General features: G+C 41.9%; 1 protein-coding gene and 1 pseudogene across 1 annotated transcript; one reads left to right on the forward strand and one right to left on the reverse strand.

Moving 5' to 3' along the window:
- Positions 1 to 37527: 37527 nt before the first annotated feature.
- On the reverse strand, positions 37528 to 91023 carry HSPA4 (heat shock protein family A (Hsp70) member 4). The gene is made up of 19 exons (XM_006065072.4): positions 90614 to 91023; positions 80595 to 80652; positions 78631 to 78771; positions 72998 to 73120; positions 64211 to 64310; positions 63432 to 63565; positions 60488 to 60732; positions 55961 to 56037; positions 54605 to 54756; positions 50197 to 50303; positions 49456 to 49589; positions 48003 to 48184; positions 46893 to 46982; positions 43374 to 43526; positions 42373 to 42498; positions 41491 to 41598; positions 39900 to 40019; positions 37952 to 38113; positions 37528 to 37772 (listed from the first exon to the last, which is right to left on the reverse strand). The coding sequence occupies exons 1-19, from the start codon at positions 90718 to 90720 to the stop codon at positions 37569 to 37571; spliced, it is 2523 nt and encodes an 840-aa protein (XP_006065134.1). The 5' UTR covers positions 90721 to 91023; the 3' UTR covers positions 37528 to 37568.
- Positions 91024 to 105370: 14347 nt separating this feature from the next.
- On the forward strand, positions 105371 to 106333 carry LOC112587119 (annotated as a pseudogene).
- Positions 106334 to 116618: the final 10285 nt, after the last annotated feature.

Consider the following 116618-nt stretch of genomic DNA (forward strand, 5'->3'; position numbering starts at 1 on the left):
TACTCCATCTATTTATGCCTCCACCCACCCACTCATCCAGAGAAGGCAATGACACCCCACTCCAGTACTCTTGCCTGGAAAACCCCATGGACAGAGGAGCCTGGTAGGCTGCAGTCCATGGGGTCACAAAGAGTCAGACATGACTGAGCAACTTCACTTTCAATTTTCACTTTCCACTTCCATGCATTGGAGAAGGAAATGGCAACCCAGTCCAGTGTTCTTGCCTGGAGAATCCCAGGGATGGCAGAGCCTGGTGGGCTGCCGTCTATGGGGTCGCACAGTCAGACACGACTGAAGCAACTTAGCAGCAGCAGCAGCAGCACCCACTCATCATCCTTTCAGCAATCCAGCCACAGAATGACCACCCTCTTTTTAATCCACTCTTTTATTCATCCATCTTTCTGCCCAACCACCCATCTGTCCATCTCTGTGAGTTGCATCCAGTTAACCATTCATCCAGTTGCAATGTTTTCAATCTCTAGATTCATTTATGCCATCAAAAACCGGGCTGCCACACATCCACTCACCTATCTATCCAACCAGCCTACTGCATGCAGGATCTATGCCACGGTCTGTGGCTACAGAAATGAGTATGAGCTGCTTCCATCCCAACCCCAATAAAGACATCTCAATCCAATGAAGAGGGGCCTTTATGAAATAAAGCCCCCACCTTTTTTTTAAAATAAAGCCCATATGGTGAGCTCCTCTGGAGATCTGAGTGTGTTCTCTGTCTGGATCCCCAAGCAGCACATTCTGGTTGCCCTACCCCACCAGCTCCATCATAGCCTGGCCCAGGGACATTTTCCTAGCAGACCTAAAGCCAAAAGAGAGGAGCAACATTCCATGTGGAACTGCTGGAGACTTGAGTCCCCAGACACCCACAGTGCCCAAGTACCTGACCAGCTAGGGGTGGGAGGAAGTCTCTCTTCAAGGTACAAAAGGTCCCTCATCTATACCACTTCCTCCCTTCAGCCTGTAGATCCGTGCTGTCCAGTGAAAATATAATGTGAGTTACATATTGAAAATTAAATTTTCAAGGGACCACATTTTCAAAAGTCTTTAGAAAGGTGAAATAAATTTAATATATTTTACTTAACACAATATGTTTAAAATATTTCCACATGTATTCAGTATAAATATTACTGAGGTAGTTCACAATTTTTGGTATACCAAGTTTTCAAAATCCGTTGTGTGTTTTATACTTAGAGTACATCTCGGTTCAGACAAGCCAAGTTTAAAGTGCTCAATACCACACACAGCTAGCAGCTACCATATTTTAAGGCCGGACCCAGACATTGAGGCCACCCTGATAATTTGGGGCCTTTTCAAATTGATATTTGCCAAGTGTTTGCTAAGCACTTAATCAGAGGACTAGCTGAGAAATGTGACAGGAAGGACAGGAAAACAAAAAGCACCGCAGCCCCCTCACAACCCCTCCTCCACTGCCCTGAGCAACTAAGGTCCAGCCTCTGACCAGCACACCATCTCTGCAAAACCTAGGCCCTGCAGTCACCAGACTGACCTCCGACACACATAGTCTAACTACCTTGAGACACTTAACTGTGCCCCCTAGAAGGCTGTCTCCATTCTTAGAAGTCCCCAAGGGAATTCTTCCCAACCACAGAGAATGAGGTCTGTCATCATGGCTCTGTCCATGTTCAGGGAGCTCCTGGTTCCTCTGAGAGATGGGGTTCCAGGATGCTATCCAGCCAGCCTGCCTCTCAACCAGCTGTACCCCTGCTCAGATTCTCTCTTATCCAGGACTAGCCAGTGAGGCTGGAGAAATAGAGAGGTATTGGTCCCCAGGACAGAGACTGCCCAATGCTTACATACTGGGAGGTTTCATGGCTTCTCTGAGACCCTCGAGAAGTCTATGGGGTAGGGAAACCCTGTCTCATTCAAGAGATAAAGAAACTGAGGCTAAGAGAGGCTGAGGGCCTTACCCAGGCACATAGGGTATCAACAAGAGTGGGGCAGCAGATTGGACCCCAGAGTGCCCACTGTCTATGCTGTTGCCCTCTTCCCTCTCACCCTTCCCCACTGGCAGCCCCTCTGGACAGAGGGACCATGCAGAGGAGAGGGCTCTTAAAGGCTCTTCCAAAGTCCCAGAGCCATTCTACCACCAAGGCAGGCCTAGGAAGAGGCACTCTCACCAACTGGTCCCACCTTCCTCCCATCCTGTCTCCCAGAAACAGCATGTCCCAGAGAGCACAGCCTGCAGGTGCCTACAACAAGCTCAGAGCCTTCACACCTCGGTGCCTCTGCCCATGCTTCTCTTTCTGTCTGTTATGTTCTCCCTTCCCCTTCCTGCTCAGAAAACTCCACTACAGCCTTCAAGCCTCCCTCAGATCTCAGCTCAGTGAAGCCTTCCCTGACAAGCCCAGGCAGAACAACTGCTCCTCCTGCATTTTCCCCTGTGAACAATACATCTGTTGGTTTGGGTGCCCCTCCATACTCTGGCCCCCACAACGAGCAGATATGGATCCTGTAACCAAACCAGTGCCCAGCAAGCAGGAGACTGCACACAGTAAGGACTCAGAAAATGCTTATCAATAACCAGAAGGAAGCTTACAGTGCAATAATAACCTGTATCACCAATGGGCTGTCTGGGTCCCCACTATTCTTTTCTTTTTAAATTTTTTTGGAGTAAAGTTGATTTACAATGTTGTGTTAGTTTCAGGTGTACAGCAAAGTGATTCAGTTTTACATATACATATATTCATTCTTTTTTAGATCTTTTCTCGTGTAGGTTATCACAGAATATTGAGTAGAGTTCCCTGTGCCATACAATTTGTTGTTCAGTTGCTTAGTCATATCTGACTCTCTGCAATCCCGTGGATTGCAGCATGCCAGGCTTCCCTGGCCTTCACTATCTCCTGGAGCTGGCTCAAACTCATTTCCATTGAGTTGGTGATACCATCCAACCATCTCATCCTCTGTCACCCCCTTCTCCTCCTGCCCTCAATCTTTCCTAGCATCAGGGTCTTTTCTAATGAGTCAGCTCTTCCCAATCATGTGGCCAAAGTACTGGAGCTTCAGCTTTAGCATCAGTCCTTCCAATGAATATTCAGGGTTGATTTCCCTTAGGATTGACTGGTTTGATCTCCTTGCAGTCCAGGGGACTCTCAAGAGTCTTCACCAGAACCACAGTTCAAAAGCATCAATTCTTCAGTGCTCAGCCTTCTTTATGGTGCTACACAATAGCTCCTTGTTGGTTATCTAGCTTAGATATAGTAGTGGGTGTATGTTAATCCCAAGATCCTGATTTATTCTGGGTTCCCACTCTCAATCACAGCCTCTTCCCATTTCTCTGGAAGCCCATGCACCTGTGGATCACCCCACCTTAATGCAGCAGGGCCATTGGGAACCCCTGCACACATGTTCACTTGCAGAGTCCCTCCTGAAGAGCCTGTCCTAAGCTCCCAGCTTCCATCCTAACTCTCTGTCCCCTTGGCAGCAGGCTACCCAAGAAACTGTAGCATCTGCCCCTCTCCAGCTACCCACTGAAAGTGACATCCTCTTGGGGGATGTCAAAAGTCACAGGTAATGTAGTTTGCTCGAGAGCATTTTGGAAGATTATTTATCTGTGTTCTCCAGAAAATGAAGGCTGTAGTAGATCTTGCTGATTGTATTACCCCACTGAGAGGCAGAAATAATCCTGAAGGTGGCAAGTTAAATCACTACTTTGTAATTTACTAAAACAAAACTAATACCCAAAGAAATGTTTTCTCCACCATTTTATAGCAATTTCACCATTAAACTGTCTTTGATTGCAATTCATAACAATGAATAAAGAAAAGGAAAAAACATCTTCAACCCAGCCAAGAAATTTATTTTTCTGAACACTAACAGTTTTCCCCATGAGCAAAGTGGCATCATCTCCAGAGTAGCCATAGCCACCTAAAATGATGAGTGGGAATGACCAGGGTCACTCTGCATGACAAACAGCTTAATCCTCCCTCCTCCCCAGAGAAAGCTGCCAAGTCCTCTCACTGAAACTGAACCCTGGATGGTCCTCACGGGAGCAGCCAGGATGAGCCAGCATGGCAGTGTGTAGACTCCCAGAGAGCCCTGGACTCTAGGAGTCAGCATCTTTGTCCTTCAAAGTCCAGGAGTATTTACGGGCAAAGGCTCCTGCAGGTGGGGAGAGTCAGCTCCCAGGTAGAGATGGACTCTGGGAGTGTCTAGACATCAAGCCACACGGAAGCTGGCAACAGTCACTGAGAAAGGGAAGCCAGACTATTGGCCTTCTTCAGCCACAGCCTCCTCATTGAAGGAACCTACCCCCCCCCCAGTACCTGTAAACCCCCAGAGGCCAATACCTGCCCCTCTGGGTTCCAGACCCCCAAGGTGAGCAGCTGCACACAGCCCAGGATGGACAGGAAGGAAGGAAGCAGGGCACTGGGCACCCTGCTCAGCTAGGTGAGCCCTCCTCACTTAGACATTCTCCTTAGGCCATCTCCCTTGCCCTTGTGGGTTCTATGACCACGTGACTCTCAGATATGCCTGTCTCTGGCCAACTCATTACCCTGAGTGCCAGACTAAAATAGCCAACTGCCACCTTGACATTTACTCTCAGACACTTCAGCATCATTACACAGTGAAGCTCCAATACTTTGACCACATAATGGGAACAGTCCCTGATGCTGGGAAAGATTGAAAGCAAAAGGAAAAGAGGGCCGCAGAGGTTGGGATGGTTAGATGCCATCTCCAACTCAATGGACATGAATTTGAGCAAACACTGGGAAATAGTAAGGGAAAGGAAGCCTGGCGTGCTGCAGTCCACAGGGTTGCAGAGTCAGACATGACTTAGTGACTGAATAACAACAGTGAACATTTAAAACTCAATGATTCAAATCTGGGCTAGCGATTTTCTCCACCAAACCTGACTTTTCCTATTTAAGGGAGTGGCACCTTCATCCAACCAGTCATCACATGGGGCAAGCCAGACACCTGGAAGCAGACACCTCAGCACCTCCCTTCTGCTTACACTGCATGCCCAACACCCCCACACATACACAGTCCTGGTGATTCCACATTTTTTTTCTTTTTCTTTTTCTATTTTTTGGCATGTGGCATGCAGAATCTTACTTCCCCAACCAGGGATCAAACTCATGCCCCCTGCCATGGAAGCCTGGTGTCTTAACCTAAACTGGACCACCAGGGAAGTCCTTGATTCCATTTCTTTAATTCCTCTCAAATGAATGCATCTCTCTACATCTACACCTCCACTACTGGGCCAAGCCACCACTGTTTCTCACCTGGACACCTGCTCTCATCCCCCAACTGGTTTCCCTACTTGCATTCTACCCCTGGACAATCCATTCTCAATCAGGAGCCAGGGTCACTCACCTTCTACTTAAAACCTTCAGTACTATCCACTGCTCTTAGGTAAAGACCACATTTCCTTTCCAGCCTTCATGGCTCTACATGGTCTGGCTCCAGCCTCTCTCTCTCCCATTCCACCTCCCACTATGGCTCCTTGCTCTCAGCACTCCAGCCACCAGCTCCCATTTGGTCCCTTGAACTCACCTTGACCATCCCATCACAGGGCAATCCCATCTTTCTTGCTTACTTATCTAAAGGTTATCCTTCAGGTCTCAGTTTAAATATGCCTTCCTATGGTAGGAAGTTTTCCTTACCATACACACATTTTCATTCCAGCACTCATTACTGTTTATGGCAATGCTTCCATATGTATGGATATTAAACTCCTGGCCCCATCAGGATCTAAGCTTCATGAGGGCAGGGACCACAGATTTTGCTCATCATCATGCCTCTAGGGAATGTTATAAAGCTGAACAATGAATAAAGACAAAATCAGGGTTAAAGTGCCATGGCTCAAGCACCTTTTCTCAAGGGAAGAATATACTTACCACATGACTCAGCCTAAATGTCAGTCCCCAATGGCCCTAGGCTGTCACTTGCCCCCAATAGCAAACTGACTCTAGACACCAGTCCCTCATTTATTCCTCCCATGAGTGAGAGTGTGTGGATGGCTCAGAGTCACTTGTCCACATACTTGAAGACATATACCCCAGTGTCACCCAGGCACACCCATGGGGAAAGCAGTGACACCATGGGAAAAGAAGCACCATTAACCCATGGGCAAAGAAGCCATAAGCAGAGCATGATCAAGATGGTGGAGGAGTAGCACATAAAGCTCACCTTCTCCCACCGATATATTAAAAAGTAATTGCAGTTTTTGCATTGTTGAACTTTACCATTTGATATTAGAATACATTCTTAAATAAATGTGGCTATGTAATGCATCTTTTTTTTTTTTTTTTTTTTTTTTTAGTCTTCATTTCCAAGTCATTTTAATAGAGTTAGTTGTTGTTTTTTTTTTAATGCTTTAAGGAGATATAAATGATATACAAGAAACTGAACATATTTAAAGTCTGTGAATCCCTCAGCACAATGAAGACAGTGAACATAACCACCATCCCCAAAAGTTTTCTTGGGCCCCTTTGTAATTTTAATGCGCATTTCTTGCTTTGTGTCTTTTGCTGATGAACTGAAACTTACCATTTATCTTATGTGTATTTTAGACTACGGAAATGATGTTAGACAAAAGGCAAATTTGAGCAGTTTTCTTATTTGAGTTCAAAATGAGTCATAAAGCAGCAGAGACAACTCACAACATCAACAATGCTTTTGGCCCAGGAACTGCTAAAGAACATACAGAGCTGTGGTGGTGCAAGAAGTTTTGCAAAGGAGATGAGAAACTTGAAGATGAGGATTGTAGTGGCTGGCCATCAAAAGTTGACAATGACCAATTGAGAACCATCATCAGAACGGATTCTCTTACAACTAAATGAGAAGTTGCCTAAGAACTCAATGTCAACCATTCTAGGGTCGTTTGGCATTTGAAGCAAATTGGAAAGGTGAAAAAGCTCGGTACCCGAATGTCTCATGAGCTGATAAAGAAAATAAATAAAGAAATAAATCACCACAAATAAAGAAAATCATCGTTTTGAAGTGTCATCTTCTTTTATTCTGTGCAACAATGAACCATTTCTCAATTGGATTGTGATGTGCAACAAAAAGTGGATTTTATATAACAACCTGCAAAAACCAGCTCAGTGATTGGACTGAGAAGAAGCTCCAAAGTACTTCCCAAAGCCAAACTTGCACCAAAAAAGGTCATGGCCACTGTTTTGTGGTCTGCAGCCAGTCTTATCCACTACAGCTTCCTAAATTCCAGCGAAACCATTACATCTGAGAAGTATGCTCACCAAATGAGCATACTTCTCATTGATGAGATGCACCAAAACTGCAATGCCTGCAGCTTTGTGCAACAGGAAGGGCCCAATTCTTCTCCATGACAATACCCGACCACACATTGTACCACCAATGCTTCAAAAGTTGAATGAATTGGGCTACAATGTCTTATCTCATCTGCCATATTCACCTGACCTCTTGCCAACTATCACTTCTTCAAGCATCTCAACAACTTTTTGCAGGGAAAATGTTTCCACAACCAGCAGGAGGCAGAAAATGCTTTCCAAGAGTTTGTCGAATTCCAAAGCGTGGATTTTTATGCTACAGGAATAAACAAACTTATTTCTTGTTGGCAAAAAATGTGTTGATTATAATGGTTCCTACTTTGATTAGTAAAGATATGTTTGAGCCTAGTTATAATGATTTGAAATTCAGGGTCTGAAACTGTAATCACTTTTGCACCAACCTAATACATCTACCTGTGGCATGATTCTCACAAAATAGGTATTGAACTCTGCCAGAAGACTCAGACTGCTGAAACTACAAGAAAATTTCCATGTAATTAGTAGGAAAAAGAAAAGAAAGCAAGAGAGGACCCAGTTTGGGACCTGCACCTTTTGGAGGGAACTGAGAAAGGAAATGTTCCAGCACCCTGGGAAGCCCCCTCACTGGTGGGGAGATCAGTTGGGACAGGGAGCTTCAGAGCCTCAGAGGAGAGTACAGCAGCTGGGTTGGGGCAGCCAAAACAGGTGTGTAAACCCCATCGCGGGTGAGGGCTGGGTGCTAGAACTCAGGCTTCAAAGATTAAACCAGGGAAAGGACTGGGGTTGGCTATATGGAAATAACCTGAGGAGGCTGGAATCAGTATGACCGCAACTGAGTATACTAGGAGGAATCCTGGGCTGCCTTAGAGATCAGTCACCATTGTTTGGGGGGATGCATAGGGAAGAGGAGGAACAGAGGTTGTAGCCTTTTTCCCTATGTGCATGGTCACAAAAAGCAGGACACTGCCTGCATGGAGTCCATGGGCAGTCCGAAGCCTCTACCGCCTCCTGCCCAGAGGTTAGGAGTGGTCCAGTGTCTTCACTGCCTCCTCCATGGACACCAGGAGTGCTTACAAGCTCCGACTGCCTCCCTTCCAGGCTTCAGGAATGGTCACCAACTGCTGCCACCACCACCCTGGCAGACTCCAGGAGGAGTCAGAAGCTACCTCCACTCCCACTGCATACTCTGGGGCCACACCTGAGCTGCCACCACTGCCAAGAAGCTCAGAACTGGGAACCAGCCACCACATCTTCCCAGGTGGCTGAAATGGTAAAGAATCTTCCTGCAATGCAGGAAACGTGGGTTCGATCCCTGGGTTGGGAAGATCCTTTGGAAAAGGGAATGGCTACCCACTCCAGTATTCTTGCCTGGAGAATTTAACGGACAGAGGAGCCTGGTGGGCTACAGTCCATGGGGTTGCAAAGAGTCAGACATCAACACAGTCCCTATCAAGGGGACTCTTGTTGTTGTTCAGTCGCTATGTCATGTCCTACTCTTTGCAACTCCAGGAACTGAAACACACCAGACTTTCCTGTCCTTCACCATCTCCTGGAGTTTGCTCAAACTCATGTCCATTGAATCAGTGATGCCATCCAACCATCTCATCCTTTCTCAGGGGGATAATGACCAGCACATGCTGAGGAAAGAGGTGACAGACATCCATACTAGAAAGAGTCCTCACTCTAAATATATTAAACCCACACAAGCTACACAGAGACACCCCCACATATAAATAGTCCTCCAAGAGCAGAGTAAATAATTGTTTCCCCTAAACTCACAGAGTAAGAGAAAATATAAGTAAAATGAAGAAGCAGAAGAACCACTCACAGATAAAAGACCAAGAGAATTCCCCCTGAAAGAACAAACAATGAAAAAGACCTCTTCAGTCTAAATAGAAATCAATTTCAAAAAGAAGATAATGAAAATACTGAAGGAATTTAAAAAGGCTATCAGCAGAAATGCAAAATACTGTAAAAAAAAAGGAATTAGAAACTATAAAGAAGAATCAGAAAAAATTAGAAAACTATTTGCTGAAATGAAAGCAGAGCTAAAGGAAATGAATAGCAGAATGAATAATCCAGAAAAACAAGTAAGTGACCTGGAAGATAGAATAAGAGAAATCACCCAGTCAAGACAGCAGGCAGACAGCCAAACCAAAAAAAAAAAAAAAATGAAAGCAATGTAAGAGACCTATGGGACAATAAAAAGCATGCCAATCTATGCATAAAAGGTATCACAAAAGGGGAGGAAAGAGAACCGGGGATGGGATCAAAAATGTATTTGAGGAAACAGATATGCAGGTACAGGAAGCACAGAGGATCCCAAAGAAGATAAATCCTAACAGACCTACACCAAGACATATTATAATAAAAATGGCAAGGTTTCCCTGGTGCTCAGTTGGTAAAGAATCTGCCTGCAGTGCAGAAGACCCCAGTTTGATTCCTGGGTTGGGAAGATCTGCTGGAGAAGGGATAGGCTACCCACTCCAGAATCCTTGGGCTTCCCTTGTGGGTCAGCTGGTAAAGAATCTGCCTGCAATGCAGGAGACCTGGGTTGAGAAGATCCCCTGAGAAGGGAAAGGCTACCCACCCACTCCAGTATTCCAGCTTAGAGAATTCCATGGACTGTATAGTCCATGGGGTCGCAAAGAGTTGGATACAACTGAGCAACTTTCACTTTCCCTGGTGGTCCAGTGGTTGAGATCCTCCAATCCACACCTCCAGTGCAGGGGGCGCAGGTTGAATCCCTGGTCAGAGAACTAAGATCCCGCATGCCACACAGTGCAGCCAAAAATGAAAAAAAAAAAAAAAAATTAATGACAAAAGTTAGAAACAGAGAACTTTTAAATGCAGCAAGAGAAAAACAAGGAGTTAATTACAAGGGAACCCCCATAAGGTTACCAGCTATTTTCTCTACAAAAACATTGCAGGCCAGAACGGAGTAACAAGAAACATTCAAAGTCCTGAAAGAGCAAAGTCTGCAACCTAGGCTACTCTACCCAGCAAGGTTATCATTTTGAATCAGTTCAGTTCAGTCACTCATTCATGTCCGACTCTTTGTGACCTCGTGGACTGCAGCATGCCAGGCTTCCCTGTCCATCACCAATGCCTGGAGCTTGCTCAAACTCATGTCCATCAAGTCAGTGATGTTATCCAACCATCTCATCCTCTGTCATCCCCTTCTCCTCCTGCCTTCATTTAGAATAGAAGGAGAAATAATGAATTGCTCAGACACACAAAAACTAAAAGAATACAACAACAGTAAACCAACCCTAAAGAAAATATTGAAAGATCTTCTCTAAGTAGAAAAGAAGAATCTGTAGGAAAGACAAAATCACAGTTGGAAAGTAAACCATTAAAGAAGCCAGTACATACATTTTTAAAAAGCCAAAATATTTCAGTGAAAATGATGATAAACACAATGAAAGCTGAAGGATGAACACAAGGATGTAAAAGAGGACATCAAAATCATAAAATGTGGGGAAGGAGACTAAGAAAATGTAGAGGCTCTTTTCAGAGAATGTGTATGAGCCTATATGACAACTGGTCTAATGCAATCAGAGATTGGAAGGGGTTAGCATACTTGAAAAACAGGATAATCACAATTCAAAACATACAATAGATTCACTAAAAACAAAAAGAAGAGAAAATCAGTATAATACAGCACAAAATCAAACAACAAAAGGAAAAAGACAAAGAAGAAATGTAAAATCAATGGGAAAACAAGAATGACAATACATATCAATAATTACCTTAAATGCCAATGGACTAAATGCTCCATTCAAAAGACACAGATTGGATTTTTTTTTTTTTTTTAAAGAGCCTACAATGTTGTGCCTCCAAGAGACCCACTCTAGGGCAAAGGACACTCATAGATTGAAAATGAGAGGATAGAAAAAGATATTTCATTCTAATGGAAATAACAAGAAAGCTGGGGGCACAATACTCATTGTTAAAGGGATTCTTAAAGGGAAGTTTATGGCAATATAGGCTTTCCTCAAAAACAAACAAAAAACTCAAAAAAACAACCTAGTCTACCACTTAGAAGAATTAGAAAAAGAACAAATAAACCCTAAAGTCAGGAGAAGAAAGGAAATAATAAAAATCAGAGATGAAACAAATGAGATTTTTTTTAAAGAGGAAAAAAAAAATCAATAAAATCAAGAGCTGGTTCTTTGAAAGGATAAACCAGTGGACAAACTTCTAGCCAGGCTTGCCAGGAAAAGAGGGAACCCAAATAAACAAAATAAGAAATGAAAAAGGACCCTGAGAAAACAATGATTGAAAAAAATATATGTATCCCAATGTTCTCTGCACACTATTTACAATAGCTGGGACATGGAAGCAACCTAGATATCCATTGACAGATGAAATGGATAAAGAAGCTATGGGATACATATATATACAGTGGAATATTGCTGCTGCTAAGTCGCTTCAGTCATGTCCGACTCTGTGCAACCCCATAGACGGCAGCCCACCAGGCTCCCCCGTCCCTGGGATTTTCCAGGCAAGAACACTGGAGTGGGTTGCCATTTCCTTCTCCAATGCATGAAAGTGAAAAGTGAAAGTGAAGTCGCTCAGTCGTGTCCGACTCTTCGCGACCCCATGGACTGCAGCCTACCAGGCTCCTCCGTCCACAGGATTTTCCAGGCAAGAGTACTGGAGTGGGGTGCCAGTGCCTTACTCAGCCATAAAAAGGAACATATTTGAGTCAGTTCTAATGAGGTAGTTGAACCTAGAGCCTATTATACAGAATGAAGTAAGTCAGAAAGAGAAAAACTGATATCACATACTAATGCATATATATGGAATCTAGAAAGATGGTACTGATGAACCTATTTGCAGGGCAACAGTGGAGATACAGACACAGAAAACAGACTTGCAGACACAGTGGGGGAAAAAAAGAGTGAGAGGAATGGAGAGAGTAGCATGGTAACATATACATTACCATAGATAAAATAAATAGCCTGTAAGAATTTGCTGTGTGACTCAGCTCAGAGAGCCCAAACTGGTGCTCTGTGACAACCTAGATGGGTAGGATGGGGTGGGAGGTGGGAGGAAAGTTCAAGAGGGAGGAGACATATATACCTATGGCTGATTCGTGTTGATGTATGGCAGAAACCAACACAATACTGTAAAGCAATTATCCCTCAACTAAAAATAAGTAAACTCTTTTAAAAAGAAATGAGAAAGGAGACATAACAACTGATACCGCAGAAATACAAAAAACCATAAGGGTATATTATGAACAATTATATGCCAAAAAAAAATTCAACAACCTAGAAGAATGGACAAGTTTCTAGAAACATACAGTCCACCAAAATTGAATAAAAATAGATAATTTGATCACTAAAAGTGAAATAGAATCTGTATTTCCCTACCAAAAAAAGCCCACAACCAGGTGGCTTCACAGGCAAATTCTACTTATACCAATCCTTCTCAAACTCTTCCAAAGAATTGAAAAGGAGGGAAGTTTAAAGACATACTATGAAGCCATCATCACCCTGATACCAAAATCAAAGACACCACCAAAAAAGAAAATTATAGGCCAATACCTTTGATGAATATACAAAAATTCTCAACAAAATATTAGCAAATGAATCCAACAACATATATAAAAGATCATACACCATGACCAAAAGGGATTCATCCCAAGTTCACAAGGATGGTTCAACATGCACAAATCAATGTGATATACTACATAAGCAAAAGAAAAGATAAAAATCACATAATCATCTCAAAAGATGCATTAAAAGCATTTGACAAAATTCAACATTCATTCATGATTAAAAAAAAAGACTCTTACTAAAGACAGTATAGAGGGGACATATCTCAACATAATAAAAGCTATTTATGAGAAACCCACAGCCAGTACAATACTCATGGTGAAAAATTGAAAGCCTTCCTGCTAAAACCTGGAGCAAGACAAATCCACTCATTCTCACCTCTTCTATTCAACATAGCATTTGAAGTCCTAGTTACAGCAATCGACAAGAAAAAGAAGTAAAAGGCATCCAAAGGGAAGAGGCAAAATTGCCACTAAATGCAGATGATGTAATATTGTATATAGAAAACCCAAAAGACTCTACATAAAAATCACTAGAACTGATAAACAAATTCAGCAAGGTAGCAGGATACAAAAATAACATACAAAAATCAGTTGCCTTTCTTTACATCAACAATGAAATATCACAAAGAGAATGTAAAAAAAAAAAAAAAAAACTTTTAAAATTGCACTTAAAAAAAACAAACATAGGAATAAACCTGACCAAGACGGTGAGAAACTTATTCACTGAGAACTATAAAATATTAAAAAAGAAACTGAAGATGATTCAAAGAAATGGAAAGATATCCACTGGAAAAATTACTACTGTTAAAATGGTCTTACTAACCAAAATAATCCAGAGATTTAATGATATGCATATCAAATTATCCATGACATTTTTCACAGAACTAGAACAAATAATCCTAAAATTCATTTGGAGCCATAAAAGAAGAGGAATTACCAAAGCAATCCTGAAGAAAAAGAACAAAACAGGAGGCATACCCTCCCAAATTTCAGATAATACTACAAAGCTATAGTAATCAAAACAGTGTGATATTGTCACAAAAACAGACATGTGTTTCAATGGAATAGAATAGAGAGCCCAGAAATAAACCCACACACCTATGGTCAGTTAACCTTCAATAAAGGAGGCAAGAATAATCAATGGTAAAAACAGTCTTCAGCAAGTGATGTTGGCAAAGTTGGAAGGAGTATGTAAATCAATGAAGCTAGAGCACACCCTCATACCATGCACAAAAATAAACTCGAAATGGCTTAAAGACTTAAACATAAGACATGACACCATGAAACTGCTAGAAGAGAACATAGGCAAATCATTCTCTGGCATAAATTGTACCAGTGTGTTCTTAGATCAGTTTCCCAAGGCAAGAGAAATAAAAGCAAAAATAAACAAATGGGACCTAATCAAACTTACAAGCTTTTGCATGGCAAACCATAAAATAAATGAAAAGACAACCTAACAAATGAGAGAAATATTTGCAAATAACTGACAAAGGCTTAATTTCCAAAATATTAATCTCATACAACTCAACAACAACAACAACAATTTTTAAATGGGCCCAAAAAAAACCAGGCAGAAGACCTAAATAGACATTTCTCCAAAGAAGACATACATATGGCCAATAGGCACATGAAAAAGATGCTCAAACTTGCTAATCATTAGAGAAATGCTGGGGCTTCCCTTGTGGCCCAGTGGTTAAGAACCCACCTTGCAATGCAGGGGACTTCAATCCCTGGTCCAGGAAGATCCCACATGTAGCAGAGCACCTAAGCCCATGCACCACAACTATAGAGCCTGCTCTCTGGAGCCTTCAAGCCACAACTACTGAAGGCGTGTGCCTAGATCCTGTGCTCCACAACAAGAAAACCCACTGCAACAAGAAACCCACACTCCACAACTAGAGCATAGCCCCCACTCGGTACAACTCAAGAAATTCCCTACTGCTACGGCTGCTAAGTCGCTTCAGTCGTGTCCAACTCTGTGCGACCCCATAAACAGCAGCCCATCAGGCTCCCCCGTCCCTGGGATTCTCCAGGCAAGAACACTGGAGTGGGTTGCCATTTCCTTCTCCAATGCATGAAGTGAAAAGTGAAAGTGAAGTCGCTCAGTCGTGTCCAACTCTTAGCAACCCCATGGACTGCAGCCCACCAGGCTCCTCCGTCCATGGGATTTTCCAGGCAAGAGTATTGGAGTGGGGTGCCATTGCCTTCTCTGAGAAATTCCCTACATGGCATCAAAAAATCCAACACAGCCAGGAAAAAGAGAGAGAGAGAAGTGCAAATCAAAACTACAATGAGGTACCCTCTCACATTAGTCAGCATGGCTAGATGTATGGCAAAACCAATACAATATTGTAAAGTAAAAAAAAAAAAATTAAAAAATAAAAATGATAGATGAAAAAAAAAGTCTACAAATAACAAATGCTAGAGAGGATATTGAGAAAAAAGAACCCTCCTGGGCTGTTGTTGGGAATGTAAGTTGGTGCAGCCACTGTGGAAAACAGTATGGAGGTTTCTTAAAAATGTAAACTAGAATTACCCTGTGATCCAAAAATCCCACTCCTGGACATCTATCCAGAGAAAATTATAATTCAAAAAGATACATGCACCCATATGTTCATAGCAGCAATATTCTATGTTCACATTCTAAGTTCACAATAGCCAAGATATGGAAACAAACTAAATGTTCATCAACAGATGGATAAAGAAGATGTGATACATTTATACAATGGAATACTACTCAGCCATAAAAAAGAACAAACTAGTGGCATCTGCAGCAACATGGGTTCAACTAGAAATTATCATACTAAGTAAAGTCTTTCAGAAAGAGAAAGACAAATGCCATATGACATCACTTACATGTGTAACTTAAAATATGACATAAATGAACCTATCCATGAAACAAACAGAATCATAGATATAGAGAATATACCAGTGGCTGCCAAGGGAGAGGGATTTGGCGGTGGGATGGAGTGGGAGGCTGGTGTTAGCAGATATAAGCTTTTATATCTACAATGAATAAACAACTAGGTCCTACTAAATTCAATGTCCTATAATAAACCATAATGGAAAAGAGTATTAAAAGAAATATATATATATATTATATTTACTATATAATATATATAATTTGATATATTAAATCTATAATTTATATAATATATATAAACATTAAATGTATTGTATATATTATTAATATATAATTATATATATATATATAACTGAATCCATTTTACCATACAGCAGTTATTAACACAGAACTGTAAATCAACTATATTTCAATTTAAAAAAGTAAAAAAATAAATAAAAATAAGGCATCGGCCCTTCCAAAAATTAATTAACATTTAAATTTTTAAAAAAGAAGCAATAGGCTTCTCTCTCAGAAATTTGGGGACCACTAAGCAGAACCGCCTGTTCACCCATGGGCAGCTCCACCTACCCTTGTCTGTGCCCACTCCACATGCAGCCCTCATCATTCAGGCCTGTCAACATCCTTCAGAGGAAAAACATCCTCCCTGAACAATCCCCAGCAAAAACCATGGGTAGGGGGAGATACTTCAAGCTAAGCCTAGCTGGGCTCATAACCAGCAAGCTTGACAACAGAGTACAGTGAGCTCCCTGGGTGTCCAGCTGCTGAGACACTGAAGTATCTCCCAGGAGAGGACTTGTCCTGGGAGAAAAACAATCAGGCATGACGAACTTAACCCAGAGACCAAGGCTGATGATGTGATCAACTCTGTCCCCGATGATTCAACCAGGGTGTAAGAGAGAAGAGGGCTATAAAGCAAAACCAGGACCTCCTCTCCCACAAACCCTGCAGTGCAGCAGGACGTCAGGGCCACAGGCATGAACCTGAAATACCCAAGAAAGAGACTCCAGGGAGAGAAGACAATGCCTTCAGAACCAGGAGGATCTAACCAGGGTCAGCAGGGCCCAAGGGACCGACCAGAGCCCAGCAGTTGGAGCAAATGAGAACACAACCCAGACACCATCACGATCCCAGACTCAATCTGTTCACGGACATAAAGGTCAATCACAAAATACATGGGGAGATCATGCTGGGAAGCGATTCCCAATGGGATAAGGGTCAAAAAAAAAAAAAGTGTGAAAATGGGCCAGTCTGGAGAGTTTAAATCCCCCAGTTACTTTACAAAATTTGTAAAAATCAAACTGGTCCTCAGAGACTCAGACCTTCTAAATCTAAGTTCATGGAGACAGATTTATGGATCATTATTAAACTGCTGAGAAAAGGTATAAACCAGGAGGCCATTAGACATAAATCAGACAAGTGAGTCTGCTGCCCCATCGGCAACAAGGAGATGTGGACATGGGCCAGCAGCACCTAAGTCTCAGGGACACTGGCTCAGAGCAGGTGAGGGATAGGGAAGGCTCAAGCCTGAGTTTCACTCCCCTCACTCCAACCAGACCCAGCTCGAATTCTCTGCCCTTGGACTTCAGGCCCTGATGAAGGAGCCCAGCCAGGCCCATAGAGAGGAAGGATCAAGCCCTAGAAACAGTTGTTCCCTGAGTAGGCAGGTGATCTGGGAAAGAGAAGAACTTGATGTCAATGGAATTTTCCTGGGTTGGAGTTTGGACTGAGCCCCAAAGCTCAGGACATGGTGAAGACAGGCCTACACATTTCAAACAGAACAGCTCTGCTCACTAAATAAGACATGGCCAAAGGGCTTCCTTGGTGGCTCAGTGGTAAAGAATCTGCCTGCCAATGCAAGAGACTCAGGTTTGATCTGTGGGTCAGGGAGATCCCCAGGAGAAAGAAATGGCCACTCACTCCAGTATTCTTGCCTGGGAAATCCCATGGACATGGGAGCCTGGTGGACTACAGTTCACGGGGCCAAAAAGAGTCAGACACCACTGAGTGACTAAACAAACAAAGAGACATGACCAAGCAGGCCCTTCTTATCCACCCTATCACCCTCCTGCCCAGAAACACTCCCAGAGGAGGATCAGAGAGGGTGTTCAGCCCCCTAGCCATGTGGAAACTTCAGGGTTGCTGCCAGGAGGGAGACCCCAGTTTATCTCCCAGATGGTCCCTGAACTGTGGTATCACAGGCCCTGGTGTCTCTAGAGCTCTAGAAGTATGGTGTGGGGAAGGGAAGAAGGCAGAACTCCTGTATCCACTTTACGCACTGAGACTCACAGAGGTTACATGAACTATCCAAGACGAGGCAGCCAGGCACCATTGCCTGTCTCTCCTCCTGCCTAGGTGGGCAGATGCCAACATCCCCTAATGCCCCCCCTACATGGACTGGACCAGTCACACCCTGAGGCCACCTGGCCATGGGCCCACACTCCAAAGTCCCCTCCTTCCTTGCCCAAGTGTCCCATCCCCATTGCACTTCCAAGATTCAAGCACCAGGCTGGGCTAGAATGGACCCCTGGAAAAAGGCCAGCCCTTTTTCAGACCCGCATGGGAATACTAGCACCAGAGGACCAGGACAAGGCGGATGGCACCAGCATCACTGAGGGTCTTTTGTTGGCACAGATAAGCTTTATGATGAACAAAGGGAAAGGAAAGGACAAGCCTGCCGCTGTTCCCATCCCACCCCCAACACCAGTGACCAAGCCACTCTCCTGCTACAGCAGAGCTGATGCCAAGCTTGATTCAGCAAGGAAGGACACCCTTTTATTTTCCTCTATAAATTACTTTCCTGAGGAAAGGCATAAAATTGAACAGGAACTGTTGAGTTTAAATAGTTTAGGATGTTTTTACCTAGGAATGTCAGTGGGGAGTGAACAAAGTCCAGGCTCTGAAATGGGCCTCTGTCACTTGAGGCCTGACCTCTGCCGTCCACTGAGATGAGCTTGGTCCTGCTGCTTTATTCACTCAGCTCCTGTGGACCACCATGTCATCCTGGGTGTGTCATAAGCACTGGAGTACAGCAGAGATTAGGTGGGACTGTGGTTCCTGCCTTCCGGGAGCTTACAGTCTAGTGGCTATGATACTAGCAAATAAGATGAGTACAGACTGATAATAATCATGATAGCTTACACTTCCTGAGCACTGACGCTAATGGCAGGCACTGTTCTCAGTATTTTACGTGTATTAACTCATCTGATCCTACGAGGAAAGTTCTATTATCTCCATTTTACACAGGAGGCACTGAGGGATTAAATAACTCATCCAAGGTCACTCAGTCCATGGAGGGTCAGGAACAACACACACAGATGTGTCTGGTTCTAAGCCCTCTCTCTCTCAGCCCCCTCACTCTGCGTCTCTTGTGATAAAACCATGAAGGAGACAAACAGGGTGATGGCAAAGAGCAACTGTGGGGATTCATTTTCACTTAGAGGAACCCAGGATGGCCAGAAACCCGAGGAAGCGAGCCAGGAACCATACGGGCCCCTGCGGAGCAGGCTGCTGGCCACAGAAACTGCATCACAAACCCCAGATGCAAAACCAAGTGTAGGGGGATTTCTCTGGTGGTCCAGTGGCGGAGACTCTGTGCTCCCAATGCAGGGCACCCGGGTTCAATCCCCGGTCAGGGAACTAGATCCCACATTATGGGAGTTGAGAGGGTTGCTGTTACAGTGAACACCAAGTCCCAGTAAGACTGAGCAAACCAGTAAAGTCAGAGTGAACAAAAGAACCTCTGATGGGAGAGTTGGGGTGCAACTAAGACTTGGTGCAGCAAACAAATAATTTTTTTTCTTTAAATATTTTTAAAATATTTTAATATATTTTAACATTTTTTTTAAAAGCCAGTCAATGGATGACAAGCACATGCTGAGCCAGGGAGAGTGACAGCTCCCCTGGGTGATTCCCAGTCATCCCCACTCAGGGGAGGGGGCAGGGCAAGGCCCAGAGACTGAGTCCCATTTCCTCATCTGCCAGGGTGACCCTGGCACCTTCTGGGGCCTTTGGGGAGATCACATAAAACAAACCCGTATTACTGATGGAAAGCAGAGATCTTACACACTCCCCTGGGGAGCCAGACTTCCAGAGAGCAGCACGGAGCCGCCCCAGAGTGAGGCCTGGGAAGGGTAGGCTCAGAGCCTCAGCTGCCTGTGAGGGTGCTCTGGAATCCAGCTGGCAGACTCTGTGCCCTGAGTTCCATGCCAAGCTGGCCTCTCCTGCCACTCACTTCCCACTTAGGGCAAAAACCATCTTTTTTCCCCCTCTCAGATCTGTAAATACCTAAAAACTAGTTATAACCACACTCCTATGCCACAAGATCTAAGGTCTTCTGTGGTAGTTTAGAGTTAGGGTGATAAAATACAGATGTATGCTAATCATGGAGAAAGGGAGGGCCTTTCTCCATGATTATTTTGGCCTCAGTCCATCCCCCTGTTTGTGCCACGTGCCGACAAGGTTCATCTCCTCGGTCATGTATATTCATCTCCTCTCCATGGACCAGGGAGATGTGAAGGGGAGGAGCAGGGTTCAGAAAAAAACTGTTCCCTTGATGTGAATAAACAAGTTCCTAACAATGAAACTGACATTCACTGAGCCAGACACTTACTGAGTCTATTTCATCTACTCCTCACAACTAGCCTATGAGATAGACAATGTTCTTGTGCCCATTTTGTGGATGAGTAAGTGGAGCCTCAGAGAGGTTAGTCACGGTCCCAAGGTCACACAGGTGACAGGGACAGGATTTGAACTGGGCCCTGCCCCACACCAGAGTCTGTATGCTTATGCCTCACCAAGAGAATTTTTTCACAATTGAGACCCAGGTGGATTTGATCTCACACTGAATGCCAATCTGCCTCATGTAACCTGAGGAGTAAGATGAGTTAACATTTATTTAGGACTACAGGGATGATACGAAGGTATAGCCTGGGATTCCCATGAATTTAAGGTCATACATGTTAACAAATTACAGATAACCCCAACCAATCTACCCTCGGTATGATTCCAATGGGACAAAGATCTGTATTTTACTGGTATGACCATTTAGCAGCTTGTGTATGTGTGTGCCTTCAATGGGGTTGGAGGATGAAATTGATCATATCTAAGCCTTGACGTAACTAAGATTGCCAGGAGAAATATCAATAACCTCAGATATGCAGATGGCACCACCCTTATGGCAGAAAGTGAAGAGGAACTAAAAAGCCTCTTGATGAAAGTGAAAGAGGAGAGTGAAAAAGTGGGCTTAAAGCTCAACATTCAGAAAACGAAGATCATGGCATCTGGTTCCATCACTTCATGGGAAATAGATGGGGAAACAGTGGAAAAAGTGGCTGACTTTATTTTTGGGGGCTCCAAAATCACTGCAGATGGTGATTGCAGCCATGAAATTAAAAGATGCTTACTTCTTGGAGGGAAAGTTATGACCAACCTGCTGCTGCTGCTAAGTCACTTCAGTCATATCTGACTCTGTGCAACCCCATAGACGGCAGCCCACCAGGCTCCCCCGTCCCTGGGATTCTCCAGGCAAGAACACTGGAGTGGGTTGCCATTTCCTCCTCCAATGCATGAAAGTGAAGTCACTCATTTGTGTCTGACCCTCAGTGACCCCATGGACTGCAGCCCTCCAGGTTCCTTCGTCCATGGGATTTTCCAGGCAAGAGTACTGGAGTGGGGTGCCATTGCCTTCTCCGATGACCAACCTAGATAGCATATTAAAAAGCAGAGACATCACTTTGCCAACAAAGGTCCATCTAGTCAAGGCTATGGTTTTTCCAGTGGTCATGTATGGATATGAGAGTTGGACTGTGAAGAAAGCTGAACACTGAAGAACTGATGCTTTTGAACTGTGGTGTTGGAGGAGACTCTTGAGAGTTTCTTGGACTGCGAGGAGGTCCAACCAGTCCATCCTAAAGGAGTTCAGTCCTGGGTGTTCACTGGAAGGCCTAATGCTAAAGCGGAAACTCCAATACTTTGGCCACCCCATGCAAAGAGTTGACTCATTGGAAAAGACCCTGATGCTGGGAAAGATTGAGGGCAGGAGGAGAAGGGGATGACAGAGGATGAGATGGCTAGGTGGCATCACCGACTCGATGGACATGAGTTTGAGTAAACTCCAGGAGTTGGTGATGGACAGGGAGGCCTGGTGTGCTGCGATTCATGGGGTCACAAAGAGTCAGACATGACTGAGCGACTTAACTGAACTGAAGCCTTGACAACTTTCATAAGATTTAAATGATAGTAACCAGGCTATTCGCCTATTGAATTCTGAGATCTCTATGATGAGAAAAGCAGTGCTACCCAACTGCAAGACCCTTGACACCTTACAGCATCTCAGGGAGATATCTGTGCTATAATTCAAACTGAATGCTGTATTTTTGTTCCTGATAAATCCTTTAATGTAACACATTTGAACCACATGAAAAATCAGATTTCTGCTCTAAGTGACCCATTCCTTAGTCTTGACAATCTTTAAAAAAAACTGGTGTGGGAGGCTCATGGCTAAAATATTTACTTTTAATTCCACTAATGTTATTAACTATACCATTTGTATTTTGCTTGTTTCACAGAATTATTTTTGTATTACTAAGTATATGATTGAGCCTTCAACAGAAATGATGACTAGACTTGAAGCAGTTGATCAAATGCATGGTTCGATATATGATCAATGATTGTAATAGTGTAACTCTAGAAGGCAGTGGCACCCCACTCCAGTACTCTTGCCTGGAAAATCCCATGGACAGAGGAGCCTGGTAGGCTGCAGTCCATGGGGTCGCTAAGAGTAGGACACGACTGAGCGTCTTCTTCACTTTCATGCATTGGAGAAGGAAATGGCAACCCACTCCAGTGTTCTTGCCTGGAGAATCCCAGGGACGGGGGAGCCTGGTGGGCTGCCATCTATGGGGTCGCACAGAGTCGGACACGACTGAAGTGACTTAACAGCAGCAGCAGCAGGGGCCAGGTGTGGCAGTAAACACTGACACACACTATCTTGTTTAGTCTCCACAGGTAGATTCTGTGCTTATCCCATTTCACAAATCAGGAAGCTAATTGCAGTTTCCAGGGCTGAGTCACAGGGGCACCAGCCTTAGTGCTCAGTGTTGTCTGACCAGTCACAAGGGTGCTCTGGAGCAAACTGGCATCAGGGATTTCTGATCACTCCCTGCCAACCCATGAAGGAGGCCAGATTGAAGCTTGCCATGATGATGAGGGAATGCTGAGCTGTCTTGGGCCATGCACTCCCCAGAGGAACCTCCCCAGCCCCAGTTATTCCAGGCAGGTCCACCAGATGAGTTGTGCCAAGGTCAGTGGGCCAAAAGAGAGGCCCCACACTGGCCAATCCCTCTGCCCCACAGCACCTCAAACCCTGGAGTGCAGAACTGTTGGATCCCCATCATTCCTTCATCCTGGGAATGCCCCACCACATGGACACAAAGAGGAGGCACAGCCAGAACCCACCCCCAGATAAAGGACATTGAGTACCACCCATCTCAGGGCCCCCACCCCCAACCACAACTCCTACTGGGCCTTCCCCGGCACCTCTGGCCCTGCAGGAGTTGAGTCAGGGTGAGTGGACCAGTCAGTGGATGAAGGGTCTGTCCAAATGACCAGGAGAGCAATGTGACTGCTAGCATGGAGGCCCAGATGAGCCAGGAAGGACCCTGCAATACAGGGGGGACACTGCCCACTCTCCCAGCCAGACGGCCGTGCATGGCCAGCACCTAGTCCATCTCCTGTGCAAGCCCGCACCTGCCATAAGGAGGCAGCCATAAGGAACCCACCAAACCCAGCGCCCTCAACTGCTCCTGTGGACAACCATCCGCCCAACTCCCAGCTCTTTGGTTCAGCCCCCTCCCTTCACTTCCCAGTACTAATATTCTACTTTGCAGGGTCTCTCTGTGTTGCCAGAATGGTGAGCCTAACACACAGTCTTGTTACTCCTCATCACCTCTATTTTGCAGAGCCTTGCCAAGGTCACCCAGCTGGTTCATGGTAGAGTCAGGACTGAGGCAGGTCTGTCTAGTTCCAAGACCATCCACCTTTTCCCTCATCCTCCAGGCCCTATCAAATATTTCTGCACCCAAATCCCAAGTGCATGAGGCATTGGGAACCCCCACCACCCTCGCCTCCCCTTCCACTGCCTCCTTCCCAGGCAGATGTAACTTCTCTTCCCACCGCCTGCCGCAGGCGCCCCACGTTGGCAGCTCCTGGACTAGCGCCCCGACAGGCAGATGCTTCAGACTCCCTGGCTGCAGTGTGGCAGTATCGGGCTCCCCAAATGTTGTTTACTAACAAGTCCCTGAGAATTTATGATAAAGTTGATGAGGCCTAACTGATGGGTCCAGGACCAAAGACAGCCAATTACCCAACACTCGCTGCTATGATCTTAAAACAGATGTTTGAGTGTGTAAAATTATGGCTTGTGGTTGAGAACTGCAGATACATTCCAACCTTCCCTTTTATTGCCACTCATTAATGTTAAATGCAGCAAGATCTACATCTGAAATTCAGTTGTTGCCTTTAGGTCTCAGGTTTCTGAAGCCAAGGCTACATTTGGGGCTGGGGTCCTGGTGATCACTCTGAAGCCCCAGGAACAACATGTGAAAACAAACGGACACAAGTGCAGCAGAGGACAGGCCAGGGCCCACCTCTGACGACCCCAGGACACAGGTCACAGGGGCCAACAGCCCCTGCCCTCTAGTGCTGATACTTCAGATGACCCAAACCTGGACCAGTAGACCGCCCTTCCAGAACCCAAATCGGCCTGATTCTTCGCACATATATACGGGCCAACTAGGAAGGTGGATTCTTGCACATTTGGGTGTGACTTATACTTAGAGTTATTCCTGCTTCTCAGGAAGTTTCCTGGGCCACCCACAGCAGGGTCTCTAGGAAGCCAGCCCTGCTCACATGTGCCTCCTCATACAACTGCCCACAGAGCAAGTCAGGGGTGTGGGGGTAGGATGGACACAGAAAAGAGAGTCTGGGAAAGTGGTGCCCCCAGGCCAGAATTCTCAATAGCAAAGTTTGACATTCTGCTCAAACCCGGAGACCCTTGCTGAGGGACCAGCCCCTGGACCTGCTCATGGGGAAATCCCAGAAACCCAGTCAACCCACCTTCATCTCTGAGCAGATGTACCTTGAAGTCTCTGAGAAATTCACACATAAAGGGGCCATTTGTGGGTTGATTGTGTCCTTCACAAAAGGATAGTGTGAAGTCCTAAACCCAATACCTCAGAATGGTACCTTATTTGGAAATCTGTTGTTGTTCAGTTACCGAATTATGTCCAACTCTTTGTGACCCCATGGACTGTAGCACACCAGGCTCCTCTGTCCTCCACTATTCCAGAGTTTGCTCAAATTCATGTCCATTGAGTCGGTGGTGCTATCTAACCACCTCATCCTCTGCTGCCCCCTTCTCCTTTTGCCGTCAATCTTTCCCAGCATTAGGATCTAATAGAGCCCTTACAACGGAGAAGGCAATGGCACCCCACTCCAGTACTCTTGTCTGGAAAATCCCATGAACGGAGGAGCCTGGTAGGCTGCAGTCCATGGGGTCACTAAGAGTCAGACTCAACTGGGCGACTTCACTTTCACTTTTCAGTTTCATGCATTGGAGAAGGAAATGGCAACCCACTCCAGTGTTCTTGCCTGGAGAATCCCAGGGACAGGGGAGCCTGGTGTGCTGCCATCTATAGGGTCACACAGAGTCGGACACGACTGATGCTGAAGCAGCAGCAGCAGCAGCAGAGCCCTTACAAAGTGAAATGAGTTCATTAGAGTAAACCCTAATCCTTATAAAAAGGGGAAATGTGGACACAGAGGCAGACCCACATGGAGGGAGAACAGTGTAGACACAGGAAGAACACCATCCACAGGTAAGGAACACCTGAGGCCATCAGAAGCCAGGAGAGCATCACAGGTAGATTCTCCACCACAGCCTCAGAAGGAACCAGCCCTGTCCATGCCTTGATTTCAGACTTCTGGCCCCCAGAACTGTGAGAGAATCGTTTCTCAGTCATATAAGTTCCCAGCATGAGGGACTTTGTGTCAGCAGCCCCAGGAAATCAATACCCCCATTGTCACTGGGACTACAGCCAGTTAGACGCAGGGCCACCCCCCAATATGAGCCTCCTCCAGTCCTGGTAAAAGATCCTACTAAGTTGTTCCCATGGTCCCCTGTTTTTGATGACGTTGTTAACTGAGCCATTCTAACACAAATACGACCGAAAACAAAGGAAATTTAATCACCACCAGGAGGACCTATGAAATAAGAAGAGAGAGACTCAAGGGGCTTCCCTAGTGGTCACGTGGTTAAGAATCTGCCTGCCAAAGCAGGGAACACGGTTCAATCCCTGGTCCGGGAAGATCCCACATGCTGTGGAGCAACTAAGCCCACGTGCCACAACTACTTAGCCTATGCTCTAGAGTCCAGGGGCCGCAATGCTCAGCCCACGTGCCCTGGAGCCCTATGATCTGCAACAAGAGAAGCCACTGCAATGAGAAGCCTGCACCCCACAACAAAGAATAGCCTTCTCTCACCGCAGCTAGAGAAAAGCCCCCACAGCAACGAAGACCCAGAACAGCCAAAAATAATTTTTTTTTAAAGAAAAGAAAGGCTCAAAACTGGCATGAAAATAGAAATTACTGTCCCCAAAGACGACTTACCCGTATTTTCCAACCAGGAACAGCAACTGGGATGCCTGACACTCTTGCACTGGACTGGTCTCTCCAAGACCCAGGGCAGGTGTTCCTCTTCCCTGCTCCCTGCAGAGAAAAGATGAGGTCACCCAGCTGTCAGTGCTCAACTGCATAATTGCAATTATGCATGGGGGAGAAACTTCAGCCAAACCCATTTTATACTGAACTTTGGAAATTGGGGAGTTGAACTAGGAGAGCAAATAGCCAGCATGTCCTTGGCACTTCCAGAGACCCCAGGGCCTGAACCCCCTTCCATGGCCATCTTCGGCAAGCCACCAGCATCCTTATCGAGGTGTCTCCTCCCACAGAATCCCCCAGGCCTCATCTTTTATCCTCAACTCCCTCTGCCAAAGGGCCAGGACTTGGAGGAGGTGGTCTGAAAAGAAGACACATCCCAAACAGACTGTGCCACTTGTGGCTCACAGGATCCCACCCTGAACACGTACTGTGTTTTCTTAACATGTGACACTGTGTGTTTCCTAAAAGGCAGATTGATTCCTTCTGACTCTACTCATAGCACATGTGAGCCCCCACCTAACCACAGAAACCTGGCCAGATCTCTGGCCACCCACCTTCACAGTAAAGCACCCAGCCCCAGGATTGCTATTTCCCAGAGATAATGGCCCTCTTCCCTGACCCCGCAGCCCACCCACTGGGCCTCACCCCAGACCCTCACCAGCCCCTCTGCTGCCAGTCCGTCCCCTCCTCCTCTCTCCCCACAAACTGCCAGACCTCTCTACAGTGCAAATCAGACAAACTGTGTCTTTGCTTAGAAACTTACCAGGGCTTCTCAACACCCTCAGGAGAGAATCAAGGCCATTTTTGTCTCTTAAGAAAGATACAAAGCCCCAAGCCCCAGGAAGTCCCTCCCCAAGTGCTTGGGACCTCCCCCAGGAAGCTGCGTGCATGGATGACTTACCCACCACATCCTATAACGGGTGCCAGGCATCAGCACAGGCCCCACATAGATGACACCCACTGAGCCACCCACCCCTTTGTCCTGCCTGTTCAAGAGAGCCACGCTCAGGCAAAGGTGCCTGGGGCCGGCTGTCACCACGCACACACCGAGGTACCCTTGAGCTGCAGGGGGGCAGGGTGAGGGCGTGCCGCTCCCCGCTCCTCCATCACCAGGCCAGATTCCAGCTCGCTTTATAGACCCTCTCATGGAGCTCTGTGGCCTTTCCTAGAATCTGACCTTGCTCCCAGCACCCTTGTCTGATGGTGTTTACCATCCTCAATTTTGAAAGACCTTGAATTCCCATATAAAATAATGGCTGCAAAAAGGCATCCTGGGAGGGGCATTTTATGTGACTCCACCCACTGACCCCCTTATCTCTGGGCATTTCCTGCCCTCGCTTCCCATCCACAGCTGTGTGCCCATCCCTGCCCACCTTTGGTCACGCTCTTCCCTCTGCAGCTCCTGCACCAACCCTTCTCTCTTTACTTGCCTATGCAGCCACCGCCCACTCACCCATTACATCTCAGCTCCAATCCCACCCTGCAGGTTGACTCTCAATTACCTGTTGATTTCTAGGCTCCAGCGAAGCCCTATGGGGAGATAGCTCTGGGTCCAGGTGATATTTGCATCCTTGGGACAGGGCAGAGCCCCATGAAAAACTCAAGAAAATGTTTGCAGAAAGGACCAAGGAGCCAACAAATGAAGCCCAGGCTCCCCATCAGTTACATCCTCCAGGTTTTCTGGGGCAGTTGCCATGACTGCCAGGGGCCATCCTCCCAGGCCACTGCCAGCAGCCCACTCTGGGAGGTGGGCGCCATGAACAGCAATGCCAGATTATCGAAAACTATTTATTTTGTAAACTCAAATTAACAGGAAGCAATTTCATTAACAGATAGTACTGCTCGATGAGTTCGTTCCGATTCAGGGCTTATTTTTAAACTGTCCTTAAACACAATGTGTAGCAGGCTGAAGAGCGGAGTCTGATTTAATGGAAAGTGCATGACATTATGCCTCACCTGGGAACATCGAAACCCTGAAGCTTTTCTCTTGAACTGTGAGGGCCCTTCCAAGCCACAGAAATCTCCTCCAGTTTGAGGAAGGGAGTAGACAGGGGTATGCCTACATGAAACAGGGCTCTGGAGCCAATTCGAGAAGGGAACCCAGCCCAGCAAGTGCTTCTCCACTCTGGAGAAGCTCTCAGCACAGTCAGGAAAAAGGAAATCACAGACTTACCTACCCTGGGGGAAGCGAGCTGCACCGTGGAGAAAAGCTGAAGGCCAGTGGGTCCCAGAGAAGAGAAGCCCCACAAGCTAGAGACCGCAAGTCAGGGCAAATTGCTGAGGCCTCAGTCACGCTGGGACCCGTGTAAACTAGATACTGTGTCAGAGACATGTCACCCTCAAAGAAGTTCCAAACTTGATTTGGCATTTCCAAAAATAATGCTGCGTCTTCCTCTCCCTCTGCTCCCCACAACTCTACTTTCTCTTTCCACCTCCAGCCCACAACCACCTTCACCTTCCTGATTTGGTATGAAAGAAATCTGGAAAACAAGCGGCCAAGACAGAACTCCCAGAGGGTGGGCCATGGCAGGAGATAATCCTCTTAAATGGATGGGAGTGGAGGGGAAGAACAGGGACCCTCCTACACAAGGAAAGCTGTGTCTCTCATACCACTCAGAACGGGGTATCTACCACAAGGGAAGGAGAGAACACGAAACTAGGTGTCTGGAGGCTCCCATTTCCCCCAGTCCTTCTGAAGCTGGTCATAATCCTCTGCAGCAAAGCCCAGGATTCAGAGAGGCACAATGCTGATTTCTGGGAGTCTCTATGCCCAGCTAGAGACCCTACCCTCTACAGAGGTCAGGAGCAACACCCCCCCCTCTTCTGGGGCTACCAATGGGGTCACACCAAGTCAACAGGAGAGGCTTAGGTCAAAAGGCGTGTTGGGGCCTCTGGCGCTCGGTAAGATGTACAGCCCAAGGGCAGGAAGCAACACTCCTTCCCCAGCCTGGCGGTGGAGGGGCGGTGGGCAGGAAGAGGGGCACTAGTGACCATACCCACTAGGAGGTCAGTGCCTGTAGGCTCCCTAGCCTGCCCATCAACAACGTTCCTCAGAAATCTGGGCTACTGGAAGGATTGTTGTTGTTCAGTTGCTCAGTCATGTTCGACTCTTTCTGACCCCATGGACTGCAGCACACCAGGCTTCCCTATCCTTCACCATCTCCCGGAATTTGCTCAGACTCATGTCCATTGAGTCGGTGATGCCAGCCAACTGGCGGGATAAGGGCAAGAAAGAAATTTCTTCCACAGCCCTGAAGCTGCTTATACCTGGGTCAGCTGCTCCTTGTGCTGCTGCTGCTGCTGCTAAGTCGCTTCAGTCGTGTCCGACTCTGTGCGACCCCATAGCCGGAAGCCCACCAGGCTCCCCCGTCCCTGGGATTCTCCAGGCAAGAACACTGGAATGGGTTGCCATTTCCTTCTCCAATGCGTGAAAGTGAAAAGTGAAAGGGAAGTCGCTCAGGCGTGTCCGACTCCTAGTGACCCCACGGACTGCAGCCTACCAGGCTCCTCTGTCCATGGGATTCTCCAGGTAAGGGTACTGGAGTGGGGTGCCATTGCCCTCATAGGGCTTAAAAAGGAAAATTACATGCCTAGAGCTTGCAGTATCTTTATCTTTTTTTCTTGTCTAGAATGTCTTCCACATCCATCATTTCCTGTGATGAGCAGAACTGGTGTGACCACAACTTCACCAATGGAGAAACTAAGGCTTCTAGAGGTTAAGTTTTTCAAAGTCAAAATATGGTCCATTGTGAGCATCACCTGGGAGCTTGTTAGAACTGTAATCTCCCAAGACTCCTACCAGATAAGTATCTGCCTTTTAGCAAGAGCACCAGCCTAGTGTGAGAAGCACTGGGCTGGGTGCTTAAGATCTGGGGTTTGTCCAATATTCTTTTATAACAAGCAATGCCACACTTTGAATGATAAGGACGTCTTACAAGCAAAACTTCATAAAAGTTCCCTGCCTTCTAGCCTGAGGCCTCTGTTAAACCACGTTTGTTTTGCTCTCAGCTATCCCAAAGGAGAGGAATTGTCTGCATTCTCCTCAACTCCAGGACTCCTAAGGCGCAAAGCTGCTAGTCTGACACCAGGCAAAGGAAGAGCGATGTCGCCCTCAAGTGGCCACTTCAACCCTGCCGCTCACATCACACCAAATCAGAACTGACTGGAGGAGGGGGATCGGATTGTCAGGAAGCCAGTGCTACTCCAGATAACGCAGTATGCAGCGTTATTGTTTTGGGGGAGGTAAAAGCCTCATATTCCAGGCACACACTTTTCCAGAAGATTGTTTGTTATTGTTCAGTCACTCAGTCATGTTCAACTCCCCTTGTGACACCATGGACAGCAGCACTACAGGCTTCCCTCAGTTCAGTCGCTTAGTCGTGTCTGCCTCTTTGCGACCCCATGGACTACAGCACACCAGGCTTCCCTGTACATCACCAACTAGTGGAGCCTACTCATACTCATGTACATCCCATCAGTGATGCCATCCAACCATCTCATCCTCTGTTCTCCCCTTCTCCTCCTGCCCTCAATCATTCCCAGCATCAGGGTCTTTTCCAATGAGTCGGTTCTTCGCATCAGGTGGCCAAAGTATTGGAGTTTCAACTTCAGCATCAGTCCTTCCAATGAATATTCAGGACTGATTTCCTTTAGGATGGACTGGACAGATCTCCTTGCAGTCCAAGGGACTCTAAGAGTCTTCTCCAACACCACAGTTCAAAAGCATTAATTCTTTGGCACTCAGCTTTCTTTATAGTCCAACTCTCACATCCATTCATGACTACTGGAAAAACTATAGCTCTGACTAGATGGACCTGTGTTGGCAAAGTAATGTCTCTTCTTTTTAATATGCTGTCTAGGTTGGTTATAGTTTTCTTCCAAGGAGCAAGCGTCTTTTAAGTTCATGGCTGCAGTCACCATCTGCAGTGATTTTGGAGCCCAAAAACTAAAGTCTGACACTGTTTCCACTGTTTCCCCATCTATTTGCCATGAAGTGATGGGACCGGATGCCATGATCTTAGTTTTCTGAATGCTGAGTTTTAAGCCAACTTTTCCACTCTCCTCTTTCACTTTCAAGGGGCTCTTTAATTCTTCGCTTTCTGCCATAAGGGTGGTGTCATCTGCATATCTGAGGTTATTGATATTTCTCTTGGCAATCTTGATTCCAACTTGTGCTTCATCCAGCCCAGCGTTTCTCATGTACTCTGCATGTAGTAAGTTAAATAAGCAGGGTGACAATATACAACCTTGATGTACTCCATTCACTATCTCCTGGAGTTTGTTCACATCCATGTCCATTGAGTCAATGACGCTATCTAACCATTGGATCTTCTGCTACCCCCTTCTCCTCCTGCCCTAAATCTTTCCCAGCATCAGGGTCTTTTCCAATGAGTTGGCTCTTCCCATCAGATGACCAAAGTATTGGAGTTTTAGCTTCAGCATCAATCCTTCTAGTAAATATTCAGGACTGTTTTCCTTTAGGATTAACTGGTTTGATCCTCCTGTGAGTCTTGTCCAGCCCCACAGTTTGAATGCATCAATTCTTCAGTGCTCAGCCATTCTTTATGGTCCAAATCTCACATCTGTACATGACTACTGGAAAAACCATAGTAGGGATTCCTGGCTCCGCCATCCACCTGCTCTGTGAGCTTTGCCTGCTTTGACCCTTTCCTCATCCACAAAGAGTTGAATGTTTTCAAATATAGTTCTCATGTTTTTATTCACTGAAAATATTTTACGTGTGGATTCAAGAATTCTGTGCTTCACGCTGGCTGCCCGGGACAGTGGTGAACAAGGCAGGATCCATCCTTCAGTTGGAAAATATAGATAAGGACAAGACACAGAGGAAAGGCCCCTCACCCAGCTTCATTTAGGACTGCATGTACGCTCTCAATTTTTAAGTTCTATCCCACACAACCCTCCTGGGCCTCACGGCAGTCTCATGTGAGTTCTAGAGGCCTGTCCACCAACATTGCTCAAAGACACACTATTATTTGGGCCATCCTTTTTTGGAACATCTACTAAATTCAGCTCATCCTCAGAAATGCTTCACCAGGATTTACAATGCTTCGCTTAGACACTGAGACTGTTTTCCAAGTGTTTTCCGTTTTCTCTCCCCTAGGCATTTAGCCAAGTCTTGACTGAATAGTCTATTTTAAAATGCACATAGAAAAAACAATGTACATGGTAAGGGCCTGCTTACTTGTGATACGAATTTTGATCCTCCGTGACCCAGGACTCCAAATCTTACAAGTTCACCTGACCTTTGAAGGATGTAAACACAGACCCAATCAATGGAAAAAGGGCCCCAAACACAGCTGTCTATATATTTTTTTCTGTGGGTTGTTTTTGAAACCAGCAAATCCCAGGTTAGAAGTATGTATTTCCCCTACTCTCCCTCCCTGCCCTTAACACCGTATCAAAACCAGAATGACAAGATCAGGATTAACCTGGCAGTTGCTTGTGTATATTGGACAGATCTGGAAAAGCATTCTGTATTTGGCTCACATCCTCTGAGGTCCTCCCTTCTCTGATCCACCAGAAACGCACTCCCTCCTTTATCCTCCTGGTGCTTCTACCCCAACATGGCCATTTTCCCATTTTGCCTCTAGCCTGCTACTTAAGAGTTCCTCTCCTTCTTTTCTACACTATGACACCTGCCCCAAATTGCAGTATCCAGCTCAGATGACCAGGGCAGTGAGGGTCATATCCCAGAGCTGCTCCAGCCAGAGGCAAGGGAGCACTACCCAGGGAAGGAATGCCAGTCTCCAGGTAACTGGTGGAAATTCTCCCCATTTGCACACAGGACAGTGGGCCTAGGATGCTGCTTAACTTTCTTCCTCCCCAAGTTGATCCCTTAACTAGGCTAAGTTTCCTGACCAAATCCTCCACCTGAGGGCTCACTGCATGTTCCTGAAGCAACCCCACAGCCGCTAACCCCACCAGCCACTGCCACCTCTCACTTCTCAAACTCCCTCCTCCCTAACTCCCTCAAGCCCCACCTGAGGCATGGTCATTCCCCTCTGGCAGCTCCTTGTTTCCTTCAAAGCCCCCACTTCTTCCTGACACAGCCAAAAAACCATCCTTTACTCCCTAAGGCAGGAACACACCCTGACTTCCAAAGCTCCCTTCCACAACAGCTGTAGCTACAGGATCCCTGTTCCATGTTCTACAACTTCCTAACCTTATCCAGACTGCCAGGAGTATCTGCACTGACTCCTACAGACCAGGAGCTCCATCTGTCCATTGCGTCCTTTATTCCAGCTTTGAAACCCTGGAGCCATTCTTCTTAACATATACTTCTAGGGACCTTCTCTCATGGTCCGGTGGCTAGGACTCCACGCTCCCAAAGCAGATTTGATCCCTGGTCAGGGAACTAGATCCCGCATGCCACAACTAAGAGTTCACATGCCTGCTACAACTGAAAAGATCCTGCATGCCACCACAAAGATCAAAGATCCCAGGAGCCACAACTAAGACCTGGTGCAATCACATCAATACAAAAATAAAGCAAAGTAAAACAAAGTCTAAAAATAAATCAAATGCACTTCTAGTCTGCTTAACATTAGAAAACTCCAAAATGCTTATTACAGAAATCTTAGAAAACACAAGCAAAAATTTCCTAACAAAAAATCACTCCAATCCCACCTTGAGAAAAACCCATTTAATTCTGAAACATTTAGCCAGATTTTACTTTTATGCACACACATTCCATGTTCTCTCCAAATGAGAAATTGTGCATATTGTTTTATAACTGACAAATTTTACGTAACAAATGATCTGTTAAAGCCACTTAAACTGATTGAAATCAACCAAATATAGAGTGTATTACCAAAAGCCAGATCAATAATATGCCAATTGGTCCTTGAATCCTGGCCTGCGTGCCCTTGTCATTAACCCACAAAGACTGGCTACTCCCCCCCCTGCCCACCCCCCCCCACCCCACCCCCCCGCTCCTAACAGCATGGTGTTTTTTTTAAATCACTTTCCATCTTCCCTTTTCCTCCAGCACCAAGACTTACCATTTACCCCTTCTTTTGGTTCACAACCCTAAAACACGGATTTTGAAAGTTCTACCTCCAACTTCCCCCAGGTCCCACTCACTCTGCACATATCACATTGAGCATCCCTAAAACAGTCACCCGCAGGCTAGAAGCCCAGTGCTCCACACCCGGACTCCAGTCTCTCGGCCCTAGCAAGCCCTACCACGCCTTTCACCTCTGACACTTCCCTTACAAAGCATCTCAGAGGTCACTGGTCTAAAGCCTGTGTGAATCCTCACCAACCCCATGGGAGCTGTGAAAGTTCTTCACATTAATCTGAAGCTGCCCCATTGCAAAACCTTGAACACCAGCCCTAGCTCTGCCTCCAACACCCTCTTCCCCAGTGACATAGAAGAATGCTGGTACCTCTCCCAGGTAAACAGGTCTGCTATACTCTCCACACAACTCCCAACATGCCTATAAAATGGCTACACTCTGGATAATCAGTAGCTGCCTGGCTGGGCCCAGGCTTCCCACTCACACCAGCAGGTTCCACTCTTCTCCCAGAGGCCCAGAGAAAAGCAACTTTACTCCAAACAATTCAAGGTGGCGAGTACCGGCTCTCGTGGTAGGCCTAGCACTGGGACTATTAAGTGGCAGAACTACAGGAAAGCCATGCTTTGTACACTTGCGGTCTCTTCTGATGGCTTCATCCCCTTTCAGCACTCACCACCACGCCACATAGACAATAACACACACAGGCGTGCGCACACTACTGCGACTATCATGGTAGCCACTGTTGAAAGCACATTCTGGGCCACGTCCTGTTCTCTGAAGGGGCAGGCATCAGTCCTAGCACTGGCCTTCGTGGGGCCATAACTCACCTTCTGCTATTGTAAAAACCCTCAAAATAAGGCCCAGTTACAGGAACAAGGTAAGGATTCCTAAACCAGAGAACTGGGCTGAGACTCAGCATGGAGAGTTGAGTATGGAAAGAGAACTACTTCCTGCCACCCAATGTGCTGAGCCTTGAATGTTCTTCAGAATGGAGATCACTGACAAAAGTTAACAACTTGGAATTTAGCTAACCTCCAGAGAAAATTTTTTATTGAAAACACAGACACACACACACAATTATGAAATTAAGAAAACCATTCCTTAAGCGTGTAAGACAGGTTTCTTTTTATTAAGTTTTCCTAAACTTGTCTCTTGTTCACTGAATGTTTTTCTTTGTGTAAGAATGTAACCTGGAGCTTTAACAAACCAATTTAGACAATGCAACCTGGATAAATGTTTGTCTGCACACAAGTCATCAACTGTTACTCTCTGGTCTGGTCTCCATGTAAATTCAATTGGTCTGCAAGCCTGTCTAAACAGAGAGCAAGAAGACCACATCATCTTAATTCTAGTTTAAACCTCAAATTCAACCCCATCCCAAGTCCCACACCCTCCCCACACACAAAGAAAATTTTTAGAAGAAATGGCCATTAAGGACTGAGTCAAGTTGCATAAGCATTGGCTTAATCCTGCAGCCAGCACTGCAAAGTAGCTCCTGGCCTCACAGCAGGCCAGCTGAACTCTTGAAGCTGGACAGGTAGAGAATGGACAAAGGATGTTCTAAGAACAGGGCCAAGTCCTGGTGCTGTGAGGCTTCCATGCATGCTTACACACCAACATAAATACACTTCCACCTTCCTCCTCTAAGCAACGTTTCTGTACAGCACTTTAGAGCTTATAACAGTCTGAATTTTTTAGTGCAGAGATGGACAGAAACTCATTCTAAATATGCAAGGTATACTCTTATTTCTAACAACATAAGTCAAAAGTAACAGAGAAGCACTCTGTTATACAGATTAACAATTATTACAAAGGTCCAAAATGTAACCAACAAAGCTTGTAACAGTTTCTAGGGCAAGGACCGGCTCTGGGCTCTAATATACTACAGGTTTCCCTTCGAGTTCCCCAAATGCCTCACTCCTATCAACACCGCCCAAAGCACTGCCACAGGGAATGCTTTGGTGCTCCTGACGGTGACTGCAGAGCAAGAATGAGGCACTGCTGAAGTCAGGCACCACACTTTTTTAACACTAACTTCAGACTCATCCAGTACAATCCAGTGCATCTTAGTTTTTTGTACAGTCTGTCAGCCGTTTAACACATACACATTGGCAGATTCATGACAGATGTTAACGCTTAACACATAAGTGACTGTGAATGAGCCAAAAAAGAACTTAACTCTTGTCCTAAGACTTCACGCTATACCTCAAATTTACACAGAATATCTCTCACCTGAACAAGCAGGCCAGGATACAAATCTTTATACCATAATTAACAAGAATCAATCCCTCAGTTAAATTTACCATGCCTATATCCAACAATACATCTACCCAATTCTAACTTTCTGAAGAGAAAATTATTTAGACTTTGATGCTTGGGATATTAATGAACATACTTTCAGAAATATACATTCTCAGGAAGAACCTCCAGGTTTAAAATCCTCAGTTAACAACCTGCTCCAGGTGAAAGGGTCTATTTCCCCAAGAGCAACACACGGCATTTGTAATGGGAACCCCTTTTATCTGGGAAAGATGGGAAGATGGCAGGGGGCGGGGGGGGGAGAGTCCCATGGGAGCGGAGTGACATGTGAAGCTCAGAGCACACCTTTGTTGTTCTACGTTAATCTATGCCATGCTCTAGCCCTCAGAAACAGAGGGAGATCCCTCCCCCATCCCCACACCAGGCGGGGAGCCTTTGTGGCAACCTCCACAGCAGAATTTTTAAGCACAATTAAGAGTTCCTGTCATTTATGTCATAACAAAAAGTTTGCTTGATAGCTAGGTATAGCCTGTGCTATAGCTCAACTTTCTAAAACAAACTTCTCTTTGTATAAGCATGATTAAACATAAAAGGAGTGAAGCATAAGCTCAGTAAGACTAACTGGGCTTCTAAATAGTACCGTTATGAAAAAGATACAATGCACTTCATTTCTGTATCTAACTATTTAGAAGTCAAAATGCTCCATACATTACTGATATCCCCTCCCCCTCAAGTCCCCTAAAAACTGACTAAGAAATCTCCAGTATTTAATTGCTCTAGTTGATATTTAGAACAAAGTTGACAACTTAAAGCTTTATAATAGTCTGTTTTAATATAAACAACTGTTGGAATCAATCAATGTCCATTTCAGGAAGCTTCTTGTCTGAATCCGAAGGCACAGCCGTGTCTGTACCCTGCTCAGCAGCCTGAGGGCCGGGGTTGTCTCCTTGTCCATCCACTGGTCCATTCTGCTCTGCATTTTTTTGCTCCTCTTTTGGAGGTTCCACTTTGGGTTTGGGCTTTGAAATTATAGGGCTGCAGATACTCGTCAGCTCCTAGAACAACAGGAGAGAAAACAGTGGTTTTTGTAATTTTACATAGAATACTAAAATCCAAGTCCACCCTCTCTTATCCTATCCCCAAGATGTAAGCAAAGATGGAGTAATGAAATTCTCTATTAATAATACCAATACTGACTAGAAAAAACTATTAAATCTTTAAAATCATGAATTACTTTAATTTTAGCTTCAATCTCTTTTGCCTTGACAACTGGATCCATGGTCAGACTCTGCTTGTTCTGCAGATTCAGCTTGTTATTCATCCACTCCATGGCCTCATTCATGCTTTTCTCCACCTTCAGCATGTCAGCAGCATCCAAATGATCATACTGGTCCTCCTATAACCAGAAGCCAACCAGACAAGCATCAAAGAATAATACTGTCCCTACTCAAATACTGCCTAATTCTTCAGCATCTTCCAAAAAGTTACAATCTTTCCGAAAATGAAGCCCATCTAGCCTCACAAGCTATACATTCAACTCCCTAAAAGTTCAATAAAGGAAAGTAACCTTAATTTTTAAAACAGAGAAAATGCATTTCAAGGTCAAAAGGAATACACAAGGTGCAATTAAAAGGTTTCAGCAGTATAAACAACACATGCTTTACACAAAATCTTATAAATATAATTTTGCAAATAAATAAATATAATTTTACAATGCAAAAAAAGGCCATGTCATTAGATATGAGACTGGAGGTTTAGGCATCGAAGTTAAGAAACAAAATAAGTATGAATACAGTTTTTTTAAAGAATCCTTTCAGAAGTAAAATTTTAAAATTCATCTTTTTAGAAAGCTTAGTTTATTATATTTAAGTTTCTTACATGCAGATGACACCACCCTTATGGCAGAAAGTGAAGAAGAACCAAAGGGCCTCTTGATGAAAGTGAAAGAGGCGAGTGAAAAAGTTGGCTTAAAGCTCAAAACTCACAAAACTAAGATCATGGCATCCGGTCCCATCACTTCATGGCAAATAGATGGGGAAACAGTGGTTGACTTTATTTTGGGGGGCTCTAAAATAACTGCAGATGGTGACTGCAGCCATGAAATTAAAAGACATTTACTCCTTGGAAGAAAAGTTATGACCAACCTAGACAGCATATTAAAAAGCAAAGGCATTACTTGGCCAACAAAGGTCCATCTAGTCAAGGCTATGGTTTTTCTAGTAGTCATGTATGGATGTGAGAATTGGACTATAAAGAAAGCTGAGTGCCAAAGAATTGATGCTTTTGAACGGTGGTGCTGGAGAAGACTCTTGAGAGTTCCTTGGACTGCAAGGCGATCCAAGCAGTCCATCCTAAAGGAGATTAGTCCTGGGTGTTCACTGCAAGGACTGACGTTGAAGCTGAAACGCCAATACTTTGGCCACCTGATGCAAACTGCTGACTCATTTGAAAAGACCCTGATGCTGGAAAGATTGAGGGCAGGATGAGAAGGGGACGATGGAGGATGAGATGGTTGGATGGCATCACCAACTCAATGGACATGAGTTTGGGTAGGCTCTGGGAGCTGGTGATGGACAGGGAGGTCTGGCGTGCTACAGTTCATGGGGTCGCAAAGAGTTGGACACGACTGAGCAACTGAACTGAACTGAACACTGACAATACATCAAGAACCTAAAGTATAAAAGTAGAATTAACCAAACTATTAACCAAAGTCTGGGAGCAACCCAGACCACAGGCCAAATTCCAGCTCCCCCAAGAGTAACCTGGGTAAGGATTAAACCACCTATTTCATAAACGTACTGTGTAGACTTAATGGTATAATATATTTTGGAGTATCATATAGTACTCAAGAAAATGATACACACAAAGTTTATTGTTGAAACAGTCCTACAAACTAAATTATTTGTCTAATGTGTTCTAAGACCAGACTAGAGCAAGTTAAGTCACTAATGAAACATTTCATAACAAGAAAAGGAAACTGAGTAATACTGCTCAATTACTGAGTCTCCTTACTAAAGAGAAGCAGCAAATCCCAGTTCTTAATAAGGTTAAATAAAATATTATACGTCATTAACATCCAAAAAGAAAACAATGTTATTAAATAACAGAAAAAACTGCTACGAAAATGTCTCAGAACTCTACCAAAACATTAGTAGGGAAGAGGGAAAAAAAAGAAAAGATACCTTGTTTTTGAAAGAGCTGATTACTTTCATATATTGTTGGATTTGTTTCCCTAGTTCGTCAAATAATTTTGGTCTTTCTTCAGATTCCTGGAATCGCATCTTAATAGGCTGACCTAGATTCTTATTAGAAGAGAGAATATACAAATTCTTCACAGGGGAGTTTAAACTAACAAAAGCAGTATTTTTCTACTAAGATTGATTATGAATTAAAATTCATTTAATCTCTGTGTTCTATATATAAGAAGTTGAATATTTTTCCCCAGACCGTTCAAACAGTATCCTCAGGCTTCATTAGAATATATCAATTCTGTTCCATGTGGAGCCACTTCAACTTGTCACCTGAACCCTAGTTCTCAAAATACATTGGGGAGACAACCAAAAATGAGATGCCTCCTGACAGTGATATAAAACACTGTACAGAAGTACACTTGCCAAAAATATTTACATCTGTATCTTACAAAGCTTCCAGCTCTAACCATAAATTTACCAATAAGATAAAACACCACAGGGGTGAAAAGGAGTAAAATATAGACTGGGAATAAATTCTCCAGGACAAATGATTCAGTTTTTTCATCAACTAAGTAAAGAAAGAGAAACTGATGGAAGGAGAACTACGGATACAGATTTAAGAGATATATCAACACAATGTATGGGCCCTATTTGGATCCTGAGTCAAAGAAGCTAAAAATAATTTATGAAACAACTGGAACCTCAAAACTGGCTGAACACATGGTGATATTAATAGCAATGTTAAGGAATTTTTATACATGTGATAATGGTACAGCATAAGGTTATATTTTCTTTTAAATACACATTGATATATTCTGGGGTTAAATATAACCTAAGAGACTTGCTTAAAAATAACTGGAAGTGGAAAGGAGCAGAAATGGACCAAAACTGGATATAAGCTGACAATAGCTGAAGCTATTATTCTGTCTCTTTCCATGTGTTAAACAGGTCCCATTAAAAAAAAAGTAAATAAAAAAACTCAATGAGCAGGATCTCACTGGAGACTCTTAACATTCTTGCCAGAATGACAGGAAACTGCATGTGCTTACTGTCCCTGAGCAATTTCATTCCAAAGGTTAGTCAACAATGGAAAATAGTTTAGCAAGAAACTAAGTAACCAGAAAAATGGAAAAAGTTCTTGTGTACTTGCATCTTTTTCCAAACAAGAGGCCTCAACTTTTTAAATAATTCTTCGGACTTTTAACTCTGAAGTGTAACTCACTTCTTTACATACAAAACCAGTCACTTCTGCTCTATTGAGAATCGAAGCTGTATATACACAGCCCTGCTCCAACTGCACTGCCACTGCCTGTTAGAGGACAGGAATACAGCCTGTTAGTCTGTCAGGTTCTTGACGTTAAGAACACACTCAAGCTCCAATTCAGTCAAACATTTTATGTCTGAACTCAATTTTCAGAAAAATTGTTTTGTTATCATCAACTTAAAAAAAAAACAGTGAAACTAAGTGATAAAAAGTACAGCTTTTCAATCACTTTCAACCTGTCTTCATTTAACATGAAAATTACAATTTTGAGGTATTCTCCATGCAAAGTACAACATTTCGCTTTCAAGAATCACTTACTTTTAATTCAGCCAATTTATCCACGTAAACTTGCTTTGGCTGGTCTTCTCCATCCTCATACAACCAATTTTCAGTATCTTCTAGTTTCAAGGTAAAATTGTTACGGTCCTAAAGATGAAGGAAACAATGCAATTAAGTCAATCAAAAATTAGTTGATTCAGGAATAAAGAAAGTCACAATGATACATCTGGATTTTCTTTAAAACATGAGGTAGTTGGGAGATGGGGATATAGGAATCAGGACTGACACAATCTTATTTTGCTTTATAGGTACAAGGGGGCTTATTACATTATTTTCTCCACTGTAGGAGACATTTGGATATGTTTGAAAATTTCAGAATTAAAAAGTACATTTAAAAATAAGTGAGTTAATAGTAAATAACACTGTATTGAAAGCTACTAAGAGAATAAATCTTAAAAGTTCTCATCACAAGAAAAAAATCAAGTATGTGTAGTGATAGATGTTTAGACTTCTGATGGTAATCATTTCACAACGTATATAAACGTCTAATCGTTATGCTGCACATCTGAAACAACTAAAATGATATGTCAATTATACCTAAATCTTTTTCTAACAAGTGAGTTAAAATAAGCATCAGGAGAAAAGTGAGCTTTTTTTTTTTTAAAGAAAAATCCTAGGTAAATTATAGCATGCAAGTGTATCAAAAAGTGACACACCAAAAAAAAGTGATGCACAAAGACTAACCTTTAGGAAACACTTCACCAATACTACATAAAAAAAAACAATATAAAACTGCCCCCCCAAAAAAATATTTTTAATCATTTTACTGTATACCTACAGATGCAAACATCACTTGTAAGTACATTTAAGGATCCTCCCAGAAGACACAAAATGAGCAGACACACGGCGGCACATACTTACATCTTCACTCACAAACTTCTCATATTCACCACTCAGCTTGTCTCTCATTTCGTACACATATTCTTCTACTGCATTCTTAGCATCATTCCTCTCTTTCTCTAGTTTATCCTGCATGATCATCTTACCCTGTGAACAGTAGTCAGACATTCAAAAAACTGAGACAATTTCCTCTTAACCATTAAGTAATATAGTAATAAAAGTTAAGAGAAGCCTTCTTTCCAAAATCCTTTTAGTTCTGCAAATCATCCGAGAAAAGAGCTGGAAGCATCAGTCCTCAGTAAATTATGATGATCAAGTAAGAGTTTCGTGGGTATGCTTAGGAAAAAAAGAGCAACAGAAGAAATAGCAAGATGTGGAAACTCAAAAGTAAAAATAAGGAAAATGCTAAGACAAGAACTAAAACAAACTATTAGCTCACTGTCACAAGGTGGGTATAACCTGCTTGTATTACATACCCAGGAAAAATAAAAATTATTCATATAGTATAGATGCTAAAGGTTCTATAAAACTATTCTAAGACCCAATGTACCTATCATAAGAAACCTCAAAGACAACAATTAACTGAATAATTGTGCCCCAAGGTCCCAAACACTGCATCACTCACCATAACCAGAGTTACATACTGACTGGTAACAGGGAAAGAAACTAATAAACAGAACATTAAGGCTACTCTTGAGTTCTCCCACTGATCGACTTCCCTGACCCTGGCCTCAAACATCCCAATCTCTAGTGAACAACCAACTCACACACCCCAAAACATGAATGATACCTCCCCGAAATGTTAAAAGATTTTGTAAGAGAGTTTTTAGCAACAGACGTATCAGCATAAAACAATTTTGATGATGTATCTTGGGATCTATTAAACTTGTCCTCCAATACCCCAAAACGTTCAATTGTTCCCAAGCCCCACACAATGCATAAAGGTCACCAGACACAACATTTGAACACTATGGTCACATTACTGTTCTAGCTTATTGCTCTAGCAGACTTAAAATAACCACCTCATTTTCAATGTATAAGTTGAGCATCTCCCTGTCTATCTGCCATAAGAGCTGATTCTCAATTGGCAGGTCCACAGTACTGGTCTTCACTTTTGCCTTCTTGGCCTGAGGTGGTTGGTCCATCTTTTTGTCTTTTGATCCAGCTTGAGAGGTCTAAAATAAGAGAAATCATTAAGTACACACATACAGACTCCAGCTTCCAAATAGGTCATGTTTCAAAGGTTGGTTTTGCTTTTTTACTAACTTAAGTTTGTTTTCTTGTAATATCTGCAAAGTCAGAAATATATGAATAGTCAAATCCATAGAGATAAAAAGTAATGGTGGTTCCCAGAGGATGGGGGAAGAACGAATAGAAGAAATGAATTTTGGTTAGACAGATGAAAGAAGTTTTGGAAACTGATTGTATCACAGTGTGATTATACTTAATACTACTGATTTGTACACACATATACACTTATATACATACATACACACACCCACAAAAACAAACTCCCATAACCCCACCATCAACATACCATTACAATTAAATATTCTCTAACTGTCTTCCACTCTTATCTAAACATACAAACGTGCATAGGAAATTAGTAGGGAGAGGGTAATGAAATTTTTAAGGATCAGAAATACAGCAATAAGATGACTTCCAGAGTATCTATACCTATTTCAATTCTCACAAGGAGTAAGAAAGCCCATTTCGCTGTACCCTGGCCACAAAGAGGAATTCATTTGCTGTGATCTATTATTTTCATTGGGGCAATAACCTTTTCTTATACATTTATAAGGCATATTTACTCCTCCAAATTGCCTAGTCATATTTCATTCACCATTCTCTTGGGATCTTTGTGATTTTTTTACCCCCAGTGATTGACTCCTCTAGATTTTTTCTAATCTTTTATTAGTCTATGCAAGCTTTTATTTTTTAACCCATCCATCTTTCCCTTTGTGATTCCTTTCACTGCTTTCATGCTTTCAAAGCTCCTGCTGATTCACAGATTAGAAAAATATTCATTCCAGCTTTTTTTTTCAATATTTATTTCTTTTTGGCTGAGCTGGGCCTTCATGGCTGCTACACACAGCCTGTCTCTAGTTGTGGTGCAAGGGCTTCTCATTGAGGTGCTCCTCTTATTACAGAGCAGCAAGCTCAGCAGTTGTGGTGCACAGGCTTCTGTGTGATCTGTGGCATATGGAATCCTCTTGGACCAGGGGTCAAACCCATGTCTGCACTGGCAGATTTTTAGCCACTGGACCATCAGGGAAGTCCCATTCCAGCTGTTTTTAATTCTTCATCTGTAACTTTCAAATAATCTGGAATATAATGTTCTCTATGACATGAGGCAAGATTTCAAAGTCATTTCCCCACCTCCTGTCCAAATCTTACGTCAGAGCTGAAATTTATGTTATCATTTGTATTTTATTTCCTTTAAAAACAATACTATAAAAGGTGTCAGTTCCCAAGCCACCTCACAAAAGGAACCTAAATAACTCCATGAAACTTCCCACACCTCTAAGGCCTGATGGGGGGAGGAGGAAAGGTCAGGCCCACCTCATTCCTTTCTCCTCCCCCACCTTCAAGAACAAAGTAAAATAGGTATTTCTCTCCCCCACTGCTGCCCCCAACCCAGGCAACAACAGGTCTTCACCTCCGAAAAGGCCTACAAGACACTAAACATCTGTGAGCATGATTTCCTCTGTCCATTATTTTCTCTTTTTACAATTATTTGCAAAGTTAAATTAATTAAAGTTTGTTAACCGACATGAAAATGGGTACCAGACTTGAGCTTCCTAAAGGCTCTGCCAAACTTTTTTAAATGCCACAATCAGAAATACCTTAGGAGGTGAGATTATACCCTTCAATGTCATAAATAATTTGTAAGAAAAGCTGTTTTCAATGCTGATGCCAAAATTTAAACATGAAAACTGAAAAGTTAAAGAACAGGTTGTAATGCACCCAAAAATGTTACACATTCATTTCAATATTATTTACAAACTGTATGTCAATATATTATTATTTAGAACAGTATTTCAAGGTAAAGATAAGTTTCAGAAGAGTTGACAAAATTCAAAAAAATCATGTTTCACTATTAGCAAAGAGTAAGTTATGGGTAAGATGACTATTAGTAACAGCAATTCAGAAACCAGCATGAACCAATCACTAGTCAAACTAGGACTTCTGAGTGCTTTCTTCCCACATGCCATCCAGACTAAAGTTCAAAGACCATCTTGCCAAACACAATTTCCAAACACACTACAAAATCTTGCTTTAAGACTTCAAATATACTGGCAGAGAGGGGATTAGCAGCATAGTCTCATGAGTGGGACTGATGGGTGCTGCACAACCTTAGCCAAGTTTACAAGGTCTTTTATTTCCCATGGACTTCCCGAGGACCCCAAGGCTCACTGCTAACAGATTCACACTGCTTGAGACAGACATTTCAACAATAATACAGTCCTGTAATCTCAAGCAAATGATTTGAAATTTTCTCCTTTCGATTTCTTTTGTATTAGGCTACGTATCAAAAGATTGGGCCATTATAAATTACCTGGAAAACTACAATAGTAAATAGTAAGACTCTGAAACTACACTGACATGACAGAGCTACAAGATCTGCAGAAATCTAGTTTTATCACGGTGGGAAATAAAGTCCACCACATAGCTCTCAATTTCACCCCACTGCACTGAGAGCTTTTGGTCTGAAAGGAACTTAAAAGCTTCAAGGCCTAAGCGAATTTATATTATGTTAAACACTTCAATTTTCAATATTAAAATACTGATTGGTAAGGCCTTGCCCAAGGATTTTCCAGTTGAATATTTATTTAAAAAAAGAAAATCACAATATTCAGACCATTCTTAAATGGGACAATCGGTCTCATGTAAAACTGGTGTAAATCAAAAGAGCATCTCAGAATTTGAGGCAGAGGGACGTAAAGCTTCAAATTTAGAGATCAGTTTTCTGGCTTCTTGGAAACTAAAGCAGAAAGTTGTTACTTTTTTTATGAAAGGCTTTTAAGTATTGTGGAGTTGATATTATTGAGTTTTATCTCTATGCAAGGCAGAACTGAAAGACCTCTGTATTCTCTCTCTTCCTGATACACAGTGTTATAAACAGCTCTTTAGGGGAATGTTACATTGATCTCTTAAATTATAAAGACTACAACATGTCAAAATTATGAGAACTGATATAACTTTGCCTTTAAGAGTACTAGAGTGGAACTTGTCATACATTATTTAAGGAAGACTTGGAGTGTTTCATTAATGTTTACAATTTTAATATTTCTAAAGGCTGTTAAGGCAGCCTGAATATGATAAGGCAGCAACCTGATATGTGCTGAAAGCCAAACTTTTAGATTAGGGGGATTTTTTAAACAAAAAACTATTCTAAATAAATTCTATTTCAACACCAAAAAAAAAAAGGACTGTTCAAAGAAATGAAGATTTCTAATCCCCTTCCGAGATATAATATGTCAGGTCAAAACCATGTATGTAAAAAGACAGCAAATCACACTGTAAAATACAATTTATACCTCCATTTCTTCAGACTCCACCCTATTTTCTGCTGGTGTCTGCTGCTGTTGCTCTTCAACATGTGGCTCCTCCTGGTCCACTTGCATCTTCTGAAAAACAGGTCACATCGAATTCTGAAACTAGGAAAATACTAGCGAAAGACTAAAGCAACTTTCACGACACAGTGGCAAAATCACAGGATATGGAATTCCTGATAATTACCAGCAATCAGACAAACCAGACTCTAATTCCAGCTATGACATATATGTTATACTTAGAACACAGAAGTTTTCCTCTCTGGATCTCAGTTACTACATCTGTGCAACGGAGATAACATTTGCCTGCCCTTATATAAACAAGAGTGGTTACAGAACTCCATTATAAAGCCACAGCAGTACTCAGAAGTACATAGTGCGGCAATATTTAACACAATAAAATCTGAAGAGAACATGAGTTTCTCCTTGCTTCCTCATGAACACATTTCTCTCCTTACAGTAGTTTTTAAAATCAGACATTTCATCCTCAAAAGTACAACCACTGTATGCATTAGGGAAGTGGACACCTTGAAAATTCTGTTAGAAGTGCTTAAAAGAACAAAGCCTGCCAATAATAAAGATGTCTGTAGAGACCTTGAATCACACTAGCTTTCAATGCCTACGGCGTATTATAATAGCCTCAGAGGTTTTTAAAACCAACACCTACCTGGGCTGTAGCCCAGACCAACTTTAACAAAATCTGTGGGGATGAGACCTGAACATCAGTTCATGCAGTTTTATAAAGCCTTGATTTTTACACACAGTAAGGACAAGGCCCAGTGCATGACTTCAACAGATGAGTGTGAATTCTATGCTACCTATGGAAATAATCAACTGAAACCAGCATTCTCCAGTAATCACAAAAGAATCAAGAATAACTCAAATTAACAAGCGCATGGTCTAAAGGAGGAAGCCAACTATGTCCCATTTCTATACAAATTCCATATAAGACTTCGTGCTAGTTCACACATGATGGGCTATGCATGCAAACCTACTCTCAGCAGCTCTGTCACCCTATTTGCTAGAATTTCTAGACAAGTGTCACCTCTGAGCCATTATAAATGGCCTAAAATGGTATAAAATTATCTAGATTACCTCTTCCTCCTTTGCATTCTGATCTGTTTCCATCGGTTCCTCATTTTCCTCAAACTTGTGCACTTCCACTAGAGAGGCACTGGACACACTGAAAATGCCATGGACATTCACTCGAACCTTGACTTTCACTTTTGAACTGGAGCCATCAGACTGAGGAGTGACTTTCTGAACTGAGAACTGAGCTAAGGACGTATGAAACACAAAAGAGAACACGTAACCTAAGAGGATGAATTCAAACACAAATATATGCCCATACTGCCAGGTTATGTCCATTTCTCAGTGAAAGGTCAGCAGCACGATACTTCAAATAAGCAAACTGGGCACTCTTAGAATCTTAATACATCATCAGATTTCTCCTTCTTCTTTCACATATAACCAAACTTTTAATCATCTTCTCCCAATTAAGAACTCAAGTATCTCCTAACTCTTCAAACATGTCCTTCCCTCCAGTCCCTTATCCCAATTCATCTTTATATGCTGCTGCTGCTGCTGCTAAGTCGCTTCAGAGTAAATTCCTAGAACAGATTGGTCACATTTTCATCTACTGAAAACCCCAAAGATTCCATATTGTCACTTATTAAGAAACTGCCATTTCTAGATTCAGTTACTATACTAGCGTTTTGCTCATGTTTTTAATGTCATAAAACTCTGTAAACTATTAATTATCATGTTTATTTCTGTTTTACAAGTGAGGAAAACGCAGTAGGTTAACTTTCTAAGCTTCTAAGTGCCATTCAGGATGTTCCTAATACTTTACGCATGTATAGTTCTGTAATTATCATTAACTCTAGATTCTCTCTCCTCAACTGTTATTATTTCCAGATACTAAGTTTCTCATAGTCAATAAACAATGAAGACAACATGGTTCCATAGCCTATGACTGATTATCACAATCTGCTAATAATTTTTCTGTGTACACCTAACTCTATGTTAGGGTCAGAATTGAATACTTTCAGTAACCAGCATCACAGTATGCACAAAGTATAACAATAAATAATGTGCATTAACCAAGAACTACAGCCCAGGGAATTCCTTGGTGGTCCAATGGTCAGGACTCCATCATGCTTTCACTGCCAAGGGCACAGGTTTGATTCCTGGTCAGGGAACTAGGAACTCATAAGCCACATGGTGCAGCCAAAAAATTTTTTAACTGATTAAAATTAATTTTAAAAATCTTATTAAAAAAAAAGAACTTCGGTCCACAGGAGGAGATCCAATTAAATAATGACCATCCTGCTGGTTCGGAACCTGATAATAAAACTGAAAGGTTTTTTTGTACATGTGATTTAAAGTATTCAAATTTCAGTATATTATATTCACTTTGCTATTCCCATTCTGAAAGGTTTTTTTGTGCATGTGATTTAAAATACTCACATTTCCGTATACGATACTTGCTTTGCTATTCCCATTCTCCCAAGTACACAATTTTCTTAATTCCCAACTCTTTACTTACCTATAGCAGGATCTGGATAAGGCAAATCTTGAGGAGAGCTATAATAAGCCTCAAGAGTGAAAGGTTCCTTTCTATAAAATGTGAGTACTTTAGAGAAAGGAGCAGCATGATTTTTTGAAAAGACTTCACAGTCACTGAATGGAGGAAAAAAGACAAACACAAATTTAAGACATTTCTAACACTTTTACCCAGGTATTCTAGTTTTGTAATTATTGTACAACTCTAGTTACTCTTCTCAACTGGCATCATTTCTAGTTCATAAGAGTTTCCAAGAAAAACAAAAAATGTAAGTGTGTTTATGTACAGTATCAGTTTTAAACACACACACACACACTTCGACATATGAAAGTAAAAGTTAAAGTGAAGTCGTGTCCGACTCTTCGCGACCCTGGGGACTGCAGCCTGTCAGGCTCCTCCGCCCATGGGATTCTCCAGGAAAGAACACTGGAGTGGGTTGCCATTTCCTTCTCCAGGGGATCTTCCCAACCCAGGGATCAAGCACAGGTCTCCTGCACTGCAGGCAGACTCTTTACCGTCTGAGCCACCAGGGCACATAAAAGGCACCAATTATTTCAGCAGGATCAAATAAACAAAATTAATAAGGACACAAACTTATTCTGATGAGTAAAGTAAATAATCACTTTGCTTCATGCACTATAACATAAGAGATTTGTGTAAGCTGAAACAGAGTATTTACCAAGACTTAACTTGTTAAGTACAAAAATCATTTAAAAAAATTACCTTGACCCTTCTTCAGCTGGAGAATTCCATCTCAGAGATATTGAATATGGCACTACATCAGTGATAGAAAATTCTCTGACTTTGAAAGCAGGCGATAAGATTGCACACTAGAATAAGAATTTTTAAAAACTCCATTTGTCAAATAGGCTTATGAACTATGTAAGACCTATAAGAAAAATGACTTCAGAAGAGCATCTACTTACATTAATAATTTAGCAGTATCTAAATAAGTGGTGACGACTCTTTGTGACCCCATAGACTGTAGCCTACCAGGCCCCTCTGTCCATGGGAATTTCCAGGCACGAGTACTGGAGTGGCTTGCCATTTCCTTCTCCAGGGGATCTTCCCAACCCAGGGCTTAGACCCAGGTCTCCCACATTCTAGACAGACGCTTTACCATCTGAGCCACCAGGGAAGTCCAAATAAGCGGTGAAGTCACTCAGTCGTGTTCGACTCTTTGTTATCCCGTGGACTGTAGCCCACCAAGCTCCTCCATCCATGGGATTCTCCAGGCAAGAATTCTGGAGTAGATTGCCATTTCCTTCTCCAAGGGATCTTCCCAACCCAGGGATCGAACCCAGGTCTCCCGCACTGCAAGCAGACACTAACCTCTGAGCTACCAGGGAATGTTAACACAGACACACTGAAATCATACTCACAGAAAACTAGTCAATCTCATCACACTAGGACCACAGCCTTGTCTAACTCAATGAAACTAAGCCATGCCCGAGGGGCCACTTAAGACAGGCGGATCATGGTGGAGAGGTCTGACACAACGTGGTCCACTGGAAAAGGGAATGGCAAACCACTTCAGTATTCTTGCCTTGAGAACCCCATGAACAGTATGAAAAGGCAAAAAGATAGAACACTGAATGATGAACTAACTCCTCAGGTCGGTAGGTGCCCAATATGCTACTGGAGATCAGTGGTGAAATAACTCTAGAAAGAATGAAGAGATGGAGCCAAAGCAAAAACAATACCCAGTTGTGGATGTGACTGGTGACAGAAGCAAGATCCGATGCTGTAAAGAGCAATATTGCATAGGAACCTGGAATGTCAGGTCCATGAATCAAAGCAAATTGGAAGTGGTCAAACAGGAGATGGCAAGAGTGAACGTTGACATTCTAGGAATCAGCGAACTAAAATAGACTGGAATAGGTGAATTTAACTCAGATGATCATTGTATCTACTACTGCGGGCAGGAATCCCTCACAAGAAATGGAGTAGCCATCATGGTCAACAAAAGAGTTCGAAATGCAGTACTTGGATGCAACCTCAAAAACGACAGAATGATCTCTGTTCGTTTCCAGGGCAAACCATTCAATATCACAGTAATCCAAGCCTATGCCCCAACCAGTAACACTGAAGAAGCTGAAGTTGAATGGTTCTATGAAGACCTACAAGACCTTTTAGAACTAACACCCAAAAAAGATGTCCTTTTCATTATAAGGGACTGGAATGCAAAAGTAGGAAGTCAAGAAACATCTGAAGTAACAGGCAAATTTGGCCTTGGGATACAGAACGAAGCAGGGCAAAGGCTAATAGAGTTTTGCCAAGAAAATGCACTGGTCATAGCAAACACCCTCTTCCAACAACACAAGAGAAGACTCTATACATGGACATCACCAGATGGTCAACACTGAAATCAGATTGATTATATTCTTTGCAGCCAAAGATGGAGAAGCTCTATACAGTCAACAAAAACAAGACCAGGAGCTCACTGTGGCTCAGATCATGAACTCCTTATTGCTAAATTCAGACTGAAATTGAAGAAAGTAGGGAAAACCACTAGACCATATTCAGGTATAACCTAAATCAAATCCCTTATGATTATACAGTGGAAGTGAGAAACAGATTTAAGGGACTAGATCTGATAGATAGGCTGCCTGATGAACTATGGACTGAGGTTCGTGACACTGTACAGGAGACAGGGATCAAGACCATCCCCATGGAAAAGAAATGCAAAAAAGCAAAATGGCTGTATGGGGAGGCCTTACAAATAGCTGTGAAAAGAAAAGAAGCGAAAAGCAAAGGAGAAAAGGAAAGATATAAGCATCTGAATGCAGAGTTCCAAAGAATAGCAAGGAGAGATAAGAAAGCCTTCCTCAGCGATCAATGCAAAGACAGAGGAAAACAACATATTGGGAAAGACTAGAGATGGGTCCCTGAGGGTCGGACACGACTGAGCGACTTCACTTTCACTTTTCACTTTCATGCATTGGAGAAGGAAATGGCAACCCACTCCAGTGTTCTTGCCTGGAGAATCCCAGGGACGGGGGAGCCTGGTGGGCTGCCATCTATGGGGTCGCACAGAGTCAGACACGACTGAAGTGACTTAGCAGTAGAGATCTCTTCAAGAAAATTAGAGATACCAAGGGAACATTTCATGCAAAGATGGGCTCGATAAAGGACAGAAATGGTATGGACCTAACAGAAGCAGAAGATATTAAGAAGAGGTGGCAAGAATACACAGAAGAACTGTACAAAAAAGATCTTCACAACCCAGATAATCACGATGGTGTGATCACTCACCTAGAGCCAGACATCCTGGAATGTGAAGTCAAGTGGGCCTTGGAAAGCATCACTACAAACAAAGCTAGTGGAGGTGATGAATTCCAGTTGAGCTATTTCAAATCCTGAAAGATGAGGCTGTGAAAGTGCTGCACTCAATATGCCAGCACATTTGGAAAACTCAGCAGTGGCCACCGGACTGGAAAAGGTCCGTTTTCATTCCAATCCCAAAGAAAGGCAATGCCAAAGAATGCTCAAACTACCACACAATTGCACTCATCTCACACGCTAGTAAAGTAATGCTCAAAATTCTCCAAGCCAGGCTTCAGCAATATGTGAACCGTGAACTTCCAGATGTTCAAACTGGTTTTAGAAAAGGCAGAGGAACCAGAGATCTAATTGCCAACATCAGCTAGATCATGGAAAAAGCAAGCGAGTTCCAGAAAAACATCTATTTCTGCTTTATTGACTATGCCAAAGCCTTTGACTGTGTGGATCACAATAAACTGTGGAAAATTCTGAAAGAGATGGGAATACCAGACCACCCAACCTGCCTCTTGAGAAATCTGTATGCAGGTCAGGAAGCAACAGTTAGAACTGGACATGGAACAACAGACTGGTTCCAAATAGGAAAAGGAGTACGTCAAGGCTGTATATTGTCACCCTGCTTATTGAACTTATTTGCAGAGTACATCATGAGAAACGCTGGGCTGGAAGAAGCACAAGATGGCATCAAGATTGCTGGGAGAAATATCAATAACCTCAGATATGCAGATGACACCACCCTTATGGCAGAAAGTGAAGAGGAACTCAAAAGCCTCTTGATGAAGGTGAAAGAAGAGAGTGAAAAAGTTGGCTTAAAACTAAACATTCAGAAAACGAAGATCATGGCATCTGGTCCCATCACTTCATGGGAAATAGATGGGCAAACAGTGGAAACAGTGTCAGACTTTATTTTTGGGGGCGCCAAAATCACTGCAGATGATGACTGCAGCCATGAAATTAAAAGACACTTACTCCTTGGAAGGAAAGTTATGACCAACCTAGATAGCATATTCAAAAGCAGAGACATTACTTTGCCAACAAAGGTCCGTCTAGTCAAGGCTATGGTTTTTTCCAGTGGTCATGTATGGATGTGAGAGTTGGACTGTGAAGAAGGCTGAGCGCCGAAGAATTGATGCTTTTGAACTGTGGTGTTGGAGAAGACTCTTGAGAGTCCCTTGGACTGCAAGGAGATCCAACCAGTCCATTCTGATTTCTTTGGAAGGAATGATGCTAAAGCTGAAACTCCAGTAGTTTGGCCACCTCATGAGAAGAGATGACTCACTGGAAAAGACTCTGATGCTGGGAGGGATTGGGAGCAGGAGGAGAAGGGGATGACAGAGGACGAGATGGCTGGATGGCATCACTGACTCGATGGACGTGAGTCTGAGTGAACTCTGGGAGTTGGTGATGGACAGGGAGGCCTGGCATGCTGCGATTCATGGGGTCACAAAGAGTCGGACACGACTGAGCGACTGAACTGAAATAAGTGGTTTTATAAGTGTCTGTCATTTGTCAAATCACCCATTAATCTAGCTATTCCTTATTATTTTTCCATTAATCTCAACCTTTATTTAACTGAGGTATAACACTACTTCATGTAACAAATATGCCAAATTCATGTAGTATTTCAGGCCTACTTATGTTTCTAGTAAATTCTTTCATCTTATTACATGTTATATAGTACAAATAATTCCATTTATGAAGGCCACCTCTAGTATCAATTTTAAAACAAATGTTTCAGAATCTTACATCTAAAATCAGGAGCTAGTCTCAGACTAGCTGGATACATTAGCCACTGCTGGACTGCTACAACAACCTGTCAGTGGCTGCCTGTGAAAGAAAGCAAGCTCACCTGCAATGCACAGCCTCGAGTAACAGCTTCATCAGCATTTAGTGTTGTACTGATTTCTTTACCAAAAAATTTGCTGATCTTCTCTTTCACTGCAGGGATTCGTGTTGCACCACCAACTATCTCCACTGCATAAATATCTTCTTTCTTTAACTCTATTTAAAAACAATTAGAATAGACATTTAGATTAAAAGAATCTTTCAATTCGTGTTTTACAATGAAACAAAAGAGCAATATAACATCTTATCACAACAAAATAATTCACAAATATTTAAGAAAACCCACCACCACTCTTCATCCCCTCCACAGTAACATACACACACACACATAAAAGTGTGTGCCATTTGGAAGGAGGTAGTTGTATTTTAATGCTCAAAACAATGAGGGCAGGGTGGCACAGCAGTACTGAGATTTAAGAGGTGAGGGTGAGGAATATCTAAAGTCCTATATACTGCAGAAGTCCTGCAATCTCAGAAAGACTCACACCAAGTGTTAAAACACCAATAGTTAAGCTAGTCATAAAGAAAATAAAAGGCTGACACAAAGTGGTAAGGAAGTTCTGTCTGACCCAGCCTGACAGGCCTGTGTGGACTAAGACTAAGTAGACTTCAGGATACAGTCTGAGAGTATCAGTCGAGGGACCTCAGGGCTCTGCTGGCTCAGATTACGACACAGGGTCAGTCTCCTCATAACAGAAGGAAAGAGGGTACCACCCAAGGCTCTGCTGTCATTCATAAAATACCTCTTAATACCACCTGGCTTCCTGCTTACATTTTATGCAACAATCTGTTGAGTGACAATCTGTTGAGAAGGGCTATTTAAAGAAATGGGCTGTACCAGTATGAAAAGAACATACATTTGTCAAAATCCCTCCATTTTCATATCTGAGCCTGTGTCAAGATCAGAGTACAAGAGTGGACTCTAGGAAAAGGTCTGTCAAAGATTTGGGAAACAACAGTAATATATTCTTAAATCAAACTTCTACCTTTTACCCTGAGATTAAATTAAGTATATGGTTATCATATCCACCTCCTTCTTAGTCAACAAGATTCACTGACAGAAAATCCCACAAAACTACCACAGCAACATTGCTAAAGATAATTTTTACCACCATGAAATACCTAAGACATTAAACCCATCTTTGAATCTGTCTGAATTATGTTTCTGGGGAAAACTATTAAGACTTTCCCAGATACTACTGGAGGTACTGCAGGGAGAAGATATTGGTAAAAAGAAGTTTAATGTAGCACTGAAGTAGTTCATACAATGAAAACTGGTACAACTGGGGATGGAGGGGTGGGGAGAGTTAACATTCTCCAAACAGCCCAAGATGAACAATTTAATCACAAAAATACTTACTGGCCTGTTCCAAAACACTACGAAGCGGTGGCTCCACTCTAGCTAAGAGATCATCACACATCTCCAGAAATTTGCCTCTATGAAAAAAAAACAACAGGTCAAGTCACAGTCCACTTTTATGTAGAATAAATAACTATAATCAAACAGACATAACAAGCACTGGCAAAGATGCAGAGAAACTGGACCTCATATACATTCTTGGCAGGAACATAAAATGTTACAGCCACTTTTGAAGAGTTTGGCAATTTCTCAACATATTAGTGGAGAAGGAAATGGCAACCCACTCCAGTGTTCTTGCCTGGAGAATCCCAGGGACGGGGGAGCCTGGTGGGCTGCCGTCTATGGGGTCACACAGAGTCGGACACGACTGAAGCGACTTAGCAGCAGCAGCAACATATTAAACATGGTGCTCCCCTATGCCCCAGCAATGCCACTCTAGGTGTTTCTCCATAACTGAAAACATGTGACCACACGAAACTCTGCACATAAATGGTCACACCAACATTATTCACAAGAGGCAAAAAAGTGTGAAAAACCCTAATATCCATTAACTGTATTCAGCAAAAAGGGAAGAAAATAATAAAAAGGACTGATTACACACTGAAACGTGGATGAACTTTGAAAACATTATGCTAGGTAAAATAAAGCCAATCACAAAGAAGACATATTATATGACTGATCCCATTTATATGAAATTATCAGAACTAAATCCAAAGAGACAAAGTAGATTAATGACTGCCTAGGGCTAAGGACAGGAAGAGCAGATGGGGAAAGACAAGTTACTGGGTAAGGGGAATCTTTTTCCCTTTAACTAATGCTTTATTTTTTAGACTGGTTTTAGGTTTACAGAGGGAGAAGGCAATGGCACCCCACTCCAGTACTCTTGCCTGGAAAATCCCATGGACGGAGGAGCCTGGTAGGCTGCAGTCCATGGGGTGGCTAAGAGTCGGACACGGCTGAGTGACTTCACTCTCACTTTTCACTTTCCTGCACTGGAGAAGGAAATGGCAACCCACTCCAGTGAGAATCCCAGGGATGGGGGAGCCTCGTGGGCTGCCATCTATGGGGTCACACAGAGTCGGACACAACTGAAGTGACTTAGCAGCAGCAGCAGCAGCAGGTTTACAGAGAAATAAACAGAAAGTACAGAGAATTCCCATATACCTCTTACTCCCAACTCAGTTTCCCTATTAGCATCTTGCATTAGTAAGATACATTTCTAACAACTGATGAGCCAATACTGATACATGGTAGTATAAATTAAGGTTCTACATAATTTGACAAATGGTGCAAGTATTCACCATTACCGTACCGTACTGAACAGTCTCACTACTCTAAAAATCTTCCATACTCTATTCATCCCTCCCTTCCACTGAACCTCTAACCATTGATCTTTTTATTGTCTCCACAGTTTTCTCTCTTCTAGAATGTCATATCATTATCACATAGAATGCCATATACAATGTCAAATATTTCTAGGATGTCATATAGCTGGAATCATACAGCCTTTTTAGACTGACTACTATTGCTTAGAAATATACATTTAAGATTTTCCCATGTCTTTTCACAGAACAATAGCTCATCTAGAGTTTCTTTATGAGGTGATGAAAATATTCTAAAACTGGGTTGTGGTAATGGTTGCACAATTCTATGAATATATTAAAACCCACTGAATTATAAATGTGTTAACTTTTACAAATTACATCTCAAAAAAAGAAAAACAGAAGAGGTATAGAATGCACCCACCAGAATGGCAAAAATTCAAGATCACTAATACCAATATTGATGAGGATGTGTAGCAACCAAAATCAAGTTTAAAATGACAGTTTTGTTCCTAATATCAAAAAAGTGGAAAGAGTTGAGTCCAGTAGTAGGAGAAAACCTAAGTCTACAGCGTCACACTAGGCAGCAATACACAAGGACAGATGATATATGCAACAACTAAGTCAGGGGTCCAAACCCGGGCCACAGACCAGCTCTGGTCCTCGGCCTGTTAGGAACCCGGCCACACAGCAGGAAGTGACTGGAGGGCAAGCTTCATCTGTATTTACAGTCATTCCCCATCACTCACATCACTACCTGAGCTCCACCTCCTGTCAGATCAGCAGCAGCGTAATAAATGTAATGTTCTTGAATCATCCAGGAATCATTCCCATCTTCCCTACCCCCAACATCTGTGGAAAAACTGTCTTCCACAAAACCAGGTCCAGTTGCCAAAACAGTTGGGGACTGCTGAACTAAATGAATCTCAGTTTCATGTTGACCAAAGAAGTCTTACACAAAAGACGAAATACTGTATGATTTCATTTACACTTCTAGAAAAGGTAAACGTAATCTATGTCCGTCAAAATAAAAGACCTTATCAGTGGCTGCCCTTGAGGATGGAGCCCTGAGAAAACTTCTAAAAGGATGGAGAGTAGTGGTTTGTAGGATGCATACAACTGTCAAAACTCAGCAAATGACACTTAAAACTCGAGCATGTCTTTATGTAAAGTAAACCAAAAACTACAAACATTAAACTCTGGTTAATACGCATACTTAAAAGTGTCTAGATAGATGGCTTTGAGATGCATCAAAAGATAAAACTGATGGGTAGACAGAAGGACGGACAGATCAATGGGTAGGTGAAAAAACAAGTAGTTAATATTATCGGTAGAGCCTAAGTGGCAGGATAAGAATGTTCACTGTAAAATTCTTCCACTTTTGCTGCATATTTGAAAATGTCCATAATAAAAACATGAAAAACGAAGTACACAGAGCATTCTAGAAAGACAGCAGTGGCAGAGGTCGTTCCTTTTTATAAAGTTTTACTGAAATTTAAATTCACATACAATAAAAATGACACAAAAAGTGTCGTATTTAAAGTGCACAATTCAATGCCTTTTAGTATATTCAGAATTGTGCAAGCATCACCACTATCAATTTTAAAACATTTTCATCACCCTAAAAGAGTATTTTTACCGCCATTAACATTATTCTTCCAACTCCACCAAAACCCTAGCCCTAGGCAACCACTCATTTTGGACATTTCATATAAATAGAATTAGACAAAATGTAGTAATTTTAACTTATTTCCTTCCTCTAGCATAAACTCTTCAAGGTTCATTCATGCTATACTATGCATCTATACGACAGTTTTTAAATTGCCAAATAATATTCTATTATATGGACATATATTTTGTTTATCAGTTGAGTTTTGTTTATCTAGTTTATCAGTTGATGTGAATCTGGGTTGTTTCCATTTTGGGGGTATCATAAATAGTGCTATGAACATTTGTGCATAAATTTTTGTGTAAATGTGTTTTCAGTTCTCTTGGATATATACCTAAGAGCAGAAATGCTGAATCATATGGTAACTCAGCATTTTACTCATTTTTATGTGAAATAAGTATTTCTGAGCTTTTAGGAGGGAAGTGAGCACTTCCATTAGAGATGCACTGGACATACGGAAAATAGTTTGGTGATTCCACAAAAATCTAAGTATATAATTACCACATGACCAAGCAATTCCACTCCTGGCTACACACCCAAAAGAAATGAAACAAGATACTCACACAACTTGTGGTGAACGTTTATAAAGCACTCATCACAAAAGCTAAAAGGTGGAAACACAGATGTCCAGTAATTGATGAATGGATGAATAAAATGTGATATGCCCACACAAATGGAATATTACTTGCCATAAAAAGCAATGAGGTACAAACACATACAACATGGATGAACTTAGAAACATTAAGTTAAAGAAGCCAGACACAAAAGAAGCCAAACATATAGTGTAGGATTCCACCTAATACATTATACAAACACAAGAAAGCTACAGTTTAATGAAAAAAAAATTAAAATGAAAACCATCACTTCAAGTAGACAAGAAAGGTGACTACAATCTGGTTACTAGGCACAGTAATCTAATTCTGGCAGACTAGAAGCAATTCTGATGCCCATCTCAACATTCTGAGCATGGCTCAGGCCACACTTTCCCAAACAATCCATAGTCGTCTTTGAATTCTACCAGTAAGTAGAGTTCACATCCTGAAAAAAATCCACGAAACCCGACCTGGTAACGGACACATTCTGGGTGTTTCTAAGGATAACCCTGAAACATCAAATTACCCAGAATTCTTATCATGTCATACAAAAAGACCTGTTGTCTCAAGTGATACTGAATTACTCAAAAACACAATTTCTGAGTCAATGACTAAAGCAAATTCCATATAATTCTGCATTAAAGCACTCTGCCCTGAATTTATGAAAACTAGTGACTCACGTTTAACACAGGCACATGTTGAAGAACTGCCAATTTCTTGGAACATTCAATTAACCAATTAACCAGAACAAACCAATTAGTTGAAATTATTTGAATAATCAAACTCAGCCTTCACATTAAAGGCAAGATCCTGAATGGGCTCTAATTTTTACCTACAAAATCTGAAGTTGTAACAATCATAATAACTTCAACAATTAGATAATTAAGGCTAATATAGAGAAACACCACAGTTCAGTTTACCATCAAAATATTAATATGGTTACCTATTCATAGTTCCAGAAACATCAACATCATTCATAAAACATTCAATGCTCAAAGGAAGGTCTGAAGCATTTGCACTCATCAATTTCTTGAGTTTCTCACACTCCTGAGACAGTCGTAATAATGCACGGATTTTGGACTTTATGTCTAGCTTGTATTTCTTTCCAAATTCTTCACAGAAGTGATTTACTAGCACCTCATCAAATTTTCTGCCTCCCAGTGTTGTATCAAATGCAGTGGCCAGAACCTTTGAGAAAAGATGATAATTAGTTAAAAAACTAACCAATTTAAAATTTTATCATGACATATATTTAACTGGTAAACTTAATAAAAAGGTGGTAAGGGACATTAAGGTCGAAACAAGGCAATGTTCATATGTCATTTAAACAAGGTTACAACCACTATGAAATGAGACATCATAACCCTCAATTTACAGATCTAGACAGATCTGACAATCTATAGGTCACAAAGATATTAAGTGGTAGAAGTAGAATTCAAAACCCAATCTCAATTTTAAAACCTATGCCTTCCCCACTACACCAATCTGACTCCAAACAATAATTATAATTCAAGAGCCAATACACTAACATGTCATATACAGTTCTAGTCTTATCTCTACCACAAAACTGCAAATAATACCAAAGGCTTATTTAGCTTCATGCAATTTACCACCAGAAAATATGCTAAAGCCTTAACTCACAGTAATCTGTTTCTATTCAACATAGAAGACTATAATTAGGTTGGGTTATCCTTTTCTAAATCTCTAAAGGAAATCAGAAGATCTAATTAAGATTCAATAATAGAAAACTGGCTAAGTGATGACCAACACCCTCAAAACTATCTCTTCAAAGAATGTTAAATGTCCTCAGGAAGTTTTTCTTAGTGAGTGATCTCATGAAAGAAAGAAAAAAAAATACAGAACTGAGTACAGTTCTGTGTAATTCCAATTTTGTTTTCATAAATGACTAGAATGAAATATATCAAACTGTAGTAAGATCATAAATGTCTTTCCTTCATACATATATGTTTCCAAATTTGGTATGATTCTATAGTAAGTATTTTGATAGTTAAATTTAAACTGTAATTGGAAAACTGACAAGTGACAGCTGATAGTGAAGCAAATACTAATACACATCACTCTGACTCAAAGACAAGGCTAAATTACAGCCAATACCTGCTGTCTAAGAAGTGAGACTATAAACTGGAATTTAGAAATAATCCTATTATAGATAAAAGTAAAGCTTAAACACTGAGAATAACACTTGGTCCATCATTTGTATCTGTAAAAATCATGATCCTCTTATTTCCCAACCATCCCCAAGATCTGCTTTATATTAAAAAAAAAGGGGGGGGGGGACAAATCAGAATATAAAGCAGAATCAAGTCCATTTTTCAAAGAAACAAGGGACTGTTTCTTTGACAAACAAAGAGAAACTCAAAATACCCTTCAAATCGAAAAAATACTTATTCTGGGATAGGTAGTTCCATTGGACCAACCCCCAAGTTGGGGGAGCAGAAAGCCAATTTAGAGCTGGCAGCAAAAACCCTGATACAGAACCCAAGTAATTAAAGCAAATATGCAGATTATCCTTGGTTTTTAAGTACATTCTAGATAAAATCACCAAGCTAGAAAACTGATTTTATGTACCACTGAGGAACTAGCAAACACTATCAATCTGACTGTGACCCACAAAGGAAAAAAACTTATGGTTACCAAAGTTAACCACAGGAAGCTGAGGGGGAAGGATAAATTAGGAAGATGGGATTAACACGCCTATAAATAAACTAGAGAACCAATAAGGACCTACTGTATAGCACAGGGAACTACACTCAGTATTTTGCAATCTTGTAAATGTCCCTATAAGGAAAAAAGAATCTGAAAAAGAATTTACCAATATATGTATAACTGAATCACTATGCTGTAATACCTGGAACTAACACAACACTGAAGTGTAGTTTTCTTCAATTAAAAAAAAATTTTTAACTCACTGAACACCTAAAATCTATACCTTTCACTCTACATAAATTTTACTTTAATAAAGAGACTAATATAGGAAGTGTATACACATACTAAAAAAGCTTATTTCAACTGTGACCAGCATCACCCTCCGGTCCCTCTTTGCCATTAACATTACTAGACTTCTCTGTGTACAAAACTGCTTTCTCCTAGACATCTAGACTAGAAGTCCTAGGTGGGTTTCTTTTGGCCAGCCAAGTTCTAGTCACTCCACCCTGTTCCCAGAACATTCAAAACCTTAAGAGAATACCTTTATCATCTCTTAATCCTCAGTGTTAAGACACCTGAAGGGACTATACGTTAAAGACTCCCCCTAGTAAACCCGCTAGGCAAGCATTATTTTCCCCACATCACAGACAAAAAAAACAGGCTCAGGAATCTAAGGACTTTTTCCTCAAGTTCTATGCTCTTTGCTTCATTATCTTGTCAACACCTCAAAAATTACTTTGGGCCTCCAACTTCCACCCCACCCCTACACAACTAACTTCTAGTTCAGATGGCTCATACCAAGTTTCCACTACTGCAACAAAATTCTTTGAGGTATCTTTATTTATGGCTGAGGTGGGCCCTCACTGCTTTCTCTAGCAGGCTTCCTCTAGTTGCAGTGGCTTCTCATGCTGCAGAGCACAGGCTCTAGGCGTACAAGCTTCAGTCCCTGTGGCGTCCAGGCTCAACAGTCGCAGCCCAAGGGCTCTAGAGCACAGGGCCAGTAGTTGTGGCACACAGGCTTCACTGCTGAGCAGCACGTGGCATCTTCCTGGACCACAAAACAAACCCACATCCCCTGCATTGGCAGGACGATTCTTCACCACTGGACCACCAGGGAAGCCCCGAAACACAACTCCATAACCAACTACTTTAAGTTGCCTCTCATGAATTTCTAATTGTCATACATCTGTAATACAGTCTCCTGGGAAAAATATACTTACTTTAAGTTTTCCTCTATTAAATGCACATACAGAAACTTGATAAGAAGAATGCCCCATGTCTACAAAAACTACATTTCTTGGTTTCTCTTCTAAGGCAGGAAGATCTTGTTTATAGATTCCATATGCAAGAGCAACTACACAATAATACAAAAATAAACATAATGTTATCATTTTAGTAGTAAACTTAAAATTCATTTACATAGGAAAAAAACAGATTTACAGCTGCAAAAAAAAGATTCAAAATCCTTATAAGCTCTGCATGGTTTATTCACGAATAACACTGACTTCGAAGAGATATACGTTGACATTCATTTCACTTTGGCTTCCTTAATGTTTCCAGTTCCAGTTCCAGCAACTGTGGCAATTTTTTCCAAAACCACTTTCTCCCACTTTTCCAAACATTTTCCCCATATTCCCTTGTGCCATCTCTCAACATTCCCATATATTCTGCCTCCTGAGATCTTGCTTTATAAACCCCACCCCTCTGACTCTACCGGCCCACAAGTTGGGAGAAAAACCCAATATTTAAACCAAAGCAATGCTCCAAACATGTAATAAATGCACTTCCTTTCCAAAAAAGCATGCAATTAAATATCAAAGTGCTATGAAGATACAGAAAAAATACCTGTCAAGTAAACTCTTCATATGTGACAGAGTACCCAAAAATACTGGTAAGTGCTCCAAGTAAAATATGGAATAAGAAACCCTAGGGTTTTAAGATTTCACAACCTTTGAGATTGAGCAAGTAAAAAAAAAAAATTCAGTTAATAGTCACTTACCTGCAGTAGTTTCATTCATTAATCGCAGACAATTGAGACCAGCAATCTGTGTTGCATCCACCACTGATCGTCTTTCTGCATCAGTATAGAAACAAGGAACCTATAAAAAGAATTTTTTAATTTACCATTATTATGGAGATTCCTGATTTAAAATACACCTGTCAAAAAAACAGTAAAATCCAGAAATGCCCTCAAATAGCTACAGCTATTTACTCTGTATATGATCAAGGAAACCTTTCAAAGCAGTACAGCGTATCTAGGCTATTCTATAGTCTTGGGACAAATGGACAGCCATACAGAAAATAAAGTTGCATCCCTACTAAACACCAAATACCAAAATATATTTCAAACCAAAGATGTAAATGTTTTTTAAAATTCATGACTATCAGAATAAAAGGCAATATTTACTGTCAAAGAAAGAAGGGGGAAAAAAAAGAAGGGATTTTCTAAATATAACACAAAACCCAAAAGAACCAGCAGGTCAAGATGAGCATCCTCTGGTGGCCAGTGCTGGGTCCCAAGATGTGGCCGGGAAATCAGTGGTACTGGGGCCAAGGGCCACAGCAAGCAGGACTGCTCGCTACCTCTCCCTCACCTGGCAGCAACAACAGCAGGCATCAGAGAGGCCCATGGGAGTGGGGGCACAGCCCGGTGTGTGGGACGCTCAGCTGGGCCCTGCTTCACTCAATCTGCATCATGCTTTTCTTGTTCTGGAAGCTGGTGCAGTGGCTAGGATTCACTGCCTCTGAGATCTTTGTGCACTTGCTGGGTGTTTTTTGTGCTACTGACCCTGTGTGATTACAGCCTGGCTCCAAGCTTCTCCTGGCTAAACATGTTTGTGCCCTTCTTCGCTGCTCACAAGCTTGGCACTACTTCCCCACTATCATCTCCATGCACCTCTCCCAGGACGGAGAGAAGCAGCTGGCTGTGCTCAGCCTTTTCTGCTGCTGCTGCTAAGTTGCTTCAGTCGTCTCCGACTCTACGCGACCCCACAGACAGCAGCCCAACAGGCTCCCCCGTCCCTGGGATTCTCCAGGCAAGAACACTGGAGTGGGTTGCCATTTCCTTCTCCAATGCATGAAAGTGAAAAGTTAAAGTGAAGTCGCTCAGTTGTGTCCGACTTGGAGAGACCCCATGGACTGCAGCCTACCAGGCTCCTCCGTCCATGGGATTTTCTAGGCAAGAGTACTGGAGTGGCTTGCCATTGCCTCCTCCTCAGCCTTTTCTGGGTATACACAATTCAAGTTCAAGATGATGCTGTGCCAGAAGCTGGTAGAGTAGTCTTAGGAGCTCTGATTTGGCCTGATCATGTCTCACGTCTTCATTCTCCTGAAGTTGCTCATGAGCTGCACCTGCTGAGGCAACTAGCCTTGCAGAGGATAAGCTGGACCCCAGGCTGAGGTCCCACTTCTACCATACCACTGAAGAAGCCTGGACCTGAAAGTTGGCCTGTGCCCTGCCCAGTGTCCACTTTTCTCTATACCAATCATGTCTAAAATTATTCCCTCAGCACGGATACAAAGAGCAGCCTTGATCCTTAAAATGTATTCCCTCTTATTTCACGCTTTGAATAGCTAATCCTGAATTAAGATCCTAGTAAAAGCCCCAGGCCACCCAGTCCTGACCTCCTCTGACAGTTGAAAACTGCATATAAGTAAAATGGTCTGATGAGCTCTGAGTATTTTCATGGATTTGGGAAAGGACTCGTCATACAAAGGCTGCTAAGCTGGAATCAGTGTTTCCCCTGGCCAGCAGAGCCAACCTGTGAGTTCTCTGTCCCATCCCCTGAGACAAGACTTCCTTGACACTCGATCTCTTTTTAAAAAAAGTATAAACCAGCTTGTGAATCCTCTCCTGTGCTACTGGGGAGGATGGCCCTTATCATCATTCCAACCCAAGCAGAGTACGTTGAGTAAGCATGATTGGGACCCTATCTGGAGTCCAGTCGCCTGAGAAAAAAGAACTTTTCACTTGCTTTCAAGATGCTACTTGGTTTCCAATCCCAGCAGAATGCAGTGCCATGACTCTTCCACCACCTTGTGGCCAGCACTGTTAGCGCACCTAAGACAGATTTAGGACCAGACAGAGATCTTTTCAAGAAAACTGGAGAAACCAAGAGAACATTTGATGCAAAGATGGGCACAATAAAGGACAGAAACAGCAAGGACCTAAAAAAAGTAGAAGAGATTAAGAAGAGGTGGCAAGAATACACAGAAATGTACAGAAAAGGTCTTAATGACCTAGATAACCACGATGGCATGATCATTCACCTAGAGCCAGACAGCCTGGAGTACGAAGTTAAGTGAACCTCAGGAAGCATTATGACGAACAAAGCTAGTGGAGTGATAGAATTCCAGTTAAGCTATTTCTAATTCCACAACATGATGCTGTTAAAGTGCTGCACTCAATACACCAGCAAATGTGGAAAACTCAGCAGTGGCCAAAGGACTGAAAAAGGTCAGTTTTCATTCCAATCACAAAGAAGGGCAAAGCCAAAGAAATCTTCAAACTACCATACAACTGTGCTCATTTCACATGCTAGCAAGGTCATGCTCAAAATCCTTCAAGCTAGGTTTCAATAATACGTGAACCAAGAACTTCAGAGGTACAAGCAGGATTTAGAAAAGACAGAGGAACCAGAGATCAAATTGCCAGTATCCGTTGGATCACAGATAAAGCTATGGAATTTCAGAAAAACATCTACTACTGCTTCATTGATTACGCTAAAGCCTTGGACTGTGTGGATCACAACAAATTGTCAAAAAAGAGATGGAAATACTAGACCACCTTACCTGTCTCCTGAGAAATCTGTATGCAGGTCAAGAAGCAATAGTTAGAACTGGACATGGAACAACAGACTGGTTCAAAATTGAGAAAGAAGTACATCAAGGCTGTATATTGTCTCCCTGCTTATTTAACTTACATGTGGAGTACATTATGTGACATGTCAGGCTGGATGAATCACAACCTGGAATCAAGATTCCCAGGAGAAATATAAACAACCTCAGTTATGCAGATGATACCACTTTAACGACAAAAAGCGAAAAGGAACTAAACAGCTTCTTGATGAGTGGTGAAAGAAGAGAATGAAAAAGCTGCCTTAAAAACTCAACATTCAAAAAACTAAGATCATGGCATCTAGTCCTATCACTTCATGGCAAACAGATGGGCAAAAAGTGGAAATAGTGGCAGATTTTATTTTCTTGGCCTCCAAAATCACTACAGATGGTGACTGCAATCATGAAATTAAAAGACACTTGCTCCTTGGGAAGAAAAGCTTCTGACAAACTTAGCTATTAAGAAGCAGGGACATAACTCTGCCAACAAAGGTCCATACAGTCAAAGCTATGGTTTTTCCAGTAGTCATGTACGGATTTGAGAGTTGAACTATAAAGAAAGCTGAGTGCTGAAGAACTGATGCTTTCCAACTGTGGTACTGGAGAAGACTCTTGAGAGTCCCTTGGACTGCAAGGAGATCAAACCAGTCAACCTTAAAGGAAGTCAACCCTGAATAGTCATTGGAAGGACTGATGCTGAAACTCCAATACTTTGGCCACCTAGTGGGAAGAGCCAACCCACTGGAAAAGACCCTGATGCTCGGAAAGATTGAGGGCAGGAGCAGAAGGCAGTGACGGAGGATGAGATGGCTAGATGGTGTCACTGACTCAATGGACATGAGTGTGAGCAAGCTCCAGGAGATGGTGAAGGACAGGGAAGCCTTGCGTGCTGCAGTCCATGGGCTTGCAAAGAGACAGACACAACTCAGTGACTGAACAACAAAGGGATAAGAAGAGGGCTTTCCAAGTGGCATAGTGGTAAAGTATCCGCCTGCCAACACAGGAGATGCAGGTTTGATCCCTGGGTCAGGAAGGTCGCCTGAAGGAGGAAAACTGCAACCCACTCCAGTATTCTTGCCCGGAGAATTCCACGGACATAGAAGCCTGGAAGGCTAGAGTTGGGCATGACTGAGCTCGCACACAAGGGATCAGAAGGAGGGGCAGGTGTTCTAATGCTCACAGGCACTGAGACCTACGAATGTTAAGTTTACAAGTGATCACAGCCCACGTCTGTTGGACTGATATCTTTGGTTTGATGTCAATCAGGTGCCAAATGAGAGCAATTGCTAAGATAATGTTTTGCTATGGAAGGAAAAGGGGGAGCAGAACTGAAACATTTGATTCATTAAGAAATTCTAATAACCTAATGAGGAAAAATATTTGCAACTCGCATTATAAAACAGCAAAGAACTAATCTCTCTAATATTCAAAGAACTACAAATCAAAATGAAGACCACGCTTCTCTGGTAGCTCATTAATAAAGAATCCGCCTGCCAACACAGGAGACGTAGGTTCGATGCCTGATCCAGGAGGATCACACATGCCACGGAGCAACTAAGCCTGCGGGCCACAGCTATTCAGCCTGTGCTCTAGAGCCCTGGAGTTGCAACTAATGAAGCCCACATGCCCTAGAGCACATGCTCTGTAACAGAAGAGGACCCCACAATGAGAAGCCCACACACTACAACTAGAGAGCAGCCCCACTTGCAGCAACTAGAGAAAAGCTTGTGCGGCAACGAAGACCTAGCACAGCCAAAAATAAACAATTTTTTTTAATTAGAAGTTTTAAAAATGCAGTAGAGAAAAGGATTTTAAAAAATGTTTTCTAAAAAACTGAAGACCATAAATTCAAAATAAAATGAGGAAAGGATAGGAATATTTCACAAAAAGTGAAATACAAAAGGGTTTATAAATTCTAAAACATTCAAGTTTACCTAAAAAGTAAAATATCAAAATTGCACATACTTTGCTACCATTATTCATCAATCAGAATTATTTGACGTGCCAATAAGCTGAGCTGATGAGGCTGTGGTCAAACAAGCCCTCTTATGCACTGCTGACATAAGTATAAATTAGTACAAACTCTCTAAAGGGCAATTAAACAATAGTTGTTAAAATTTAAAACATATGTATCCTCAGTCCCAGCAACTGCACTTCTAGGAAGTTAGCCAATAACCTACAAACTTATCATGTAAGAGCAAAATGTATTTGTCCAATTTTTACTCACTGAAATATTCTTGGCAATTAAACAGACAAAATCTGGAAGTAACCGAGATATCCAACAGGAAGAGACCGTGCTGTGTTGTGTGCTTAGTCGCTCAGTCGTGTCCGACTTTTCGAACCCATGGACTGTAGCGCACCAGGCTCCTCTGTCCATGGGAATTCTCCAAGCAAGAATACTGGGGTGGGTTGCCATGCCCTCCTCCAGGGGATCTTCCCAACCCAGGGGTCAAAGCTAGGTCTTCTGCATTGCAGGTGGATTCTTTACCGTCTGAGCCACCAGGGAAGCCCATGAATACTGCAGTAGGTAGCCTATCCTTTCTTTAGGGGATCTTCCCACCCCAGGAATTGAACTAGGGTTTCCTCTGTTGCAGGAGGATTCATTACCAGCTGAGCCACCAAGGAAACCCCCCAAAAAAGAGACTATGGTTAAATATTAATAGATTATGGTACATGCATAAACTGGGACATTCTGCTCCACTACATGGAACGAAGCACCTCTCTAATGCTATGGAACAAATAAGGTAAACCGTCCAAAATTTATTAAAAGAAAAATAAAAGTAAAGAAGTACCTATACTTACTTGCTTGGGTACATAAAAACCTCTGGAAAGATCTGTAACAAAATGGTAAAACTAGTAATCTCTGCAAAGGAAAATCTACTTAGTAGGTAGCAGAGGTGCTAAAGCTTCCCATACACCCTTTTATACATGTGATTTGATTCGAACACAAGGGCTATTATTACCTTTCCCAAAATATAAAGCTTATATTTAACAATAATCAGTTTACAAATAGAACAAAATACACCCAGGCCCTATTTACATAGCAATCAGATACACCATAGCACCAAAATCTAGAGCAGCAACTGCACAGAAGAGAGTTCACATAGAGGCCAGAGACCACTAGCCTTAGATAGGCCCGATGGCAAGGTTAGCCCTTCCCTGGATCCAGGAATCTGAATAAGTAGTTCCCTAAAGCAAAAGCAAAATTTCCCTAAATCATTCACTGTGCCTAAACTGTACAACATAGTTTATGTTTTTATCCTTAAATTTCCTTCTGGAATTCTCGTATTTTGGTACATCCAAGGTATAGCATGCCTTTGTGAATGACTTCCAACAGAAATCCTGGACTGAGCCTCAGGCAGAACTCTCCTGGTGTATAATATTTCACGTGTATTGTTACAACTTGTTTTTGGAGGAATTAAGCACTTCTGGCCTAACTCCAATGGATGGGGACTCTTGGAAGCTTTTAGCTGGTTTCCTCCAGATGTTCTCCACATACCATTTCCCTTTATTGACTCTGCTTTGCATCCTTTCACTATAATAAATCTTAGCCATGAATATGGCTTTATTCTGAGTCTTGTAAACTCTCCAAGTAAATCACCAAAATTCTCAAGGACCCGCAACACATAACTTAATCCCTCACCCTTTAACTTGATCCCAAAAGCTGGAAATGCATATCAGGCAGTCTTGCCATTTTACATAAAATTTACCTCTATACAGAGCAAATTTTGTAACCCTGCTTATTTAACTTCTATGCAGAGTACACCACGAGAAACATGGGGCTGGAAGAAGCACAAGCTGGAATCAAGATTGCTGGGAGAAATATCAATAACCTCAGATATGCAGATGACACCACCCTTATGGCAAAAAGTGAAGAACTCAAGAGCCTCTTGATCAAAGTGAAAGAGGAGAGTGAAAAAGTTGGCTTAATGTTCAACATTCAGAAAATTAAGATCATGGTATCCAGTCCCATCACTTCATGGGAAATAGATGGGGAAACAGTGAAAACAGTGGCTGACTTTACTTTTCTGGACTTCAAAATCACTACAGATGGTGACTGCAGCCATGAAATTAAAAGACACTCCTTGGAAGGAAAGTTATGACCAACCTAGACAGCATATTAAAAGCAGAGACATTACTTTGCCAACAAAGGTCCATCTAGTCAAGGCTATGGTTTTTCCAGTGGTCATGTATGGATGTGAGAGTTGGACTAAAAAGAAAGCTGAGTGCCAAAGAATTGATGCTTTTGAACTGTGGTGTTGGAGAAGACTCTTGAGAGTCCCTTGGACTGCAAGGAGATCCAACCAGTCCATCCTGAAGGAGATGAGTTCTGGGTGTTCATTGGAAGGACTGATGCTGAAGCTGAAACTCCAATACTTTACCTACCTGATGCAAAGAGCTGACTCATTGGAAAAAACCCTGATGCTGGGAAAGATTGAGGGCAGGAGGAGAAGGGGACAAAAGAGGATGAGATGGTTGGATGGCATCACCAACTCAATGGACATGGGTTTGGGTGGACTCCGGAGTTGGTGATGGACAGGGAGGCCTGGCGTGCTGCGGTTCATGGGGTCACAAAGAGTCGGACACGGCTGAGCAACTGAACTGAATACAGAGCAAAATTCAGAATCAAAGTTAGGACAGTAGGTGGGGGAAATGTCCACTGAAACCTGAAAGTCCACTAGAGATTTGGGGGAAAGCAGAAACCATCTAAGAAACAGTGCCTGTATTGAATTTGAGCTCTTTAAAGGAAGTAGCATTCTTCTTTGCGTCCTCCAAATGTGGATTATGGGCCATAATCCAGTTCTTCCTGACAAAAGTCAGTACGATTTTACTAGATAGACAAGAAACAAGAACTCCATCAGACAAAGACTATGGGGTGAAATAACAGTGCACCAAAATCAAGACAAAATAGGCCCATAAACAACAAAGTTCTACTGTACAGCACAGGGAACTATGTTCAATATCCTGTCACAATCGTAATGGAAAGGAATACATATATGCACATACACATACATACACACACACACACACACACACACACACACACACACACACACACACACACATATATGGGGCTTCCCTGGTGGTTTAGACGATAAAGAATCTGCCTGCAATGCATAAGACCTGAGTTCCATCCCTGAGTGGGGAAGAGCCCTTAGAGAAGCGAACAGTAACCCACTCCAGTCTTCCTGCCTGGAGAATTCCATGGACAAAGGGGCTGGGCAGGCTACAGTCCATGGGGTTGCAAATGAGTCAGATACAACTTAGCAACTAACACATTACATGTATACATATATAAATGTATTCAATATAACCAAGTCACTCTGCTATACAGGGAAATTACACTATAAATCAGCTATACGTCAAAAAAAATTTTTTAATAAAAATTTAGAAAGACAAAAGAAGCCAAAGAACTAAAATATCAGATAACAACTGCAGAATGAGGTGATTCACTGGAAAAGCAAATTCAACCACCTAAATTTCAACAGTACCTAAGGACGCCACCATACTACAAGCACAAAACTGTAAACAGCCAGGTTTCCATCTAAATAGGCAAGTGGAAAATACAAGATGAAGTCTACTGCTGTCTTGCCCTTAGTGCTGGATATAAAAACAGCAAAGATACAGAGACAGGAATAGAGAAAAAGCATTTCTTATTAAGAGTATTCAACTAATTCAACAAACAAGAGGCTACCATGTGCCAGGCACTATGTGGGGTGCTAGAAGGAATCCAGGAAGAAGCGGGCTTAGTCAAAGATAAGCCTTTAAACAGACAGAATAGAAGCAAGAGCAAAAACTAGGGAAGGAAAAAAAATTCATGAGAACCAATCTGAAAAGTTCTTAAAATAACGGTTACCACCTAAGACAAAAAGCAATTTTATTTTCAATTAACAGCTTTCTTCTTTCTGCTTCTTCATAGACCCTAATAATGCGTAGGGATGAAACTTACTGAAACAACACAGTCCACAACAGGCTTCTTAAGAACACTTTCTGCTGTCTCCTTCAGTTTGGATAAAAGCATGGCAGTCACCTGCTCCGTGGTAAAACTACGTTCCTCCTCCATATACTTCACCTGCAATAAAAAACAAAAGAATTTAAACATTGTATTTCTTCATGTCCTAAAAACCTAAAATGAATAATTTATAAATCATCAGTGGAACATTATCTCAAGAGGACATTCAGAAAGCTAGTTTTGGAAGCAAAAATAATTTAAAGGTCACTTTTAGCTTGTTAACATGCTTACCAACCAGGATACCTGGAGATGAGATTCAGTTCAATTCAGCTCAGTCATGTCTGACTCTTTCGACCCCATGGACTGCAGCATGCCAGGCTTCCCTATCCATCACCATCTCCCAGAGCTTGCTCAAATTCATGTCCATCGAGTTGGTGATGCCATCCAACCATCTCATCCTCCGTCATCCCCTTCTCCTCCTGCCCTCAATCTTTCCCAGCCATCAGGGTCTTTTCAAATGAGTCAGTTCTTCACATCAAAGTATTGGAGTTTCAGCTTCAGCATCTGTCCTTCCAACGAATATTCAGGACAAATTTCCTTTAGGAATGACTGGTTTGATATCCTTGCAGTTCAAGGGACTCTGAGAGTCTTCTCCAACACCACAGTTCAATAGCATCAATTCTTCAGTACTCAGCTTTCTTTACAGTCCAACTCCTATAGCCATACATGACAACTGGAAAAACCATAGCTTTGACTAGATGGACCTTTGCTGGTAAGGTCAAGTCTCTGGTTTTTAATATGCTATCTAGGTTGGTCATAGCTTTTCTTCCAAGGAACAAGCATCTTTTAATTTCATAGCTGCAGACACCATCTGCAGTGATTCTGGAGCCCCCCAAAATAAAGTCTGTCTCTATTTCCACTGTTTCTCCATCTATCTGCCATGAAGTGATGAGACCAGATGCCATGATCTTAGTTTTCTGAATGTTGAATTTTAAGCCAACTTTTCCACTCTCTTTTACTTTCATCAAGAGGCTATTTAGTTCTGCTTTGCTTTCTGCCATAAGGGTGGTGTCATCTGCCTATCTGAGGTTACTGATATTTCTCCCAGCAATCTTGATTCCAGCTTGTGCTTCATCCAGCCCTGCTGGGAGCCGGCATATTGCATATTGAGTGAGGATCTGTAATAGCTCAACTGGAATTCTATCACTGCTGGGAGCCAGCGTGAAGAACTCCGCCCATGACAAAGGTCATGAGGAAGGAGGCTCGGCATACGCAAAGGCGGGATCGAGCCTCAGGAGTCCCCCTGGAAATTCTCGAGCATCTACCCCCAAAACCAGAGTCTGCCTACTTTCTGCTTTGTGCTTTCACCTACACCTCTGACTTTACGGGGGGCTGTCCCCCACTACCTCTCTCTGAAAAGAGAGTTAGCTTACGGCTCCAGTTAATAATTCCTGGATGTGACAGTGTTTCAACCTACAAACTCCTTTGGAAATCCTCTAGCCTGCCTGAATGGGTTTTTCCGGCCACATGTGATTGTTCAGAGCCTCCCAACTGTGAGAGGCAGGAGATGTTCTAAACTGCCTAAACACAGATTCCTTTGAGTAGTTAAAAGATTGATTAGAAATTGTATTGGTGAAGGGTTTTTCACTTGTTGGGCCAATGTTTGCTGCTAAGTCTCCATACTCCTTACCTACTGTGTCCTTGGCAGTGTATTGATTGATATAATGGGTGTATAGAAATGTAAAATGCAGCTTTGTCCAATGCTTTTTGGAAGGCTGGCGCCTGACTTTGGAATAATCACCTTTAGAGAAAGATAAGTTTCTTAAAATGTTAACAGGCCTCCGGGCCAGAAGATGATGTCAATCACCTGAACTTTTGCATATGATAAGTTTGAAAGCCTGGCTTAGATTAGAACCAGGAACTGCTGTCCTTGCATGACTCTACCCCTTCCCCCATTATCCTCTATGCATACCTTAAGGTATAAAAACTACTTTGGAAAATAAAGTGCGGGCCTTGTTCACTGAAACTTGGTCTCCCCATGTCACTCTCTCTCCCAAATTCCAGCTGAGTGTCCATCTGGAGCGCGGATGTCCTCTGCGACCATTTATTTGCCTGGGCTTCTAAGACCCACTCGAGAAGGTGTCTAAGGTGGGGCACCTTCCGCTATTCGAGAGGGCGCCTGCGGCCTCCGTGGTCAGAGCTAACCTGGTGTCACGGGTTATATTGATTTTCCGCGTAAACCAAGCCACTCAGCTTCTTTTCTCCACTGAATTTCCCTACTGAGCTATCCTTATATCAGCCGCTTTTCTCCACTGAATTTCCTCACTGAGCTATCCTCATTCTATTACTCTTTGAATCTTTGATGAATAAATAAATATAAATAGGTCGCCGACGCCGTCCCCGCTTCGAATACCCTGGATCAGCCGGGGCTGGACCCCGGCACAGCCCAGCATTTCACATCATGTACTCTACATGTAAGTTAAATAAGCAGAGTGACAACATACAGCCTTGACATACTCCTTTTCTGATGTGGAACCAGTCTGTTGTTTCATGTCCAGTTTTAACTGTTGCTTCTTGACCTGCACACAGATTTCTCAGGAAGCAGGTAGGTAGTCTGGTATTCCCATTTTTTGAAGAATTTTTCACAGTTTGCTGTAATACACACAGTCAAAGGCTTTGTTTTGGCATAGTCAATAAAGCAGAAGTAGATGTTTTTCTCGAACTCTCTTGTTTTTTCTGTGATTCAAGGGATGTTGGCAATTTGATCTCTGGTTCCTCTGCCTTTTCAAAACCTAGCTTGAACATTTGGAAGTTCTCAGCTCACGTACTATTGAAGCCTAGCTTGGAGAATTTTGAGCATTACCTTGCTAGCATTGTTCTTTACAGCACTGGACTTTACTTCCATCACCATTCACATCCACAACTGAGCATTGTTTGTTTTGGCTCCATCTCTTCATTCTTTCTGGAGTTATTTCTCCAATCTTTTCCAGTAGCATATTGGGCACCTACTGACCTGGGGAGTTCATCTTTCAGTGTCATATCTTTTTGCCTTTTCGTATTTTCATGGGGTTCTCAAGGCAAGAATACTGAAGTGGTTTGTCATTCCCTTCTCCAGCAGACCACGTTTTGTCAGAACTCTCCACCATGACCCGTCTGTCTTAGGTGGCCCTACACAGCATGGCTCATAGTTTCACTGAGACAGACAAGGCTGTGGTCCACGTGATCAGTTTGATTAGTTTTCTGTGACTGTGGTTTTCATTCTGTCTGCCCTCTGACAGGTAAGAGTAAGAGGCTTAGGGAAGCTTCTGATGGGAGACAATGACTGTGGGGGAAACTGGGTCTTGTTCTGATGGGTGGGGCCATGCTCAGTAAATCTTTAATCCAATTTTCTGTTGATGAGCAGGGCTGTGTTCCCTCCCTGTTGTTTGACCTGAGACCAAACTGTGGTGGAAGTAATGAAGGTAATGGTGACCTCCTTCAAAAGGTCCCATGCACACACTGCCACACTCAGTGTCCCCAACCCTGCAGCAATCCACCACCGACTCATGCCTCCTCCAGACACTCCTGGACACTCACAAGCAAGTCTGAGTCAGTCTCTTGTAGGGTCACTGCTCCTTTCATCTGCGTTCATGAGGACCACTATGTAAACGGTATGTTCTGACCACCAGCAAAACTTGAGAAAACTCCCTGGGAAGAAGCAAACTGGTGTGTAGCTCCCCATAACCCATACTGCCCTTCCATTAAAGGGCCTGGTGGTGGAAACTATTTTACCATCTGACATACTATGTATACTTTACTTTGCTCACTGTGTTGACTTTATAATCATCACCTCAATTAGGATCCAATCTAAGGCAATAGTTTTTGTCAGATCTGGTGACCCGATGGACATGAGTTTGAGCAACCTCCAAGAGTTGGTGATGGACAGGGAAGCCTGGCGTGCTGCAGTCCGTGGGGTCACAAAGAGTCGGACACGACTGAGCGACTGAACTGACTATTCACTGTCTTAGTCCCAACATCAAGGACAGACCTGACAAAATAAGTAACTGCTGACACCTTCAAGATATCCTACACCATGCATAAAGGTATGAAATTCTGACAAGGGTACAAACTGTAAATGCAGAAAAGACTGCCTAAGGTAAGGTCCTATTCCACGTCCATACTTCCCAACTACAACACAGACCAAAAAATGTCAACTCTGTACTTTTAGCTCCAGCTCCAACTTGAACACCATCTTCTCACCTTCTCCCTCCCAAACCCAACTATAATTTATTCTGGTTTAGAATAGTTTCTCACCTTACTGAATACAGATGGGAAAATAATCCTCCCAGTGAGCCTCTTTCAAGGCTACCTCTTCTTTTCTCATGTAAGTCTTCCAAAATTCCTCCAGCCTCATACTTGGATCCACAGGTTCTCCCTAGTCTCTCCCTCCCTTGGCTCTTCTGACTAAATTTGCCAATACCCACCCTATTTCTTTCATAACTATTAAGTAATCCTCATTTCCTCATCTCCGTTTCTTTTCCTCCTCTGCACTTCTTATCCATCATTAGGCCCATTAAAACTGTTTTTAAATTACTGCTGAAAATACCCTAAGTAAAGCCAGTGATCATTTTTCAGTTATCAGAATTCTTTACTTTCAAATTCAACTGAATTCTCAGCTACAACTGCAAAACTATCTTTTTCCCACAATTTTCAACATCTCTTGGACTTGAACCTGTTCCCATGATCCTTAGTTCTCCAAATGGGGTGTCTCAAACATCAAATATCCTTTCTCTAAACTCGGTTGCCTGGAAAGCTCAAACATACTTCTGGATTCCTCTTACCACCTGAGTGCAAGAGACAGACGTGTTCACTATACCCATCGCTCAGCCTCTCATCTTTTTCAAATGATCAGCTCATGTCATGCTTCACAAAGAGATTCTCCTAGATGTTCCAGAGATAGCAAAGACTAAACTCCCTTTTCTCCAAAAGAACATCACCACTTTCCAATCCTACTGTCAAGAGTATGACTACGTATCTGGGAGTGACTTTCAAGTGTTGATTTCTTTTCTTGCTCTTCCAGTAATCACTCACTAAAATCATACCAGAAAGACTACTGGGAAGATTGCTGCATTAGAAAACAAGACAAGAAGTTAACTTCACATCATCACCACCTATCTGTTTAACCCCTATTAACAGTGCCACCTATGGCTCCCAAATAAAAGCCAGATCATTAAAAAAAAAAAAAAAAAGCCAAATGGTCTTCACCAGCAAGACTTTTCCAAAGCATTTGTAACGATTTTCATTACAAGTTAAAACTAGAATGGTATGATATACATTGATCTGATAGCATTCTCAAGGGCTTCCCTGATAGCTCAGTTGGTAAAGAATCCGCCTGCAATGCAGGAGACTCCAGTTCAATTCCTGGATCAGGACGATCTGCTGGCGAAGGGTTAGGCTATCCACTTTAGTATTCTTGGACTTCCCTTGTGGCTCAGCTGGTAAAGAATCCACTTGCAATGTGGGAGACCTGGGTTCGAGCCCTAGGTTGGGAAGATCCCCTAGAGGAGGGAATGGCTACTCACTTCTATACACTGATCTGATGACATAAAATACTGTATTTCAATCATAAGGCATTATCTTCAGAACCTTACCTTTATACCTGTTAACCCAGTGGGCAACTGCACAATATCATATGCAAGTTTGGATTTTTCTGCCTCCACAAATGGATCAGAGAATGCTCGGCCATGGAATCTTTTAAATCCTTGGACTGTGTTCTTTGCATTGGAAATTACCTAAGAGAAAGGATATCAGAGTCAAAGAGTAGAAAGACTATTATAACAGCAATTAAATTGGGGGGGGAGGGGATTCAAAAGTCTCAGGATTAAATCAGAATCCTTTTCACGCCACAAACTTTCCTTCCTAGTTTGCTTCCTTCAGCACTAAACCTTTATAAATGATGCCTTCTGAAGTGAGGAGTGACGAACCTATACAGGTCACACAGTGGCTGGCTAGGACCAGAGCCCAGTTTGTCTTACTTCCTCAGTAAGACAGATCATTACCCTTGTAAAAATATTTCCTGTTATTAAACTTCTAATGAACATTTACATTAAAGTTTTATCTTTTAAAAACTACCTGTAGTTTGTGATTCAAACTTTCCAGGAGTCAATCCAACAGTATATATTAATTCAGTTATTCTAGTGAATGAAACTTACCATAAAGAAAAAACAGATGACACTAAGCCCACAAAGACAAATGCAAATAAACTGACACAGTATTATTTATCACAACAGAAAACTGGAAAGAGCCTACAGGGTCAACGACAGGGAAATGAGTAAATAAATTACAGTCTATCCATACAATGGATAAATTATTTTAGAAGTCTGGAGACAAGTATCTATATGATATGATGTCACTTTCTTAGAGTAGGGGAGAAAAACATTTATACGCTTATAAAAGGTTACACATTAAGACAATAACTGATTTTTGGACAGTGGTAGTATGCTAACTTCTAAATGCCTTATACTTGTACACCTGCATTTCCTTAATTTATCTCTAACAAAACTACTGTAATTTATGAAAAAAATACTGGCAAAGATATTCAAAAACTGAAAATGAATTTCTGCTCAAGACTTATGGACTCCTCTTCCCAATGCAGAACTGCAACAAGTCCCAGGGAAAAACAACAACAGAGCTCCTCTGAATCCAATATGTCCAAGGCACAAACAGAAGTTCTTTTGTAAAACAATATGAGGCCTCCAAAGTCAGGCTCTGCTTCAGTAAGCTGCCAAGAAATTCAATACCACAATAACTATGTCAACCTAGAACTAGGCAGCCAGTTTAGTATAACAACTATTCTCAATAATGAAAGCAAGTTTAAAACCAAAACAGCTCTGTATTTGCTACCTGCTGTCTTCTAAAACATCTTGAACTTTCTGCAACTTATAAAACACCCAATTTAATTAAAAATCAATTGGTCAAGCACCATTTGGGGGGGCTTATAAATCTTAGGCCCAGATTGGTCCAGAAAAAGACAGTTATTCATTCTATTATGTTGCTCCAGACTGAACTATAGAAAGATCTAACATGCAACTCCTTAATTTTATACAACCTCAGGCACTGAGAAAAATACAACTCTTCAGGTTCTGCTGCTCTGCTTACTGAGAAACAAGCAAGTAAGTCAGGCTCCTGGTTTAAAAGTAACCTAATGGTAAGTGTGCTTCTCCAAGTATCCTCTCCTTCCTTGAGAACCTTGATCAACAAGGTCAAATCTAGAGACAACACTGACCCTAAATATGAGTAAGATGAAAATTCAACAAGACAGACTTTACCGATTAAATACCCAGGGGAAAAAAATTGTTAACAACTCAGGAACAAGTAAAACCTTGCTTTAACAGTATCTAGGGAAAACACATCCTGGTAGTTTGCATTAAACAGACCACTGTTCATGCTATTTTAAAAGCTCTTTGCTTCTCACTCAAGTGCATGAGAATAGGTTTGTCTCTCAATTGCACACGTGGGGGCTCCCAGTGCTCCACACATAATGGGCACTGAAAGAGCTGCTGCATGGGAGGATGGACCAACCACAGAAATAAGTATGAGAAAAACAGAACTCTACCTGGCTTTTAGCTGCTGCTCCAATTGAGCGATTCTTAGGTCCAAAAGAAATGCAAGCCCTAAAAGATAAAACAAACATTTAAGCATTAAACCTTACTGCAACATTACATCCAAAACCAGAGCGGACAAGATTTCTGAGTCTCAGCCAAAAAGCCCTGTTTTTTAACTGCACACAATAAGTCTATGATTTTGACCTTTCTACTGAGTAAAACTGCCCATGGAATGCACTGCTTCTTAGAATAATGGGAATTCTGTAACTGAGATGTTGAAGCACAAGTCTGATAAAGTCTGGTGTTCAAAATTCCAACATAAAATAATATGCTGTCATATTAATACATCAATTAAATGTTCTTTTTGTTTTATAAACAGCTCATAACTTCACCAAGAGAGTAGTCTACAAGCCCTGAAAACAACTCTTATCTTATTGTAAATATATGGAAAGTTATTTTTCTAGAACTAGTTTCCAAGGACTCAATTTTTTTTTTTTTTTTAAAGATTCAATTTCTGACAAGGAACTTCATTCCCACTTCTGAACACATTCTTCCAAATCAATTCATATACTGCCTGCTGGTTTCACCTATATGACACTTATTTTAGAAAGCAAAATTGATACCTGCTTAAAGGTATAAATACTTTAAAACACTGTGTTTAAGCTTAGAAAGTCAGTTATATTTGGGAGTTGATGCCTTTGTTATCATGGGTTCTATGCTTCTCCCTGTGTTTCACTCTGGAACCTTGCCTGTGTTCCCTTTACTCTCATATTCATATGTTGCCTCCCTTTCCAGTGGCAGAGTTCTCTCAAACTAAGATCAAATTCACCCATGCCACCCAAAAAATTCTAAAAGACAAAGCTGTTCCCAGAGTCCATTTCCCCCTCGGGTTAGTAAACCCTTCTACTCCTACATTATTACTAAAGTAATAAATTGCTTATGTGCACTATCTTATTTAATCCTCATAAGCACCCTATCGTATTTCCACCATATATAAGAGGAAACTGAGTCCAAAAAAAAAGTATTATAGGTAAATGTATCCCAAGTCATAAAATCTGAAAACAACAGGAGTCAGGACTATAGATCATTTCTCCCTAGCTAGCTTTGATCTCCCTAGCCTCCCTGGACCCCTAATTCTTCTAATCTAGTGGAATGAGTAGGAATGACAGCTCTGGCGCCATACTGCCTTGGTCCAAATCTGACACAATAATTAAATAGAACCATTTTACTTAGATAAACTTACTCTGTGCCTCAACAGCCCTTTCCAACTCCCAGAGCAGTTATAGGCAGCTATGCCCTGTATCCATACAGCATAGTCTGGAATCTCATGAGATTTCCTATGAACTCTAAGCTCTACAGGCCAGGAACATGCTGGGAGAGCCCTTCAAGAAGCACAGGTGTCAAGATCAGCCTTCCTGCAAATAGACGACCTATCACTTAAAAAAAAAAATTTCCTGAGTACTACTTACCTGTCTCTCCTATGGTGGTGCTAGCAGTAAAGAACCTGCCTGTCAATGTGGCAGATAACAGACATGGGTTCGATCCCTGGGTCATGAAGATCCCCTGGAGGAGGGCATAGCAACCCACTCCAGTAGTCTTGCCTGGAGAATCCCACGGACAGAAAAGCCTGGAGAGCTCCAGTCCATAGGGTCTCAAAGAGTCGAACACGACTGAGTGACTGAACACACATCCATATCACAGCCCATAAAGTCCTTTAGGAAACTTCCCACTGTAATGTCGTCCACTCCATTCACCCTCTCCACTGCTTCTAGCCCATGCATGCAAACATACATCTTTCTAAAAGCCATCAGATTTGAATTTCTAAGATGTATCCCAACAAAACTAAAAGCCCATATTATTTATCTTTGTTTCCTATCTTCTCAAAACAGGACAAGCTCTAAGCATGAAAAAATTAATGTCCCCAACTTTACTGTATGTCCTATTGAAGGTTTAATTTTCTATTCTACCTTGGTAACTGTTTTGCTTCTACTTATCTTCCAAACGAAACGAATTACCAACAAATAGGGTCCAGATTCCTTAATGTAGAACTTAAGGCCTCTCATAATTCCAAGCCCACTCCCACTTTCCAGCTGCATCTCATGCACATAGTGCCTCAACACAAGTCAGTCTTCAATCTTCCTGCTTTGCGCTATCACTTTCGCCACCTGAAATGCCCTGGTCCTTCTAAACCTCACTCATTTTCCAGAAACAGCACACACTTTGTGGTGCATTCCCAATCCCTCTCAAGTAAAAATTAATCACTTCAACCTCTTACAACTTACTGGACTTTGGGCAATGCAAATGTAGAACACCTCCACCATCACACAACGTTCCACTGTACAGAGCTGCTCTGAGTCATGTCCTCTTTGAAGTCAGTTAACATTTCCACCTACTCTTAAAAACGACATATGCCTTAACAGTAGTAGCTTGCAAGTGTTTCATAGATTTTGAAAAGCCGAATACAAGTTTGTCTCAGTTCAAATTATTCATCCTTTTATCTGTCTATCCATGCACATGCTACAAACAGTTCCCCACTTCTGCTACAAAGCAATCAAATCTTATTAATGGAACATCAATCTTCACCACATAATACAGCAATCACACCTCAAACAAAGCACAGCTCTTGTAAAGTACTGGCAGAGTTCACACTCTTATCGTATTGTAGAAAATCATTATTATTATATAATTTTTACATTCTAAAAAAGTTCTTTAACAAGCCAACTATTACAGTACAGAAAGAAATCCTTGGCTTTTCTACTCTATCAACTTGACTGAGTACAACATATGTACAGTTTGAAGGGAAAAAAAAGGGCTCAGGCTCTAGAATTAGACAGTATGAGTCTGTCTGAATCCCTTCTCTATCTTTCAAGCTGTGTGACCTGTGGTATTTAACGTCTCTGAAATTCAATTTGCTCATCTCTAAAATAGGGAAGATTACATATGGTTGCTCTAAGGACTAAATTTGTTGAACCACTTTTGAAAGTGAAAGTGAAAGTCACTCAGTTGTGTCCAACTCTCCGAGATCCCATGGACTGTACAGCCCATTGGAATTCTCCAGGCCAGAATACTGGAGTGGGTAGCCTTTTCCTTCTCCAGTGGATCTTCCTGACCCAGGAATCGATCCAAATTGAATCAGATCCTGCATTGCAAGCCGATTCTGTACCAACTGAGCTATCAGAGATCCACTTTTAAAGGGTTTTATTATTAGAGACTGGCACATCATAAATAATATTAGCTATTATTAATCCTCCAACAGTTTCAAGTTTTATACAAAAAATATACCAACTAAGGCTTAGTGGTTAGGATTCAGGGCTTTCACTGCAGTGGCCTGGGTTTAATCACTGGTCAAGGAACTGAGATTCCACAAGCTGAGCAGATGGCCAAAACAAGACAAAAATATACCAAATAGTTTGCCCTGAATGTTCTACTTCACCTTCTCAAACTATTTACTAAAACCCACTCAGTCATCTTTAAATCATAAGGAATAAAAATTCTACCATTTCCTTCTCAATAGGACAAGTGAATGAGATCAGTATGTTAAACAGCACTAACCGCAGAGGTTTTTCAACTACAAGCTTACACTTACAAATATTTATATGTGAAAAGGGCCCAGAAAGATTAGGTCAGATATTGGGGCCACCACTAGAACAATCTCATTGCAGAAAATTAGCAAAGTGTAAAGAAGAAAAGAAGTATTATCAGCAACTCCACAACCAAAACCCTCCCCCCATAAATGGCCACCACTACCATTTAGGTAAATATTCCTATGCAATCCTAATAAATAATTATTTTAAAAACAGAAGCTACATACCCCCAGTAAATTTGTTTCTCAACAAACAGACTCTAAAATCTTCAGTGACTGAATACTTCTGTCCGAGTTTTGATAGCAAACCAGATATTTAAAGTAAACATGTACCACTTAACACTCACCAGGATATTCAAAATTTGCACACAGCCTATATGGAATCCCCAGGTATGGCAGAAAGCCTATCTTTCATCCAAGCAGGTCAAGTTCTCTTGTTTTACAGCTTTCATTTTTGAACCTTTGTATGTCAGGCAGAGCACTAAGCATTATACATTTGCTTCTCCCAAACACTGTGAGAAAAGAACTATTACTGACCCTACTTTGTAAATGAAGAACTGAATAAAGTCATTATGTGCCTAGAAACATAACTAATATTAGAGTCCAGCATTCAAAATCAGGACTATCAAACTCCAAATCCTATCCATAAACATGTTGTACTGCTTACCAAACCCTCTAGATTTATTCCTACTTCAACAGTGGAAACAGTGGCTGACTTTATTTTTGGGGGCTCCAAAATCACTGCAGATGGTGACTGCAGCCATGAAATTAAAAGACGCTTACTCCTTGGAAGAAAAGTTATGACCAACCTAGATAGTATATTCAAAAGCAGAGACATTACTCTGCCAACAAAGGTCCGTCTAGTCAAGGCTATGGTTTTTCCTGTGGTCATGTATGGATGTGAGAGTTGGACTGTGAAGAAGGCTGAGTGCCAAAGAACTGATGCTTTTGAACTGTGGTGTTGGAGAAGACTCTTGAGGGTCCCTTGGACTGCAAGGAGATCCAACCAGTCCATTCTGAAGATGAGCCCTGGGATTTCTTTGGAAGAACTGATGCTGAGGCTGAAACTCCAGTACTTTGGCCACCTCATGTGAAGAGTTGACTCATTGGAAAAGACTCTGATGCTGGGAGGGATTGGGGGCAGGAGGAGAAGGGGACGACGGAGGATGAGATGGCTGGATGGCATCACTGACTCGATGGACGTGAGTCTGAGTGAACTCCGGGAGTTGATGATGGACAGGGAGGCCTGACGTGCTGCGATTCATGGGGTCGCAAAGAGTCGGACACGACTGAGCAACTGAACTGAACTGATACCTGCACTCAGACTGTCCCAATCCTGTCTTCATTATTCTAATCCTATTTGCAAGTCCCACTCCTGCCTTTCCATATCACCCCATCCCCCACTAATGTTCCCTCTCCATTTAACTTGTACTTAATTAAGGTATGTACGTAACTTCACCCATAATTGTACTCTATGCTTATTCTATTTACTTTTGCTTTCATACTTCCAACTAGACTGATTGCAAGAACCCTCCACAGCAGGGCTCTTTCTCTTACACTTCCTCTATACTCCACACAAAGCCAACTTAATGCTGCTAAAAACAGTAGTACTCAAGACACTTGCTACTTGACTGATATTACTTTTCCTCCATTCCAAATTACAGGTTGACATCAAAAAGTTAATTTAAATCAAGTTCAAGACATCTCTGTTCTAATCTCTAAGTCCTAGAAAAAAGAATCCATATAAACTAGGTAACAATGTTGTTCTCCTTCCTGGGTATGAGATACCACTGACCAAACATTTATGCACATTCTAATAGATATCCTATTATGAACAGCTGCAACCAGCACAGATCCTTAAAAGGTAGCTTCATGTTTATATGTGTGTGTAGAACTGTTCTCAGGATATGAAGACAGCTGTTGCTCTAATTTAATGTTTTAAACAATATAAGAAAATGAGTTTTACAGAGAACCTACAATAGTATTTAGACTATTAAATAAGAGATAATGGCGAAACTGGCATGAAAATGGTTACATTAATTAGTGTATCCCATGATCACTGTCTTAGCCCTGAGCTAGAAAGTACCCAAAACAGTATCAAACAGAACAACTCATACTTGCAAGATACGCAGTTCCTAAAGAACTAAACTCCTGAGTCATTAAGATTTGCACATTAAAAGCTACATATCTGATAAGTGCTAAAGGCAAAGTTCCATAGATTTCCTTCTACTGTCCCAGTGTAGTCCATTATAAAGAGAAATAATAAAAAATACAAAAAGGTAATAATAGCGATATTAACACACACTTAGGGAGTATTCTAAATACGTTATGTAATTTTAACTCATAATCCTCACGAACTCCAGTGAAACAGAGAAATCACTTATGTTCCTGGTATGAATTAATCTCTTAAATTTTCGTAAAGTATTCAGGCAATATGCACTGAAATTCTAAGCATATATATCCTTTGTCCAACCACATCTGGAAATCTATCCAACAAAAATAAAAGTATTAACATGCAAACATAAATATAAAAGACTACTTGTTGAAGATTATTTATAATTGCAAAAATTTAGAAACCACCTCAACATGTGAGTAAAGCATGTTCAAGTCATCATATGGACTCATACTTGAGGTGACTTCGTATTTACTGACTCTGAAAGATGTCTAAAACATAAGTGAAATACTTACAAAATATTGTATGATCCTATTTGTTTATATGGGTATATCTGTATATTTACAAATATACATATATATTTATATGTATATGTATATTTGTATAAATGTATTTTTATATATTTATATGTATATTTGTATAAATCTAGAAAAAGTCATGAAATGATATATATATGTATATAATAGCAAATAATTAGATAAGAAACAATTTTACTTAGTACTTTATTTTGTTGTTGTTGTGGCAAACAAGTATTTTGTTAAGTCAGGAAAAAAGTTAGAACATCGGAAATCCAATTTAGAACCTGATGACAAAGTTTCTGTCGACTATGCCCACCAATTCTGTATACAAGCTTTTATTTTAGTTCTTAAGTGAGTCTTTTTTTAAACTACTTTGATAACCTTCACAAGTAGATATGGGAAGTCTAAGTAGTTTAAAGCTTTAGTTAACAAATCAACTTTCCTTTTCATTGAACCCAAAAGATCCAAGTCATCTTGCAGCTCTACACAGATCTACAACATGTAAAGACATTTATTCTAGAGAGGAACACTTTTCTTGCACAAATAACGTATCAGAAGTTAATCTGCCAGTTAACCAGAACCTACACTTATTTTCAGCTTTCCCTCTCAAGGGTAGTTATTAATAGACAATTTCATCTCTTCAAATTCCTAATATATTGTTTTATTAGGAACTAAGTCCATGAAAATGATAATATAAACTATTCATAACACAGAATGCTTTTCTTAGGTAATTCATCTCTACCCTATAAACTCTGCATAATGCAGCCCAACTAGCTCCTGTAAAGTTTGGCAGTCCGTTAACATTTCAATTCCAAAGCTTAAGGTTGTACTCTTTCTATTGTAATAATCCAACTAAATATAAAAATAGGCTTTCCATCTTATACCAAAGCCTATGGTCATAAAATGTCAATACTCATAATTTAGAACTCCACAGTTTATCTCTAAGCCACCCACACTTTCCTCCCAGTTCCATACCAGTGGAGAGCAACAGCAACTCCCACATGGACCAAATATTGCAGTAGCCTCCTAAGTATCCTCGGGTGCATCAGGCTTCTCTCGCCCTTCTCAAATAAATCCACTCTCCATAAAAAAAGCCAATCACATTTTTAAAGTATCAATTGAATCACCTCCCACAGCACCTAGATAAAAATCTATGATTTGCTCCACCCTGCCTAACCTCTCTCTAGATTCAGTTCAACATTCCTTCAAATGGCCATAATCCCTTCAGTAGTGTCAAGTGTGCCAAGTTCAGGTCTTCCTCACTTGCTATTTCTTCTGCCTGAACAACTCTTGCTCACTCCCACCACAGATCTCCATGGTAAAACCCTATTCATCCTCCAGGTTACATCTTAAATGGCACTTTTTTAAGAATGCTTTCCATCACCACCTCATATCCACTTAAATTAGGTCCCCCATCACTGTTTTCCATACTTTCCCATCAGAGTCCTTACCACAGTCAGTAATTATACATTTAACATTTGGTTTTGCCCACTAGCCACGTGTCCATGATGGAAGGATCTTATTTGCTGAGAAAGCAAGGTTTTCTTCCAGGTAAAATTCAACTAGCGCCTCAAAAATGGAAATCAAATCCTGTTGTACCTACATATTGAAATGAGTTACGTCTACTGCCATACCACTCTGAACGCTCCCGATCTCATCTGAAATGCGTTACTTTCATCACACCCAACCCTCCATTTCATTCCACTCTCACACTCAAGCAAATCTACATCAGTCCCTGTGTATCTTTGAGGTTTAAATCCATGCTTTGGTAATCACTACTTTAAAAAAAAAAAAAAATCAACCTTTCTGCCCCCATGTTCTACTTAACCAAAGACTCCAAGACAGAAATCCAAGCTAATCAAGATCATAGTTCAAAAATTACTTGAATGTATGGCATCTACGTTTCCAAGAGATATAAGGAAAACATGTAAGAAAAACTATTTTTAAACATTCTTTGTCACAATTACATGGTCTATCTATCCTTTCCTGAAACAACTCTTTCAGTTCCAAATAATGAGATTCAGGGTAATACTGTTACAGTTCCTATTTGTTTAAAGGAGAAAGAGGGCTCATCATAAGAGGCTAAAAAGAAACGTCAGGAACACTTCATTCTAATACTTGATATTCTTACCTTTGGAGCTAAATAAAATATGCTCACTTCTAGGTGGGAAAAAGACCAAAAAGTTACATGATTAACTCAGTGCTCTAGTCCTTTTAACTTCTTGAGGAAAACTATCTCTACAGATGAAGCACAACAGGATCCATAAAGACAGTAACAAATAGGAAATTAATGCTTAAATACTTAAAAAACTGCAGTGTACAATACACTTGCCTGGAAATACAAATTAGACGCACTATTACAAACTATGAAGATGGGAGGGTTGGGGATTGGGTTGTGGCTGTTAATGAGTGCAGGGTTTCTCTTGTGGGGTAAAGAAAATGTTAAAATTGTGTTGATAATTGCACAATTGTGACTACACTAAAAACAAATTGTACACTTTCAAAGAGTTAACTGTATGGTATGGGAATTGTATCTCATTAATGCTGTTAAAAACTACAAAATTGAGAAAGGAACATCAAACTGAGATTTTGAATCTGGGATGGGTTTTCGGATTAAGCACCTGGGTTAGTCTAAAATAAGAGGCAGAAATCTGATAAGTTTAAGGAAAATGTCAGCCCCCTGGGTAGCAAAGATCAGTCTGGCAAACGGAGCAATCGAGTTGGCCAGAAATCTATCGCTGAAGAAACATAACAAAAGTCAGGGTGAAAAAGGAGCCTTAGAACAGAGGCCCTTAATGAGACCCAAACAAATAATACGAAACTTTTTAGAAGATTTTGTCCAAAAGGAAAACAATGATTGAAAGGTATCTCTATACAAGTAGATTTTTACTTACCCTATCCAAGGAAAAACGTGGGTGAGTCATGATTTTTTTCAGTGCTGTGTCTTTACTGGTCCCATAACTTACTATAGGTTCTTTTAAAAGTCAAAGTGAGCCCCTGAGTCATTCATTAACAATTGGGGCCAACACCCTGGCTGGAATGTATACTACCGTAAAAGTGGAACGCTGTTGGGGTGGATGCGCACAGGATAGCAGAAAATGACCCAACACAGTTCAATATACTGAAGAGACGTGAAAAACCAAAGTGAATGCAAAGGTATCCAAAAGGCATGGATTTTATTGTATCTTTTTCTGAATCTTTCCGTGCCAATCCAATCTTGAGATCTCTGGCGCTCCGACTCCCTCTCTTCCGGGCGCCACCCCACCCCCACTCACGTGGGACTCTGGCCGCTGCATGGTCTTACCGCCTGCCGGCAGATGCCAGAAGCGGTTCAATTAAACTTTTATTAAGCGCTTGCTGTGTGCAAAGCCCCGAACTCTGTGCTGGCCTGAAGAAACGTTAGTACACCCCGCGCCTACAATGTGCCTTCTAAAAGAGGGTCTCGGTCCATCCCACATCCCAGGCCTGCCTTCCCTCCAGTTCCTACCCATGGCCTCCGCTAGTCCAAGGAACCACTCACAGCCCTTGTTCGGCCGGCCGGTCACAGTAAAAAGGCGTCGCCCGTAGCGCAGACCCACAATAAGGGTCGCAGCCCCTAATGACCTAAAACCCAATGGGGTTCCCCTACCTACCGGAGCCTCGGCTCGGAACGGAGGTGACTGCCCGGTCCGCATTCCCCAAACCGAGAGGGTCACAGCCCGGACAAGCGCTACCTCCCCACCCCCAGTGCACGCGGCTAGCCTGGCCCACACTCACGGCGTGCAGCGGTCGCTGTACTCATTAGCGATCGTTTCGATGCCGCCGGCGCGGGCGACAGCGACGTAGCAGCTCTGGAACCCCAGGTCTATGCCCACCACCGACATGGCGCCGGCTACAGCTCAGGCTCCAGCCCAGGTCCGGCCGGCAAGACAAGACACGGACCCCGGCCGGGCTGGCGCGCAGAAAGCTGGCCGAGTGGGACAGGGGGACCTGGGATAGTGGGGGTCGTGCGAAGATCCACGCGAGCGCCTAGGGTCTTGGAAAGAGGGCCGCGCTGAGGGCACTGCTCAGGCCGGCTCCGGCTCAGCGGCCGCAGAGTGGGCGCCGGTAGCGGGGGCGGAGAAGATCTCGAAAGATCTCGTTGCGACGAGAGTAAAGCTGCAGCGCGAGAACTGCGAGGGAATGTTCTCGCGAGACCCAGTCTCAGCTGCCTTTCTTCCTGAGGCTCCGCCCTCCAATTACGTACAAGACTGCGTCAAGCCCAGGCCCGAGAACCAGAGGAGCGACCGGGAAGCCGAAAGATAGTTGGGAGGCGGAGCTGGTCACTGAGCCTGCGCACAGAACCCTTCGCAGCACTCCCTTTAGCGTTAAAAAGCAGTGGAGCACCTCCCTTCCAGTAGAAAGAAGGAGGGAGAGCAGGTTTGAGGCAAAATACTGAGGAAGTGCTTCTGGCCTACTTCCGTTTTTTTTCTTTATCTCAAAGGAAGTTCCGGTTGTGACACCTCCTACGCCCCACCTTGTGTAGGAAAGTGGGATCGCAAACTGATTTTCAAAGTCCAGAGGGACTTCTCATCTCCTTTGCTTGGGGAAGGTTACTGGGCAAAGGAGAAGGCTTCCTTTGAAACGCGACCCTCAGCAGAGTGTTCGATCGAGCTCTGTCAAAGACAGTGCCCTCTGCACCGGAGGCCGGGACTCCACCTTGTTTTTTGTTCGTCAGCCTTGTCACACCCTTTTTTGAACCACTCTTGCCCTTAGGTCAGATTGAGGAGCCTACGGCACATAAGACTTTAAACCCCCAACCCATTCTAAGCACAAGTCTTGAACTCGATGCCTGACACACAGAAATAGATGACATGCTCCTGGTAAGTGGCAGGATGAAATTGAAGGTAGCTAATCTTAAGGGCCCCTTACTTGCTTGGGCATCTGGAAGAGAGAAACTTCTGAAAGTGGCTTCCAGGTGTGGAAGGGAAGCCAGCTGACAATCAGGAAGCAATTCTAAGTATTGAGCATTTCTGATGAATTGCTGAAAGATACCTCAGAAAACCAGGAGTCTGAATCTCCATGTCTCCACTAATTTGATGTGATGTCTTGTTAAAAGTCGGACACGACTGAGTGACTAAGCACAGCACCTTGTTATAAGTATTTACTCTGATTTTTTTAAGGGCCGCTGACACTGAATAAGCTTAAGTCCCCTAAAACCCAAATCCAACTGGTCACAAGAGTAGCTCAAGGAGTAAATGGAGTCCCAGTGACTGGTAGCAAGTTTGAGCCACTCATAATTGGGAGGGAGGAGGCAGAGGAAGCTTTTTATGTTTGAATTTTTCTTATTTTGCCGTAACATATGAATTTTATTTCATACCTGCTACCTAAGAAAGCCCCTCAGTCTCTAGGAGCAATGCCTAAATCGCACGTTGTATGCCTTTAAACTCGTTAGCTACCACATGTGGTGGTTTAGCTCTTAAGATGTAGCCTACTGTTTACGACCCCATGGACTGTAGCCCACCAGGCTTCTCTGTCCATGGAATTTCCCAGGAAGAATACTGGAGTAGGTTGCCATTTTCTTCTCCAGGGGGTCTTCCCAACTCAGGGATGGAACCTGGGTCTCCTACATTGCAGGTGAATTCATTACCAACTGAGTCAGGAGGGAATCACCACATGGTTCTCACATTTTGGCTGAATAATACCTGATTTTGTCTTCAAAAACAAATACAGAGTGTGCCCTGAGGCTATAATAAGAGGTGTAGAGACAGAAAGAAAGAACCTTTCAAAAAGAGGGCAAGGACAGATGCTATACACACCTATTCACAGTGTTACCACAACAGCCAAAGTTGGGAAACCAAAGGTCCCCTGATGCATGAATTTTTTTTAGCACGTGATATATATACCCTGCATATTTAATTTATATGCAGAGTACATCATATGAAATGCCAGGTTGGATGAAGCACAAGCTGGAATCAAGATTGCCAGTAGAAATAGCAATAACGTCAGATATGCAGATAACACCACCCTTATGGCAGAAAATGAAGAGGAACTAAACAGCCTCTTGACGAATGTGAAAGAGGAGAGTGAAAAAGCTGGCTTAGAACTCAACATTAAAAAAAAAAAAACGAAGACCATGGCATCTGGTCCCATCACTTCATGCCAAACAGATGGGAAACAATGGAAACAGTAAGATACTTTATTTTCTTGGGCTCCAAAGTCACTGTGGATCGTGACTGCAGCCATGAAATTAAAAGACTTAGAAGCTTGCTCCTTGGAGGAAAAGCTATAACAAACCTAGACAGCATATTAAAAAGCAGAGACATTACTTTGCCAGCACAGATCCATATAGTCAAAGCTATGGTTTTTCCAGTAGTCATGTATGGATGTGAGATTTGACCATAAAGAAACCTGAGCGCCAAAGGATTGATGTTTTTGAACTATGGTCTTGGCGAAGACTCTTGAGAGTCCTTTGGACAGCAAGGAGAGATCAGTCAATCCTAAAGGAGATCAATCCTGAATATTCATTGGAAGGACTGATGCTGAAGCTCCAATACTTTGGCCACCAATGTGAAGAACCAACTCATTAGAAAAGCCCCTGATGCTGGGAAAGATTGAAGGCAGGAGGAGAAGGGGATGACGGGACAAGATGGTTGGATCGTATCACTGATTCATTGAGTTTGAATAAGCTCCAGGAGATGATGAAGGACGGGGAGGCCTAGCGTGCTGCAGTCCATGGAGTCGCAGAGTCAAGACACGACTGAGTGACTGAACAACAAACTCACCCATGATGCAATATTATGCAGACTAAAAGGAACAAAATCCTAACACACTGCAACATGAATGAGCCTTGAAAACACCATGCTAAGTCAAAGAAGCTAAACATACAAAAAACAAATATTGACTATGCTTACACGAGGCGCCTAGACTAGGCAAATTCATAGAGATAGAAAATAGAATACAGGGGAAAAAAACTTTAAAAAAATATGGGGTAGTGATCACTAGGGGATGACTGGTGAAGGAGATGCAGGTTTGATTCCTGAGTTAGGAAGATGCCATGAGGAGGGAATGGCAATCCATTCCAGTATTATTGCCTGGAAAATCCCATGGATGGAGGACCCTGGCAGGCTGTAGTCCATGGGGTCGCAAAGAGTCAGAGGAGACTGAGCGCGCACACACACACACACACACATGCGCGTGCAAAGGGCTGGCTGGTAGTTGGGGTTAGAGAGTTATTGTTTAATAGGTACAGTTTCAGTCTGGGATAATGAAAAAGTTCTGAATGGAGAGCGGTGATAGTTGCACAACAGTGTGAACATACATAATGCCACTGATTTGTGCTCTTTAAAATGGTTATAATGGGGCTTCCCTGGTGATCCAGTGGTTGAAAATCCACCTGCCAGTGCAGGGGGCCCGTGTTCAATCCTTGCATGCCATGGAGCAACTAAGCCCATGCATCCCAACTACTCCAGAGCCCACACTCTGGAGCCTACAAGCCAAAATTACTGAAGCCCTTGAACCTAGAGCCAAGGCTCTGCAGTAAGAGAAGCCACCACAACGAAAAGCCCACATATAGCAATGAAGACCCAGTGAAGCCAAAAATAACTAAATAAAAATAAATGAATCTTTTAAATGGTTAACATGGTAAGTTTTCTTATGTATATTTTGTTGCACTTAACCATCCTTCCTCTATCTCCTATTTTTTTCCCACCTAGATGGATATCAATAACACCAAAGATATTATTGACCTTACTTATTACAGAGTCCTGTCTCCATCTGTCTACTCTGGGTTATTAAGCACTGGACAAACAGAAACCAGTCTGTAAGCAGACTGGGTGGGCGAGGGGGGCAGTTCGAGGAGAAAGAGAACCAGGCATGGCTTTCTTGATCTAAGAGAAGCCATTTTTGGCAGAAGACTGTTTTTGACCTATGCCTGGGCACAATGCTTTTGACTGTGTGGATCACAATAAACTGTGGAAAATTCTGAAAGAGATGGGAATACCAGACCACCTGACCTGCCTCTTGAGAAACCTGTATGCAGGTCAGGAAGCAACAGTTAGAACTGGACATGGAACAACAGACTAGTTCCAAATAGGAAAAGGAGTACATCAAGGCTGTATATTGTCACCCTGCTTATTTAACTTATAGGCAGAGTACATCATGAGAAACGCTGGGCTGAATGAAGCACAAGCTGGAATCAATATTGCCGGGAGAAATATCAATAACCTCAGATATGCAGATGACACCACCCTTATGGCAGAAAGTGAAGAGGAACTAAAAAGCCTCTTGATGAAGGTGAAAGAGGAGAGTGAAAAAGTTGGCTTAAAGCTCAACATTCAGAAAACTAAGATCATGGCATCCGGTCCCATCACTTCATGGGAAATAGATGGGGAAACAGTGGAAACAGTGTCAGACTTTATTTTTTGGGCTCCAAAATCACTGCAGATGGTGATTGCAGCCATGAAATTAAAAGACGCTTACTTCTTGGAAGGAAAGTTATGACCAACCTAGATAGCATATTAAAAAGCAGAGGCATCACTTTGCCAACAAAGGTCCGTCTACTCAAGGCTATGGTTTTTCCAGTGGTCATGTATGGATGTGAGAGTTGGACTATAAAGAAAGCTGAGTGCCAAAGAATTGATGCTTTTGAACTGTGGTGTTGGAGAAGACTCTTGAGAGTCCCTTGGACTGCAAGGAGATCCAACCAGTCCATCCTAAAGGAGGTCAGTCCTGGGTGTTCATTGGAAAGACTGATGCTGAAGCTGAAACTCCAATACTTTGGCCATCTGATGCAAAGAGTTGACTCATTGGAAAAGACTCTGGCGCTGGGAAAGATTGAGGACAGGAGGAGAAGGGGAGGACAGAGGATGAGATGGTTGGATGGCATCATCAACTCGATGGACATGGGTTTGGGTGGACTCCGGAGTTGGTGATGGACAGGGAGGCCTGGCGTGCTGTGGTTCATGGGGTCGCAAAGAGTCGGATACGACTGAGCGACTGAACTGAATTGAACTGGGCACAATGCTTGCCCTGTTCAAACAGGTCTCGGTGGTTAACGATCATTATCATAAGGAAAGTGAGGGAATGCAGGAATAAAGGAAAACTAGTCAAGAAACAAAAGTTCAGCCGTAAAAAACAGAGTCCTGGTTCCTTCTCAAAGGATATACATAATCTGATACACATCTTTTGAGTTCTATGGGAACTAAGGCCCCCGCCCAGGTGGAGGATGGAATGATGACGTTTCTTTTCTGACCCTTGTGGCTTCATTCACAATGTGTCTCAATTCTGTGTTAAGAATTCTCAGCTAGAGCCCCTTCATGAGTATGCATACACCACACAAGGCCTTTCATGGATATGCGTGTACCCTTCCTTAGCTTAATATCCCCAGTGTTCTCTGTTCTAACTGCATGTAATAAATCCTTTTTTCTCCCCATCTTTGGCTTGGTTGTGATTTTTAGCTCAACATCCACCAAAAGTAGAACCCAGTTTTCGGTTAACAGGCCTACCCTAGGGTGAAGTGCCTAAACTACCTAAAAGATCACTATGTCTGAGTTGTGGCCTCTCTGTCTTGTATCTTGTGGGAGGCCTCGACAGCCTTTAGCTAAACTGGCAGAAACACATCCCTGATCTGTCTCAAACTTCATATCTACCTGTCTCATTTGCCTTGGCACAGCTTTTAGTTTAAAATACCATTAATACTATCAATCCTTTTAACAATTTGTCCTTCTCAAAATAAAGTATAGCTAACATCCGTCACACAGAGTACTCAACCTGCTAAAAATAGTTTCCCTGATCATCAAACTTATAGTTCAAGAGGCTATTCTGGGATATTTAAATAAATGAAGTCAGAAAAAAAGTTACTTAAGAATTTCAAAGAATAAAGGGACAAGTTGCCAAGAATCAATTGTAAAGCAGTAAAGTTGCCAGAATGTTTAATGTTAAAGATACCTTAGGTATAGCACAAGTTCTTTTCATTTAGCAGAGCATTTTGAGTATTTTAGAAGGAACCTGTTAAATGCCTTTCTCTGACACAATAATTGAATATAGACTTCCCTGGTGGTCCAGTGGTTAAGAATCTGTCTGCCATTGCAGAGGACATAGGTTCGATCCCTGGTCCAGAAAGATTCCACATACCACCAGGCAACTAAGTCTGTGGGCCCAAGAGCCCATGCTCCACAAGAGAAGCCACTACAATGAGAAGCCCACACACTGCACCTAGAGAGTAGCTCCCACTTGCCACAACTAAAGAAAGTCTACACACAGTAATGAAGACTCAGTGCAGCCGAAAATAAACATTTTTTTTTTATTTTTTTTAATAAATATATTTTGTTCTAAGCAGTTAAGTGTTTGTTTATTTTAAATATACAGTGTTCATAGCCTGCTCACCATAAGACAAAATTCAGTTGGAAATTCATAATCTTCCCTACCAGGTGTCCAGTGGAGTCCTGTCCTACATTCTGTAGTTGCTTCTGGAATTATCTGTTTCACAAGTAAGCTACAAGCTCAGATAATGGTGATTTCTGACTTCCTGGTATCACAGTGAGTAGACCAGTTCCCTTCATTAAATTGATGCCAAGCAGGGCCCAGAGGGACTCCTGGACATGAAGGCCTTTTTGTCCCCGATTTCTTGTCGGCAAGACTCCACCCTCTGTGACCTTCTCTGAGTTCCAAAGGGCAGAACACTTAATGATTAAAGGAGAAGCAGAAGCAAAACCACGTGAGGCAAAACTAAAGGGACCAGAGAGACTCACCAAGATTAGGAGATGAGACCACCTGAGACCCCCCATCTTTTCAGCCACCCCATCCTTTTGAAACTCTGCATAAGAAAGGATGAAAAACTGTTACTGCCTTGATCCTTATCACATACCCCATCTAACTATATACATAAAACCTCTCTTCCCCAACCTACCAGGGAGTGAAGGCTAGGGGTGGAGGTGGGGGGGGGGGGTGGGGGGCAGAGTTCTTAAGGCAGTAGCCTAATGTGTTTCCCCTTGCCTGGCAAAGTAATAAAGCCACTCTCTCTTTCTCCTCCATAACTCTGTCTCCATATTTCTGTTTGGCATTGGTGCACAGAGAGCCAAGATTTTGGCAACAGAACCAGAGCTCCTTTCTTGAACTCTAAAATTCTAACAACTCAGGAATAATGGTAATTACTCCATCTCCAGTTCCTACAGCATGTGCCACACTGTGCTGAGTTACTTGGATATCATAATCTATTTAATCTTCACAGCAAACCCATTAGGTAGGTGTTATTTTCCAATTTTAAAGATGAGAAAACAGACCTGATGGGGTCAAAGAGCTTGGTCAAGGTCACATAACTTTTAAAACTCAGATTTCAAAGTGACCTCCTTTAACTACACTGCTCCTTTCTTTAAGCTCATGTTCTTTGTAAAGCCTCATTAGAGTGAAAATGTTAGTCGCTCAGTTGTGTCCAACTCTTTGGAATCCCATGGACTGTAGTCCACCAGGCTCATCTGTCCATGTAATTCTCCAGGCAAGAATACTGGAGTGGGTTGCCATTTCCTTCTCCAGGGGCTCTTCCAAACATAGAGATCAAACCCATGTCTCCTGTATTGCAGGCAGATTCTTTACCATCTGAGCCATCAGGAAGCATTAGAGTAAATATGCAAAATAAAAGAATTGTTGTTGTTCAGTCACTAAGTTGTGTAGGACTCTTTTCTCGACCCCATGGACTGCAGGACTCCAGGCTACAAAAGATTAAGAGAAATTAATTCATCTAGAGTCATTCACTATATACCTTTTGGAAGACTTTCCTTACTTTTAGTGTTTTTCTTGCCTGGAGAATCCCATAGATAGAGGAGCCTGGTAGGCTACAGTCCATGGGGTCACAAAGAGTCAGACACAACTAAGAGACTTTCACTCACTCACTTTTTAATATTCTGTTAAACCAGCCTTTCCCAAGCTGCATTCCATGAGATATTGAGGTTAAAATGTCATTTTACAGGCTCTGAGAAAGCCTAAAATAAACCTGTTTAAACATTGTTTAATTTTAAGTACAAATGGAAATATAACAAGCATAAGTATGAAGAGTAGTATAGCACAATTTCCCTGAAGGAGGAAATGGCAACCGACTCCAGTATTCATGCCTGGGAAATCCCATGGACAGAGGAGCCTGGTGGGCTACAGTCCATGAGGTCGCAAAGAGCTGGACACGACTGAAGCGACTTAGCAGTAGCAGCAGCAGAGCGTCTGAGCACATAGCACAATTTAGTCTCTCAATTTTTTTCCCCCTTAAGCATTTTTCTAATCATAACACTCTTCTGATATAGAAACTACCATTACAGTTCACTTCTAACTCCAAATTGGCTGAAATCCTAGCGTCCTTCCTCACTCTATCATACTATCTACTTACATAGTACCACTATGCTCTCACTCTGAGGTCCTTCCCCAGAGTCTCACTCTTTTCCCTTATTTGGGCTGATTACTCTTATGCATACATCCTGCAGTATCATCAATCCCAACTCTTTCCCTCTTTATAATCTTAAAATGCTGGATACACTTACACAGATTTCTCCAGGCCACCAAGCTGATACCATCAGGAAAATTTAACCCCTTCATCTAGTTCCCTTGGTCACTGATAATTCTCCTGACCTGACTCACAATCTCCTTACCTAATAGACTCCACCCTCTCCTCAACCAGCCCCAGACTCAGCCGCCTTCCACCTCTAGCAGCTGACATTCCAACTCCACCCCCAAAGTCCAGCCTGTTGGTCTGTGACTCTGACCTGCTCAGTCCAGTTTTGCTCTGGCTTGTCCTGTTCCGGAGTACAGAGGGACACCCCCCACCGCCCCCCGCCTCCCCCGGCAGGGAGCTATCCTGTCATAGTAGCAGCTGGCATCTCTCATCTACAAATTGCAAAACTCTTTTTATCATTTTTCGTTTAAAGTATCAAATTCATCAGGACTCAGTGTATCCTGTGCTGGTTTCCCTTCAGCTAAATACAGCTCCTTTGTCTCAGGACAGAATGCTCTTTGCTTCTTGCTTTAAGACTCAAGGACAATGATTTTAAAAGGCCCTGGGCCCCATGATAATGATTCACTTTTCAGATTTCCTGATTGAAGAGGAATCTGGAGTGTGAATATTTATAATTTGATAAAGAATCAGTGTTACTATGAATAGTGTTATTATGAACAATTTTATGTGGCATTCTGCCCAGGCATGGCTTCACAACTAAAGGACGACCATTTATTTTCTTGTGGACATGCAGTGAATGTTCAAATGCAGTGTGAGTTCAAATTCTAAATATATCACAGATGATTACAGTTTGACACTCGAACACCAGCAGTGCAAACCCTAACTCAGAGGAGAATGACTAACAAGTTTTCCTGGCACTGGCACAGGAATCCATCCCCAAGGCCAAAGGCAGCAGCAATAGCAACAGCAGGCTGAAACAAGAGAAGGGATGACGAGTTCACTGAAAGCATCAGAGTTTCTCTTTCAGGCAAGACAAAGACAAGTCTGAAAAAAGGGTAACCAGAAGAAGTTTCCACTAGGGAGGTACTATGAAACGAAACCATGATATGAACTTTATGTATTCTTGAAATGCTTTGAAAGAATTGGGTACCTGCGAAGAGTAAAAATGTGCGTAGTAAGTCATTCTTCAGAACTGGATGACAGGCCCTTTAGGAATACTATTTAGTCTATTAAATATGGTTATATTGTGTGCCATTTCCACTGAAGGCAAAGTTTACTTTTGAAAAAAAGCAATGACCTTAAAGATCTCAACCTAATATCCTTACTTGTTCAGTGGTCTGTGACAGTGAGCAGAGCTTGGGATATCTTGTTTTTATTCCAATAATATTAGCACTTGTAAGAAGTCAGGAAGGAGTAGCATACTTGTCTTTGGCATATCATCTTACCCCTAAATGAGATGAGACCCAGGGCCCCAAGAAGGCCCTACCATGCTAAAAGTTCTCTTCCAATCATTTAGAATGTCAGTGGAGTGACATTTACTTCTCTAAAAGTAAAATCCTCTTCCACACCAGAGAGGACACAGTGGCAATCTGGCATCTCCATGTAAATGAACAGAAAGTAAAATTACATGATGGAGTGGAAGTTCATGAATGAGCTCCCCACCACCCCACCTTCCTCAATCACAAGCACACACCACTCAGGCTTTATTTTCAGATTCCTTATGTGAGTGCCTTTCTCTAAAATCTTCAGTGGAATTTCCTAAAGCACTGCAGTATTTGCGAGTTGCTGGTACTTGTGAATCAAGGCTGGGCACTTGCCCTGCCTGCCTCCCTCTCTCTCTTACTAAAGGCATGGTTGCCAGCAGCAGAGCCATCATGTCAGAACTACAAGAGGGAGCACAGTATAATGAAGCAGTAATAATTACAACTGTGATCCTGTAGCAGAAAAGACATGGACAAACAGAAGTAGAATTCCAGAAACAAATCCTAGTATGAGAATTCAGTATAGGATACATGGCATTTCATGATAGTGCGAGAGGGATGGTGTTGGGATATTAGCTAACCTTTTGGGAAGAAAATTTTAGATCACTACTTCAAACCTTATGCAAGAATATATTCCTGATAAATCAAATACTGGAGGATTCTTGCCTGGAGAATTCCATGGACAGAGGAGCCTTGAGGGCTACAGTCCGTGGGGTCATAAAAAGTCGGACACAACTGAATGACTAACACTTTCACGCTTTCAGGGTATGCTAAGTGGTGGCGTTTGGTAGGTTAGTTGTATTAAATGCATTTTGATTTATGATATTTTCAACTTACAATAGGTTTATTGAGACATAACCCCATCACGGGCCAAGGAAGATCACAATCCAGTTGTTCCAGCACCATTTGTTGTAAGGACTCCTTTTCTCATTGAGTTGCTTTGATCCATTGTCTACCTTGTAGGACTGATGTGATACATAAATAAGATGGTTACTATAAAATGTACATTGCCTGACACATAACAATTGCTCAAGGAAATTAGAGATGGTTGTCGCTGTGCCTGAGATTTTTCCCAGTTGTCCCAGAGTTGGTGATTAGGGCCCACAGGTGAGAACAAAAGAGTACGAACTAACCTATGCCCTTAAGAAAATTGCCAGTAACTGGAGCCAGGCACCTCCCCAAGACAGTAGACAGAAAATAGCCTAGACATTTGCAGCCTCCTCCTCACTCCAGCTCTCCAGGCCTCTCTGTAAAGTGAGGAGGAGCAAAGGGCACACAGTGACTGACTTTCTGGGCAATGCAGAATTACTTCATGATGAGGAGAGACTTCCTCCTCCCAGTAGAAGAGGGACAGAAGGTGCTGTCTCTCCAGGGAAAATGAGTGAGAAGGGAGACCCATGTAAAGACTGGAGGGTGGTCCGTGAGGAGGAAAGACCTCCATTCCATGCCTTAGTTGGCTATTTTCTGAGGCAGCATGCTAGCCAATTTTCCCCTTTGAACAAAGGAGGGCAAATATGAACAAAAGAAAGGAAAAGAGAGCAAGCAGGAAGTGGTATGGTGTGACAAGGAAGCAAGTATTTCCCCTGGATTTACTGCACATTGAAATAGGCAGTTGAACTTGGACCGTTTCACCAGACCTCATACATAAAGGCTGTTGGCTGGGAGATAGCCATGTAACAAGAGGCAGCAGTGGAGAAGGAAGGTCGAGCTTGAGCTGGGACCACCCCCCCAACCCCCACAATCAGGGACTGGAGGGTCCTCTGAGGACATCTCTACTAAGCATGTGCCACACAGTGGTTAGTAACACACAGGCCCATCAGCATAGACTAAAGAAACTGGGACGATTGACAGAGAGCCTTACAGACACACTCAGGCAAATATAAAACCTTTTGATTTAAGATTTTGATTACTTGCAGCTAGGAGTATCTTAATACACTTCTTTCTCTGTAGACCCAATTTCTCTCTCTTCATGAACTGGCTGCTGGGAGCTCTGAATGCACATGTTTCAAGTCCAGCCCCATGCAAGGATGAAAACTGAAGACCTTCAGTTCTACTATAAAATTGCCAGGTAAGAGAACCTAATGGGTCCAGCTTGGTCAAAGCTGGTTCAGTCAAATATACCTGGGAATTTGTTGTTTTAGCTGCTAAGTTGTGTCTGACTCTTTTACAACCACATGGACTGTAGCCCACCAGGCTCCTATGTCCATGGGATTTCCCAGACGAGAATACTGGAGTGGGTTGCCATATCCATCTTCAGGGAATCTTCCTGACCCAGGGACCAAATCTGAGTCTCCTGCACTGGCAGGCAGATTCTTTACCACTGAGCCACCATGGAAACCACACACCTGGGAATACAGGGTCACTAATTCCAGTCTCAGAGAACTGTCATCATGAGCTAGAAAGGCACCCCCCAAGACATTTTACAGGGCTGATGTAGTGAAAGAAAATGTTGTGTTGCAGAATTCTAGAGCACTGAGGAATCCAGATAGGCTTGGGAGGGCTTTGAAATAAACATACACAGGGGAGGGCATTCACTTCACTTTCCAGAGAGCTTCACAAGGTAACCTGCAGGGACTGTGGGGGTTGAGAAGGGCAGAGGGAACTGGATCTGCGAGGAGATGAGAGAGGTCATTGATTGCCAGAAGGAGAGTGAGAGAGGTCATGTCATCTATAATGTGACCACCCTTTACAGCAACCCATATATCTTTGGTAGAATCATGAGCTACTTGGTGTGATGGGATTTCCAGTGGGCACCTAAAAAGGGAATGCAACATCATATCTAGGTATGACCTAGGGCAGGAACCTAAGAGCAATTAAACCGCTAAAAGAGTAGGGTAGTCTTTTAAGTGGGCTTCCCTGGTGGCTCAGTGGTAAAGAATCCACCTGCCAATGCAGGAAACAGGTTCGATCCCTGGATCAGGAAGATTCCCTGGAGAAGGACATGGCAACCCACTCCAGTATTCTTGCGTGGGAAATCCAATGGACACAGGAGCCTGGTGGGCTACAGTCCATGGGGTTACAAGAGTCACACATGACTTAGCAACTAAAGAATGACAACAAACTACAAATTAGAGTTCTGATCCTTCTCAGTCTGGGGCTTTTGTGCTTTATCTGCAGTTGGTCTGGTGAAATGGAGCAGTAAAGAGTTTCAAAACTCTTAGATGTTCCTTAGATTCTAAGGCTTCTAGTCTATATTTGCTTCTTTGAAGTCAAATCTCCCTGGAACCTTATTATAATGGGCTGTTTCCTTACCATACTGATTCATATACCTTGAAGCTTTGAAGCTGTTCCGTGGTAGGAACAAGAATTTCTGTGACCTCAAGCCCACATTAAGGCAAATCTGACTTTGAGGTAGAATGGGAGAAGTGGCAAGTACTATGAGAAAAGCTGTCAAAAACAGAATGAATAATTTGAAATATTACTAAAGGCTTTTGCAGTTTCAGTTCTAGAGCATTAAGATTGGAAAGAGCGAGGGGCAGTTTTTCTGAGGAAGGAAATGCAGGATAGACTGTGAGACTCCTCGGCCTGTTAAAAAGCCTAGAAAAGAATTCATGGTAATTTACCAGTATCATCATTATAGTGCCTCTATTTAATTTTGAATGAAAGTTTGTGTCGTCTTCTGTGTTAAGGAAAAGTGAGAATTTAGTTCAATTGGCATTGAATTGTGACAGTTTGCCAACTGTGGAACGATTTTCTCTATCTGCCTGCCATCCCTTCTCTTCATCACTCTGACCGTAGGAGTGGACATAACTCAAGCCAAATCACTCACAGCACTTCCTCCCACTGGGCCACAAAGACTGAACCAGAGCTAGCCAGATGACCATGCACAAGGCACTCTTCCCAGAGATGTATCTCATGTAGTCAGTGGCAAAGTTTCTTCTCTCTCTTGAAAATGTTGAACGTTTACCTAAGCCCTATTTTCCTGGAAAACTTAAGATGGTTCAGAAATCCCCCGCACCCTCTCATGTTCCAGCTTACTGCAAAGAACATGTAACTTAAATAAGATTCACAGTGACCTCCTCGTTACCTACAGTAAGGCCAGACACAACCTTTTCAAATTCCCATTCATGTTCTCCTAAGTGATAATCTGAAACTTAGCTACACACAAATATTTGCCGTTCAGACTGACTGAGACCCCTTGATTACAACAACGATTCCAACTAAAATCACCCCACCTATAAGCTGTCTCCCTATAAAAGTCTCCAGGCAAAAGTGCTTGCCCTGATGCAGTGAACTAAATAAAACCAGTTTGCTTATTTGTTTGGTTTTGGTCTTTGACAGGCTCTGGAATTGTAAGAATGTGTTTTCAAGGTTCCATTAGCCATATTAACACCCGTGGAAAGATGTCTGAAGGAAGGAGGCTACTACTCAGAAAAAAGTAGAAACTAGGTTGTCCGGGCAAAAGGCATCACATTCCGGGTTCTGAGCCTGTATGCCTAGAGCTGCCCTGCTCTCGCTGTCCCCAGTATTTATCCCTTCCTCTCCTTCTTTGCAAAGGTTATTTTGATATTTGTTTCTGTCACTTGCAATTTGAGTATCTCTGACTAATAAATCTACCACATTTAAAACTGACCTTCTGATTTTTCCCCCCCGGAGCCGTTCTGGTTCTGCAGCTCTGTGGCAAGCCGCGGAGTCGGGGTTCTGTTCCGCAGGATGGGGTTTGTTAAAGTTGTCAAGAACAAGGCCTACTTCAAGAGATACCAAGTGAAATTCAAAAGAAGGTGAGAGGGCAAAACTGACTACTATGCTCGGAAACGATTGGTAATCCAAGATAAAAATAAGTACAACACACCTAAATACAGAATGATTGTTCGTGTAATGAACAGAGATATCATTTGTCAGATTGCTTATGCCCATATAGAAGGAGAAATGATAGTTTGTTGAGTTTATGCTCACGAACTCCCAAAATATGGTGTGAAAGTTGGCCTGACAAATTATGCTGCATATTGTACTGGCCTGCTGCTGGCCTGCAGGCTTCTTAATAGGTTTGTTATGGACAAAATTTATGAAGGCCAAGTCGAGGTGACTGGAGATGAATACAATGTGGAAAGCATTGATGGTCAACCTGGTGCCTTCACCTGTTACTTGGATGCAGGACTTGCCAGAACTACTACCGGGAATAAAGTTTTTGGGGCCCTAAGGGAGGTGTCGATGGAGGCTTGTCTATCCCTCACAGTACCAAATGGTTCCCTGGTTATGATTCAGAAAGCAAAGAGTTCAGTGCTGAGGTACACCGAAAGCACATCATGGGGCAAAACGTTGCAGATTCCATGCGTTACCTGATTGAAGAAGATGAAGATGCTTACAAGAAACAGTTCTCTCAGTTCATACAGAACAATGTAACTCCAGACATGATGGAGGAGATGTATAAGAAAGCTCATGCTGCAATACGAGAGAATCCAGTGTATGAGAAGAAGCCTAAGAAAGAAGTTAAAAAGAAGAGGTGGAACCATCCCAAAATGTCACTTGCCCAGAAGAAAGATCGGGTAGCTCAGAAGAAGGCAAGCTTCCTTAGAGCTCAGGAACGAGCTGCTGAGAGTTAAACCAAACCACAATTTTCTATCAAGATTTTTCAGATAAGACAATAATAAACTTATTGAACAAGCAAAAAAATAAATAAATAAAACCAACCTTCTAAATGCAGTAAATATCTTCATGTAAATATTCCTGGGATTAAAATTCACTTTAAAGGGAGTTCCCTGGTGGTCTAGTGGTTAGGATTTCAGGTTTACACTGCTGTGGCCCAGGTTTAATCCTTGGTCGGGAAACTGATATCCTACAAGCTGCTCGGCACAGCCAAAAAGAAAAAAAAGATTCACTCTGATGACTTACCAATGATAAAAACCCCTTCATATGGATGCTAACCAGACTTACTAGGGTGATCATTTTGCAATATGTAAAAATAACAAATCATTATGTTGTACACCTAAAAGAATATAATGTGTCAATTATACCTCCAAAAATAAAACCCTTCATGACATCTATTTTTAAATGGCTTCATGAAATTTCACTGAAGAGAAATGGAAGAGAAACAGAATAGTATATACATACATATATATATATATATAATTTTTTTGGCCATGCCCTGTGGCTTGCAGGATCTCGGTTCCCAGACCAGGAAATTAACTCGGGCGATAGCAGTTAAAAGTGCCAAATCCTAACCCACTGGACCACCAGGGAACTCCCTGTAGTTAGTATTTTTAAAATGCAGAGACAGAGCATAAATGTTGTGTCACAAAAAAAAATACTGCTCCAACATGTAATGATTGCAAAGGCATAATACCTGAAATAGACAAGATTTACAAATACTGGTCATACTTGGAAATGTAAAGCAAATCTTTACAATATCTGGTACATGCATGCTGAGTCGCTTAGGTCGTGTCTGACTGTAACCTGTAGCCTACCAGGCTCCTCTGTCCATGGGATTCTCCAGGCAAGAATACTAGAATGGGTTGCCATTTCCTTCTCCAGGGTATCTTCCTGCCCCAGGGATCAAACTTGCACCTTTTGCATCTCCTGCATCACAGGTGTGTTCTTTATACCACTAGCGCCACCTGGGAACAATGTCTGAAGTCAATTCAAATTTTCCAAATTCTCAAAAGATTGATAAAAACCAGATGATGCAAAAAGAAAATCTTTATAGCAAAGTTACTTATGGCAAGCACAAGAAAAGGATCTGTTGACAACTCCAGAGCCTGTCTTGAAGTGGTGCTATATAAAATGCTTCTCACAAAAAATGTAACTGCTCTTAGGATGTATCTGCTTTTTTTGGAGAGAGGCTACTTGCCACTATTATTCATAAAACAAGGTGTAATTACTGTTTTCTTTTTTGCATTACACACCACATAAACTGAATCTTGATTTAGTATTTTTCCGATTAGCACTCTAATGAAAAATGATTTAGAGGTATTTATTTGTAAGTAGTTTGGCCAGCTTGAGTTTTTTCACTAATAGCACTGGTAACCTGGAAAAACATAAGCAAAGCTTTTTTCAATTGTTTTATCTATCATAGAAAGGAGTTTTGGTATGATAAAATATTACCTGCTTTATGCTTGTTAAACCTTAAGATACACATTCATAGACAACACTAAATTTTAACAAATGTTTAATTTATATACACTTAAGGACCTAAAAGTAAATTCTGTTTTTCCATATTTTTTACATTTACCAGAAGTAAAACTTTTCTTTAAAAGTCAAAAACTTAAGAAATAATCGTATCTAGGCTGAATAGAGAAAATGGGTCTATGTGAAACTCAAATTTTCAAAAAATAAATATATTTTACAGGGAAACAGAAATAGCTAAAAGGAATTATCAGAATTCTACACTTAGGAGCCCATCCTCCCACTAAGAGCCAAGAAATGGGGATAGGAGTTATGTGGATACCGTGAAATAGGAAAACAGACACCTTTGTTCTATTCCAATGGACGGACGGTGATGGTGGAACTCTTACTACTTATACCTCTTGTACATCACTGCTGCTGCTGCTGCTAAGTCGCTTCAGTCGTGTCCGATTCTGTGCGACCCCATAGACAGCAGCCCACCAGGCTCCCCCGTCCCTGGGATTCTGCAGGCAAGAACATTGGAGTGGGTTGCCATTTCCTTCTCCAATGCATGAAAGTGAAAAGTGAAAGTGAAGCCCCCATCCCTGGGATTCTCCATGCAAGAACACTGGAGTGGGTTGCCATTGGATAAATCAAACATGGAGAGAATATACTGTATCTTGATTGAGGTGGTGGTTGCGTCTTCTGTGGTTTCATGAGTGTATACATGTGTTAAAATTCATCAAATTCATATGGTTTAAACCCTTGCATTTTGTTGTTGGTAAATTATATCTCATCTTCTAAAAATACTACATACAGAGGCCTAGCACATTGTCTGACACGCAATACATGTAGTTGCTTAAAAATAAATAAATAAAAGAAGCAAAGATCTACTAAGCACATGTCATCCCATGCTCAGTCACTTCAGTCATATTCAACTCTTTGCGACCCCATGGGGGTCCCAAAGAGTCCCCATGGGACTTTTCAGGCTAGAATACTGGAGTGGGTTGCCACACTCTCACAAATTCTTTACTGCTGAGTCACCCAGGAAGCCCAATAATGCTGTTTGGGTCAATTTAAAATTCTCCAGAAATCTATTGTCTGTGATATTTTACAATGTGTTATAATTACCTAAGATTCAGTTGTACATATAAGAAATGTCTAGCTTTCTCAAAAGAAAACCTCAAACATCTCTGTCTGTACATAATGAAAAGTAATATATATTGTTCCCTCTTTATCTCTATTTTTAAGTTTTTCCACAGTGAAAATACATCTTTTGTGTTTTAATAAAGGCAGGAGAGGTGTGGTTTCAAGACTTGAGCTCAAACTAGGATAAACTCATTTTTGCCTCAGGATGCACATGGCACAAAAGCTGCATGTAGAGGGGATAGGCAGCCAGGGACATTCAATGAATGGGAATACGTCTGGAAGAAATATTAGATCATCATTCCAAATTTCATATGAACTTTAATAAATTAACTATCATAACCTGACCTCACAATTGAAATATCTGGATTTAAAGCACAGAAGTTTATCATCCTTACCAGAAAAGGGAGATTTAAGATGATGATTTTTTGTTTGTTTGTTTTTGCTATATGACATTTCTAAATGTTTGGCCACTTGTAGGTCTTTGTAAAACACTGTTACTTCTCCCACCACTATCTACATGTGAAAAATTTACATGGAAAGATCTTATCAAGAGGTCCTGTTACGGGATATACAGCTTTTGTATTTTCTGCTCAGCATTCATTCCTTAAAGTACTCCTCTGATCTTCCTCATTCTGGAGACTGCTAACTGTGGGATCCTTCCCCTGACCGAAGGGATGGGCACATCTCAGTAAGAAGCCAAGCAGACTCCTACCAGGGAACTTCACTGCTGATATTAAGCACACAGGGGGTTGGACCTGATCATCTGCCTAAAGAGGTGGCACACGTGTTTCTATGACTAAGATCTGGACTTTCTGGTTCAAGGCTTCACAAGTCTGGGTGTGCATTTCCTACTTCTAAATTATGAGCTAGCCATAAGCTATTAATAAATTCTTGGTTTATTTAGCCAAAGCTTTATTTTGTGTTTCTTGCAATGGAATCCTGAAAGATTAAGGGAATTCCTTCTATGTTATCTCAAAATACAGTCACCCCTCTGTATCCTCAGGGAATTGGTTCTCTGAGGACACTTCCCTGCTTCCCCCCACCCCCCCCAAAAAAATCTGTAGATGCTCAGGTAGCTTATACAAACTTGTATAGCATTTGCATAAAACCTATACACAGCCTCCTGTATACTTTAAATCATTTCTAGATTACTTATAATAGCTAACATGATGTAAATGCTATGTGAAGAGTTGCCAGTGCAAATTCAAGTTTTACTTTTGGGAACTTTCTGGGATTTTTTTCCCCAAATATTTGTGTTCTATGGTGACTCTATAGATGCCCAAACTGCAGATAAAGAGGGCTGACTATAAACAAAACTGGTGAGAAGGGAAGAAAGGTTGTGTAATGGAAAAAGCTCAGGGCACTGAGCCTTGGATAAATCACTTAATAAAAATGTCTGAGTTTCAGTCCCCTAATCTGTAAAATGGGGATCCTTTGGAGGCAAGACACAGAATCTCCACTTGAACAATCTGAATCACAAAAGAGGTTTACTAAAGGAAGGCTGTGATAACCAAAAGAATCAAAGGAAAAGACAAGTCTAGGTAGGTCTTTTTCTGTCTCTCTTCTCTATTTCTCTTAGCATATCAACTTTAGTCTCTCCTAAACCAGCAAAAAGTCAGTTTTCATTCCAATTCCAAAGAAGGGCAATGTCAAGGAGTGTTTACAATACAATTTACTCAGTTAACATTCTAGCAAGGACATGCTCAAAATCCTTCAAGCTAGGCTTCAGCAGGATGTGAACTGAGAACTTCGAGATGTACAAGCTGGGTTTCAAAGAGGCAGAGGAACAAGAGATCACATTGTCAACATTTGTTGGATCACAGAGAAAGCAAAGGACTTCCAGAAAAACATCTACTTCTGCTTCAATGACTACGCTAAAGCCCTGGACTATGTGGATCACAACAAACTGTGGAAAATTCTTGAAGAGGTGAGAATACCAGAGCATCTTACCTGTTAGAAATGGACATGGAACAATGGGCTGGTTCAAAATTGGGAAAGGAGTACATCTAGACTGTATATTGTCACCCTGCTTATTTAACTGCTATGCAGGGTACATCATGTGAAATGCCAGACTGGATGAATCATAAACTGAAGTCAAAATGGTCAAGAGAAATAGCAATAACCTCAGATATGCAGACCATACTACCCTAATGGCAGAAAATGAAGAGGAACTAAAGAGCCTCTTGATAAAGGTGAAAGAGGAAAGTGAAAAGCGCACTAAAAACTCAACATTTAAAAAACTAAAACCATGGCATCTGGTCCCATCACCTCATGGCAAATAGAAGGGGGGAAAGCGGAAGCAGTGACAGATTTTATTTTCTTGGGCTTCAAAATCACTGCAGATGGTGACTGTAGCCATGAAATTAAAAGATGCTTGCTCCTTGGAAGGAAAGCTACAACAAACCTAGACAGTGTGCTAAAAAGCAGAGACATTACTTTGCTGAGAAAGGTCTATATAGTCAAAGCTATGGTTTTTCCAGTACTCATGTACAGATGTGGAGAGTTGGGCCATAAAGAAGGCTGAGTGCCAAAGAATTCTTCATTTTGAATTGTGCTGCTGGAAAAGACTCTTTAGAGTCTTGGACTGCAGGATCAAGCCAGTCGATCCTAAAGGAAATCAACCCTGAGTATTCATCAGAAGGACTGTTGCTGAAGCTGAAGCTCTAATACTTTGACCACCTGATGAGAAGAGCTGACTCATTGGAAAAAACCCTGATGATGGGAAAGAGTGAAGGCAAAAGGAAAAAGAGGAGGCAGAGGATAAGATGGTTAGGTAGCATCACTGACTCAAGGGACTTGAATTTGAGCAAACTCTGGGAGATGGTAGAGGACAGAGGAGCCTGGCATGCTACAGTCCATGAGGTCACAAAGAATCAGATATGATTAGCAGCTCAACAACAACAAGTCAGCAAATCCTGGCCTCACAAGCACACAGCTTTATATCACAGTAAGGCACTGCATCAAGGCCCAAGGATTTAGTTTTCAAGCCTTCTTGGAAAGTGGAAATAATCAAGGAATGTAGCTCTTACCCCTTTCTGGGGGGCCTTAGGTACCACTCTCACCCCCAAACCCAGAGGTGAGTGGAATTCTTTTTCTTTTTCTTTTTTTTGAAGAAAAGAGCTTTTTCATTTGGAGAACCAGAGCTTCATATCCACAGAGGCCCAGATGCCCTTCCACCAATCCCCTTGCATGATCATTCCCCTTTACAAAACAAATCGTCTCCTTTTCTGAATCTCTCCCTTATTTAGCCAAGTTAGTCAAATTCTCTTGTCCGACTGGAAGGAGAAGAGCTCTTTTTGTTGCATGCAAAAGCATGTTAGGAAGAACCCACATTTGATTTTACACCAGGGTCCAATCTTACAACACTAAAATTTCCTGAATAGGTAAAATAACTAGTTGTAAAGTATAATGAAAGGCCAAAAAACTTAAAAGTGTATCCATTCTCTCCCCTCTTCTCATCCCGGTGGAGCTAGTTTCCATTGTGGTTAGTCTCACAGTCTTGTATGAAAACACTTTCATCAACTTCTGGTGCCAGATCAGCTCTATATTGTATAGGACCCAGGGCAAAATTAAAATGTGCACTGTTCAAAAGTTATTAAGAATTTAAGGACTTTCTTGGTGGTCCAATAGTTAAGAATCTGCCTGCCAATGCAAGGGACACAGGTTCCATCCCCGGTCCGGGAGATTCCACATACCATGGTGCAACTAAGCCCGTGTACCACAACTGGAGAAAGCCCACTTACAGCAGTGAAGACCCAGTGCAGCCAAAAAATAAATATATAATTTTTTTTCAAAGTTTCAAGACTGCAATAGCAGAGCATTAACCCAAGTGTGACATTTTTCTAAGGACAGGGCCCTGTGGACTGTATAATTTGCCTGTTCGTGTTCTGCACTCAGCTCTCTAACCACAGATGCTAACCATCAGGGCAGGAAACAACCATCCTGACCAAAACCAAGTCAGTTTGGAGAGATGCAAATCTCTCTCCAGCACATGACTTTTACATCCATCTTTTCCCATGTGTTACATAACTGGAAGACACTTGACAGAAGCTTTCCTAGAGTAAAAGAATAGTCTGCTTAAGTCTTGGTATTAATTTTTAAATTTTTTAAATTGAAGTATAGTTGATATACAATATTACATGTTACAGGTATACAGAATAGTGATTCACAAATTTTAAAGGTTATATTCCTTCTGTATTTACAAGTATTTACTATATTCCCCATGTTGTATAATATATTCTTGTAGCTTATCTTACACATAATAGTTTGTGTCTCTTATTGCCCTACCTCCATCTTGCCCATTCTTCCCTCCTTTCCTCCTATTCATTCCTGCCAGTAGAAATTACTTGCAGCTTTCATAAGAGTTTTAATTTTTTTTTCAGCTCCTACCCATCAAGGTTTATAATACTTAGTGTCTGAATTTTAGCCTGGGCCCTATGGACAAAGTTGAAAGGCTCACAAGCCCATGGGCCTCAATGGGAAAAAGCTACATTGTCCTGTCTTACCATTGAAAAAGCAAGATATTATTGTATTGAATGTATGTGTATCTGTCCCCTGTGTCTAGATGCTTTTAATTAGCTCTTGTAGGTTTTCCAGGTATGCATACCAAATCACAAAAAAATGTCATGTGCTTCCTCCTTTCTGTTTGTTATATCTTACCCTGTCTCTTGACATTTCACATTTACTAGAGTGCAATTTCTTTTAAAATTAACCAACAAAAAAAAAAATAAAAAATAAAAATAAATAAAATTAACCAATAAATGGGAATTCCCTGGCACTCTGGGGACTCCATGCTTTCACTGCCAAGAGCCTGGTTTTTCTTTTTTCCTTAAGATTTATTTATTTATTTGGCTATGTCAGGTCTTAGTTTCAGCATGTGAGATATTTTTTAGTTGTGTGATGCAAACTCTTAGTTGTAGCATGTAGGATCTAGTTCCCTGACCAGACATGAAACTCGGGCTCCCTGCACTGGGAGTCTTAGCCACTGGACCACCAGAGAAGTTCAGGGAGTTCAAGGGTCTGGGTTTGACCCCTGGTCAGGAAACTAAGGTCCTGCAAGCTGCATGGCACAGCCATGAGTAAATAAATAAATATTTAGCTGACAAATACATCTTAATATTTCTTTGTGGGAAACTTGAAAGTTTGAGAATAAAGTTCATCTAGAAAAATAAATGCCTAGGAACAATAAAGAAAATTGAGGAAAATAAGAGTTATTTGGGAGAGACTGGCCCTACCAGATATCAAGATATTCTATAAAATTATTGAAATTAAAGAAATACAAATACTGGGACAAATAGATCTTTGGAAGAAAATAGAATATCCAAATAAATTAAACTTGTACCTATTTAGTTAAAAAGGAGTGGCAAGTCAACTCAATAAAGAAGTGATAAATTATGTAGTAAATGGTGTTTCAAAAGTTAAAAATTAGTATTAAAAATATAACCATAATTGTAATGGAAGAAATACAATAAAATACAAAATACATTTTAAATAATTTGGGGATTCTAAGCATGAGCCAAATATAGGAACCATAAAGAAAAAGACTTTTAAAAATGCCTATGTAACAGCAATTCACTGGGGATCCAGTGGTTAGGACTTGGTGTTTTCACTGTGGTGGCCTGGGTTCAACCTCTGGTCGAGAAACTAAAATTCTGCAAATAGCATGATGTGGCCAGAAAAAAAGAAAAGACAACAGACAAAATAGGAAAAAATTAGTAAACTATAAAACAAAAGTTTTATATTAAATAGTCAAAGTTTCTACATATAAGTGTAAAAAGATAAAAATCCAATAGAAAAATAAAAGTTGAACAATTTATGAAAGAAGTACAGTCTTCAATGATCACATGAAAGACATTTAACTTCATCAATAATACATCATATTACCTTATTAGGTAGACAGAAGTTTAAAATTTGACCATTAGCTCTGGTGAGGAAGCAGGTTTGGGTACTACCTATTTAAGGAGCAATAGGTATAAATCTAGTCATCTTACAGAAACACGGGTTAATGCTAGAAAAATCTATTCATTCCATTTTTGTAGTAAATAATCTAATTATTCAACAATAGGGTACTGGCTGGATAAATTGTGGAATATCCATGTAATCCATAGAACATAATACATTAAAAGAATGACCTGGATCTGCAGGTGCTGATACGGGAAAAGATGTCCATAAACACAGTGAGGAATGAACAAAGAAAAAGAACGAAGCTGAAGAACAGAACAGAGAGTAAGATTCCACTTTCTAAAGAACCAGATGTGCACAAAGGTTGCATGATGTCATTTTTAGTAATTCCCAATGCTAAATCACTCATTACCGCCTTACCCTGAATTATTTTTCTTCAGAGTATTTATGCTCTTTGGATATTGTGTTTGTTTATTGACTATAGAAAGCTCCATGTGTACAAAGATTGTGTTCAATGCTCTGCCTTCAGTTCTTAAAACGTTTTAGGTGTTCAAGAAATATTAATTGAAAAAAAGAATAGAAACTTAGAAACACACACACATATATATATATTTCGAAAAGTTATATATGGGGACTTCCATGTTGGTCCAGTGGTTAAGAATCCAGATTTCAATGCAGGGGACTCAGATTTGATCCTTAGTTGGAGAACTAAGTTGGGATCCTTAGTTGGCGATCCAACCAGTCCATCCTAAAGGAAATCAGACCTGAATATTCATTGGAAGGACTGATGCTGAAGCTGAAACTCTAATACTTTGGCCACTTAATACGAAGAACTGACTCATTTGAAAAGACCCTGATGCTGGGAAAGATTGAAGCCAGGAGGACAAGGGGACAACAAAAGATGAGATGATTGGATGGCATCACTGACTCAATGGACATGAGCTTGAGTAAACTCCAGGAGTTGGTGATAGACAGGGAGGCCTGATGTGCTGCAGTCCATGGGGTTGTAAAGAGTCGGACATGATTGAGCGACTGAACTGAACTGAACTGAGGACCTAAGATCCTACGTGCCTGGAAGCAACTAAGTCAGAACTTTGCAACTACTGAGCCCTAGTTCTGCAACTAGAGAGTCCGTATACTGCCATGAAAGATCCTACATGATGCAACTATCACCCAATGCAGTCTAATTAATTAATTGAAAAGGTATGTATGTTTCAAACACCATGGATTTAAGGGAATAAATTTCCATGATCTGATACTAAATGCTAAAATATCCTTAAATAATTAATATTTGTATAATTTTTTTCTAGTTGACAAAGCAGTTTTACCTGTATAACCTTCTAACATCACTATGAAATTAATAAAAATATGATTATGCACATAAGTAATTAACATATGTACACTTTATAGTTTGCTAAAGTCACTCTTTTTTAAATCATTTTATTTATTTAGTTTTGTCTGTGCTGGATCTTCATTGCTGTGCATGAGCTTTCTCTAGTTGCAGCGAGCAGGGGCTTCTCTTGTTGCAGAGCACAGGCTCTACGGCACTGGGGCTTCAGTAGTTGGGGCAAACAGGCTCCATAGTTGCACCTCCTAGGCTCTAGAGCACAGGCTCAATAGTTGCAGCACATGGGCTTAGTTGCTCTGCCGTCTGTGGAATCTTCTCCCATCAGGGATCAAACCCGTGTCTCCTGCATTGGCATGTGGATTCTTTACCACTGAGCCACCAGGGAAGCCCCCGTCTTTTTCAATTGATAGTCAATCTTGTTCAACTTATTCCTTTAAACTTTGCTAT

Source organism: Bubalus bubalis, chromosome 9, assembly GCF_019923935.1.
Source record: "Bubalus bubalis isolate 160015118507 breed Murrah chromosome 9, NDDB_SH_1, whole genome shotgun sequence".
NCBI lineage: Eukaryota > Metazoa > Chordata > Mammalia > Artiodactyla > Bovidae > Bubalus > Bubalus bubalis.

What these genes read in the sequence shown, in the direction of transcription:
- HSPA4 (XM_006065072.4), bottom strand. Translation starts at nt 90,720, where the DNA reads ATGTCGGTGGTGGGCATAGACCTGGGGTTCCAGAGCTGCTACGTCGCT. An exon ending in GAGCAGCAGCTAAAAGCCAG is followed by an intron (nt 78,772 to 80,594) that starts GTAGAGTTCTGT and finishes CCTTTCTCTTAG; the next exon opens with GTAATTTCCAATGCAAAGAA. An exon ending in ATAAATTGGCTGAATTAAAA is followed by an intron (nt 40,020 to 41,490) that starts GTAAGTGATTCT and finishes TCTTCTAATAAG; the next exon opens with AATCTAGGTCAGCCTATTAA.